The 144,179-nt window shown below is 39.0% G+C and overlaps 1 protein-coding gene and 1 long non-coding RNA gene across 2 annotated transcripts; one reads left to right on the top strand and one right to left on the bottom strand.

Annotated features, from left to right (window-relative positions):
- Positions 1-57,538: 57,538 nt before the first annotated feature.
- Positions 57,539-59,933, bottom strand: LOC307099169. The gene is made up of 3 exons (XR_013813499.1): positions 59,821-59,933; positions 58,440-58,612; positions 57,539-57,704 (listed from the first exon to the last, which is right to left on the bottom strand). It is a non-coding gene; the product is annotated as an uncharacterized lncRNA (long non-coding RNA).
- A 330-nt stretch (positions 59,934-60,263) lies between these two features.
- Positions 60,264-124,045, top strand: IL15 (interleukin 15). The gene is made up of 9 exons (XM_079770367.1): positions 60,264-60,394; positions 62,768-62,873; positions 80,368-80,489; positions 114,510-114,608; positions 115,558-115,655; positions 116,948-117,032; positions 118,296-118,340; positions 120,948-121,085; positions 123,746-124,045. The coding sequence occupies exons 4-9, from the start codon at positions 114,597-114,599 to the stop codon at positions 123,854-123,856; spliced, it is 489 nt and encodes a 162-aa protein (XP_079626493.1). The 5' UTR covers positions 60,264-60,394; positions 62,768-62,873; positions 80,368-80,489; positions 114,510-114,596; the 3' UTR covers positions 123,857-124,045.
- Positions 124,046-144,179: the final 20,134 nt, after the last annotated feature.

Here is a 144,179-nt window from a genome sequence, read left to right as displayed (position 1 = left end):
AACCAACACCACCACCACCACCAACAAAAATCCCAAAGCATATGCTATGTCCTGGGACACTGAGTAATCAAAATGGCTCAGAACCACACTTTGGAAACCAACCATATTATGTTCAACACAGGATGTAATGAATCACTGCTCTCCTCAATCTCCTTTCACTTCTTAGAAAAGAGGATATTACTGATAACAAGAAATAAAATCCATTTCTGTGAACTGGACATCCCCAGAGCATTCCCACAAAGTGTGGATTGAATAACTGAATTAGGGTCAGTCTGTCTACCTCATTAAAATGTCGAGAACTCTTCTTTCAAAAGGATGTCCTTGGAAGAGAGTAGAAATTGAAAGCCAAAAAATGTTTAGGAATGTCTAATTTGCTCCTTAAGATGTTGACAACATACTTATAACTGAATGGAATAGAAATCTAGAGTAGAAATCTGCTATGTAAAGCCAGCAATATCTATAGAGCTCTTCATTAGCCACCATCACTGGGAGATGTAAACCATTTACCTCACTTATAGATATGGAAATTTACCACACAGTTAGACACTTAAATTTTCATGTAAAATTTATTCTAGAGCTAATAGAGTGAAAACATTTGAATTTTCTTCAGAGTTTTACAGTTCCTGGCATACAATACATTCTTAACAGTGTTATTTTCTTCCCCCTCCTTCCCTCCACTGTCTGTACACACACTCTTCTGTGCAATAAAAAATCCCATATTTATGTTCATCAGTTTATAAATAGATCCAGAGACAGAGAAGCATTGAACAGACCGTCAAAGTTCAGAGGGAAGGCAGGGGAGAGTGTGGGGGTAAGAGATCAACCCAAGGACTTGTATGCATGCATAGAAACATAAACAATGGACACAGACACTAGGGTGGGTGATGGCATGTGCAGGGGGTGGGGGTGGCCAGGGAGAGGTCAAAGGGGGGAAAAGGAGACATATGTTACACTTTAAACAATGAATAATTTTTAAAAAAGATCCCAGAAAGAATGAATACTGCACTTAACTTTGAATCAATCTCAAGGGCTCCTGTGTCTACGATGAACAGCAAAAAGGGCCAACAGGTATCGCACCTACTCTTCTGTTTACTTTCCTAAAGGCTTGCTTGTGTACAGTCAACCAAATAGGTCTTAATCTATTTTGGTTGTTAAGGTGTGGAAAGTCTGTGAGTCTGCTTCTGTTTTCTTTGTTCATTTATATAGTTCTTTAGATTCCACATATAAGTGAATTCAAATGGTATTTGTCTTTCTCTGGCTTGTTTTATTTTCTTTGAACTAAACATAAATGAAAACTTTTTGACTCTAAAGGGCTATAAATAAAAATTTGTGCTTCCTCATGGTTTAATGATACTGAAAGTGGAAAAAAAGAAGAAAAAGTGAATTGTTTGGGGCTTGGGCTTTTTTCCTTCATTTCCCATAACAATCACTCATGCCACCAACACCAACCAACCCTCCTTGACAGTAGTGAGAAGGAGTGAGAAAAAGTGAAAATATTGGGAATAGATCCAATGAAAAGCGATAGGAAAAATGTACCACTTCAATTTAAATGACTGTCTTCTTACCTCATTTGACCCCAGATGCAGTTGTAACAGCTGGTGTTTGATACTTGCTCAGTAATTAAGATAGACTTTCAGAGATTCCATTCTGAGAAACTTGACTAGTGTAGCTGATTTAAGGAAGATAGCACTTTGAGGAAAATGATTATCATTTTGGGGAAAAATGTCAAGAGTAGCATAGTCATGATCTAACATCTATTAGGTTACATTGTGCCTGTCATTGCATCAGGTAAAATGTGAACTGAGATGAGTGCTTCTAAATGGCTTTCTAATTCACAGACAAATCTCAGCTGTGGGAAATATAAGTAAATGTTTGTGGAGCAGTATAGCATTTTCTATGAAAATAGTCTAACACGTGTTTTTTTTCTTGAAATAAAGTTACTAAAAATCAAAGCAAAAGAGCAGAAAGCCTTAAAGTAGTAACAGTGGCCTTTCTCTGAAAATAAAATGTACTTACTTGAAATTTACAGTATCTGTAGAATAAAAACAATCCTCAACTCAAAATTGACTTAGTGCTTTCAGAAACACAAGAATAAAATCTATTAACAGATCAACCGAATTTAATTGAATACTGTGAGTAATAGAAGAGAGGTCCGAGGCTGAGAACACCATGATGACTCTGAATTGAAATATTTAACTTTCTGTGAGAGTGAAGAGATGAGTTCCTACATGTTTGTGCTGCGTTGATTAAAGAAGCTGTATTACCATGGACATGGACAGGCAAATATCATACTTCAGAGATATTGTGGGTTTAGTTCCAGACCACCACAATAAAGTAAATACCATAATAAAGCAAGTTACAGGAACCTTATAAAAATTATGTTCACACTATGCTGTAGTCTGTTCAATGTGCAATAGTATTATGTCTAAAAAATGTGCATGCCTTAATTAAAAATATTGTATTGCTAAAAAATGCTAACCAACATTTGAGTCTGTTGGAAAAATGGTGCCAATGGACTTACTCAATTCAGGGTTGCCACAAGCCTTCAATTTATTTATTTTTTAAGCAATATCTGTGAAGCCCCATAAAGCAAAGTGCAATAAAATGAGGTATGCCCATATCGGAAAGAGCCTGTCACTGGATGGAGAAGGACAGAAAAAGCTCCTACCCAGCACTTGGCTCCCAGGGAACCCTCCCTACCCAAAGACTCTGAGCCAGGAGGACTGGTAGGCTGCAGGTGCTCTTCTTGTCCTTATATTTTAAGCTATTGTTAATTATGGCCTTGCTTTATGGTTCTGCCTGTAATTTATGTGCAAGTTGGAAGATGGTCTATCAAGATATTAACTCAGAAGTCAGGGTCTTCATGTGTAATTAACAGTTTAATGAACGTCCTAGTCATTTTACTATGTACATGGAAACAAAGAACAAATGCAAGTTGAGGCGATGTTATTGAGTGTAAAGAATGCCACTGTCAGAAAACTTACAGTCAAGTTTTTACCCCCATTTATTAATTATGTGACCTTCAACAAGTCACTTAACCTCTTGGAATCTGTTTTTTGTTGTTGTGTTTTTTTTTTCATAAAGTGACAATAATCACACTTGTTCTAAGGATCTCACTTGGGTGTCCTGAGGACCAAATGGGCCAATACTTGTCAGACCTCTTTGTAGTCATTAACATTCTAGACCCAATTATGTCCCACGACCTTGGCATCAAGAGTGGCACATTGGAAAAGCTAAGCTAACTGAGCTTCCAGGTCACAGAGTGATTCATTAATATTCACTCTGATTTTTTTAGCCATTACTGAATGTATGTTTTGGACATGAAAAATAAATGGCAATTGTGAGTACTCTAGCCTCTGTCACTTAAAAAAAAGGAAAAATAGACTTTTATTTTTTTTGCCAAGTAGTTAAATTTACATGAATCTTACCTGACACCTCCTGGAGTTTTACAAATAGAAGCTTTCTTTCATATTCTTTTTCTTTTTATCTATAAGAATTTGTGAATTTTCAGACTAACTGTACTGCCTCCTAGCAGCATAAAAGATGGACCGAATGAGACCAAAGAGTCACAGTTAAACTTGCTGCTGTTATTAAAATTGATTAGAGCAAAAGAGTAGGCAGTTAAAATTGGAAAGCATTGTGTAGAAAAGGTAGCAATGACAAATTGGTCTTTAATTGTCTTTAAAGCTAATTGAACACAGGGACTTCTAAATAGAGTTATAATTTACAGGCTAATAAATGCCAGCGACATCTTGTTATTAACATGAAAATCAGCAAACATACAAGGAGAATGGTTTGGAATATGGCAACTCTATGGACAGGGAAATAAAACACACATCAATTATATATTTTATTTTTAATTTGTATATAGTGCTCTTCTCTAAATGGAAAGAATAATAAAAACTTCTAGGGTTTCTACCCTGGCTGCAAATGCCATTGAATAAAATGGCCTGCCTTCATGGCATAGCAAAACACTTATTTTAAGAAGCAAGGTTATTTGTTGGAATATGGAAAAAACCTTCTCTTTTTTTCTTTAGCCTTAAGCTATGAAAAGAAGTCTGTAAAACTATCTTTATTTTCTATGTAATATGACTTTCCCCTTCATTTGCAGGTAGGAAAACTGAGATAATGAGAAATTGAAAAATATCAATGTTTTCTCATTTTCTACTTTGTGTTATTTTTGCATGTCTTTTCTTCCTGATAAACTAATTATGTCTTGAGGAAAGGCCATGTCTTAGCCATCACAGACCACCGCGGCCTTGGTTGGGTTACTGTCGTGTGCAATCACAGAGCGCCAACCCTCTAATGCCTGTTGCTGTTTGTAGAAGGAAACAGTTAACAGTAGGCCTGTAGTTTTTCCTCTAGCCTCTGGGATTCCTTGAAAGTCATCTTAGGAAATTTATAGGCGGATACTGCAAGTTTGGGAGGTTTCCAAGCGCACCTTCACATTCAAGGATTTGCTAAAAAGCCTGATAGAACTAAGAAAGACTGTTCTACTCACAGGTACAGTTTATTACAGCAAAATCGGCATAGGGAATGGACATATAGCGAAGGTTCCAGGAGAGTCCCAGGGGAGTCTTGTTGACAGTGCTCACTTCTACCAGTAATGATGTGTGACTGTACACACGGAGTATTGCCAGGGAAGCCCACTCAAGCCTCAGGGTTCAGATTTGTTTCCAGCTTTATTGAGGAATAATTAACAAATAAAACTGCAAGATATTTAAAGTGTACATCATAATTAATTGATATATGTATACACTGAGAAAGGGTTCTTCCCAGGTAGTTACTAATCAACACATCTATCACTCTATTTATTTATTTATTTATTTATTTATTTATTTATTTATTTAGAACACTTAAATTCTACTTTCTTTGAAATTTTAATTATTCAATTCAGTATTATAGAGAGGTTGGTAAAAGAATACAAACTTTGAGAAATAAGCTGAATAAGCTATGGGGATCTAATGTATAACATGGTGACTATAGTTGATAACATTATATAGTGTAATTGAAATTTTCTAAGGGCTTTAGAAATCTTTCTTGGAGATCAACCATATAGACAGGGCCACTACCCCTGGCTGACCTTAGTCCCAAGTCCCTGCAGAGATCAAGCTGCTACTGCCTAGCCTAAGGCTCCCGCCATAATTCGCATTGTTACTATAGACAACCCACAGTAGCCTCAGACCTCCAATTAAACAAAGATATTTCTATGAGGCATACCATTCCAAGCACTTCAGAGTGTTCATCCCAGGAGCTGAGGACAAAGGGCAGGACTAATCCTTTATTGCATATACACACTGTATCTGCTATTTACATGATCTTTACTATATGAAGACTACTTACTAGTACATTGTATTCAAAATAAATAAGAATTGGTTAAAGTGCTAAGTACCTCATTGTTGAGATTCTGCATGAGGTAATTGTAGCTGCTAATGATGAGATGTAGCTGCACTGGAGCTAGACATAAAAGCTCAAGAGATCCCAGAGTTGATGGCTTCTCCAAGCTGAAGTGGTCCATGTCTGTTTAGTTAGCCTCTTCTCTTGTGACCACAGGGCCCCAAATGAGGGGACTGTTGGAAATGTATCTAGTGGGAGTAACAAGACCTCCCCTTTGCTGTTGCTAGTTAGGTAGGTTTTTTTGTTTTGTTTTGTTTTGATCCCATATCCTTTATTCCACTGAAATAAACGTGGTGCTAGGGAAAGTCTACTGTGTCTCATGGATTTTATTATCAATCCAAACCTAAGATACATGCTGATGGCTGAGCAGAGTGGATATTGGATTATATAACTAATAATTTTAATGCCTAGAATATGATTGACCTCTTTAATTTGTTCAATTAATTGTTTTACTTTCAACCAAACTTTATTAGCAGTAAATTTATTAACTCTCTTTTGAGATCTTCCGCATTACTATTCCCTTCTCTGACCTGGTGAATTGCTCAGGAAATCTAGAGGCAAACTCAATCAGTGCCACTATGTTCATACTAATCCACCATAAATTGGGAGAGATTGCTATGGCATAGATGAGCCTTGAGGACATTTGTGCAAAGTGAAATAAACCAGGAACATGCAAAAAACAAACACACACACACACACACACACACACACACACACACACACACACAAAAAACAACCCACCTGTTTTAATCTACTTACAGAGATACAGTACATGAAGTAGTCAAAATCACAGAGACTGGAAGTAGAATGGTGGTTGCCAGGGGATGGGGAAGTGCAGATGCAGAGTTATTGTTTAATGCACATAATTTGAGTTTTAATACCAATGAACTGAACAATTAAAAATGGTTAAGCCTGGCCAACATGGCTCAGTGGTTGAGCATCAACCTATGAACCAGTCAGGGCACATGCCTCAGTTGTGGGCTCGATCTCCAGTGGGGGGGCATGCAGGAGGCAGCTGATTGATGATTCTCTCTCATCATTGATATTTCTATATCTCTCTCCTCCTTTCTTCTCTGAAATTGATAAAATATATTTTAAAACATGGTTAAAATTGTAAATTTTATTTTGTGTGTATTTTGTCACAATAGAAAAAAGTGGGGGAAAACACTACTGTGATAAGTCAAGAGTGATACCACAAAAGAAAAGAAAAAAATTATATTTGAGTATCTATAACGGCACTTTTTTTTCTGCTTTTTATCAAGTGGCCCTGCATTTTTGTTTTGCAATGGACCTTGCAACTTATGTAGCCCACCCTGCAATAAAAATTTCACTCAAGCATTAAAATATATATATTATCTGACCAGATCAGCTAAGATAGAGTTGAATTAGCAGACAGAATTCTTCAACAAGTGCAGAAAAATAGAAGCAATGTTACAAACATACAATGCAATTGAATTTGCCTGCATCCGATAAGTATGGTGGGACCTGCACAGCCTTTCTAGCTAACAACATACCTTAAACAATACTCATTACTGTCATGTTAAGTTAACTCAATCACATATTTTGGGCTAATTTAAAAACCCTGTGGCACAGATTTTAAAAACAGTATTTTGAAAGCAACAACAGCTGGAGTGTGAATTTCTGATTAGGGCACTTTGAAAGTTAACCAACCAGCCCTAGAGTAGAGATTAACATTCAGTTGCATGTACACATGCATTCAGCCGGTTCAACTAAAGTGTTGCTCTGATGATGTAAAATCCAGCCAGTCTCTTGTGGGAGCTCTAGATTGATTCTCTTCATTCCTTTTTAAAGATGTTTAAGTCCAAAACATCTTTAAAAACAAATATGATCCCCATCCCTATCTGACCTCTCCCCGTGACACACACACACAACACAAACCAGCTGCCTTGACTCCAAGGCCTCACTCCTATTGCCACCAAACCGTTTAACCTCTCCATGCCTTAGTTTCCTTCCCTATAAAATTAGGACACTAATTTTTACCCCTAGAGAATTTTATATTCATCCTCCCCCTTTCAGTTTAAATATTACTTCCCCTGGGAAGCCCTCCCTGGTTTAGTTATTCTTGCTATTTCCCTTATAATACTCTATCTCTTCTTTTATATCATTCATTATGCTCCAATATTCCTGGACTTGTTTATGTACCTAAAATACCATAAGCTTTGAGACCAGAAAATTAACACGTATTACTCGTATCTGTCTTTTTAGTACCTGGTAGAATGCCTGCCTAACATGTATTAATTTAATATATTTTTATTCACTTAGAAATTTCTATATGATTTGCAGTAGAATCTATTGCTATATAAAAGAGAAGTTTCTTATTCAGTCTGCCAGTCATCGTTTTTTAAAGATGCAGAAGTTTCTTGTAGCAATTCTCCTCTCTAAATGTTAAGGGCTTATAAGGTTTAGAGATGCCTTCTGGCTAACTTTGTAAAGGACTTTTGCAATATTATATCTATATATCTTCTTCCCATGCATATTCTACCCTCTACTTCTCCCTCCCAATGATACACACCAGTCTGTTTTCTCTGGATGTCTGTGACTGATAGCTACAGCCAGAGACTCTCCCCAGGCTTGGCCATAGCAGCCAGTGTCATTCAGCCAAGACTGGGGAAAGGCTGAGTATCGCTGTGTATTGAGCTTAATTGTCCCTGTAAAACCTTCCCAGTGTTCCCTATGGAAAGACACAATTGGAAGAGTTTAAAGCTGCTGTATTCTCAGAGTTTGAATTTCTTTCCCTTTGAAAACTGAAATGTAGGTTATAACATACAATTTAAAAATTCTGAACTATTCTATAACATGTTGAGGTGGTCACCATTTCTATCAACACATAAGAGAAAAATCATACAAAAGTAAAACACTACGCCCAGGCCAGGTGGCTCAGTTGGTTGGAGCATTGTCTTGTGCATCGAATAGGTTGCAGGTTCATTCAGGGCACTTGCCTAGGTTGCGGGTTTAATCCCTGGTCGGAGTGCATGTGGGAGGCAGCAGATGAATGATTCTCTCTTGAATTGTTTAGTTCTCTCTCTCATTTCCTCTCTCTCTAAAAATCAATAAATGTATCCTTGGCTGAGGATTAAAAAACAACAACACTATAGAAAATAACACAGCCCAGCCAGCATGGCTCAGTGGTTGAGTGTTGACCTATGAACCAGGAGGTCACAGTTCCATTCCCAGCCAGGGCATATACCTAGGTTGCAGCTCCATCCCCCATGGGGGTTGTGCAGGAGGCAGCTGATCAATGATTCTCATCATTGATGTTTCTATCCCTCTCTCCCTCTCTCTTCCTCTCTGAAGTCAATAAAAATATTTTTTTAAAGAAAAGAACAAAGATGCTTCAAAAATTTTAAAATGAAATCCATATGGTCCAGCAATTCCACTTCTGGGTATTTATCCAAAGAAAATGAAAACACTAACTCAAAAAGATATGCACCCCCATATTCATTGCAGCATTATTTACAATAGCCAAGACATGGGAATAATTTAAGTGTCCGTCCATGAATGAATGGGTGAAAATAGAATATTATTCAGCCAAAATTAAAGAAAATCCTTTCATTTGTGACAACATGGATGGACTTGAGGGTATAACCTAAGTAAACTAAGTCAGACAGAAAGACAAATACCATATGATCTCTGTTATATATGGAATATATATAAAAACCCACAACACACAAAAAAACAAGCTCATGGATACAAAGAACAAATTGCCAGAGGTGGGGGGTGGAGAGTAGGGGGTAGGCAAAATGGCTGAAGGAGGTCAAAAGGTGTAAACGCCTAGTTATAAAATAAATAAGTCATGGGGATGTAATGTATACAGCATGGTGACTATAGATAATAATACTGTATTATATATTTGACAGTTGCTAAGAGAATAGGTCATAAAAGTTCTCATCACAAGAGAAGAATTTTTTATAACTATGTGTAGTGACGGATGTTTGCTAGACTTATTGCAGTCATTTCATAATATATACAAATATCAAGTCATGTTTTATACCTAAAACTAATATAATGTTATATGCCAATTATGCCTCATAAAATATATATGATAAATTATTAAAAATAATGAAATTATGCCCATGGACAAAAATGAAGTCAGACAATGTCATACAAATTCATGTTATTCAGGGAATTGCAAACAAAATCTCAAATAACCCACTAAAACTAGTATTTTTTTCACAGTGAAAAAAATGATGCAATAATGTAACCCTTTGGTATTGAGTTAAATTGAATAGGAAGCATGTTCATAGAGTTAGTTTATCTAGTCACAATTTTTCCATTGTAAGAATTCTTTTACACTTTATTATATGAAAGATGTATTCCTTCAAATCTTTAATCAAGCTCCATAATTCATTTCATCAACATAGTGAAACATATATATTACCAAAACACAATGTGCCATAGATCATTCTACTGACAGAGCTTCATAAACCAAGGAGTCCTGGAAAATAAATCACATTGTCTTCTTTGTTGCCTTGAAAGTAAACATGAATACACATAGAAAGGAAATACAAAAGGAAAACCGCAATCGGAGGATAAAATGTAAAATATAATTACAGACTTTAATTAACATTCATGCACTTGTGTGAAAATAGAATCTATCACATATTTTTATTCCCCTTTAAAGACTTACAGGCCTAATTCATAATTATTACACATTTCAATTTTGCAACAATATTCAACTGCCTTGATTCTAAGGTGAAGATGGAGGATAATGCAGTATTACTGAACCCCAAGTGATCCAGACCTCACCTGCTTCCAGAAGCCAGTTCCATAAAGTCTCAGTGTGGAGTTGTTCTCTTACCCAAACTTCTTTATTCCCTTACCCTCCGCTTCCGTGCCTTTTCCACATGGCTCGCTCTGCCAACAATTTCTTTCCCATCTTTTCAAATGCCAGCTTTGTTATGAATCTTTCTCTCCAGACAAAATTCTTTCAGACCCCGGCCTATAATAAATACTTTCTATCCTCAATTATTATTTTTTTCATACTGGCCTTAACTTCTTTACAAAACCACGAGCGTTGTGAAAGCAGGATCCATAAGAGATTAATTTTAGAATGCCTTAGAATGTATTCAATGGAATATTTGCTAACTGAAATTAAATTTTGTATCTTTCAGATTGAAAGAAGAAATTGATTCTCATTTCAGTATTTATCTCCTTTCATGCATACTTGGACTGGTGCTTTTAAGAGCTGAGAGATGGAGTAAAGAAGGAAATCATCAAAAGCAGTGAGTTCTCTCTGGGTTTTGTTTTTTAAGAAATAGAAAAATGGCCCAGCTTTCTGCCTTTGATCCAACAATTACCTGACTACTTACCCACACATCAGATTTTGAACTGGCACTAAACCTCAGAAATAAGTGAGTTTAAGCAAAGCAAATATCAAACAATTGTGTTAGAAGCAATAAGAAATTATTCCTTTAAGTGCAAGGAAATATAAAATGGAAATGGAGCAGAGTCGAACAAATTCTCACAGTTTCTATGAAAAAGCCCTATGTTCTTCAATGATGAAAAGTTACAAGAACATTTAAAAAGATTAGAAATGTATAAAATTGAATAAGACATGATATTTATTGCTGACAGTAAAATTACTACCAAAATAAAACTGGAAACAGTAATTATATAGCTCCACATTTTGGAGGGCGGTCACATTTTAGAGTCCAGAATAAAGGTAAATCCCACACTCCCTAAGCAGACATATATTTTTTTCTAATTTCCCAAACCATTTGTCAACTTGTTTGAAACCTCAGCTACAATGGATTACAACCCAGAAAAATCACACTCAGATTGGAAGCAAAGTGAGATTAACCTGGTAGGTCATATCTTATTTTCAAGCACTCACCTCCAGCATCAAATTAAAAAATAAGACTTTTATTACCTTGACATTGATGAAAGCAGAATTTTTTCTGGTGAGTTTTCCTTCTTTTTCAATCTTTTGGGAGAAAATTTTCAATTATTTTAAGTCAGCAGAATAACAAAATCCCAAAAATTTACTATGTAACTCTTCCCAAAGCACTGTCAAGTTTATATGTGGAAGCTTAGAAAATGTAAAGGTTCTGTCTTTGAATTGAATGATTATGAAATTTGGGTCTTCTCTGGCACATCAAGGATATCTGTTTGACTCTCATTTTAATAATAACTTTCACATGATCTAAACTCCTAAATTCATGCTCTATGAAATATATATCTTGGGAAGAACTTTTAATAAATTTTACTCATGAAAGTGGTGATAGTATGTCCTAAATTTTCAAAGCTTGGGGATTCAAATTTTACTCTTTTTTTGTACTTGGGACTACATGACATGATTAGTATCAGTCCAACCAAATGTAGCCTTTGACTCTGTTTTGCCATCTTATCACACATTGCTTGTATTCTTCTGTATATAATATTTCCATTAATGTATCTACTCTCTACATTAATCTTCCATAGCCTCTGAACCCATTTTAACTTGGTTCCATTCTGCCATCACTCAAATGAAATTCCTCCTTCAAGTGTTACTGATGATGCCTTCAATCCATTCTCCTGGGCCTCTCCACAATACTTGGAACTTCTAGTCCTTGAAACGTTCTCTTCCTCAATGAATCTGATTACTCCTATGTATCTTCCATGATTCTTCTCCTATGAATCAGATTGCTCTTTCTCATTTCACTTCTGGGTTTAGTCTTGGTACTTTCCCTTTTATACCTTACCTCCTTGAGTGATATTAAAGAAAATTCAGATTGAACAGTAGTAGTTAAAGCGGTAAAAACAAATTTTATTAGGAACTACAGTCATGCACTGAATAATATTGTGGTCAAAGTCAGACTGCATATATGACAGTGGTCCTATAAGATTACTAGTATAATGGAGCTGAAAAATTCCTATCACCTACTGACACCGTAGCCATCATAATGTCATAGCACAATGTATTACTCACGTGTTTGTGGTGATGCTGGTATAAGCAAAGTACTTTTCTCAACCGTATTTGTAGTAATTCTATTTCTACAATATTGCAATGCATGATAGCTGTCCATTTTATAAAAGAGTAATTTAAAATAAGCCTTTCAGTAATGGCAAAATAAAACATACACAAAATTATAGATATTTAATTTATTGTTAAAAATAAATTTTTAAGTGACATTTTGTAATGTACATTTTACTAGAATTTGGCATTCTGCAAGTAAGTTTCAAAGGAGTAAGAACACTTGGGCAGAAATTGACTCATGCAAACACAGTTAACTGTTCTTTGACAAAGAAGCAAAGACAATACAATGAAAAAAAAAAGATAGTCTTTTTAACAAATAATAATGAATGTGAGACTTGACTTGGGGTGAACCCACAATACAATGTATAGATGATGTGTTATAGAATTGTGCACCTGAAACCTGTATAATTTTTTTAACCAGTGTCATAAATTCAATAAAAAGCAAAAAGAAAAATAACAAAAACAAATGGTGCTGAAACATCTAGACATCCACAGGCAAAAAAGAAAAAAAAAAAAGAAAGAAGAAAATATTGACACAGAAATTACATCCTTCACAAAAAGTAACTTAAAATGAATCATAGAGCTAAAGCTAAAATGCAAAATTATAAAACTCCTAGAAGATAAAATAGGAGACAATCTAGATTACTTTGAATTTGGCAGTGTCTATGTAGCTACAACATCAGAGGCAAAATCCATGAAAGAAATAATTGATAAATTGAACTTCATTCAAATTAAAAACTTATGAGAAAGACATTGTAAAGAAAATGAGAGACAAGCCACAGACTGGGAGAAAGTATTTGTCAAAGACATATCTGTAAAGAAATGGTATTCAAAATATACAAAAACTCTTAAAGCTCAATAATAATAAAATAAACAACCCAATTAAGTAATGAGCAAAGACCTTAATAGATACCTCACTGAAAATATACAGATGGCAAATAAGCAAATGAAAAGATGCTACATATTATATGTCATCAGGGAAATGCAAATTAAAACAGCAAAATACCACTACACACCTATTAGAATGGTCAGAATCTGAATGCTGACAAGGATGTGGAGCAGCAGAAGCTCTCATTCATTGTTGTTGGGAATGCAAAATGGCACAGCCAACTTGGAAGACAGATTGTTGGTTTCCTACAAAACTAAACACACTCTTACCATACCATCCATTAACCATGCTCCTTGATATTTACCCAAAGAAGTTGAACACTTAGTATCACACAAAAATCTGCTAACAGATGTTTATAACAGCTTATTTATAATTGATAAGTGCCAAAATTTGGAAGCAATCAAGATGCTCTTCAGTAGGTGTGGCCAAGTAAACTGGGGTACATCCAAATGGAATATTATTGAGCACTAAAGGGAAATGACCCATAAAAAGACATGGGGGGCAGGGGGACGGTACCTTAAATGCCTATTACTAAGTGAAAGAAGCCAACCTGAAAAAGGCTGCATACTGTATGATTCCAAGAATATAACATTTTGGAAAAAGCTAAATTATTGAGATGGTAAAATGATCAGTGGTCACCAGGGATTATCACTATTGTGTTATTAATGTCATCATAATAACATAATTAATGTCCTATTTTTCTATTACCCCTTCACAACCAAACTTTTTGACTTGTTTTTTTAAAACCACCATAAACTCTATTTTGGTCATTCCCTCTGTAAAAGCCTTTTATGACTAACCTTGACACATGTTTATGAACCAGGAAAATGAAATACTTCAAGGACCCCATCATAAATCCCTAGTGTTCTCTTCTAATCCAAGCTCTGGAATTGCATCCTCAACTCGATTCCTCCTTGAGCCTTAGCTGAGCTACAGCTAGACTTGAACTTTTAACAAATCATTCTTAAATAAAATACTCTTTCCGCCTCAGAAATCATAGTTTAGAAATCCTTGAATTTTATTTAATTCTGCAATATTCTTCTTTTTTCTCTAAATGGCATATAGTTTAATCACAATACTAGTTATTTTGGAACTAAAAAAACCCATAATTATCTTGATGCTAGAGAAGCTTTTGGAAAATAAACCTTCTTAGCACAAAATCTAAACCCAAATCCTGCTATTCTACCACATTGAATAAAATCCACTTATAAAGTCATCTTTTAAATGTGCTTGCATGCAGAGAGAAGATGATATCTCAAACTTATAGCTGGATATTTAAATTTTATGGAAAATTTCAAGGAGGCCCCAAGACTCCTGACAAGCATATTAAAATTTCTGAGAATTTTTCAAGAGCTGATTTTTTAAGAAAGTGTGAGATGAATCAGTTGACTTTAAACAGTGACTGTTTTCTTTAACTCCTCTACTCCCTGAAACCAGCACTAATTAGGCAGGTTGTAGCAGCAAGTCTCCTTCACCCTGGCTATAACATACCGGTGACCAAGTGCACCTGAATTTCTGAACTTCATCTAGAGCTTTTTAAAATGACATTTCTAAATATATTGCACCCAAGTTTCATGGAGAAGAGTTCAGGCATCACTCCTTAAAAGTTTTCCTGTGATTCTGATACAATGGAGGCACCAAAGCTGGAGGAGGATAAAGCAACTGATGCAGGTTGTTGAGAATCTATGAGCTGGGTCCTAGAGGTGGCTTGTTCTGTTTCTCAGTTAGGACTTACTAGTAGTTATGATAGAACAGGCATTAAGACCTGTGTTTTTCTTAATTCTTTAAAAAATATATAGAATCCCCTGCATTACAAATTCATGTAGTTTACTTTATCCAGCCTTTTGAAAATTTATTTTAGAAATAACTTTGGGTCTTGGATTGTTTTGAATATATTGTTTTCCTAATGATGTTTCCCAATTTTATTCAGAAATGAGATGTCTGAGTGCATAGAGTTTTATTACTGAATGCTTATGAGTGCATCGTTGAAGGGAAGTTGAGAACTTTTTACCTTATCAAATAGAAGCTGACATCTAATAATCAAGTGTTGGGGTATTAACCTTTTGCACTCGGATGTCGAGATTAAAATTACTCTTTGAATGTATCAATAATTTGAAATATAAAAAAATCCAAATAAATAAGTTTGTATGAAAAGAAACTCCAGTTTTTTATTCTACTGCTGCGCTTTGTAAAATCTGGGGTATTTAAAAAATTAAATCCCGAGTAGAATAAAGGAATCGAGAAAAAAGCAAGCGAGTGCAAAGGGTTAAGACAATATCTTGGGCCTACATTCTGATTTTCTAAGCCTCAGTTTCCCATTCTGTAGAAGGGAGATGTCTTACTTTGACTTTTCATGGAAGCTGACTTTAAAAAAGGGATTTGAGTGCAAGTACCTGATTGGAAAAGTAGAGAGAAAAACAATTGGAATGACTAAAAATTAGGGTAGAGAGGGTAGCCAACAAAATGTGTGCTTTGGGGAAGTTAACATGTGAGCCTCAGAGCTAAGTCCCACTAGGGAAATTTGGGAATCAGTGCAGCTACCCCAAAGGAGTGTTCGGTGCGGGGTGGGGAGGAATAGGATACCAACTCTTGTCAGTCTTAGACGAAGGATGCTCCAAGGAAGATGCTAGCCAATTATCAAACTAGCCAACCACACAAGCTATCACTGTGGGTTTTGACAGCCAGAGAAAGCTCTGGGGTAAAGGATTAGATTGTTGCAGATGGAATGTTGGGCAGTGTGCACAAAACAGTAAGGGGGAAGGAATACGGCCCTTATTTCATAGGGTTTTTGGGAAAATTGAATGAAGCAGCACATATCAAACACCTAAAACATATTGGATACTCAATATTTGTTCCCCAAACTTAGACTGCTTATAAAGCTTCATCTATAAATTTTCTTATGTAGCTATCAGCCACTTTTTAATAATTTAAATATTAACCTCAAGTTAAATATTTTTTGTAATAATGCAACAAATTAATGATTATTTAAAAGACTAGAGGCTTAGTGCACAAAATTTGAGCACAGGTGCTGTTCTTAGGCCTGGCCAGCGATCAAAGAATGAGCATCTGGTGGGGAAGGGCAGGTCCCAGCTGACTTCTGGGCCCTGGGCAGCACCTGGGCCTCTGGGCCCCTGCACACCCCCACCGCCTGAGTCAAGGTGCCCGAGTTCCCACGCGGAGATGCGGTGAGCATGGTCAGACCCCACGGGCTGGGGCGCAGTGTGGGCCTCTGGGCCACCCAGCATCGCTGCACAGAAGCTGGGTCGGCAGCTCACTCTCTCCTGGCCAGCCTTGCAGACCGGCTCCTGTGTGAACCCACAGAGAGCCCGACCAGCCCCTGTGGTCCCGGCAGCTGCAGCCCTGCTCACACTGAAGAGGTTGCATGGGCGAGGGGCGGGCTCCTCGTGGTGTGTGAGCCCTGGCATCCCAGGGGAGGGTAGCAGGGGGAGTGAGAGTGAACTTTGCGGACACCCCGCATTCTCACTGCACCTTTGTCCCTGTCACCCCTGCCCCCAGGTAGCCGGCAAGAGGTCACAGCACACTGCTGATGCCTTCCATGTTCCATGAAATGGTCAGCACACTTCATAGCGAGCGGTCAAACTCCTGGTCTCCTGGTCAAATTCTCAGTCGAACAACCACCTGAGGGGACAATTTGCATATTAGGCGTTTATTATATAGGATAACTTTAAGAATTGAACAATAAAACTATTTCCATAATTATACTCTATTCTTGGTGGTATATTATGGTGTCATTATAGTTAAGAAAATTACTACATTTTCCTTGTTTTGTGTACTTTCCCAGACCTGGCTGTTTAAGAAAATTAAAAAAGTTAAAAAATGTTGTGTTCTTGTGACTGTCATAGAGCAAAGTCAGTATAGCAGCAAAAGAATAAACAGTGTTCCATTGTCACATATATCAACAAAATTACCCCCTGAGTTCAGACCTGCTGTGATTTCAGGTAGTTGATGACATATAGGCCTATAGAATATAACTGGATTCCCAGGTTACAGTTCAATTGATGGCCAAATGTACTTTGATTTGTAAGGAGAAGTATAATGATAGGAAAGGTATTGCCAGGGAATACATAATAGCAAGACAGTATTTTAACTGTTCATCTTAGGCTATCAAGACTTTATCTGATCTGTTATTGTTGGACAAAGCTCTAAAAGTGAAGAATGACATCTTTCTTCCAGTACATTGATAAGGTATCCTATCTAATAAAAGAGTAATATGAAAATTGACCATCACTCCAACACACAAGATGGCCACGCCCATATGGTCAAAGATGGCTGCCCCCATGTGGACACAAGATGGACGCCACAAGATGGCTAGCAGGGGAAGGCAATTAGGGGCAACCAGGCCAGCAGGAGAGGGCAGTTGGGGGGGACCAGGCCTGCAGGGGAAGGCAGTTGGGGGTGACCAGGCCGGCAGGGGAGGGCAGTTGGGGGCGACCAGGCCAGCAAGGGAGGGCAGTTAGGGGTGACCGAACCAGCAGGGGAGGGCAGTTTGGGGGGGACCAGGCCAGCAGGGGAGGGAAGTTAGTGGTGACCAGGCCAGCAGGGGAGGGCAATTGGGGGTGACCAGGCCTGCAGGAAAGGACAGTTAGGGGCAACCAGGCTTGCATTGGAGGGCAATTGGGGGTGACCAGGCCAGCAAGGGAGGGCAGTTAGGGGTGACCGGGCCAGCAGGGGAGGGCAGTTGGGGGCGACCAGGCCTGCAGGGGAGGACAGTTATGGGTGACCAGGCTAGCAGGGGAGAGCAGTTAGGGGCAATCGGGTTGGCGGGGGAGCATATAGGCATCGATCAGGCTGGCAGGCAGAAGCGGTTAGGGGCAATCAGGCAGGCAGGCAGGCAAGCATTTGGGAGCTAGCAGTCTTATATAGTGAGAGGAATGTCCCAGATTGGAGAGAATGCAGGCTGGACTGAGGGACACACCCCCTCAGTGCACGAATTTCGTGCACTGGGCCTCTAGTATATATATAATCACCTGAAGGCCAAACCTTTAGAGAGATAGTGTGAATTTTATAGCATGGGTATCTCCATTATTGGCAGAAGTGTTGCAAGGAGAAGTTCAAAACATAGAAGTTTAGCCCTAGCTAGTTTTGCTCAGTGGCTAGAGTGGAGGTCTATGGATTGAAGGGTCCTAGATTCAATAATGGTCAAGAGCACAGCCTTGGTTTGTAGGCTTGATCCCGGCCCAGAGCCTCGTGAGGGAGGCAACCAATGCACATCAGTGTTTCTCTCTCTCTGTGTCTCTCCCATTCCCTTCTACTCTCTCTAAATCGATGAAAAAATATTCTTGGATAAGGATTAACAAAACAAAACAAGAATATGGTCTGTGTACAAGTTGAGAAATCTTCTATCATCATCTGTTCCCTGGATCTATGTAAACAATGGTAATGACTGAAAGCTTTCAGATCTGTTTCATCTTTCCCTAGGAGCAAAGTTTCCTAATGCTCACTGGTAGAAATGCAACTAATTCCTCTAGTCCTGGTGAGAAGTTCCACTCTTCCTATTGCCACCCTCCTTGCTTCCTCAGTAAGACTTTTCAAAAGAAAATTAGTAACTGTGTTAGAGATCTGTTTGGCATGAGTGGATATCAGTTCACATTTTCAGGAACAAGGAAGAACAGAATATATGGAATTAGCCCCTTTGGGAAGTCAAATAAAGGCACCAAAATGGAAGTAGACTGTCCCAAACCATAGCCAAATCCAAATGATAGTCTGGAAAAAAATTTCATTGTCAAGGCAGGTAGCTGTGCAGGGGTCCTCAAACTTTTTAAACAGGGGGCCAGTTCACTGTCCCTCAGACCGTTGGAGGGCCGGACTATAGTTTTAAAAAAAAACTATGAACAAATTCCTATGCACACTGCACATATCTTATTTTGAAGTAAAAAAACAAAACGGCAAAAATACCCACATGTGGCCCGTGGGCTGTAGTTTGAGGACGCCTGGTTTAAAGTTTGGTTTAAAATGCTTAGAAGCTTTGTAAAGTTGATAGGTGTTACATTTCGTTTCATTAATTCCGAATGGTATTAAGATGTTTAAGGAAGCCAGAAAAGTGTTTAGTGAATTTTCTTCTGTGTTCCTGAGATGATATAGGGCAAAACAAAGGTAACATGTATACATTTGATATAATCTTAGGAAAATACCTCTTGATTATATATCATTAAACAGATATTTTATAGATGTTGTTTTGCCATTTAAAAGAGACATAAAGCCAAAACCGGTTTGGCTCAGTGGGTAGGGCGTCGGCCTGTGGACTGGAGGGTCCCAGGTTCGATTCTGGTCAAGGGCACGTACCTTGGTTGCGGGCACATCCCCAACGGGGGGCGTGCAGGAGACAGCTGATCGGTGTTTCTCTCTCATTGATGTTTCTGGCTATCTCTCTCTCCCTTCCTCTCTGTAAAAAAATCAATAAAATATATTTAAAAATAATAATAATAAAAGAGACATAAATGTAAAAAAATTAAATATACAATTTATTTTTTTATGAAAATACCCACTAAGATCAGATTTGAACATCCAAAGACAAATCTCCTGAATAATTACCTTAGCCTCTGGCTAATGCACCTGTTCACTTGTCCTCATCCATATTAGATGCAGAGCCTCAGCTTCTTTCTCCTCATCTCATTCACTTGTACAAGAAATACCTGAGTGCTTCTCTGATGTATGCTAGGGGTTGTAGATTGCAGAGCATAAACGAACACAGATGTGCTCTTTAATCTGTAGTTCTGGGGAGAAGTTCCACTCTTCCTATTGCAACCCTCCTTGCCTCCTCAGTATGCCTTTTTAAAAGGATACAACAAATGATGAAATTTGTTTCACAGCTGTAACGCTCATGGCCATGTAGGCTGTGGCTTGTGGCTGGGAGTGAATGGGAGTGAGAAAGGGCTCCTGAAGTCCAGGGGTGAGATTATCAGCTCAAATTTGGATAACATAGATGAAAACAGAGAAGCATGGGCAGATTTCAGTATTGCTTTTGTGCTATGTCAATAGATTTTGGTGAGTGGTTTTACATGTACAATGAGAGAGAAAAGTCATTTTTGCTTTCATTTATCTAGCATAACAGGAAATCTACATAACAGAGAGGATTACATTTTCTTTTGTAGAACTCAGAGAAAAAATAATAGAATGCCGTATTTGTATCTTAGTGCTTCTTCTGTCATGCTGGGATTAAGGAACATATCATTAATGAGATCAATATATAACTCATAAAACACATAAACTTATTATCCTTACAAATAAGTTTGCCAATTATTGATATAGCTTAGTGCTTTATGGTTTACAGAATGATAATACATATTATCTCATCTGATATCTCCTTTGCATCCACGTAAATATGCCAACTTCTTTCCCACACAGTGTGTTTGGTCAAGCTGTTTCTTTTACTGGGAAAGGCTCAACTGTACTCTTTATATGGTTACTCTAATTATGCTTAAAGTCTTGGCTTACCTGTTACTGTCTCATGGACACCTTCCGTGTTCCTCCATTCTCAATTATGTCTTTCTCAATATCCTATCATAATATATGAAAAAATACTTTTCCTTCAGAACACTTATCACTCCTTGTAACTGTGTATTTATATGCGTGATTCTATTGTTAATGGCTTTCTTCTCCACTCCATAACATTCATGAGGTGAGTTTTTTGTTCTCTACTGTATCTCTAGGCCTGACCACAATGCCTGACTCAGTAAAAGGTAAATAAATATTATTTTTTTTAAGAATGAAGGAAAATAATTTTTTAAATTTCCATTTATATATAGAAGACAATATGGTACATTTTTCATTGTGTTTGACTTGAGATACTCTTAGGACTGTGTTACCATCATCATTATTAATACCATTCTGTATTGTAATTTTTCTGGGACCATTAGAGCATGAATCCCTGGAGAGAATTTATTTATATTCTATTAACCTTTGCACTTGTTCCTTAATTGAGGGCATAAAATAGAGTAGGTACACAATTTGCTGACTGAATGAGTCATTGAGACCATAAGGATATTTTCTAATAATTCAAGAGGTTATAATGACTTGAACTATGGTTGTAAATTGTATAAATTGAGATAAAATAGAAACAGAGATTCTGTATAAGTAGAAGCAATAGTCTTGGACAACTTATCAATAATTATATATAACGAATGAAAGAATTAAAGAGTGAAATTTCAAATACAAGGACTTAAGTTTGAGCAGGAAGATGTTACATTTTATTAGATTGAACCATGTGAAATTCCTGGTAAAAGCAGTCAACTAGTATTGTCAATTTCACATGGATCAACAGATACATTTGAGTTTTATGATGTTGAGTTTGAGACATGTATAGCATTTTCACATTCATTCCATATTTAAATGGAAAATTCTCCCAGGTTTTGGAAATACTTAGAATTTGGGCTAGATTTATCAGTTTGGTAGTCAATTGAAATGCAGTTATAGGTATGTAGGAAGGAAAAAGAAAATATAGAAAAAAAACTTGAAGAACACATATACTAGTACTGATGGATACTTAAGCCATTTCTACATTTTTCTGATTATGAACAATGTCCTACATTTATATGTATGTTTGAACAAACATTTTAATTTTTTGCATATGTCCTTTTTGTATTTACTAAAATGTCAACAATGTCAATATTTTAAGGTAATTGAAGCTAATTCAATTTTATAAATATGTATTTGCCTAGTACCATGTGCAAGGTCCTGGGAATACAGTAGTAAACAAAAGAAATATGGTGGCTGTCATAAGAAATAATGATATTTGTAATACCTGAATCTTATGTAATGAGTCCTTTATTAATTAGTAAAAATTATAGTTGTAGTAAGTAAAGAGAAGAGAGGGGTAAGCCTTAAAAATACACTCTCTCTTTGGTTTTTAATTCTACTCATTGGAATTCTTTAATGGAATAATAAGAAATTTGTGCAAAGATTTATGTACAATAGTGTTTAATGAGTATTATGTATAATAGTGCAAATTTGGAAAGAAATGTGAAAAAGAAAGTATGAACATTCAGTTGATGGACTACTATGAGGCTTTTAAAATTCGTATTTTTGAAAAATATTGGCATGAGAAATGTTCATTATGTAAAGTTAAATGAAAAAAAAAGCCACAAATCTCTGAGTATTGCATGATCTTAATTTTTAAACACACCTGGGGAAAAAACTTGCAGAAATGGGCCAAAATGAGTTATTAGTGGTTCTTTCAATGGTGTTGTGTTATGAGCAATTTTAATTTTTTTCTTTCCAGTCCAGGTACTTTCTCAATCATGTAAAATGAACATATATAATTTTTGTAATTAGTTAAAAAGATGTACCATATTGATTATTACATGCAATGCCTCCTATACTAATCTCTGTTAGTATAGAACAGCAATGTTCAACCTTTTTTATTTCATTGCACACATAAACTAATTACTACTAAAGTTCTATGAGCACACCAAAATATATCATACATTTTTTGCCGATCTGACAAAAAAAAAAAAAAAAGTATAGTTTGGATTCAGTCACACCAGATGGCTATTGTGTTGGCTGTTGTCATATTTTTATTTGGCAATCTAAGAGAAAAGAGGTCAGTGCTTCTGACTAAATAGGTATTTTGTGTTTTAAAAATTATTGTTGCACACCAGTGTGCCACAGCACACTTGTTGAAAATTGCTGCTACAGAAGAAAAATGAGATATAATCGTTATACCCTTGAGGAGGTTGCACGTAAAGTTAAAGAGATGCGTTATACATACATGGGAAGTATATAATTAATTATCTATCGATCTATCTATCTATATACATATCTATATATCTATATATCTATCTATATACATAGATAGATATATAGATATATAGATATATATAAAATAGAGAAATATGCTAATTAACAGGGACGCTGAAACGGGTGGAACGGAAAGGAGGAGGTTGCGCGCGCAGCCTCAGGGGTGGGGCGGCAGGGTCCTCTGCGCCTGCGCTGTGGGAGGCCTGATCAGCAGCGGCTGCGGCTGCTTCCAGGGCTGGAGAGGGAGGCAGGGCCGGACTGGTGACTCCAGAATGGGTGGCGCCGTGCAATTTTAAATGGTGCACTGGGCTCCTAGTAATAAATACAACAGTAAAAAAAAAGATTAAAAGAAACCTAATTTGAACACCTGCTGGTCCGGTACTGTGCTAGTACATTCACCAACACTTTCACATTTCATTGTATCAACAGTCCTGTGACGATTATCTTAGTGAGGAGGAAATTAAGCTCATTGAAATTAAGTATCTTGTCCCAGGTCACCCAGAGATATAAAGTGGTAATGCGAGGATTCAACCCCAGGACTGAGTCATTTTTGTAAAAACTGATCGTTTCCACCGTGTGTGCTTGTCCAATAGGGGGGCACAAGAAGAGATGAACATAACCATTAACCTAAGCATTTCAGTGGAAGCCATGAAAACTCACTCATTTTTCTCAAGAGATTTAGGGATTGTCACCAACTCTAAAAGCTGAAAAGTATTTTTAATCCCTTCAAGGACTAGTCAAGTGAATGTCTTATATACTCAGTGTGTGATGAGTAGAGAATTTTTATGTTTCTGTTGGTCAATTGCTTTAAAAGATATAACATGAATCTCTGTATAGTCATCAATTGCTTCCACAAAAGGGAAGTTCTTAAACACCACAGATAAAGTAGCGATGTGTGATTAATGGCTGCAAGCTGGATTACTTTTCTGGCCGTTCTCCTTATCTACAAGTGATATAAGTTGGCAGAAAGTCAGAAAATGGAAGTTTCAATCAATCCTGCTTCCGTCTGTGACAGATCTCTGCCTGAAAGGAGTGGGCAGTCCTGTGTCTTTCCTCTCCTTTGTCTCTATTACAGGGTCTTGGATTGCATTTTCTCTGACACCAGAGAAGAATTTATTCAAAATAATGGTTCCCATTTAGATAGGGGAGTTAGCTCTATCACTATGCCCAAACAGCACAACCAGACCTAATTCTCCCTCTCTATTAAACAAATAAAACATCACCCTTGTGTCTGCTACTGAAAAATGTCTTTCACCAGCTCAAGATTTATTAGTTTGCCCAAGCCCCCTTTTTAAGAAATCTAGAATTTCTTCTGTTGTTTGATTCAGAACTTTAACCATGTAAAAGGGTTTGGGAGTAGAGAAAAGGGAGGAATGTGGGATATGTTTACTTAATAAAAAAGACATTAATTTTTTTTTATTTCACCTTAACTATTATACATTAAAATGCAAGTTTACAATAATTAGTTTTATTGTTTTAAGAACTATCTTCTTTTTATTTCTACCTTAATGTGATGTTAAATGATTGATTTGAGGAAATAGTGAGTTTCTTCACCATCAGAAAAACTGGAATCTCATGTGGCATTTTGCCAGTATGTCTAGTGTCTTGAAATGAAACTATTTTCTGTTATAATATTATGAATAATAACCATTATTTGTGCATACTTTAAACTCTGAAAAACAAGTATTTTCCCCATCACTTTCTAAATGAGGACTGAGACTCAAAGAGTTTGAATTTGTTATTCTAGGTGGTAATTATTTGACTTGGAAAACTAACTGAGTCCTCCTGAATATAGATTCCATACTTCTTGCTCTTTTCCATAGGCAATGCTCACTTTTATATAAAATGTAATTGTTGAAACACATGAAAATATGCTCATTTCTAGTCATTATGGAAATGCAAATTAAAACCACAATGGAATACCACTTCGCACCCATGAGGATGGCTATTGTAATAAACAAACAAATAACAAATATTGGGAAAGATATGGAGACATTGGAACTCATATGAATTGCTAGTGGAAAAGTGAAATGGTGCCACCACTGTGGAAAATAGTATAGCAGTTCCTAACAAAGTTAAACACAGAATTACCATGTGATCCAGCAATTCCACTTCTGAGTATATACCCCAAATAATTGAAAGTGGGAGCTCAAAAAGATACTTGTACACCAATGTTCAGAGCAGCATTACTCACAATAGCCAAAAGAAAGAAACAACCCAAATGTCCATCAACTGATACATCCTATCTAATAAAAGAGTAATATGCAAATTAACCATCACTCTGCTACACCCACAAGCCACACCCACCAGCCAATCAGGAGCAAGTATGCAAATTAACCCAACCAAGATGGCTGCGGCTACAGAGCAAACAGGAGGCTTGGGTTTCCCTGGCAATGGAGGAAGCCAAGCTTTCTGCACACCCTGGCCAGCCCAGGCCTCCACTCAAGGCTACAAAGTTTCAATTATAGAAGATAAATAAATCCCAACAAAAATGGTGGCAGCCAAGGAGCTGGAGAGAATGGGAGGCTTGAGTTGCCCCCGGCAATGGAGGAAGCTAAGCTTCCGCAGCCCTGGCCTGCCTTGACCTCTACTCAAGGCTACAAAGTTTCAATTATAGAAGATAAATAAATCCCAGATACCAGGGCCTCCGCTTGGGTCGCCAGGGGGCATGGCTGGCCTGCAAACCACCACAGGCCCCTCGCCCAGGCCGCCCCACACCCCAAGGGAGCCCCCACCCTGATCCGGGACACCCTTCAGGGCAAACCAGCTGGCCCCCACCCATGCACCAGGCCGCTATCCTATCTAATAAAAGAGTAATATGCTAATTGACCATCACTCCAACACACAAGATGGCTGCCCCCATGTGGACACAAGATGGCTGCCACAAGATGGCCAGTAGGGGAGGGCAGTTGGGAGGAACCAGGCCTGCAAGGGAGGGCAGTTGTGGGTGATCAGGCCAGCAGGGAGGGCAATTAGGAGGGACCAGGCCTGCAAGGGAGGGCAGTTGGGGGCAATCAAGCCTGCAGGGGAGGGCAGTTAGGGGTGACCAGGCTGGCAGAGGAGAGAAGTTGGGGGTGACCGGGCCTGCAGGGAAGGGCAGTTGGGGGGGACCCAGGCCTGCAGGGGAGAGCAGTTCTGGGGGACCAGGCCTGCAGAGGAGGGCAGTTAGGGGTGACCAGGCCTGCAGGGGAGGGCAGTTAGGGGCAAACAGGCTGGCAGGGGAGCAGTTAGGCATCAATCAGGATGACAGGCAGGGAGCAGTTGGGAGCCAGCAGTCCTGGATTGTGAGAAGGATCCCAGATTGGAAAGGGTGCATGCTGGGCTGAGGGACACAACGCCCTGTGCACAAATTTCGTGCACCGGGCCTCTAGTGGATAAATAAAATGTGCTATATACATACAATGGAATATTATGTAGCCTTAAAAATTAATGAACTTATGATACATAATACAACATGGGTGAACATTGGAGACCTTATACTAAGTGAAATAATCCATACACAAAATAATAAATATTTTATGATTCCACTTATATGAATACCTAGAATAGATAAATTGATAGAGACAGGAAGTAGAATAGAAGTTACCAGGTGGGAAGGGGAAAATAAGGAATAATTATTTAAGGAGTATAGAGTTTCCCTTTTGCGTAATGAAAAAGTTCTGGAATTGGATAAGGTGATAGTTGCAAAATATTGTTCATGTACTTGCAGCCATTGAATGGTACACTTAAAAATGGTTAAAATGGTAAATTTTATGTTATGTATATTTTACCACAAAACTATAATTGTTGAAAAATGATAAAATTTGAGCTTATAAAGCCATCTCTCTGATATATATTAGAAGTTGAGCTTCTGTATTTGCATGACAGTAAGATTATATCCAAAATATCAGACCAAGTTGTGAGGGATGCTGCTGACTGTATGGAATATGAAGATGTCTGGACAGGGAAAGACAAGTAAACACATCAGTATACCTATACCTCTCTAGTCACATACATTCCCCAAATTTGAAAGATTGGAGAATTCAATACAGCAGTAATAAGATTAGTTGAAGGAAGTTACATAAAGCTTCACTGAGAAAACAGAGTTTATTCTATGCAAATGAGGTAAAAGAATTGGATATGAGTGTGGATTTAAAGGCCCTGATCATGTGGTGACTCTAAGGAAGGACTGATAATGTCAGTTTGAAGTTCAGATGGTCACTCTGTAAATATGTGGTTCTTACGTTTTGTTCCTGGGCTCCCACCCTTAAGTAATCATATTATTATCAGAATTGTCAATCTTACTTCTTTGAAATGCTAAATATGGTTTTCTTGATGATTCTGTAGTTTATCAACCACAGAAAGTTTTACATTAAATACAGATATTATGGAGTGTATTAACCCCAAATCATTTATACTTTGAGTCCAAGGTCTGGATTAAGCTTTTAACTGCTGTGGCAGTTTTATATATTTGGCATCTAAAGAATTTATAACATTTAATAGAATCTGGTAAGTGAAATAATTTAAGTATAAATTGAAATCTGCAATAGATTTTGGAATTGTGCTTTTAAGCTAAAACTATACCCAAGATTTTGACTAAAGTTTGCAAAAACTGGAGATGCATTCTATTATAATCATACTTTATTATATCTACAAGACTTTAAGATGTATATGCAGGTTTTTCTTGTTACAGTTTTGATTGAGCTGTCAGAAAGTTATTAAAATGCTATAAAAATAAAACAAATTTATAAGTATAATCTAAAATATTTTAGAAAATGTAATTTACTAAATTTGTCAAAGGAATTAATTATTTAAAGCAGTTTAGTCTATCCCATTTGAATTAATTGAACAATCATCAAAGAAAATGTGAAAATAATTGCTCTTTGCTTATTAGTTTTATGGAGTAGAACAAGATTTGTTAGTTAAATTAAGAGCTTAAGATACTAGTAAACTAGTTTCCTTTATAATTACAACTTTAATAAAAGTTATAGTAATATAAAAACAAAGTAATCAGGCATAGTTTTTGCCATGCACAAAGACCCTTTAAAGACATTTAAGAACTAACATGAAAACTACACTAAAATTCCCAACTATCTATTCCCCGTTCCCACCTCCACATACATTATCAAGATACAGCCTGTGTTCTTCATAGGAGAGCTCACCATTATACCATTACAGAAGTGAATCAGAAATTTTTGCTGTGGGAGCTCCTTGGGTACAGAATAAGTCAATGTTTCAGACCACAAATATACATCGTCTTCTCCTCTTCATTTTCCTTCTCTTTCTCCTTCCCTCCTTCTCCCCTTCTCTTCCTTCTTCTCCTCCCTCACAAAGATAATTTTCTCAACATGAAAGATTTACACCATTCCCAAACTCTTTGCTCACCCAATTTTCTGTTGGCAATTCCACAAAACAATGCCTGCAGGTTGAATTGATTTAAGTGCAAGGAAGGGCCATTCTGGAAAATATCAATTTTATGATTTTGCTTGTTAGATTGATTATACTTTTAAAAGTCAGAAATAATTTGAGTGGTGGAAAAAATGCCAGGAAGGCTTGGCATATGAAAAAATAGTTTAAAAAATAGTAAATAAAAATTTAAATTTTAGCATACTCTTATAATCCTGTTTTCCTTTCTCATTGACCAGAAGAAAATTATATTTAATAAACAGACCTGATGATCTTGAGTAAAAGCTATAGAATTCATTTTTTCAAATGACTTCATTTCTTTCAGAGGCTGGTTTGAGGTAAAGACTCTGGAAATTCCAAGCTCTTTTGAAAGACTTTTCACTGTTACTGGCCAAGCTCCCTAGACTGTATATTAATGCCATGTGCACCTGGATGGGTCTGGCTTGCTGAAGCACCTGCTGGTTTGCAAATGCCAGACTTAACCCTTTGCACTCGCTTGCTTTTTTCTCAATTCCTTTATTCTACTCGGGATTTAATGCTAACCGTGTCGAGTCACACTCGACATCCGAGTGCAAAAGTTTAAAGGCTCTTCTGCTTCTCCTTGCCATGTCACTTGGGCACATCTTAGTCTTTGCATGTCAGGGAATAAGGAACCTGGAGGACTGAATCAGCTTTGTCTGTATCACTGTGTCCAGCTGCTGCCATTGCCTCAAACCATGTTGGATGAGCTTCTGGCTGACAATCTCTCCCTATTTCTCCTGGGGAAGCATACCACTACTTTTGTCATACCTATTTTAATGTTTTAAAAACACCACACCAGTTCATTTTTGCTAAAATTAAGTTGCATAACAAATAACCAATAAATCTTAGAGGCATACAAAGTTATATGTTTATTGCTCACATGTCTGAAGTTAGTTAGGGATTTGGTACCAAGATGTGGGAAATTGCATTATTTGACTGTATTAGTTCATCTCTCCCCATATCACAATCCTTTTGCCATGTAATTTTGCAGCACCCATCCCTATAGACAGAATGACCTGCCCTGCTAAGATAGCTCGGGATCAGCTAGGCAGCTTGCTGATCTTGGTTGGGCTCACTCACGTGTGGGGGTTAGCTGGGTGTTCATTGCTCTAAGCTGCTTTGACAGGTGCAAGGCAATTCATTGTGCTCCATGCATTGCTCCCCCTCCAGCAGGCTGGCCTGGGCATGTTCTCATGGTAATAGCAGAGGCATAAGATAACAATCAGAGACAGGAAGATTTTTTGAAATTTACGCTTAGAACTGGTTCACTGCCACTTTGGGTTTAATCTGTTGGCCAAAACAAGTCCCAAATCAAGTAGCAGGACAGGACATTTTGTTTGCAAGGCAGATGATTCTGTCTGGAAAGTTACATGGCAAAAGGACTGAGATATGGGGGAGAGATGAAGTAATACAGTCAAATGATGCAATTTCCCACATCTTGGTCCCAGACACATTTGGAGTTCAGTGAGGGCAAACCAGAGCCTTACTGTTGGACTTTCCTAGTCTCCTTCTGCTGCCTCAATTTTGTACATTCACCTGGACCTGAAGGAGCTGGCTCCCTCCTCATCTTCTTATCATCCAGACAGGATCTCCCTTACACATTATTGTATGATCCCTTACACCAAGCAAGCCTCTCCAGTTATGAAAGAGTGAAATAAAATAACTTAGGAAATTCTCCTATGACTAAATTGTTACTAGAGAAACTAAGAAATTTAGGTTTGAATCTCAGAGTTGACTGTTGGCCTCTTTGCTTTAGGCAGTACCCTTGCTCTTCTTCCCTTGAGAAATAAGCCTTAAGATTAGCTTTGAAAATTTAAGGCTGCTAGTAAACACGATTTAATGGAGAAATAAAAATGCATCAGGTTAATATTTACAAAATATACTCCCATTACATTTTATTTCTAGCTTCAGGTACAGATTTTACTTCAGGCAGTGGATTTTATTGCTTGATCTCATAGTTTATTTCAAAGATATTTACATTTTGATACAAGACCTAAGCTATTTCACATCTTTGGGTTTCCATTTCCTTATCTATAAAAGTAAAGGTATTGGGAATGAAATGTTTGAGCTTGATAAAGTTACTTAACTTTTCTAGGTTTTAGTTTTCTCATCTATTAAATACAGGCTACCAGAAATCTCTTGCAAGCCAATACCCTGTTATACTTAAAATTCCAAACACCCTCAAGACCTAAACTCAATACTCAAACAGTAACAGTGGAATAATTTTAAGACTGGTCAAATGGGAAGCTGGCTGTTTGGAGACAAAGGCTTTCTTCAAAACAGTTCAAATCCAGCAAAGGAACCATAATACAAGTTCTAAGGCCAGTTCTGCTGGAGACTGGAACACTGCCTGTACAAAGACATGGAGAATGTTGACTTCCTAAGGAAGTGAGTCAGAGATACCCAACCTACTTGAACTGAAAGCAGCTAAGCGATTAAAAGAAGATTGACAGACCATTTAGGTAGAAGGAAAGTCAACTGAGAGCATATGAGATAGCCATAGAGGCAACAAAAACAAAGTTTATTTATCAATAATACTGTAATTTATTACACTTCAGTATTTCAGGCACTATACCTTCATTTCTCCACTAATATTCACAAATACTCTGCTGTCTGTCACTTGCAGTAGGAGCAATCTATTGACACACTCAGAGAGATATTAAGAGGATTACTAATAATGTGATAAAGATATTTATGATGTAAATAAAATTATTAATATGAGCAATCTGCAGGCATTTTGATGAGAGACATGACTCCTGTAACTATCTACACTAATAAACGAGAAAGATGCAAATTGACTGTGCCTTCGCGACACCCACCAGCCAATCAGGAGTGAGTATGCAAATTAACCCAACAAAGATGGAAGGTTAATTTGCATATGCAGGCACCGAGCAGCTGGGGGCGGGGCGAGTGGGGCGTTCCACACCACCCCAGCTGCTCCAGGCCTCTAGGCAGCATGGTAAGGCGAAAAAACGGCTCCAGGCCAGAGCGAAGGTGGTGCCAGCAGCCAGGGGAAGGAAGGCCCATTTTTGCACGAATCTTCATGCATCAGGCCTCTGGTTAGTAGATATAAATGTAATTTATATTGCTTTCACCTAAGTCAGTTTCTTTAGATGGTTAATACTGAGCACAGTAAAGGAGCTTTATATTTTGACTAGAGGCTCAACGCATGAAATTTGTGCACGGGTATGGTCCCTAGGCCTAGCCTGTGATCAAGGCCATCTTCCCCAGCTGCCTGTAGCTGGCCCTGCCCCCCCACCACCCCCCACCCCCAGTTTCCTGTTCCCCATCGGATGATCGGAGCCTGCTGGCTGGTGGGAAGAACCAAGAGGTTGGCTATTCTACCTGCTCACAGCCCCATCCCTGCCGCAGGTTGCCCTCTGTGTGTGGGGCAACTGGTGGGGCTGAGGCCTTGGCCTGGAGCCACCCGCGTCCCCCACCACCCACCCCTGGTTTCCCATTTACCATTGGGCAATTGGAGCCTGCTGGCTGAGGAAAGGGAGCAAGAGGTGGTCAGTGCGCCTCATAGTGACTGGTCAAGTGGTTGTTCTGGTCATTCTGCCTTTAAGGTCAATTTGCATATTACCTATTTATTATATAGGATAGAGGCCCAGTGCATGGGTGGGGGCCTGCTGGCCTGCCCTGATGGGGACCCTGGATCGTGGTGGGGGTCCCTGCTGGGGGGCGGGGCCAGCTGGAGCGAGGGGCCATGGGCAGTTTGCAGGCCAGCCACAACCTCGATCAGGGTGGGGGTGCCTACTGGGGGACAGGACCAGCCAGGGCAAGGGGTTTTCAAGGAGGCCATGCTCCCGATCAGGGTAGGGGTCCCCACTGGGGCATGGGGCTGTCTAGGGCGAGGTGCCGCATGTAGTTTGCTGGCTGGCCCCACTCCTGATCGGGGTGGGGGTCTTCCTGGGAGGGCAGGCCAGCTGGGGTGAGGGGCTGTGGGCTGTTTGCAGTCTTGCCATGCCCCCAATGGGATGGGGGTCCCCGCTGTGGGGCAGGGCAGGCTGGGGTGAGGGGCCAGGGGTGGTTTGCTGGCTGGCCCCACCCCTGATCAGGGTGGGAGTCCCCCTGAGGGTGGGGCCAGCTTGGGTGAGGGGCTGTGGGCTGTTTGCAGACTGGCCATGCCCCTAATGGGGTCTCTGCTGGGGGGGGGGGCAAGCCGGCTAGGGCAAGGGGTGGCAGTCGTTCTGGTCTCTGGTCATTCTGGTTTTTCCGCTGTTTCGGTCACTGGGCTTTTATCATATAGGATATTACATACTTTTATTTCATTAACAAACACGGTTAAAAATGCCTAAATAAAAAATTAGCTAATTAATTCCAACAATATGTTTTTTTCATCATGATTAAGTACAGTTACTTTTAAGGCATAATAAATTATCCACAAGCATTTTATTTTGCTCTAGACTTTAGGGGTCAGGATGTGGAGAGGACTTACTGCAACAGTTTTCACTCGGAGTCTCTTTCCACTACGGGGAAGATGTTAATCTACTTTGCCTAATAGTAAAAGGCTGTGAACTTCAGCTTGGCCATGTGTTAAGAAGAATTGGGGTAATGTAAAATGGTTTTTTTACAATCTGATAAGAGACTTTAAAGACTATTGTCTTGCATGGGACTCAAAAATCCTACTTACCTATCAAAGCTGAGAAATAACTTTACTGTTCTAGCAGCTAGCTGTCTTTCCACCAGAAAAAAAGTTGGGAACCACAGAGCAACATAGTCTACAATTTAACCTTATATGAAAATGCTAAAATAAAAGCAAATGGAGATCCACTTGGAAAATTCCTTGATTGTTTAGTTGTACAAGCAAAGCTTAATTCAGCTTACTCTGCAATACTAACTTTTAAAAATTTTATTATTGATTTCAGAGAGGAAGGGAGAGGGAGAGATAGGAACATCAATGATGAGAGAGAAACATTGATTGGCTGCCCCCTACTGGGGATCAAGCCTACAACCCAGGCATGTGCCCTAGACAGGACTCAAACCTGGGACCCTTCAGTCTGTAGGCCAATGCTCTGTCCACTGAGCCAAACCAGCTAGGGCTGCAATACTAAACTTAACTTGAGTCATTTCTTGCTATGTCTCTGGAACTAATAAGCAACACAACTTTCTCACTGGTTAAGCTGCTTTGTCCCAATATAACCTTGAGCCTCAGTCCATGTTTTGGTTTGAGTACTCTTGATTTTCAAGCTGTCTTTTTGATGTGCACACAATAAATATTTAGCAATTACCACTTCAGGGATTTATTGATTTACTTTGGCTACTTATGGACTTTTACAGAATTTCACATCTATTTTTTTATTTACTACCAATTGCACCAACTACATTCTAAGTGCTGGGTTACACTCTTAGCTATGGAGATGAATAAGATAATATTTCTGCCCTAGAAGAGTTCCTAGCCTTAGGGCATAGACAGATGTGTAAAGAGCTAATGGCCATTTTACATAAGTAGTCCTATAATGATGGCATGAGGAAAGCATCATGAGAACACAGAGAAAGCTCAGCTAACAGTACTCAGGAAATTGTTGCACTTTAAGCCTCAAGATAATACTCCTGCTAAAATAGGACCATTTCACTGCAAAAGATAATATAATTTAGAAAAAGTAATGTGGTATAGTATAACCACAGGACAGAAACTGTCAATATCCTTTACCTTAAAGGAAAATAATTTCTTGCCAATTCAAGATGTTTGACCTAGTGTCACATACGGAAAACCAAACATCTTTTGGTATTCTTGTTTTTTGTTTGCTTGTTACTTTTTTTTTTTGTTATGGTTTGGTTATATTTATTAAAAGATTACTTTATAAAACTCCATTGTCCTTGCAAATCAAAACCACAATGAAATATCAAAACCACACCTGTTAGAATGGCTGTTATCAACAGATAGGTAAAAACAAGTATTGGAGAGATTCTGGAGAAAAAGGAACCCTCATACAATGCTGGTGGGACTGTAAACTGGCACAGCCAATAGGGAAAACAGCAAAAAATTAAGAAAAGAGTTACCATATGACCCAACAATCCCCCTTTTGGATATCTATCTGAAAAAATTTGAAAACATTTATTTATAAAGATACATGTACCCCTATGTTTATTGCAGCATTATTCACAGTAGCAAAGACATGAAAACAACCCAAGTGTCCTTCATTGGCTATTTGGATAAAGAAGATGTGGTACATATACTAGTATACAATGGAATACCACTCAACCATAAGAAAGGATGTTGTTCCATTTGCAACAACATGGATGGATCTTGAGAGTATCATGCTAAGCAAAATAAGTCAGGCAGAAAAGGGCAAAAACCATATGATTTTACTTATATGTGGGATATAAAACTGAAAACAAAAAATGAACAAACAAACAATTAGATTCATAGACATGGACAATAGAATGAACGGTATCAGAGGGGAAGGGAGGTTGGAGGAAACTGAATGAAAATGGTAAAGGGGGCCAAACATATGGTGACACAGAGAGACTAAACTATGGGTGGTAACACACAATGCAATATACAGATGATGTATTATAGAATTGTGCCCTTGAATTTATGTAATGCTATTAACAAATGTCACCCCAATAAATTTAACTTAAGAAATACATCATTTTTCTAAGATGATTTAGTTAAATATACATATAATTTTGTCTTTAAAAATTAAATGTATCTCTTTTTAAAATTTAAAATCCTCTGATCATTATTTATGATTGCCTATTATTTGTGAGATGTTGATGAAATGCTGTGGAACACATCAAGATAGAAAAATAATCGGTTTCAGGCCTTATGAGGCTTCTATTCTAGTGCAAGAAAAGTGGTGCAAAAATAATATTAGGTAAAAGAAAACAAATTTTATCAAAATGTTATGAAAAATGAGGTGAATGTGCTTTGAGTTTTGATCTTCATGTTTATTGTTTTTTTTGTCACTGCCAGTCATCTCAACAACATAATGTAACTTCCGGTTTAGGTTTTTAGTATTTCTATCACTTCATCCTTAGAGTAGAATTTTATAACTGGAAGAAATTCTAGCTGAGGACACTGAGTGTCAGAGTTCAGTTATGTCTGTGGTCATATGGTTAAGTCACAAGGTTCTGACACAATGTCTTACAGTGCTTTCTCTCTAAAGCAGGGACAGCAAGGTCATTGCTAAATCTGCCCAACTGCTATGTCTTAATGTTATTATTTTTAGGTACTTCAGTATTTCAGAATAACTTATTTGATTTACTCCTGGCAGGACATGCCGTGCATATATGAATGATTTGAGCATTTTACAATGGTGAGCCTCCAAGGGCATCTGAGTCTGAAATTCCTGTGGAATTTAGGCTCTACAGCACAGGCCATATGCCACAGGAAATGTACTACTTGCAGTTCCCAGAGCCTGCTAGGTTCCACTTCGCTGCTGGGTCTTTAAATTTATAGCACCCACTTCTCGGGACAAACATTCCCATCTTATCTTTTCTTCAACCGAGTATTATTTATATCAAGACTCTGCTAAGGAGCCACTTCCCTAGGAAGTTGGATCCGTCAGGCTTTGCCATGTCTTCTACTCATGAGCATTGCATCCTGAAATTATCTCTTACAAAGCATGTCAACTCCACATAATCATCTATTTACTTCCAAACAAATTGAGGACAGGTACTATCTGTTCATCCTGGAATCTCTAGTGCTGTGCAACTTCTCTGGCATATTGAAATATTTCAATAAGTGTTTGCTGACAAATGTTATTTTATCAAATAGTGTAAAGATGGTAAAAATGGCATGAGAGTTCCATATTTATATGTACTCTCTTAGAAAAGGACTCTAGCTTTTAGAAAAATACTCTAGAATAACCACTTTCTTTGGATTTGTGATTTAACATTGTGTGCTTTTTAGTGTTGAATAATATGTTAAAATATCCTAGGGAAAATAATTATAAATATTAAGTTACATAGTCAACATGATATTGAAAAAGGTGGAAGAAGCAAATAAATTTTGCTACCTGAAAAAGAAACATTTTTGAAAGTATCCTATATAATAAAACCCTAATCTGCAAATTGATCAAACGGCAGAACTAGCGGTCTCTATGACATGCACTGACCACCAGGGGGCAGGCGCTCAACGCAGGACCTGCTCCCTGGTGGTCAGTGCGCTCTCACAGGGGGAGCACTCCTCAGCCAGAAGCCGGATTCATGGCTGGTGAGCGCAATGGCAGTGGTGGGAGCCTCTTCCACCTCTGCTGCAGGTGGGTGGTAAGGAGAGAGGGGTCCGGACTATGAGGGCCCCCAACTGTGAGAGGGATGTCTGACTGCTGGCTTAGACCTGATCCCCAGGGGGATCAGGCCTAAGCCGGCAGGCGGACATCCCCTGAGGGGTTGCAGACTGCGAGAGGGCACAGGCCAGGGTGAGGGACCCCCCGACCCTGAGTGCTTGAATTTTGTGCACCGGGCCTTTAGTGGCTTAATAAAGTTGGATCTAGGTCAAAGGGAAAGAAAATATACAAGAGTGTAGAAGAAGAAAATCAATAACATTTAGAGTGAAGGCTCCTGCAGTAAAGGCTCCATTGAGCTGTAAATCTCTCTGGCTGAAGAGTTGCCCAACTGCAGACTCTGCAAAGGGAGGCAGCTTCCACTGGGAGGTACACCTTGGACTTTGGATTCATCATTCCAATCACATCTAGCTTTGAAGGTTCTTCTCAGTAATGAACTCCCAACTCAAGGAGCTCTTGTGTTTCTCTGGCCTATTTCCCTTCAGAGGTGGTTCAACTCAGACTCCATTACTGAAAGGTGGGAAGGGCACTTATCACATGGAAATGGTATATTCAAGAATGCAACTGGCTTGGCTCCAGTGGCTTTTTGACATTACAAAAAAAAAAAAAAAAAAAAAGGAAAAAAAAAGAAAAGAAAAAGGCAGCTATTTTATTGGGAAAAACATTATCCCCAACTTCACTGCTTAAAGAAAAGTTACTAGATTTTCTCGATTCAATGAGATTCCCTTAAATGCCTAGGACTTATAACTTGACCAAACTGAAACTTGATTGTTTCTACAGGATTGCAGCCACATTTCAGCCATAGTCCCAGCTATACAGAATAAAAAATGGACATGGTTACTTTGCTCTGTTGCAGGACTCAAGACATTTTTTATAGCTCTCCAATACTTCCCTCAGTGAACCTTGTTATACTTTTATTCTCTCTTGACTTTTGTCAGTGGCCTGGCTGTATGTATATATATGTATGTATATATCCAAAAGTATACAATGGCAGATTAAAGATAGTTCTCTTTGGGGTTCATGAGCTTTAGAAATAAAGTGATGATTAATGATGATACTTGTCTGAGTCACACATGGAGGCTTCTCCACTCAGATGCCACTATTGCTCTCTGATTCACATATATATCAGACAAGGCAATACATTCACCCTCAGAGACTTGACTGAATTTAAAGGATTCTCGCTTTTTTATTCAGAGGGTACCACTATCAGACTTGTGACTCTTACCAAAGTTGACCCATTTGTCTTGCAGTAAGGGAGATTATCACATAGGACATTGTACCTGCTGTTCTTAGAAGACTGACTATGTTAGACCTTTGAATGTTTCAAGGCTATCAGTAATATCTCACTGCTGTTGACATGTTTTTTAGTAACAATGTTATTTTTCCAATCCAATCACCCAACTCTAGTCACTTTATTGTATCCCTTGAAACGAATCTATATCACACTTCTAGCTTTCTGGACCATTTTCTTTTGAGAAATCATGTACCTTTTATTATAGAGGCCACTCAACAATGAGGAATGATCACAGCATTCAGAGGACTTTCCACACTTTCCACCATCCACAGATACCTGGCGTTTATGAGTGTTGGAATAGTTCCTCAAAATAATTTTAGATTCTCTCATATCTCCTCCTTGTCCACAAATCTTAGTAGATGGTTTGGTCACCAGATGTAACTCTCCCCTCTCAGCCACTTCCTGAGTAACAATGATCAGGACAAAAGGGAAGTGAGAGTATATAGACTTATTATTTATTTATTTATTTTTAAAATTTTCTTTATTGTTTGAAAGTATTACAGATGTTCCCTTTTTTGGTCCATTGATCCCCCCTCCACCCTGCACCATTGTGTGTGTCCATGGGTTATGCATATATGCATATAAATTCCCTGGTTAATCTATCTCCACCTACCCCTACCCCCATTCCTGCTTTCCCTCTGAGATTCATTGGTCTGTTTCATGCTTCTATGTCTCTGGATCTATTTTGTTCATTCATTTATTTTGTTCATTAAATTTGAACAAATGAGTGAGATTGTGTGACTTATCTTTTCCTGACTGGCTTATTTTGCTTTCTTATTTTTAATATGGAAAATGTTGGTGAAAGTAGGGCATCCCTAGACCACAAGAAGTACCTTTTGTAAGTCGTTAGGTCTAAAAACAAACACCCTCAAACTTGGGGTCCATTGCAAAAAAAATAATACAAATCACTTGAAACCATTTTTAAAATTTTAATTCTTAAATAAGCACAATTAATCTTTAATGGGATGTGTGCACTCATTAAACACTGAAATCTTGAAACCAGACTGGATATCACCACCCTCATCTTCTGTTTCACATTATTGCACTGCAGTACTTTGTTCTTATCATTTCAATCTATGAAACTCAGCAGTTTCGGAAGCTATGTGTCACTCAAAGGAATTTAACGATCTAAAGCTAAAACTGAAATTCCTTGAGCTAGTAGTTCAAACAGTATCTGACAGATCTCAGAAATTAGCGTGTTTCCACTGAAAAATCTAAACATCCTCCCCACCACCCTTGTGAGTTTGCCTTAGTGGACCAGGGCATAATGACCCACAGCATCTCATGGTTTGCAGGGCTCCTTCAATTCTAAGATGGTAGAATTCTGTGTTAAGAGAAGATTCTTGCACAGGAAGACATTCTGTGTTTACAGCAAGTAGATTTGAGGACAGCATTACATAGAGGAGTCAATAGTTTGAAGCCAGGCACCTATGCATTTGTATCCTGCATCTACTACTACTCTCTGGGGGCCAGCGAGTCGATTCAATTCTCTCAGCTTCTTCAAGTGAAAATTAAGATAATGTTACACACACCTCACTGCAGCACTGTGATGATTAAATAATGTAAAGTTCTCAACCAAATGCCTAGTACATTATATAAGTGCTCAATACATGTTAACTTTTAAAATGAAAATTTTAGCCATTGGTTGAGAAATGTTTTTAATATGTCGAGTTTTTCATAAGTAAATAAAGTATATCACTAAATTAAATTAGAGAATTGAGACTGAAAAATAAAGATTTATGAACTTATTTAAGTAAATATTAATCATTTTCTGAGTACATTCTATCTTGTTTAAGAGCATACCAACTTTTAAAAATATAAGTCTGCATAATTTCTACTTATTTCATGAACATATAACCCTCCAAAAAAATTCTGTTTTCCAGATTGTCCAGAGAATTACAAGATGGCACAATCCTAGGAAATTATTAACAGCATTGATCACTTGTCTTTTTTAAATACTTAAAAAACCCTATATTAATTAATTATGTGATTTACATAAAAGTTTTGTTTAGTAAAATTTATATTAATATAGCATTCCATTCATCAACATAAAGAGTAAAAGATTGAATCTTTCATTTTCCCCATTTAGGCTTATTGCCAGTTTCTGAAACTTTCCACTCTGCGCCTGTCAAACATTGTTTCTCAATATGAGCAAAATAGATCTTGAAAACTATGGCATGTCTCATTTTCCTTCTGAAAGGAAAGTAGAACTTGGAGAGAAAAAGGGAGAGAGGAAGGAAGGAGTGAGGAATGGGGAAAATCAACCTATACCTATATTATAGATACATACTCAGGGGTAAAAGAGAAAACTTGTTATACTGGCTTTTCACATTCTTATCAGTTTGCATATCATTTGTGATAGTTGTGCTTGGTTGAAGAGTTACTTAAATATCCTTGAGTCATATCCTAATTTCTAGATAAGCTTCAGATCTGACGGGAGTACAGTTAATATCACGTTTGACAGTCTTGCAGCTGTGAGACATGATGAGTTTACTGTAGGACCCAAGCTTGTGATTCTTATTGAGCAGCATTGTCCCTGTAAACTCTGACTTCATGGAATAATAAAGGGTAACAATCAAGGGCTGGAACAGAGCCAGTCAGCAGTGCAATAACATTATTGGGGAGTAGCACCCCGGTTGATTTGGTGGGGTAGGGATTGCCCAGCTCTAGTTAAGCAATCACCTCTGATACAGTAGGCAGACGATGATCTATAGGACTGAATCTGCACGCCAAAGCACACGAAACTGGAGAACAATAGCAATGGACCAGAATCAACTAATATTCTTGGCACAAAAACATGTATGAGATCCAAGAAAAAACAAAACAAAACAAAACAAAAAAACTACTTACCCACCCGCAGGGAAAGCAACAGTATCTCAAGGGGAATAGAAAAACCTTTCTCTAAAATCTTGAAAAATTTATATACATATTTTCTGTGCATTTTCCTCTACCTCTGCTCTCTCAATGTTACTCTAAAGAAAGATTTTCTTCCTCTGGCTCTACAATGGGAGAACATGGAAGCAAAATAATGACCCATAGGAGCCACAGGCACAGAAAGATGACCGTGTACCTTTGCAGATTTTTGTGTGTGTAGAAACTAAAGTTGATTGGGAATGGGGGTGGAGAAGACAGATAGAACTGAAAGGAAGGGCCTGGCTAAGAGGTAAGAGATAAGCAGTATCATGAGATAGAGACTCAACATTGAGCAGCCTAACTATGTACTGGTAGACCCTCTCTGGAATCCAATGTCTGTGTCCAGTTCCCTTTGCAAAATCCTAGACTTTTGTATGCCCATCTGTGAGTGGAAGTATCTTCGGTGGAGATGAAGGCATGAAAGGAAAATTCTACTCCTGACCAAAGTGAAAATAAACAAAACCATTTGGGCATCTCTCTTTGAACCTGAGCAATAGTTAATACACTGCCAAAGTTAAAATCTTCATATGAGGCCATTAATTTCAAATAACATTATGAGTTCTAGGAAATTCTGAAAAATTCTGCAACAAATGTCAAAATATATTTCAAATATTGAATAAAATTTTTGACAATAGGAATTACATAAATAAATGGGTTCTAATGAAATTGATGGGAATTCTCTGGAGCCAGGAATGAAGCAAGAACACAAGTCCAGGAGGTAACTGAATCCTGAAGCGGCCCAATAATCCAGGGAAATAAACCCCTGTTAGCTTAGAACTTTGGTTTTTAATGATTGAAGACAGGCAAGACAAAGATTAGAGCCATTATATAGTGAGGAATTAGACTGAAGACCCTTGTGTAAAGCCCAGAGTTGTAAATACCTAAATCATGGAACGGATGAAATAGGAAACATCTCTGACTAGAACTGACTTTGGCTAAAGGGAGAAGCAATAGTTTTTCTAAAATATTTTTGTCCATAGACCCGCTCTTTAGTGGGCTTGTAGCTTTCTGGGACATAGAGGAAGTAGGCACATTCTTTCTTAGTGAAACATTCTCATATTAAACCTCAACAAACTTCTACAGAATTTTACCAAACGTATGCTCAGAATCAAAGATCATGAAACATAGAAGTAAAACAAGGACTTGTAAGAGACGCAGTACTAACAGATACCAGAAAGAGACAAATATTGGAGTTATCAGAAATATAAAATGAGTATGACTAATACATTTATATAAATAAAAGATGGAATAAAAACCATGAGTAAGGATCAAGCACCTATCAAAGATGAGCAGATGTAGTTAAAGAAAAGCAAAATTGAACTTTCAGAAATGAAAAATGTAGTCAGTGAAATTAAAGCTCAGTTAACAAAATAACAGTTTAAGAGATAATTACAAGCCAGAAGATATGAGAAGTCATGCAATTGTTACAGAGACAAAGTGATGGAAAGGTATAAAAGAGAGGTTGAGAAACATGGAAGACAGAAGGAGCTAGTCCAACACATAGGTAATCAAAGTTCTGGAAAAAATAATACACTGAAGAAGCAATATCTTAATGGACAATGGATGAGAATTTCATGAGAACTAATGAACTAATTCTGATAAGCAACAACAAATACAAAATAAGATAAGTTATCATATGTAGGTACAAAAATATTCTTCAATGCGCATATGTAATTTTCTGCATCAGATTTTCAGCTGGGCCATTCTGTTATTGCCATTGTGTTGACCAGTAGTCCTTCCACCTGCCTCCCTTTTATTCCTAGCTTATTATTTTTACATAACATCCAAATGTCTCCTCATCCTATTCTATACATATGAAAAGAAAAACTGCAGAGCACCAAATAAAACAACAGGTATTTATAAAATAGCTGAGAGAAAGATAGATTATAGACAAAGGAATGGAAACTACACTAACATGTGACTTCTCAACAGAAACTGGAAGGCATTAGAATCTTCAACATGCTGAATGTTTCTTTCAACCTAGAAATTTATTCAGCAAAGGCATCTGTCAAATAAAGCCAAATTAAATACATTTTTGGGTAATAAGTGGTCCACCTCACAGATTGTCCCTTAAAGAACATATAAAATATATACTTTAAGAAGGAGGAAAAGATGTTAGAAAGAAGGTCTGAGCTCTATAGAAACATGGGACACAAAGAGAGATAGCTGGAGAGGGCTTACAGGAGACTTAAATAGCCTAGGTAATGTTCTATTTCATTCTACTTATTATATATACACTAGAGGCCCAGTGCATGAAATTCATGCACGGGGGGGGGGGGGGGGACATCTCTCAGCCCGACCTGTACCCTCTCCAATCCGAGAGCCCTCAGGGCATGTCCTGCTGACCTTAGGCCCGCTCCCTGTGGTTCTCTGCTCTCTGCGGGGCTTGCCTGCTCCACACTATAGCGATGGGCAAGCAAGCCCTGCTGGGTGCTGCCTGCAGCTGCGCTTGTCTGCTCCTGGGTCGCCGCGGCAACAGCCAAGCAGGCCCTGCTGGGTGCCGCCTGCAGGCCCACTTGCCTGTTGTGGGTCCCTGGCAGCTACGGCCAAGCAGGCCCTGCTGTCTGCTGTCAAGCTGCGCCGCTGCACCCACCCCCAGGCCCACCCTGAGGTTGCCTGTCCAGCCCTGCCTGGCTCCCTGGGCCCCACAGCAGCTGCGGCCGCTGGGTTCTGGCCCTGCCTCCCTCTTTGGCCCTTGAAGCAGCCTAGGCGGCTGCTGACCAGGCCCTCCCCCAGTGCAGGAGCATGTAGGCAGGTCCGGGCGCGGGCGTCGCCCCAACCCTCGAAAGCTGATGGGGGCAGGTCTGGGCGCCACCGCTGCCGCCCCTTGAACGCTGATGGGGGCGGGTCTGGGCGCCATTGCCGCTGCCCTGCAAACGCTGATAGGGGCGGGTCTGATGGGGGCGGGTCTGATGGGGGCGGGTCTGGGAGCCATCGCTGCCGCCCCACGATCGCTGATGGGGGCGGGTCTGGGCTCCGACACCACCTCCGCCCCGCGATCGCTGATGGGGCGGGTCAGGGCGACACCACTGCTGCCCCGCGATCGCTGATGGGGGCGGGTCAGGGCGACACCACCGCCGCTCTGAGATCGCTGATGGGGGTGGGTCTGGGCCAATCCGGCCGTTGAGAGGCCACCCCGAGTCCCACCCCCCAGCCTCCCACTGGCCCAATCGTGGGCGTAGCGGAGTGATGCTTATTTGCATATTACTCTATTATTAGATATGATACTAGAGGCCTGTTGCACGAAGAGATTCATGCAATAGGCCTTCCTTCCCTTGGCTTCCAGCACCGGTTTTCCTCTGGCACCCGGGACCCAGGCCTTCGCTACGGCCAGAGTCTGTCTTCTTTGTCTTTGCTGCAGACTTCGGCCAGAGTCTGCCATCTTGTCTTCGCTGCGGCACTCCGCTCCTGTAGATCCCTTCGCCCCCCACCCTCCCTCTCATAGCAGGCATCCTGCCCTGCCTGGCCACTCCGTGCCTGGAGCAGCTGGGTGGCCACCATCTTTGGCCTTCTAATTTGCATGCTCACTCTGATTGGCTGTGGGCATAGCAGAGGTATGGTCAATTTACATGTTTGTCTATTATTAGGTAAGATGTTCTTTTTATGTACCAAGTGCATTACAATTTTATTTTATTTTTTATACAGAAGAGGACACTTTTATATACAATACTTTTTTAAAATGGCAATGTATTTTGTAAAACATTAATGGGAAAAGCTAATGCAATAAATAGTGTTGGCAAAACTATACACCCATTTGGAAAAACAACATGAAATATCAATATGACATGATACAACCATACATGAAATTCCAAATAGATTTAAAGTACAAAGTTTTTAAAGAAGATAAGGAGAGTGTTTGTGTAATTTTGATGTGAAACAGATAGACTTGACTATGTACTACAGCTTTATGACAAGAGACACCATGAGCAAAATTAAAAGATACATAACAAAAAAGACAAATATTGCATATAAAATTATTTGTTGCTATATAAAGAGCTTTTATAGCTTATTAGGGAAAAGGGGCAAAATAAGCAAGTAAGCAATTCACAAGTAAAATAAATATATTAGTCAACCATGTTAGTAATTAAGAAATACAAAGTAAAAATTGTTTAATCAGCTGTCAGATTAGCAAAAATTAAAAATTACCTTTAGTGCCCAATGCTGTTATGAGAAAATAGGTAGCTCTTAAAATATTATGTAGATCACAAATTTAAAAATACTTTTGGAAGTTAATTTGTCAATATGTATCAAAATTTTAAATGTATATATATCTTGTTACAGCAACTCGACATCATTCAATTTATTATAAGGAAGTAGTGATTTGATATATATACAAAGATGTGTTTTCATTGTAATATTTATAATGACAAAGAAATTATTACCAGCCTAGAATTCCATCAACAGGGGACACTTTATATTTTAATTTAATTTAATTTAATTTAATTTTTATTGAGTTTATTGGGGTCACATTGGTTAATAAAATTATATAGGTTTCAGTTGTAAATTCTATAATAGAACATCTATAAATTGTATTATGTGCTCACCACCCAAAGTCAAGTCTCCTTCCATCATACTTATCCCCTCTTTGCCCTTTTTAACCTCCCACCTCCCCACTTTCCCTCTGGTAATTACTATACTGTTGTCTGAGTCTATGAGTTTTTTGTTTTGTTTTGTTATGCTTAATCCCTTCATCTTTTTTACCAAGTCCTCCACTCCTTTCCCTCTAAGTACATTATAATTTTAAAAATAGATGAAACTTACTATATGGTTCCTCTAGAAACAAAATACTATAGTATAAGAAAAAGAGCAGCATGCTATTGTGACAATGCAATGAAAATGAAATCTTTGGAAAAATCTATATATATAAAAAGCCAGTGACCAGAATGTCATAACAGAACTACCGGTCGCTATGATGCCCACTGCAGCCAGGGAACTGGCCTGATCTGGGGGTAGGGCCAGTTGGCCAACATCCTGTGGCCCCACGCCCCAGTTGGCCCCACTCCTTATCCCCTCTTCCACCCTAATAGGGGGCAGGGCCAGCCAGCCAACCTCCTGTAGCCCCTTACCTCAGCAGGCCCCACCCCCAATAGGCCCCCAACATCCCGATCAGCCTGTGACCCCTCCTGCCAGCAAGCTCTGCCCCCGATAAGCAACCCCCACACCAATTGAGGATGGGGCTGGCTGGCCAACCTCCCACAACCCCTCCCCTGGCCGCTGACTCCTGATCTACCCCACCCACCCCATTCGGGGGCAGGACCTGCTGACCAATCGCCTGTGGCCCCTCCCTCTAGCCAGCCTGGCCCTGATTGGGCCCCAATCAGGGCGGGCCAACCAGCCAACCCCCCGCCATCTCCTCCTCCTGACAGGCCCAGCCTGATCTGCCGAATGGGGCCAGGCCGGTCGGACCCCACCTGTGCACGAATTCATACACTGGGCCTCTAGTAATCTATAAGAGGATGGAAAAAACTTTTAGACAACTGTCTGGATTGTGAGAATGGATTCATGCAGTTGTTGTTCCTGAGAAATATGAGCATCAGTCAAATCTATAGAACAGGCTAAGAAGGAGATAATTTCATGTTATCCTATATAATAAAGAGGTAATATGCAAATTGACATTCACTCCAACACACAAGATGGCTGCCCCCATATGGTCAATGATGGTCACCCCCATGTGTACACAAGATGGCTGCCACAAGATGGCCATTAGGGGAGGACAGTTGGGGGCAACCAGGCCTGCAGGGGAAGCCAGTTGGGGGGAACCCAGGCCTGCAGGGGAGGGCAGTTGGGGGGGACCAGGCCTTCAGGGGAGGGCAGTTGTGGGTGACCAGGCCAGCAGGGAAGAGCAGTTAGGGGTGACCAAGCTAGCAGGGGAGGGCAGTTAGGGGTGACCAGGCAGGCAGGCAGGCAGGCAGGCAGGTGAGTGGTTGAGAGCCAGCAGTCCTGGATTGTGAGAGGGATGTCTGACTGCCTACCGGGATCGGGCCTAAATGGGCAGTCAGACATCCCTCGAGGGGTCCCAGATTGGAGAGGGTGTAGGCTGGGCTAAGGGACAACCCCCCCCCTGTGCACGAATTTTGTGCACTGAGCCTCTAGAGTAAAAATAAGAAGCTAGGCATTAAAGGACTATTGGTCAACACAATGGCAGTAACATGATGAGCCCTGCTGAAAATCTGATGCAGAAAATCCGTGCACTGAAGAAAAATTTCAGAGTTCTCTTAAAATAAGGAACAAAATAACAAGGTGAAGGAGATGATAAAAGGACGGTAAACATGAAAAACAGAGAAGAGAGATACAATTTTAAAAGTATAGATAGTGCTGAGGAAGGACAAAAACAGTAGGAATATCCACAACATACTTATTGAGAGCCTCCTGTTTGTAGGGCCTGAGCTGATATACACATGTCACGTCACTTACTAACAGGTGAGGTCAGCATTAGTTCCCCAGTTACATAAGAGGAGATTAAGCCTCAGAGAAAGGTTTACTAAAGATCAATTAGTTGGAATTTGAACCCAGGATTTTCTGATTCAAGTGTTTGAACTGTTTATCTTTCCCAATAACATCAGTAAAATTAAAATTCAAGTTACTTTAGATAAGGGAAGAGTCACTTTGTATGCATAACAGACAAAATCAATGAAAAAAATATTAAAATTTCATATTCCAAGTAATATAGCATGGAAATATTATATATGTGTGCGTATATCATATAGATCAAAGGAGAAAATAAAGACACCAATATAATTTATGAGTGTGCATGCAGAACTCTAAAATAAAATCAACAACTACTGAATTCAGTAGTTGAGTTGCAAAAGAATAAAAACCACATGCATTGTTTAATCTAAAATTTATATAATATTTGATTTAGATATGTCATGGGAGAAAATGTATTATAACATATCATTTATATAAACGAAAGAAGTTCAATTACAAGGTAATCTCAGTTGTACCCTAAAGGCATTTAATAACTTAAAACTCCTCTATAATAAAATGACTTAATAAATGAGAATATACTTACGTGTTTCATATGATGAAGAATATTGGGTGTCCTAAAAATGTGTACATACTTTTTGAATAATTATAAAGGCAGTGTTTATTAAAATACATTTTGTTTTCAAAATTGAGCTAACAAAAAAATACATTTTGTTTTCAAAATTGAGCTATGTTAAAGTGTGTATACATTTTTGGGGACACCCTTTATTTTTCTAACCAACAGCCAAAATTACATTTAAAGCTTAAAATATCAGAACAATTTCCAATCAAATCAAGAAACAAGGGGGTGCTGCTCCTTCATGCACTCTCCAGGGAAGAGTGTCTTGATGAAATAACAGTTATTTGATTGTATTTGATAGGACAAGGGTCTCAAGGTCAGGGCACTTCTTACTAAATGCTATTTTTGCCAAATGTTAAAATGTATCACAGTATTTTGCAGATGCAGCTATAAACAAGATGAGCTTGAGAGGAGCCCAACAAGATAAGTGTAGCCAACTGCAAAGAAGAAATTAACATGTAATTAACCAACTAGTGTGTATAAGCAATGACTAAGCCTCCCTTTCCCGAGACAGAACTTTGGATATGAATCCCCTTTCCTTTACTTGTTGCAAGTAAGTGAAGCTACTTAAGGGCAACCATGTCTCTTTCTTGAGTAGAGCACCCCAAGTGGTGAACCCCATTGAGTTTGGTAACAGTTGGGCTACTGAGAAGCAGGACAAGTGATATTATACTATTAACCCTTTGCACTCGCTTGCTTTTTTCTCGATTCCTTTATTCTACTCGGGATTTAATTTTTTAAATACCCCAGATTTTACAAAGCTCGGCAGTAGAATAAAAAACTGGAGTTTCTTTTCATACAAACTTATTTATTTGGATTTTTTTATATTTCAAATTATTGATACATTCAAAGAGTATAAAAAGAGCTGCTACCGATGCTAACCGTGTCGAATCACACTCGACATTCGAGTGCAAAAGGTTAAGCACTCAAATATACAGCAGAGCCTGAACCATATTAAAATTGCTGAATTTAATATGGTGAGGCCTCCCGACAACCAAACAGCTGACCTTTGCTGGTAACAGCCTAGCCTCAACCTGTTCACCCTGATGAAAACTTGATCATGTAAATTATCGCTTTCTTACTGATTGATTTGAGAGAGAGAGAGAGAGAAACATCGATGTGTTGTTCCACTTATTTATGCTTTCATTGGTTGCTTTGTGTATGTGCTCTGACATGGGATTGAACCCACAACCTTAACGTATTGGGACAATGCTCTAGCCAACTGAGCTATCTGGCCAGGGCCTCATGAAAATTATCTTAAATTAATTCTCACATTACTTTGAAAGTATGTTATGCTTGCCAACACTTTACATGTGGAAACTGCAGGATCACACAGAAATTAAATGGTGAATCAATATTTGCGTCTAGATCTCCCTCTTATTCTCCAAAGCCCCATGTTCCTAGTATGTACTTACTGCCAACCATGTGCCAGGAACTCAGCTCTAATCCCAAAAGTGACATCGCAAACAAGGGATTATTAAACAAACAAACAAGCACCCTGTTTTCTCTTCAATCTGTGGCAGCTCAAATACATTTATTTATCGGGTTTCTGAGAGGCTAATCATTGCCAAGCTTGTACCACATCTCAGTGAGGAAACAGATACACATCCAAAACAGCTTGAGAACAAATACATGCCAGTACGAACAAGAACAAAGGAATTATTCTAAAGGAAGAAGAACATGAAGTTAACATGGAAAGTCTCCTTGAAAGGGAAATCTCTTGAGATGGCCTTTGAAAGAGGATTTGGCTTAATGTGTCAAATAAATATTAACCAGAAAAAAAAAAAAGAGCCAGAGAGGCACATTTAAAGAGACAGAAAAGTAGGAGGTAGCCAAATGATGTGTTCTTCAGGGTAAATATAATTATACACATTTATAAAGAGAGATGAAACTCTGGTTCAGCTAATGAAAAGCTAACCCTAAGGAGCTAGTGTCTGATTTTGTAGGCAGTTACCCTAAGGTTCATCTGTGAACCAGTATGTAAAGTTGGTGTTTGATCTTTTCCTATGTGAGTCAAAATAGTGTTATCTTCTGTTTCTCTAATTAAAAAAGCTGTTTTACTGCTTATTCTTTTTTTTTTTAATATATTGTATTGATTTTTTACAGAGAGGAAGGGAGAGAGATAGAGAGTTAGAAACATCGATGAGAGAGAAACATTGATCAGCTGCCTTCTGTACACCCCCTACTGGGGATGTGCCCACAACCAAGGTACATGCCCTTAACCGGAATCGAACCTGGGACCCTTCAGTCCAAAGGCCGACGCTCTATCCACTGAGCTAAACCGGTTTCGCTTACTGCTTATTCTGAGACCTTTTTTTTTTTTTGAGACTTATTTTGTTAAGATTTTAGGCGCAGACATGTTTTTTTTCCTACTTATGAAAAAATTATTTAGTACACAAAAAATCTGATGACTCAGTTATAAAGCTGAATGATATAGGTTCCCAGAAAAATGTTCATTTCACCATTACATTGAAGTACTATCACAAGATCATTTTAATTGGCTGTGTTTTTTTCCCTATTGTTGTTTATTGATTTAGTCTCCAAAGAAGTATATGTAAATTTGTGTGTATTTTATTGAAACACAGGTGGAAGTATGAAAATGTTACTTTATGTTATTTATTTAGCTAAATGTCCTTTGGCACATTATTTATTGAACCCTACTTCTGCCGTATGTAAATTGAAAATAACAACTCTGACCTTGTTGAGTTTAGTTTTGGGATTAACGATGATGCATATTAAGCCACAAGGGTATATACAACTGCCTTATTTAGGCAGTGAGTAATATAACCATTCTTAATCATATAAGGGCTGATGTTCAGTGAGCTTGCAAAATATTAGGGAATATGTGGCTTTGCTAATCGAGATGGGTTCAAATATTGGATTCAACACTTAATTTCTGCATGATCCTGGACAAGTTTATCTTAGGTCAGGGGTCCTCAAACTTTTTAAACAGGGGGCCAGTTCACTGTCCCTCAGACCGTTGGAGGGCCGGACTATAGTTTAAAAAAAATTATGAACAAATTCCTATGCACACTGCACATATCTTATTTTGAAGTAAAAAAACGAAACGGCAAAAACACCCGCATGTGGCCCGTGGGCCGTAGTTTGAGGACGCCTGTCTTAGATCTCTAGTTTCCAAAAGAAGCCAAATGGATTTAAAACTAGACACATCTTAGAGTATTTCTCAATTGTGCCATGCTGATACCACACAAAAATCTTTTCTCAGTGGATCCTCATCTGTGAGTTAAATTTGTATGGTTAATGGTACTTGCTTAAGTAGGTCAGAGTCTTTGAGCCTTCAATTCCAGGACTCCTTACTCTCAATTTTTGAGTACACAAGAATAAGTATATACCTGGCATGAAAATTCCCTTTAAACCATCCTAGCAGAAAAAGTAGCTAATTCAGCTCTGGCTGGTTTGGCGCAGTGGATAGAGCTTCTGTCGGCCTACAGACTGAAGGGTCCAGGGTTAGATTCCAGTCAAGGGCACATGCCCGGCTTGAGGATCAATCAATGATGTTTCTACCTCTCTCTTCCTCTTTAAACTCAACAAAAATATATAAAATAAAGCTAGCTAATTCAGATGATATTGTGATATTACCTCAAAATAATTGTGATAGAAAATACTAGCAAAGATTTTTTGTATAGGGTTAGCTGCAAATCACTATTTGTAGTCATATTAACCTACAAAAATCAACCAAACACATTGTAAACTTAATATGGCAATTATGTCACATATTTTCCCTTTGGACAGGAGGGATTATACCTTATACTGTACTACTTCATAAAATCTGTGGCATGTAGTAAATTCTGAATGCAGGGTTAGCAATCAGTAAATGCTAGGGAAAGGATGATTTGATAGCATCCTTTAGGCCTGTCGAAGCCTATTTTGAATCCACAAATCTTAGATTTCCCAAACTACACATTTTGTAAATGCAAGCAAATGTAGGTTTTAAATGGAAGATCTGTGTTTTTAGGGGCTAGACAAGCAAAAGAAGGAGCAAGGCTTCCAACACAATTCACATATCAGTAACTAGCTCTTCATGTGTGGATGGAAGTACCTTCAAATACTATGCATAACGATTTCCAACACTTCTTCTATTTTCACTATGTGTGAACATAAAAGTAAGCTTTGCAAAAGTAAGATTTTCCTTTGCTCGCACTATAAATTCATGTCTTACTTATGTTTCAAATAGAACAATATTGCCAACCCTCCCGTTTGAAAGTCATTTTTTTTTTTTCAGGGAAATGGCCATTCAATGTTTTTGTGAATTTCTGACTTTATGCAATCAATAGTAAATTTTGAAATGCTTTCTTGGAACATAGCACCATTTTCTATGTGCAGTATTGGGCAAGAATCCAAATAGGCAAAATATTACATCTACCTAAAATTTGCTTTGCAGTTTCAACTGCATGGGGGTGGTTATTTCTGTGGTTTGTTTAATTAACACAGTGTTTATTGACAACTCTTTCTTGTCTGGGATCAATGCTGGTTTTGGCTGAGTCCTTAAAGGGAATATTTTGAAGTATAATCATTATTGTCCCTTTTAATTTAAGATCTACAGCTGAGTAATTTTAGTGAGATCCTTGTCACTTCTTAAGACATCAGTCCTGATGTCTGCTATTGGTTAAATATTTCATTAGATAAAAAGTACATAGTTTCTCTATGCCCCAGTTTCTTTCAAAATAAAGTAGAAATATAGGCTGAGTTTCTTTGTAAGACTAATGCCTCTTCCTGGCAATGTCTTCCAGATTCCTTTAACTAGAGTTTAAATTTGAGATTCTCCAGAGAATGTTTACATGACTTTGTCTTCATTTTAATAAATCAAGCTGTAAATGACTATTACTGGGTGAATAGTAAAGTTGTACAGCTATTATAAAATACTAGCGGCCCGGTGCACAAATTTGTGCACCGGTGGGGTCCCTCGGCCTGGCCTGCAGGATTGGGCTGAAACCAGCTCTCTGACATCCTCTGAGGGGTCCCAGATTACTAGAGGGTGCAGGCCAGACAGAGGGACCCCATCGGTGCATGATCAGGGCTGGGGAGAGACGTGGGAGGTTGGCCAGCTGGGGAGGGACCGCAGGAGGGCTCTAGGGTGTGTCCAGCCCGTCTTCCTCAATTCCCATCAGCTGGACCTCAGCAGCAAGCTAACCTACCAGTTGGAGTGTCTGCCTCCCGGTGGTCAGTGCACATCATAGCAAATGGTTGAGCAGCCTTAGCATATCATTAGCATATTACTCTTTGAATGGTTGAACAGACCACTGGACACTTAGCATATTAGGCTTTTATTATATAGGACTAGAGGCCTGGTGCACAGTTTTGTGCACTGGTGGGGTCCCTTGGCCTGGCTTTCAGGGATTGGGCTGAAACCAGCTCTCCAACATCCCCCAAGGGGTCCTGGATTACGAGAGGGCACAGGCCACGCAGAGGGACCCCACCAGTGTATGGTCAGGGCCTGGGAGGAATTGCAGCAGGGCTCCAGGATGTGTCCGGCCCATCTTGCCCCGTCCCAATGGGCAGGACCCCAGCAGCAAGCTAACCTAGGGGTCGGAGTGTCTGCCCCTGGTGGTCAGTGCGTATCACAGCGACTGGTCAAACTGTTGGACTCTTAGCATATTAGGCTTGTAGGTGAACCAAACACAGAGCATATACCATGACAAAAATAATTATTTGATGATTGTGGCTCTTCTTCCTCAATTAGCATTGATAATTTATTGATAATTTATTCCAGAAGCAAGTAATGTGTCTTTAATAATACTTTGCAAATGTGTTTTCTGGAATACAAGTTCTATATAAAATTAATTGGTTCTTAGACCAATATATTTGAGAAATAAGTCAAACAATATCAAACAGGATTTTTAATTGCAGGGTTCTCTGGAATTTTTAGTATGCTGGTAGTCATTTTGGACTTTCTAAAAAGAGTTTATATTTTTATGAAATCCAAATATATTTTTTTCCTTTCATAGTAATTTTTTTTGTGTTCTGTCCAAGATATTTTCATTTACCTAAAGATTGTAAAGTTTTTATTCTATGCTTTCTTCTAAAAGGTTTATATTTTAGTTTTTACATTTAGGTCTCTGAACTATTTTTGTGTTCATTTTTATGAGTGATATGAGTTTAGGAATTGAAAATAATTTTTTCAACTAAAAATCTAGTTATTCCTATATTGTTTGTTGAAAGATTATTATTTCACACATATCCTACCACAATTGCCAAAACCAAATGACCATGTGTCTGTGGATTTTTTTTTTTCTGAACTCTTTATTCTGTTCCGTTGATTTTTGTGTGTATTTTTATGCCAGTATTACACTGCTCAGGTCTTTTGTAGCTTTATATTGTCTCGATATCTGGTAGTATAAATCCTCCCATTTTTTACAAAATGTTTTGCCTCTTCTAGGTTCTCTGTATTTGCATATCAGTTTCAGAAGCACCTAATCAAGTTGTACAGGAAAGCCTGCTGGATTACATTGAATCTATGGATAGGTTGGGGGGAAAGTGGCATCTTAACCTTGAATCCTCTAATTCATGAATATGGTATTTCTTCAAACATTTAGATAAAGGACTGGGAAATGTCTTCTGTAAAGTGTAATGTAGTAAATATTGTTTATGCTTTGCTAAATTATACGGTCTCTGTTGAAATTTCTCAACTGCCAAAGCTGCCATGCCCAAATGATACAAATGGGTGTGGCTGAATTCTAAATACAAAATAGGCTAAAAGCTGTAGGCCATAGTTTATCAACCTTTGATTTAGGTCACCTTCAGTTTCTCCCAGCAGTATTTTATAGTTTTCAGCATACATGTTGTTAAATTAATGCTTAAGTATTTTATGTTGGATACTTTTGTAAATTAATTTCTTAAAACTTTTAATTTCTAATTATTGATTGATGTATAAAACATATAATTTATGTTTATAAACTTATATCCTGCTAAATTCACTTACAGCACTAGGAATTTTACTGGTAGGTTCCTCAGGAACCTATTCTTTGGAAATAAAGACACTTTACCTATTTCTTTCCATACTTTATGACTTTTTCTATCTTTTATTGCACTGTCCGGGTTCTCCAGTACCAGTTGAATAGGAGTGATGAAAGCAGAGATCTTTGGTCATAGTTGACTTTAGGGGTAAAGCATTCCTCTTTCACTATCAAGTAAAATGTTAGCTACAGACTTTTTTGTAGTTACCCTTTATTAGATAGAGAGTTTTCCTCCATTTCTAGTTTGCTGAGAGGTTTCATCATGGCTGAATGTTGAATTTTGTCAAATGCTTTTTTTTTCTTTGTTCAATTACTACTGAGCTCCTACATTGATTGGCTTTTACTGGTAAATGTTATCATTTTTATACATTAGGTTAGAGTTTTAATATTTTGTTAAGAAATTTTGTGCCATGTTAAAAAATATTCTGCTGTAGATTTCTTTTCATATAATATTTTTGCTGGTTTTGACAGAGTAATTAATGGCTTCATAAAATAAGTTCCTCCTATATTTTCTTAAAGAGTCTGTATAAGATTGGCATTATTTTTCCTTAATTCTTTAATAGAATTTGTCAATGAATCCATTCAAGTCTATAGTTCTATTTGTGGGAAGGATTTTAATTATGAATTAAATTGCTATAATGGATATAGATTAATTTAAATATTGTGTGTGTGTGCGTGTGTGTGTGTGTGTGTTATCAGCTTGCGGCTTTTAAGGAACTTGTCTCTTTAAGGTGTCAAATTTATTGCAACAAAGTTGTTTTTTATATTCTTTTTTTTTTTTGTCTATAGTGTATGTATTGATGTCTCCTTTTTCAATGTTGATATTGATAATTCTGCATTTTACCTCTATTTCCTGATCAATTTAGCTAGAGATTTGTTAATTTTATTGATTTTTTCAAATGAATAAAATTTTTAATTTATTTTCTGTTCCATTTTAGCTTTTATCTATTGTTTCCTTCTTTATCTTTGTTCATATTGTCTTCTTTTTTTCCTGGTTTCTAAAGAATGGAAGCTTATTCTATTAATTTTAACCTTTTTATTTGTAATATAAGTATTGACAATTATACATTCTTCTCTAAGACCTATGTTAGTTTCATCCCTTAAATTTTGATATATCTTGTTTTCATTATCACTCAGTTCAAAGTATTTCATAAGGTTAAAAGGTGTTTTTTTAACCTCTGTGATTTCTTCTTTGATACATGGTTAATTTGAAAGCTTTTTGTTTAATTTGGAAAATTGTCAGAATACACTTTTGGAAAACTATTAAACACAATTCTTGTTTAAATCTAGGACATAAGGTATAGATAGAAGGCCTCAGGACTAGCTTAATAATTCACTCTCATATAATCTTTTTTTATGTAGATTAGATAGATATTGATATAAATATATACATTCTCATGTTACATATCTAAGTAAGGGAATTTGAACTATATTTTGATTGATAAGGTCAGCCTTAAAAGACAGTTCAGAATAGTATTAGAACATCATTTCTTAATTTTATTTAAACCCCTTCTCCCTATTACAAAATACCAAAACATTAAAGATTCCATTTACTTTTAAATATATTAAAAATTAAGTATGTTATTACATAACTATTTTTAATTGCTCTCGATCTTGAAACTAGTTGTCCTTTCCCCATGGAAGGGACTTTGACACTTCATTTCAAACAAAATCAACCATCTCTAGTAGGACCCAGACAGAGTCTGAAGGCTGCTAGTTGTGCTGTTTCTAACTCTGCTAGCCTTTTGTTAGTCATTTTATCAAAATACCCTATTTGTAGTGGCACTGTAACTCCCAGACCAGCTTCATTACAGAAACACAATGAGATCAGGAAGCATAAATTCAAGGGAACTGATGAGTTTCCTCCCTGGTGGTGGCTAAAACTACTCTCAGGAACTTTTTGTGTTGGAAGCCATGGTGAGTAGGTGTCAATTTAGAGGCTGCAGAGGGTAGAAGATGCATACTCAAGCCAGACCTGAGTTCAAATTTTTGCTGGGCCACTCAATTGCATGTGACCTTAGGCAAGTCATGTAATTTCTCTGGGTCTTGGTTTATCCATCTGTAAGATGGACATAATAATAGCTCATATCTCACAGCATTGCCATGAGGGTTTAATGAATTAGTATTTGTGCTTAGCAAGTACCTGGGGACACACCATAGAGACTACAGATGTATTAAATGGTACTGCTACAGCTCGTAAAAAGCGGTAGCTTAAGAAGCTCTTGAAAAGTTATCTTTAAGAGGAGGAGTATTACTCTATTGTCAGGACCACCACAAAATCAGAGGTGGGAGCAACCTTGAGGTAAGGCTGCATTTCAGGTATGCTTTAACCAAAATGAAACTGGGGGTATTGTGGGTCATGTTTTTCAAAGACCAGAAGACCAACTAGTTCCTGGCCTGTGATTTATTCTTAGAAGAATCATAAATAAGGTCATAGTTATGGACTTTGAACACCAAACCAGATGAGCTGACTTTCAACTACTTCCACATAGTCTCAGAATCTATAGAAAATATTTACTAGTAATTTATTTAAAGACAACTGCCAAATTGTCAAACATTGTCTTTGGAATGAAAAAACAGACACTAAAATTTATTAAACTATAATTTTATTTTTAATTCTTTAAATTCAAAAAAATATTATGGTCAATTCTGTGAGTTTAGTTAATTTTTGCTGTTTTCCACATTATAATTTTATCAGTTATCTTCGGGCAGTTTCAAATTATTTCATCAATTTTGGTCTTTGCTTTTAACTTATATAGTGGAACATACTTGTTCATTGGTGTGAGTAATTTTCAACATCTTGCCAACAGCCTGTGGCAACTGAAAAGCAAGATGCATATATTAGACTTTTCTGTTTGTGCTCAATGCAGCAAAAACAATTTATGCTGAAAACCCAACTTTATTGAATTGCAGGCACTTACTAGTATATAACTAATTCTAAAAATACTTCTCTTTCTGTAATTAAGAAAGCAATATTGACCCATATAGTTGGCAGGCAAGTGTTAGAGCAAAGCATTTTTTATGGCTATAATCATTTTCCATTTCACTTTATTGTTACTTATGCTATTTTATCTCCCCAATCTGACTAAATCTATTCTATATCATCCCGCCCATCTTGGAAGCCCGATCAATATTTGAGACCAATTTTATTAATCTATGTACTCAGATGGTGCTTTAAAGCTCAGCTCTAGGAAGAAAATTCCCATCAGTTTCAGTGTTGTGCAAACTTTTCAGTAGCTTAGAACATTCAAGATGGCCCTATACTCCAAGTGCCCCGTCAGCCACTGATCCCCTCAGCCCTGGGGACCACTGACAAGGTTCTGGAGCCCACCGGCCAGTGAGCCCAGCTAAGAGCAGAGTCTAGTTCTCCCAGGCAGCCCACACGCAGCAGGATTTGGGATGTGAAAAAACTTCCTCCGGCAGCAGCCCTCTCTGGCTCTGCTACTTGGTACTGAGGGTAGCCAGTGAGGGGCCTGACTGTCTGGACATCTACTTCTGCCACCCGCCGCAGAGCACACAACAGCATGGATCACAAGGGGTACAGCGGGAGCTCACCCTGCAGGAGCTCATGGAGCTCTGCTGTCCTCCACGTTGAGGCTGGGGACAGATCCATTTCTCCATCCCTAATCTCTACATTCACACGGGCACACACTTAGCCCTTTGGTGGCGGCCATGTCTTTTGCAACGGACTCCAATCCAGATGCAGGCTTTCACAGAGAGTGCTCATGCTGCAAATCCAAATCAGAACTTCAGCATATTGCTATGAAAAAATCTGATCATAATTGAAATCATTAGCATCATCACGAGAAAACTGAACATTACATTGTCTTGGACAGAAAAGAACGATTGTTTCATTTCCAACTATGGTGGAATTTTGAATGATTGTAAAAAAAAAACTTTTTACATTTTGATATTTCACTTATTTTGTTGATAGTGGTTATCTAGAGATCAACTCTTTCATAAAGATATGATTTTATGTACAACTTTGTGCAATCTAATATTGAAATCAATTCTAATATTTTTCTATTTTATTTTTAACCGTCAGGATGACATAGAATACATCGAGTCAGATAAATATTTTACTAAGCTCCTGGGAGCCTTATCATTTTTCCTATGACATAACCCTGAAAACTTTGGTGGATTTTCGGTGGCTCACAAGTGCGCAAGGTTCTCCAAGTGCTTCCAAAACTGGGCGCGAGGCCTTTTCTCCTGACCCCGGCACGCAGATCACTTAGCCTAGGCAATAAAATACTACAATAATAAAATTTCACAGGATCCTATGAAATGGGACCAAGTGTAATGTTTATACTCGACCACGCACTTGATCAGCGGACAAACTCATTCCCTTCACGTTCAGCCTCCGTGCCAATTGCCTTGGACAAAGTAGTCACCCAACATTTTCTCTTTAAGACTTCAGAGCCTTCCTTCCTTCTACCTCGCGCAGCGAGCCAAGGGGCTGGTCTGGAGAAGCCGCCCATTGCGATCCACACATTTCCCCTTTCCTCTGGGCAGCTTGGACGCGCACCACGCCCCGGCCTCCCGGCTCCTTTGGGACAGTCTCCTGCGCCATGCCTGGCTCCGCTGACTCGGCAGGTGGGCTCCGGGCCATCGCCTCGAGCTATATCGGCAGATGCCCAAGGAGATACCAGCAGATGCCCAAGGAGATACCGGCCAAAGCCGGAGACCAGCGCTCTCCGACCACCTCCCAAGACCCCTCCAGGTTGTGCGCCCCTGCGCGTGGTGGTGCCAGAAACCTGACCGGCGTACCAAACCCAGGGGAAGGGCAGCGCGACACTTTGGGTAGTTATCCAGAAACTGCCATCCCACCCTTCCCCCATCGCCTTGGGTGTTTATCTTCGCTTCAGCTCCTCATCCGTTTCTCTTTCACTTTTCTTTTCGCTGGGGGGTTGGGGCTCCTAGAGTTCAGAGCGCTCACCCAGTTCACTCGCTCTCTGTCGCAGAGGCTCAAAAGGAAAGGCAGTCGGGTGGCCGCGCCCTCCGGCTGGGCCACCTGCCGCCCCTCACCCTGCAGCCCGGACTCGATGGAGGTACAGAGCTCAGCCTCTCCGCTTTGGGAAGGGAGGTGTTGATGGTTGAAAGGGCGATAGAATTCCCCCAACAGTCTCCGCCTTGGACCCCTCCCACCTCCAGCTGGACCCACCCGTCTCCGCCGGCCGGCTGCCCCGCCCTCATACAGGGAGTACTTGACTGTGACTTCAGTTTTCATTTGCACTTCGTGCAGAGGTTTTTCACCTTCTGGCCCTTTATTTCTCTGGTGGCCTCTTCTCGCCATCCCCCGCTTCCAGAGGAGCGCAGATTGCTGGGCGTTCCCCAGTGCGCTCCTCTCTTTGCGTGTTGCCAGCTGCAGGTGAGACTCCAGGTGGGTTAGCGGAGAGCAGTGACGCGCGCCTGACCACCCTCGCCAAGGCCCCGGTTCCGAGAGAAGACTGCATCTGGCTGCACAAAGCGCTGAGTTTCTCACCTCATTGAGCTCAGAAAGTTCAAGAAAGGTACTGCATCTTCCCGCTTCTTCCCTGTTTCTTCCCAAACCCCCTGCAGGCCTGTGTGAGCCTGCGCGCGCAGGAACACACAGGACTGTCTCTACCTTTGCTGGCAAAATCAAATTACCCTCCTTTTCTTTGATCAGGAACCTTGCCTTCCAGGGAGAGGAATTTGTAGGAATGGTCACTTTTGGCAGTCAGACCTGGGTCTGTATTTTTAGTTCCAACCCTGGACAAGACATCTGTCTCTTAGAAAAGCAGTATCAGAAACTTGGAAGAAATGCAGGAGATTTGCATTGCATTCGAATCCTTGTTCAAGGTGGTTTTAAATTAAATTCCAGTTAATTTTTTCAAGTGTTATTGAGACTGCATTTGCAAGTGTGTACAACTTATTTTAATTTAACTACATAATTCCGTGCACGTAAGGGTTTCTTAACTTCTGTGTATGTATAAAGTACCGTAAGGTTACTCTTCAGTGATGCTTATAACAGATTCTTAAATAGTCAGACGTTTTGAAACTAGTAGTGAAGTGGTTGTCACTAGCTATTATTTTCTACTGTGTTTTTTTAAAGCTACTTTCTTTTTTATTGAATGTATTGGGGGTGACATTGGTTAATAAAATTATATAGGCTTTAGGGGTACAATTCTATAATACAGCTTCTTCCTCATGTTATGACACTGGTGATGGCGTCAACTTGTAGCTGATAGGCATCTTCATCTTGCCCATGTGCCCACAGAGGCTTTACTCAGTCTGGATGTTACAGCGCCCCGCTGGGTGAACTGGGCAATATAGATGAAATTTCAAACTCTTGCCTTTTCATGAAAAAGCCGGGTCAGTGGGTGTGGTTGACAGAAGGAGGAGGTACTAAAGAAAGAATGTAAAAAAAATATATGAAAGAAAGGACTGAAGACAAAGCAATAGCCACTTTAGACTTTAAAAGTGATGAAAACTTTCCTTCCTATAGTTAAGAAGTGTCAGAAAGTTCTGAAGTTTTTATGGTAGTGTTTTAATGTCATATTCTTGTACTTCTCCCTCTGTTTTATGTTCTCAAAGTTTTAGTCGTACTCAGAATGGCCTTCCCTGCAGCCCTCTGCTCTGGGACAAAGTGACAGAAAGGGGTTGGGTTGGCCACTGGTCCAGAAGCTTGTAATAGCCAGAGTGTTCGCAGGATTCTACTCAGCTTTTTAAATGGGTCTCAGACCCAAAACAGTTTTTAAAACATTTGAATTCACTGCTCTGCTGATTAGGAGTGGAGACTCCAGAACTTGATTTGAAGTTATAGTTCTGGAATTTGGAATTTTCCTGCGGATTACTGGTGGGCTTAAGAAAAGCAATGGGATGCTTTTTGTTTTAATCCATGAGATTCAGATATAAATATGAACAGCTGTATCACAAAACATGTTTGTCAATGAATGGCATGTTTATAAACGTCTTTGGAAGGTGGGGGAAATAGCAGTTTAAAGTTGATTGGAATAGTTTGATAACTGGGGGATTTTAAACCCTAGGAGGTCCTCAGGTTTGCCTGCTCTGAGTAAACCTCAGGAAGACTGTGAAGGAAGTCCTGCAATTTCTGTATAAGTGTACTTTTCCAAGGAAAAGACCCATAATTCTAATCAGCTTTTTAAATGGGTCTTGGACCCAAAACACTTTTTAATACATTTTAAAATTTAGAAGACTGTCCTTTTTTCCTATCCTTACTGTTAAGTTTTGCTCATTCTGTATCTATTCTTTTGAAGGTTAGGTAATGATAATACAGAATACTGTCTTTGGGTCCATAACTTGAATTATGGGTAATAATACTAATCCTAGCTAATTTTTTGAGATCTTATTATGTATCAGATGTTGTTCCAAGAATGGATGTATTTTTTAAATTGTCATAATAAACTTATGTGGTGATAAGGAATTGTATTTTATAGCTCAGGAAATGGAAGCATAGCGTAATTTAGTAACTTCCCCAAAGTTACAGCTAAATGGTGGTAGAGCTGGGATTTGAATCCAGACAGATTTGGTCACTGATATTTATGAAGGATGATATTATTTCCATAGAAATACTTCCCACAATTTAACAGTGACAGTCAACCCCTATTTCATTTTGATGCAGTGTTATAATGATAGAATGTTGAGTTTAAAGCAATGCTTACATGGTTCTTACATGATTGACATCATTAATTACATATTGCCTTTATGACCAAATAATATTCACAGGAGTGTTTATATGTGTTTGGTTATTTGGAGACATTTCATTTATGGCTCCTGAATGAAAACATTGGTCTAATTTGTACCAGTTTTTGCTGACAGAGCTTGACAAGTAGTGGGCAAATGTGGATTGATCTATATGTTTCTATCTGTTGATCTACCTATCTATTCATCCATCCAAACAGAAACCTGGAATTCATGGGGAGATCAGGACAGAAGACTTGCCCATTCTATCACAACTGAGGCGATAGAGTCAGCTGTTTGAGAAGTCTGCTTTCAGAAGGATTTAAGGTATGACGGTTGGCAAAAAGCCAGCTTTTTTTCTTCAGCTCAGTACTAGCTCTTGGATTAATTTACCTAGTAATTGCAAATTACTGCATGAGACTATTGAGACTGAACATTGCCTAAGTGCTTGCTGCTACCCTATTTGATGGATTGGATGGGAAAATCCCATAGGAGAGTTGAGAGAACATCTGGGATTGTAGCTAGTACTGGAATGTGTTATAACTATTGTATTTATTACTTGGCTCTATGTCGAGGAATGGTTTCCCTTAAAAAAAAAAAGTTGCTTAGTGCTGGAATCAGAAGTAGAAAATAAGAGGCTCTTTGATCTCACTTGTACATATTTTATATCAGGAGGCAGGTATTTGTATGCATATATTTTCCAGTGTTTTTATCCCACTTTGAGTCTATTGGTGTCTTGCCAGTCATTTTCAGAAGAGCAGAGGACTGTATATAGACCACATAAAAATGGACCAAGAACTTTGAGTCCCTATTAGCTGATCATGTTTAAATAATACACAATTGTTTCTTCCACCAATGCTGACAGGATGCAGGAAGATCAGGAGAATGACAGAAAGTGTTGACTCAGATAAAGGAATTGAAACTGAAAATGATCCTAGAAGAAGAATATATGATGCTTGCAAGGTGGGGGGAGGGAGGGAAGCTCTACTTATCACAGGGACATGGAGAGAGACCAGTGACACATTCAAGGATCTCTTGTGTCATTTCTCCCCTTGCACACTGTTAGCACAGACTTCTGAAAATTTCAAATAATTATTCTTTAACTGAACATGTTACAGTTAGAAATCTTACAATATAGCTTTCCAATTTCTTTGACTTCCTTCGTCCTCTGCAGCAACAAAAATAAGTATTGAAATGTAATCATTTAAGACATAATTTGTTGATAACTATTGTTTATGTTACTTTAAATATTATTAGTATGCAATTAACCAATATTACTCATCAACTTTTGATAAGAAATTATTAGGCATAAAACTAAACTGTATTGGAAGTGGATATGTGTACAGATGTAGATGTGGGTGGTGTTGCGATCAAGGCTTTCATTGGAGAGAGTTTCCCTAACATCCCTTTTTCAGATTGCCCCTTCCTTTGGCAAGAGGCAGGGTGAGATTCTGGATGGGGAGAGAGATGCCTTTCTTTCATAAAATGGGAGGAGGCTGATTATGAAAGGGGAAGAGGGAAAGGAGAACTTGCTAGAAATCTGCTTGCCTCAGGCACATTTCCGGCATATCACTCATAAAAATAGTGAGTCTGGAAATAGGTTTCTTTAGAACTCTCTATGCCCATACAGACCTTGAAAAGCTGTCAGCTTCCCAGGAATGCCTGCCCTTCACTTTGAAGGTCTCTAATCTAGTTTATACTTATTGCCCACCCCCCACCTGCTTAGAGGGGCGGAGGTTGGACTAGGTTCCAGCGGGGCTTGCTTGGGGGCTTGGGAGCTTGGATGGCTTTTGCAATCTAATCTCTTCCATCCTCAGCTCTGGTCACACTTTCTCTGGGCTCTATACACATCTGCTATGTGTCAGCTTTCCTGTGTTCCATTCAAAATGCCCATCCTCTGTAGCTTTGCCGCCCCTTCTACTGCCCAGGCTGAATGATTTTCTCCCTTATATGAATGTATTTGGTGCTGTCTGCATTCCCCTATAATAGCTTTTGTCTCTGTAAATTCATCTTATTATGTGTTTGTCTCTGCAGTTGTGTTTTAAATAAAGATAGGACAATGTGGCCTGTATGCCCAGCCAAGGGCAGGTCACATAGTTGACTTTTATTGACTTCAGAGAGAGTAAGTCAGGTCACCCAACAGCTTGCCAGCTAAGCAGAGGAATAGAAAACATATAGAAAACATAAAGTAATATAGCAATGTTACAATATTATAATAAAAGCAGTATTTTAGGGAATTTGGTCTGGGGTAGGATTTATTGAGGAAAAAACACATTAGAGGTAAGGGAACGAGCCATAAATTCATGGCAGTCTTTCAGGTGTGTAATCTCCTTCCTATCACCTGCTCAAGGTCATAGCTCTAATAATTCACCCTTTCTCTCCACCATCACTACTTTTCACTCTCTGATGGGTCTTTCCCATCACTATATAGCCATGCTATATATTTTTTCCCATTAAAAAACACACACACAAAACGCTCATGCTTCTCTTCCTAGTTTTTCTGTCCCCATTTTATGGAAAATTTTCAAAGTCAATTCAGTTCTCTGTCGCCAATTTCTCTCTTCTTAGTCTCTCTTGAACCAGCCAGGTTGGGGTCCCCACGGCTCCACTAAAAATGTACTTGTCAGAGGTTCTAAGAACCCCCGTGCTAAATGCAGTGGTCAGTGCTTGTCCATGAGAGATGGCTCTTGTTAGCGGTTGAGAAGGCTGCTTCGTGTTCAGAGAGAGTTAGGAATCTAGAGACCTTTTGTGTTCCCCCTTTTGTTTTGCTGGTGGTCCTTTTTTTTTTTTAGTAGAATTTCTTATAAATCTTGGGGGCTTCCTGTAAATTTTTTCATTCCTTGAGAAAAGGACATAGCCACACAACTCTTAAGACAGGCTCCCCTTGACTTTGACTGCAAGTCAGGATGCTGAAGGAGGAGCCCTGGGGGTTTCAGAGGCGCTTCTGTCTCCCTGACAGAGCCGACGAGGCACTACATTTTAAATCTCTCTGAGGTCTTAATGAGAGATTTGTTTTCAGCCACACACTTGATTTGATCTTTAACCTGAGAGCACATGGTGCTCATAGACCCCCGGATGTGATTTTTGCCCTAAAACTACTTCTTTCTTTAATAGTCTTTTGATGCCTAGACAAGCAAGCATGACAATAGATTTTCTTTTCCAACCTAGCGAGTCCTGATTTCCTCTAAATTCTGCTGAACATTTCAGTTCATCTTTCTCTTCCTGTAATTAATCCTAGGCAGCTAAATTGAAGTCAGTTATCACGTTTAGAAATCTTAAGCATGTCCACAGTTCATGAGTTACATTTCCTTAATTCTGTATTATTGTTGGTGACAGTATTACCAAACATCTTCCTATTATATAACACTAGGGCCCACCTACGCCTGGCTGGCAATCAGGGCCGATGGGCGCCTTCTGGCTGCTGGCTGGGGCCTTCCTTCATTCCGCGCCACACCCTGGTGGTCTGCACATGTCTTAGCGAGTGATCAAACTCCAGCCTCCTGGTCGAACTCCCGAGGGGACAATTTGCATATAAGGCTTTTATATATATAGATGAGTAGCCCTCTCTCTGATAATAATTTCATCAGTGCCCTTCTAGCTGACAGTGTCCTTGTTTCCCTTCAGGTGTTTCTCCACCACCTGGTCTCTTATTAATTTTCGTGCCAGTTCTTAATTGCTATGTAATAAACTACCCCCAAATTTGTTCAAGGTTTCCAACTTAGAAATTTGGACAGGAAAAAAAAAAAGGCAATGACTTGTCTTCACAATGTCTATGGTCTCAGCTGGTATGTCTCCAAGGCTCAAGGACTGTCTGAGATGGCTTAAGACATTGGGTAATATATATGGGGTCTCAGCTATGGCTGTTGTCTGATTCCTTCTTCTCCACTTGGCTTTTCCACCAGGCTAAATTAGGCTTTCTCACAGCATGATGTTCTCACGGTTGTCAGACTCCTTACATAATATCCAGCTTCTATAAAATAGAAAGTGGTATGGAATTCCCAGGCTGTCACATTTGTCTCATTCTATTGGAAAAGCAAGTCAGAAGGTCCTCCCAGATTCAAGGGGTGAGGACATTAACTCTCTCTCTCTCTCTCTCTCTCTCTCTCTCTCTCTCTCTCTTTAACTTCATCTCTTGATGGGTAATGTTGCCATGCTTGTTCATGGAAGGAAGGCATTGATTGATGGCAGCTATCTTCTGGAAATCTGCCACACATTGTGATCCTGTTTAAACAGTAATTCAGTCATGCCATTCCTCTATTCAAAACTCTCTACTGCTTTCTCACTTCACTTCATTAAAAACCAAATTGCATTGCAATGGTCAGTGAAGCGATAACTGATTTCTATCTCCATGATCTCATCCACTACTTCTCCCTTAGCTCATCAATTCAGTCACATTGGCAAGCTTTCTATTCCTCAGCCACACTGCTCTATCCTTATCTAAGGGTCTTTGAACTTGGTGTCCCCCTGCCTGGAATGCTGTTCTCGAAGATTTGACCCACTCCCTTAATCCTTCAGAGCTTGGCTCAAATATCCCTTTTGAGTGAGGGTTTCCCTGACAGGTGTACTTCAAACTGTACTGCCGCCAGCACTCTGGGCTTAAACTCTGCTCCATACACCTATTACTATTTGACATACTACCAGGTTTTTACAGTATCACAGCCAAAACTCTAAGAGTCAGAAATGTTTAGAATTCAGAGTCTTTTCCAGATTTTGGAAAGGTAATTGTTATAGACTGAATTGTGTCATGCCCTTCCCTCCTCCCTCCAATTCATATCTTGAAGCCCTAACCCCAATGGGACTGTATTTGAATAAAGGGCTTTCAGGAGATAATTAAGGGTAAATTAGGTTATTATAAGGGTAGGCTCTTAATCTGATAATGATGGTGTCTTTATAAGATTCAGAAGAGATACCAAGAGTGGACATGCAGTGAAAGACCATGTATAGACATACTGAGAAAGTGGCTCTCTGAAAGGCAAGAAGAAAGAACTCACCAGAAACCAGCCCTTCCAGCACTTTGATCTTGGAGTTCCAGCCTCCAGAATTGTGAAAAAAAATTATTTTCTATAGTGTAAACCATCCAGTCTGTGGTATTCTGTGACGGAAGCCCTAGCAGAGCAGCCTGAGAGTGATACAGATGCCTTTAATATATACCATGCAGCAATCAAGCTGATTCAGGTACCTCCCCAAAAGTGAAGTAAGTTGCAGATTATAGTCTTATGTCAGTTCAGTTTATGTTTGGTTAACCTATGAGTTAAGTAAAAACTCAGTTTTTAGAGCCTTTTTGATTTAAGTTTTCAGATAAGGGATTTAAATACGTTGTATTTGATTCTTTAATACATGCCTTTCTCTATTTGAATGTGAGCTACAGGAAAGCATGTACTTTTGTTATTTTGTTCATTGCAATAACTATCGTTTGTCATAGCACATGGTAGGCACTAATAAATATTTACGGAATGGGTGTTAAAGAGGGGGGTATGTTAAAAGTAAAGGGGAATAGAAAGAAGAGTTCTTTCAAAGAAGATCAAATTTATTTCTGCATTGAGTCGATCTGTTTCCTTTCACAACTGGCTCTTCTAATTACTTGACAGGCCTTGATTCAGTGGGAGAAGCAAAGTGCCAAGAGAGTCCGGTGACCTCATCAAGATTTTAATCTTGGGAGACAGGAAAAATAAACATTGGAGAAACAGATATTGTTTATAGCTGGGAAAGGGATGAACTTGATTTTGCAAATATTAAGACTGAGATAAAAGTGGAATATGCAGTTGCATACATCCTGTAATTTATTAGAGATACTGGACTGAAGATTGGGTGAGTTATTTGTACAGATATTTTGTTTTTTGACTTAATAGTAAAGAATGATCGACTGAAGCAACTGTCAGAGTATTTCCTCAGGAGGCCAATGCATGTATAAAAGGTTGTGGGAAGAAGACCAGAGGGACCTTTACATCACTGTGCTGGGCTCTGACAGAAAAAATGTTCAGAAAATGTCTTCAAGGAGGTGTTGGCCAGTTGTTAGGTCTTCAGAGAGAATGTCAGACTTCACACCTTCCCGCCTTTGCTTCCCTGTCATACTTACTCTGTCTGATGCTCTCACAATGGATTTCATATCCTCATATAGCTAGTTTTATGTACTCATCTTTTCTCTTTTAATTACAATATAATTGACATAAAACATTATATTAGTTTCAGGTGTATAACCTACTGATTCAATATTTGTATAAATGGCAAAATGATCATCACAATAAGTTTAATTAACATTGATCACCACACATAGCTACTACATTTTTTTTCCTTGTAATGAGAACTTTTAGAGACTTACTCTCTTAGCAACTTTCCAATATACAGCACAGTATTGTTAACTATAGTCACTATATTGTACATTACACCCCCATGCCTTCTTTATTTATCTGGAAGTTTTGTACCTTTTAACAACCTTCAATCATTTTACCCACTCCCAACCCTGCCTCCAGCAACCACCAATATCTTCTCTATATCTATTAGCTCATTATTTTAAAAACATATCCACTTTAAAGAATCACTTCCTTATGAAGTTCTCCTGGCAAACCCCCAACTTTGCCACCTCTCTGGCCCCCTGAAAAATATTGACCACATCTCTCCTTTATGTTCTCTCCACTGATACTTTTCTAATACTATGTGCAGTATTTTACAATATTGACTTGTGTTCACATTGCCTCTCTGTGGTAATTGGTAAAGATGGTCCTAAGGATGGCCAGAATGTGATGGTGGAGTTGGATGGTGGAGTTAATTATGTTCTCTTTGTTGTCAGTAATTATCACATATTGCTGAGGGGTCAAGTAATATAAGGTTCTGAGAAAAGGAGCTTGACTAGATTTAATTGGAAATAAACCATCAGTGATCCCATAACTTTTGGGAAACCATTCCCAGCATATTCAAAAAAAGGCAAATACAATTTATTGAGGGTTGAGGGCCTAATTGGGGCCAAGCTACAGATAGAATCCTTATATTCATTATTTGGATGATGCTTATGAGCTCTTTAGATTAGTATGACCTTCATAGAACTAAAAAAAATAAAAAAGGACTGTTTAACATTTTATGCCAGTTTGTTCACTGAAGGGATACTTTTACAAATTGCAAAATAAGTTCTTTAATAAATGCAAGGGAAAAAAAACAAGGCACACCCTATTGTCTAACTTGCTTCAAATTAAAAACTTTTCATTTTCCTAATTCCAGTTACCAAATGTTTTGAAAAAAAAAATTTCAATAGACAAAAACAATGAGAGAATTTTATAAAAATAGTAGTAGCCTATATAATAAAAGCCTAATATGCTAAGTGTCTGGTCATCTGGTCATCCATTCAACCAATCAAAGCACAATATGCTAATGATATGCTAAGGCCACTCAACCGCTCGCTGTGACATGCACTGACCACCAGGGGGCAGACAGTCGACCAGTCACTATGATGTGCACTGACCACTAGGGGACAGATGCTCTGATCGGTAGTTTAGCTTGTTGATCAGAACTGAGTGAGATGGGCCAGACATGCCCCAGAGCCCTCCAGCAGTCTCTCCCTGGCTGGCCAACCTCCTGCGTCCCTCCCCAGCCCAGATCGTGCACTGGTGGGGTCCCTTGGCCTGGCCTGCACCCTCTCTCAATCCAGAACCCCTTGGGGGATGTTGGAGAACAGGTTTTGACCTGATCCCACAGGCCAGGCCAAGGGACCCCACTGGTGCATGAATCCATGCAGCAGGCCCTTAGTAGTTGATAATTATTTAGGGCTTCTTCTCTTGAGAATGCAAGAGAACAAATACACAGTCATAACAACATTACTCTGTCACTTTAAAATTTGTAATCAGCCCAGCCTGGACTCTCTCCAATCTGGGACCCCTCAGGGGGTGTCCGACTGCCGGTTTAGGCTCAATCCCAGGGAACAGGTCGAAACTGGCAGTTGGGCATCCCTCTCACAATCTGGGACCACTGGCTCCTAACTGCTCACCTGCCTGCCTGCCTGATCATTCCTAACTGCCCCCTGCTAGCCTGATCACCCCAAACCGCCTCTGCCTGTCAGCCTGATTGCCCCTAACTGCCCACTCTGCTAGCCTGGTCACTCCCAACTTGCCCCCCTCTGCCAGCCTTATCTCCCCTAACTTCCCCCCTGCCAGCCTGGCTGCCCCTTAGTGCCCCCCTTGACCTCTCTTAATTCAAGGCACATTCAAAGTTTATAAAACATTTGCTTTCAGGCGAAAGGTTTGAATCCAGATAGGCTGGCAACAGACCAGATTGAAGAGCCTACACTATTGTATTCTGGATTTAACAACCCCATGACTCTCTACTCCTCCAATACCTCATTCCCCAAGGTTCCTTCCCAGACTTTTGCTCTGGGTACCCTTCTGTCTGGTGGTAGTGATGGGATGAGCAATTGCTTAGATCTAAGGTATAGACATATGCAGATGTGTTGCCAACTGCATAAGTTCTGTGTGCCCCACAGTCCAGGCCCAGACTGCAAGTACCAGTCAAGGTTAAGACATGCAGTGAAACAGGCTTCTCCCAGGTCCTACCTTTCGCGGAAAGTGAGGGTGAGAACAAGATACTGTCATTTAGAACCCTCCTCTCCATCTCCCTCTCCACTTCTGGGTTATGACCAGCTCTGAGCTGCCAAACAATTCCCTTCTCCTCCCATGGGATTTTCACAGATGTGGCATCAGTTCCTGAGCATTCCACAAATGACCTTATTTCTCTGGAACCTACAGGGCAGATTTCCAAAGAAGGAGCCAGTTGCCCTTGCTGGTTTTTCAGCTATATAAATATATGATGCTATATATCAACCCACACTGGGCAAAGATCCCAAAAATCTGAGTGTGAAAGCAAGAGTGCAGTAGCTTAGCCACAGTGAGGAGATTTCCATCTTCTCATTCATCCAAGGTGGAAAGGTGGTAATTGCGCTGTGATGAGTTATGAGGAAGCAGAACTATCTCAGAGCAGTTGTGGATGGCATGTTTACTTTAGTTGTTCTGACCCAGAAAGTAACAGTATGCAAATAAGTGGGATGAAGTAGATTGCATCATAGAAGTATTTTGCCGGTGGTACTAGTGTTGTTGCAGGATAGTTACATCTAAGATAGAAAATTAAAACAAGCCAAAATCTACAGCCCTTCAGTTATTGTCAATACATATGGGGTTATGAAACCTCTTCCTGGCCTATTGTAACCCTAGATTTTGGGGATAAGTTGAACTCTTTTGAAATTGAAGCTAACATGGAGAGGCAGCACAATGGATCACGCAAGCCTTGTGCTCTCTGTTCACTGAATGAGCTACTAGTGAAGAATTGAACTGGGAACCCAAGACACATGGTCAACCCCAATATTACCTCTTTGTGTAAAACTGCAACAATACATTTAGTTTCTCTGCACTTTGGTTCTCTTCTGGAAAATTAGGATGATTAGACTGGATGCATTAACTCAGGTGTCAAATCTGAGGGTTTTGAGGCTTAATACAAGGTAGATGAATTTGATCATATGCTGCTAACCACTCTGTGACTGTCACAGATGAACCTAGGCACTGGAAGGGACTTCAGACATAGAACAATCTGGCCTCCTTATCTATACTAATAAAAGTGTAATATGCAAATTGGTCATGACGCCCTCACAGTAACAACCGAACAGCAGGCTGCATGGGGTGACAAAGCCAGCAGGGGTGTTAGCGAGGGATGACCAAACGACTGACCAGCAGGCTGTGTGGGGCGATCAGGCCAGAAGGGGGGTTAGCGAGGGATGACCAAACAACTAACCAGCAGGCTGCATGGGGCAACCAGGCTAGCAGGGGGGAAGTTAGGGGAGACAAGGCTGGCAGAGGGGGGCAAGTTGGGGGTGACCAGGCTAGCAGAGTGGGCAGTTAGGGGCAATCAGGCTGACAGGCAGAGGCGGTTTGGGGTGATCAGGCTAGCAGGGGGCAGTTAGGAATGATCAGGCAGGCAGGCAGGTGAGCAGTTAGGAGCCAGTGGTCCCAGATTGTGAGAGGGATGCCCAACTGCCAGTTTCGACCTGTTCCCTGGGATTGAGCCTAAACCGGCAGTCGGACACCCCCTGAGGGGTCCCAGATTGGAGAGAGTCCAGGCTGGGCTGAGGGGACCCCCCCACCCCATGCACAAATTTCATGCACTGGGCCTATAGTTTTAAAGATAAAGAAACTGAGGCTAAGAGACATGAAGATACCCTGCTAAGGCCACTTAGCTATCTAAAGACAAAACCAGGAGCAGGCAAGTTTCTGGCTTCCAGTCCATCCCATGGTTTTGTAAATTTGGAAGGTTCCCATTGTCATCAAAGAGCCTTTAGTCTCAATATTGCATGAACTATGGTTTTGGAAATTATAACATGCTAATGATGCATAGACTAGAAAGATGGTAGTCTGCATGGAGTCTAGTAAATGACAGGATGGTGAACACCTCTGTCATGTTTACACAAGTCCAAAGCAGTGATTCTAATAAAAGAGAAAGATGCAAATTGACCGTACCTTTGTGACGCCCACCAGCCAATCAGGAGTGAGTATGCAAACTAACCCAACAAAGATGGTGGGTTAATTTGCATACACAGGCGTCCCACATTGCCCTAGCTGCTCAGGCCTCTGGGAAGCATGGGAAGGCGGAAAGGTGGCTCGGGGACAGAGCAAGGTGGTGATGGCAGCCAGGGGAAGGAAGGCCCATTCTTACATGAATCTTCATGCATCAGGCCTCTAGTGTTCTATAACTGAGTGGAGATAATTTTCTATTTTGTATTCTAACCTAGATGATATATTCTACAAGACTTTCCAGTTTCCTTTGTTCTCACTCCACTGTTTGTCAAGAAATCTTCTTATTAGCAATTTGATAATTTATGTTAATAGTGCACCCTCAGTTATTTTAAGGATGGCCCTGGTTCAAGAAGTGGCCACCCACTTTTAGCCATTATACCACTCCACACCTCCTTCTAAAAAATAATAAAAACCCAAAGAACACCCAGTAGAAAGGGTCAAAATCTTAAAGACTGTAACAAATGTGAAATCTTATAGAATGAATGAGGCACATTGGGTGTTTGAAAATGTCTGTCAGCTCATTTTCTTTGCATAAAAGCCGAGGATCATGAAAAGCAAAGAATAGAAAGAAGAAAAACATGGTAATCTATTTATAGTAGTAGTTTTAAGAACTACTATTTAAATAAGAACATTTAACGAGACCCATGAAAGAGGAGGTAAAGAACTCAAACTGTCTGTCTCCTAATGTAGGGGCAGGCATTCTGATAGCAGTGTCCCAGGTAATTAGACACAGCGCTGGGGGGTGAAGAAAGAACCTGCAATGCCATGAAAGGCAGACAAGTCCTGCTGTCCAGTCCAAGGAAAAGAAGGCTAGCAACCATACAAACCACACTGCAACTTAAGGGTCCAAGCATTCGACCAGTTGCCAAATAAACTACACTAATAGAAAGAGTCTGCCCCTTAGCAGTTGTATAAGCACTGTTGCTTTGCTATATAGACTGGGGAAGTTTAGTTTACTTGTCACAAGCAGCCTGTCAAGCAATGCTTTAGAAACAAGACCTATGGGACTTCTACTGCAAATTTGTGGGCACTGTGTTGATTCAGAGATCCAAAGTTCAAGGTACATTTTATAAAAAAGCCAAGTATTTGGAGTGGGAGACACTAGAGGCCTCGTCGGTAGGAATAATTAAACCCTGGCAGAGTGACAACCAGCTCTAGTGAAACTGTCTGGAGACAGGGGACTGAGGGATTATGTGGTCTAAAGTGCATCTACGTTTAATAAAGGATCAGCTTTGCCTTAGACTTTTTAACTTAATTGCAAGTGTTATTTCTGAGGATTGGGCAATGGTACCTCTTTGCTTCTATAAGGGATGGGTGAGAAGCAATAGAAATGTTAGAATCCAGCGGGAGATGTATGGTGTAATTAAGCTGTTGCTTTCACTGATAGGTTATTATCAGCAGGTAATAAGAAATGTGCATCATTCCAAGTTGTCATATGGCATCGAGTGCTGCAACAGATGAGGTATGTCTTCCGTGGCAGCAGCAAGCAATCATATAGAGATGGGTGCCATTATGGCTGTTATAAATCATAACATACACTTTAATAGTTAAACAATTATCTATAGTGGCATACTGGGAAATTGTTTGGTAATGATTGGCTGATTTTTATGTTGAAGAATAATTTTTATATGAATCTTTTTATATAAATACCCGAACAATTCAAAAGAAGAAAATTCTTTTTAAACATATACTTGGGAGCTTTTTATTGGTTGGCTCATTTATCTTTAACTAGAAATATTTGAAGGACCAGAAAGGTATCAAAATAGCTTTATAAATATAGGGTGTCCAAAAAAAGTATACACATGCTTTGAATAATGATAAAGGCAGTGTTTATTAAAATACATTTCATTTTTAAAAATGAGCTATCAGCTGTTAAGGTGTGTATACATTTTTGGGAGAAACCCTGTATATATAATATTTTATACATATATATATGTAGCATTCCTATTATATGAAGATGTTGCATAGTAGGACCAAAGAGGTAAAAACTGGCCACTAGATTTAGACCTCTAGTTTTCTGTTGTTGGAAGCCACAAGTTAACAAGGGATAAAAGGAAAATCTTTCTTTCTGAAGGGCTAAAACGACAAGGCTTCTCTCCTTTCTTTCTCTTTCCTTTCTCTTGGTATTGTTTCTTTGTCCACTTATCTCTCTTTCCTCACCATGATTTTCATGTTCTTCGAATCTTAGCTCCACATTACCAGCAGTAAAAACCTGACCTTGACCTACCTGGCTGTCTTCTTCCACTTCAATTCTGCTGTACTAGCTGTGCCTTTCCATGACCGTTTGACAGCCTTTTTCTCTGTGAGAATTTTAAAATGACATCAAGGGGTATGTCTTGCCAAATGTTCATTTCAAGAAAAAGCTGGCACCGGGGCGTAAGTCAATCACATCACTAACGCACGTTTAATTTGCCAACATTTTGTCATAGCAAGGCTTCCCTGAAGAAGAAATTAGTGCAAGTTTTATTCACTGTAAAGTGGCACTTTAATAACACTGAACTAGGTGGTAAGGGTGTTAATGGCCATTTTCTTCTTGCCAGTCCTATGGGAGGGTGGAACAGCCTGATGTGAGGGATCCGATGACTGGCTCATGGGGAGGTGTTATCTTCACAGAGTGATAATCACTAATAGGAGGTGAGACTTTTGAGTGTTCACTCTATGTCAAGGCCTGTTCTATGTAGTTTGCATGAATGAGCTCACTTTAACCTTACAATGACCAGTGAGGTGGGTACTCATATTGTCCCCATTCTGCAGAGGGAGAAACTGAGGCTCTAAGAGATTCATTAACTTTCCCTAAACCTTAAAGTTAGTAAGTGGCTATGTCAGAATTCAAATCCAAGTCTGTTTGAAACCAAAGTCGTGCTATAGCTAGATCACAGTTGTACAACAGAAACTTCTGCAGTGATGAAAATATTCTGTGTCTGGCAGGTGTGGCTCAGGGGTTGAGCATCAATGCACACACCAGCAGGTCACCAGTTCGATTCCTGGTCATGGCACATGTGAGGATTGTGGGCTTGATCCTCAGCAGGGGGCGTGCAGGAGCAACCAATCGATGTTATTGTTTCTCATTGACGTTTCTATCTCTCCTACTCCCTTCCTCTCTCTCTAAAAATCAATAAAAACATTTTAAAAAAATGTTTTGAATCTGCTGTGTGCAGCATGGTAGCCAATAACCACACGAGTACTTGAAATGTGGCTAGCTCAACTGAGGAAGTGAATTTCCAGTTTCATTTTATTTTAATTAACTTATGATTATATTTAAGTAGCCATATGTGGCTAGTGGCTACTAAATTGGACAGCACAACTCTGGATACTTTTTGTATGTTGCAGACTACAAGCTAATGGGAAAACCAAGCCAGGAAAATACATTAATAGAATATGCTATTCTTTCTCCATTTCTAGAGTTACCCAAGAAAAGACTGTCAAATCTGTTGCCATATGGAAGATTTAATTTAAAAATTAATTAGTGACTGCCTCCTCTGGTTCAGGCACTGTACTAGGTTTTGAGCATTCTAAATTACTAAGCTATGGTTCCTGTCTTCAAGGAGCTCATTATCTCAGTAACTCTGAAGAATATGTTACACATTTTTTCCCCAGAATTTCTTCATAGGTAATAGCACAAAAAATTATAGCTCTCCTTTCTAATTCTTTGCAGTTTTGCCTTTATTTTTAACTAGAGGCCCAGTGCACGAATTCATGTACCAGTGGGGTCCCTTGGCCTGGCCTGTGGGATCAGGCTGAAACCGGCTCTCTGACATCTCCTGAGGGGTCCCGGATTGGGAGAGGGCACAGGCCAGGCCGAGGGATCCCACTGGTGCACGACTGGGGCAGGGGAGGGATGCGGGAGGTTGGCCATCTGGGGAGGGACTGTGGAAGGGCTCCAGGGCGTGTTTGGCCCATCTCACTTAGTCCTGATCGGCTGGACCCCAGAAGCAAGCTAACCTACCAGTTGGAGCGTCTGCCCGGCTGTGGTCAGTGCACATCATAGCAACTGGTCAACCGGTCGACTGTCTGCCCCCTGGTGGTCAGTGCACGTCATAGTGAGCAGTTGAGTGACTTCGCATATCATTAGCATATTACACTTTGATTGGTTGAATGGCTGACCAGTTGACTGGACACTTAGCATATTAGTCTTTTATTAAATAGGGTATTTTCTTAACAAACATAGACTATTCTTTTTTTTACTGCAAAATAGACTTATTGATGCCAACTCTGAAATGTTGCTGGAACTACTCTCCTCATAATCCATTTACATTATTCATTTGAGAAGTGTCAGTCCTGTAGTGTTCTGGTCACTTCCAATTATTTGCCTAGTCTATTTAAAATCCCAACCTCATCTCCATATGTATCTCCAGTTCTAGTTATAACTGTGGGACTAGTAGGGGAGGGGGATTTGCCTAGTCTATTTAAAATCCCAACCTCATCTCCATATGTACCTCCAGTTCAAGTTATAACTGTGGGACTAGTAGGGAGGGGGAGGGGTGCCTTCTAGCTTTCTCTTTCTAGTTCTAATTGTTGGAAGTTAGAGACTGAGAGGTTGGCATAGGACCAAAGGTCCAGATGTCTCCTTCTTAACTAGGCCACCCTCTGTTGGTTGTTGCTTCTTTCCTGGCTAATAGTAACTAATCTTTGGTACTTTCTGTATGAGAAGGTTCTAAAGTTGGGCTCTCTTATAGGATATGTGTGTGAGTTCTTCCACACTACATATAGTGGCCTCCCCACTGGCCTTCTGTGGGTGATCAGGCTTAACTTCCCCTGGTGGTACAGCTCAATAGTTCTGATTATCTGATTATTGGAGGCCAGGCTTGATCACAGCTTTGCTGGATCAAACACTGGAAATAAAATCTGATACTTTTCTCCATTATTTTTTTCTTTTGCCAGGTAAGTTTAAGAGCAAATCAATAATACCATTAGCTGATATGATATCCAGCCAAGGGATAAAATGCCAGTCTGTATTAATCATCTCTGGCTGCCATAAAAATACCATACCTGGACTTCTGGAGGCTGGGAAATCCAAGATCAAGATGCTGGCTGATTCAGTTCTCTGATGAGGACTCTTTTCCTGGATTGCAGACGGCTGCCTTCTCACTATGTCCTCACGTGTTGGGGAGGAGAGAGGAAGCAAGCTCTCTAGTGTCTCTTTTTATAAAGGCACTAATTTTATTATGAGGGCCCAACCTTTATGCATTCACTTAACCTGATTTCCTCCCAAAAGCCCCACCTCCGAATACCGTAACATTGGAGGGTAGGGTTTCAATGTGAGAATTTGGGGGAGACATAAATTCAGCCCAAAACATAATCTATCTGTGTATATCCACATAGCAATTTTCATCCTGCCCTCGGCTTGTGATTTCAATCTTTGTCTTTTCCTGACTGGTATTTTAGTCTCCTGTATATGGACAGGGGTTGGGGTCTTGAAGTGGAGTTAGTGATTTGTAAGTCATAGACATATTAAGGGTTTGCCTACCTCTGAGTTAGTCCTGGAGCAGGTATCTGACCTAGCTATGAAACTCCTTTAGACTGTGGGTCATCCTAATGCTTCTTTATTCCCAACATTGGGTTTTAGTTATCAGTTCCAGGGAAAATGTAAAGCTACATTTAAAATTCTATTAAAATATCATTCCTCACCCACCCTCTTGAATTCTGAGCCTCCACAAGAAACACTACTTAAAGGCTACATACTCACTGAATTCTTTCCAAGTTCCTTATCTTCCTCATCTCTATAGAATTAATTGCCTCACTCTATTTTTACATGGGGCTTTCTTCACTCTTCTATTGGAACACTAACAGCTTTATTTAGTTGTTTGAAGTTTTCCTCCCCACACAGGTTGGTGAGTTCCTTAAGTATTAAAACCAGTTATTAGAGCATCTAGTATAGGTCCTTATATACAGTTTTGAGTAAATATTTTTCAATAAATAACGCAGGAAAGTACCAGTATGCAAACATATATATTGAAAGTCTAAACTTTTGGACTTAAAATTATATAAACCTTTATATCAGTAACAGTCCAAAATAAGATCATACATAAAATTTTATTATTAATATAGATATTCTTTATATCATGAACCATTCTGAACTTTGGTTAAAGTGTTTCTTGATTTATTTTATAAAATAGAATTTATAATGCTTAACTCTTTTAAATGCTGTAATTAAGTTACACTACCTTTTAAGTAGGAAATATACTATTTTATGGTTTCCTAATGGTATAATCTGTTGGCATATTTAAACTCCTTCAAAATGACATATTCCTTGAAAACATGATGTATTTTACTAGTGAGTGTCTGCAGGGAGACTTTGTCACTTCACTCTTAGAATAAATGTTGACAACTTATTTTCAGCATCTTCCTTAGAGATGGTCAGTAACGACATCGAGTCCACAAACACATTTGACATCACATTTGTTTTGTGGGATTTTTGTTTTTTTTGTGTGTGAGAAAATAAAAAGCATTTTACTAGAGAACTATATGAAGTATAGTTAAAAAACTTAATATAGTTTCTTTTAAATAATGTATGATTATTTGTCTTCCAAATGAAATAGTCAACATGGATTTGAGTTAAGTTATAGGAAAAATTAACCCCCCAAAATTCCCATTGACTTCTGAAGCTTTCTCCATATGAGTCTTCCTGTTTTTTCTAGCCTGATCTGTGTGGAGGTAACTAAATGTGAGGATGGGAGAATCATCCTATATAATAAAAGCCCAGTGACCATAACGGCAGAACGACCGCTTGACCAGTCACTACGAGGTGCACTGACCACCTCTCGGTCCCTTTCCCCGGCCAGCAGGCTCTGATCGCTGATGGCAAATGAGGACCTGGGGTGGGTGGCGGTGGGGGGCAGGACTGGCGAGCAGGCAGAATGGGCCAACCTCTTGGTCCCTCCCCCCAGCCCGCAGGCTCCGATCACCACCAGTGGCGAACAGGGAACCGGGGTGGGTTGTGAGGGATGCAGGCAGTGCCAGGCCAAGGCCCCTGCCCCGCCGGTCACCACACACACACAGGACGGCAGGGGTGGGGCCGGCGAGCGGGTGGAGCCAATGAGCGGGTGGGAACAGCCAACCTCTCAGTCCTTCCCTGGCTGTCAGGCTCCTATTGCTGGATGGCGAACGGGGAACCAGGGTGGGTGATGGCAGGGGGTGGTTGGCTGCCAGCAGCCAGGGAAGACGGCCCTGATTGCAGACTAGGCCTAAGGACTGTACCTGCGCACGATTTCGTGCGCCGGGCCTCTAGTTCAATATATAATTTTAAATCATTTTACCTCTCTCCTTGACTTCTACAGAATTCATTTCCACATATGGCCATCTGGTTCTTTGAAGCAGTGTCCTATCATGTGCCATGCTGGTAATATCACAGGACGCAGAGAAGTCAATGTTAGCATATAGCCAGCCAACAGGAAGTCATGTAAGTAAGGTTTTAAGAATTATATCAGGCAGTATAGATTTTTTTAATGTAAGTATTTAATGAATAATAATGAAGATGTGGCAAACCAGGTGAAGTTATATATAGGGTGTCCCAAACAATGCATATATACACTTTTAATATTTATAAAGGTAGTGTTTATTTAAATATATTTCACTTTCAAAATTGAGCTATCAGCTGTTGAAGTGTGCATACATTTTTTGGGCCCCTGTACATACTCAGAAATTTTTAAATGAGTTTCTTGGCTAAAAAGGAAAGTGCCATTTGTCATAGAATATTTAAGGCATTTTCTGAGGACAGAGAACATTGCATATATCAGAGGTAGGCAATATATATTTTTTTCTGAAAAGAGCCAGGTGCTAAATATGATAGGCTTTGTAAGCCAAATGATCTTAGTCATAACTGCTCAATTCGGCCTTATTGTTGTTTGGCAGTCATAGACAGGATGGGCGTGGCTTTCTTCCAACAAAATCTTATTTACAAAACGTGACAGGTTTGGCCTGTGGGTCATAGTTTGTCCACCCTTGGCATGTTAGATGAAGACATTCTACATCTCATTTTCTGTTATTATTTAGGTTAATTTGAAAGGAACTGGAGAGCTTAAAATTAAGTAATGAATACAATTCAACTACTCAATTTCTGAGTGTCTTTACCACTGTCAAGAAAGTAGAGAATAATGTAGATTAGGTTTTTTGAATGGCATATTGAAACTTTTAAAAAATATTTTGGAATAATGTAAATTGAAGTTCAGCCTCAAGAACTAAACAAAATAAAGTTACAGACATGGAAACCAAAGAAACTGACTCTTTCTTGATAAAGTGAACACACATGTTTATTTTATTTTTACTTTCAGTAATTTTAGCTCCTTCAGAAAAAATCCTGGAGCATGTGTATACATCAGGAAAAAATATGAAATAAAGGGTTTATGAAAACTGAAACTCTTTACAAGAATCTTAGGAGGAAAAGATAAATTCCTGTCTTGGGCAATCATTTCTGGCATCAGAAAATAATAAGTAAATTGAAAGGAAAAGTATGAAGAACATGCTTTTTTCCTATAATTACCTACAAAGTAAAAACTTATCCTCTAACTTCATATTCTTCCTTGAAATTGCTCTATTTCCTAGAATTTTAATTAAGAATTCCCCAAACTCAGGAAATGTACTGACAGTCTTAGGGATTAACACATACTAGGTATTGCTACCATTGAGGAACCCAGCAATCATTAAAGAAGTAAAATGTCAGGATAAAGTAGGGTTCATTCTAGGAATGAAATACTATGATTTCTATTGGAGTAATTCATCATATTCATTGATCTAAGGGATAAAAAGCATATGTTAATCTCTATAGATGCTGAATAGTCATTGCCAAAATTCAAGTCATTCTGGATGTTAAAAAAAAGGATGACTCAATAAAGTAAGAGTTAAACATAGCATGACCATGACAATCAGCAGACTATTTATGCAATAACTTACACATACACAAACATCTGAGCCCGGACACAGCCTTATAAATAATGTCAAAATGCTATAGGCTTTCTGCTGTGTCTGCTATAAGTACACAAATGAAATAAGGGTGCATAGTCCTCACCATTAGTGACGTTCTGCCTGAGTTATTAGTCAGCAAAGCTAGACACGAGAAAGGAACGTGAGGATAACACTTAGAAAGGTGAAAGTAAAACTATTATTTGATGACTTAATACTTAGAAAACCCAAAAGAAGCTAAAATGTTTCAATTTCAACATCTAAAAGAGAAAAAAGATAAATCTGACACATAAAAAAAAATCTTTGGTTGGCATAAACAACATATAAGCATAACCAATGGACACAGACACCAGGGGGTGAGGGCATGAGCGGGGGGAGGGGGGGGCACTGTGTCCATTGGTTACGCTTATATGCATGCATATAAGTCCTTTGGTTGATCTCTCCCCCTTGCTGGAGGGTCCTTGACCAGGAATCGAAACTGGTCAAGACTGAGGGCTGATGCTCTAACCACTGAGCAATCTGGCAGGGCTAGAATGCCTTTTTTTTTTTTTAAGCTGGAATTTGTCATATGATGTGAGATGAGAATATTCTTCTTCGCCTAAATAGCTAACCAATGGCTTCTCAGAATCTTTGTTAAATAATGTTCCCTTACCTGCTATGTCATGATTCAGTGTTTCATTAAGTCATCTATTCATACTTCAGTGAAAAATTTATTTTTATTTGTGGTAAATTTTAACATCTACTAGGTCTAGTTCCTATTTATTACTTCTCTATCTCAAAATTATTTTCGCCAGTGGATTTTCCCCCATCAACTTTAAGATCATAGTGTCAATTTATCTTTCTATATCCACTTTTATGTCAAGTTCACTTATTTCTTCTGAGATAATCTTACCTAATAATAGACAAATATGTAAATTGACCCTACCTTCGCTATGCTCACAGCCAATCAGAGTGAGTGAGTATGCAAATTAACCCACCAAAGGTGGCGGTTAATTTGCATACGAAGGCAGGGCGGGCAGCACCATGGCCTGCTTCTGGGGGTACAGGTCCATCAGGAGTGGAGGAGGCCCTGCAGGCAGCACCAGAAACCTCCCACAAGGTACCAGTCCATGGCCAGGGAGGCGGTGGGGTGGGCAGCGCCAGACGGCACAGGGGGGTCTGGGTTCATCGCCGCCCCAGGGATGCGAGGCCGGACCCGCCTAGCCACTCCCATGGGGCTTTGGGAGCATCGCCGCCCCAGGGAGGCGAGGCCCGACTGCCTAGCCGCTCCCGGGGGTCCCTGGGAACATTGCAGGCATGGGGTTGCTGAGACCCAGACCTGGCCTCTGGCCACAGATTCATAGCTTCACGAGACCAAGGGGATCTGCCTCATCTGCAGAGAGACAGAGGTTCTGCAGTGGCCCCAAGACGTGGGTGGGCCCAGCCAGGGATCAAGGGGCATGGAAGGACTACCGGGCAGAGGGACAAGGACCCTCACTCCTGAGGCCGGGGTTGAGGGGTGGTGCCACCTCAGTGGAGGGCTGCACTGCAGGGTACTGGACTGACTGATGTGATTCAGAGAAGCTCCCAGTGCTAATGGGCCTCGCTCAGGCAGCCTTCACACTTCAGAGGCAGTGACTCCTGCTCCTGCCTTGACCCAAAAGCAAGACCACGACGCCCTGCCCCATGGCAGAGCATGCCTAGGCAGTGAATGGGAAGCCTTCCACCTGCTCCGGAGAATCAGGGGCAGTAAAGAATGGGGGGCAGGGGACGGGGAGAGGAAAGAATGTGGAGCATCCACAATGAAGAGGTGCTCGAGAAAGAGGCTCGGAAGCCTGACTGGAAGGTTTGTTCTGTTTGCTGGGAGGCTGCCCCTTAGGAAGCACAAAGAGCATGGCTCTGAGGGCTTCCTGTGTGCTGAGTCAAGTTCCACAGCCAACTGGAATTGGCCTCAGTTTCCTGGTTTGTAAAATGGATGAAGCATGTCCCAGTGCCTTCACTGAGCTTTGATGGCCAATTGAGATACTATATAAAGAAAATGAGGGAAGAATTGAGAAAGAAAAGGATGAGCAACACAAAAGAAAGACTGAAAGGAACCTGTAAACCCATTGTCACTTAAATAGGGAATATAGTCAATAGTGTTGTAATGATGGTATGATGCCAGGTGGGTACTAGAAATATCAGGGAACACTTTGTAAAGTATATGATTGTCTAACCACTATTCTGTAACTAATATAAAACCTGAAACAAATACAAAATAATATTGAATGTAAAGAAATGAAAATTGGAGTGAAATTTTTATAAATTTCAAAGTTTAAATAAAAGCTGTAAAGGAAGGAAGGGGAGAATAAAAATAGTGTTTTTCATTTTAAAGAGTTGTCTTTATATGGTGCTTTTATACTTTTATACTTTTCTAAGTCATTATCTCATTTTAATTTCCGGGCAACTTAAAGAGAAGATAATTGTTCCCTCCACTATTCAAAGAAAGGAAATCTTGGTGTCTGGTCCTAATGATTCAATTGTCAAGCCCTTATTGTAAAGCAGGGTTAGTAAAATTTTCTGTGCAGGGTCATATCTATACTAATAAAAGCCTTGGAGATGATCAGGCCAGCAGGGGAGGGTATTTGTGGGCAATTAGGCCCGCAGAGGAGCAGTTAAGTGTCAATCAGGCCAGCAAGGGAGCAGTTAGGGGGCAATAAGGCAGGCAGGTGAGCGGTTAGGAGCCAGCGGTCCCGGATTGTGAGAGGGATGTCCAACTGCAGGTTTAGGCCCGATTCCACAGGGATCGGGCCTAAACCTGCAGTTGGACATCCCCTGAGGGGTCCCATATTGGAGAGGGTGCATGCTGGGCTGAGGGACACCCTCCCCAGTGCATGAATTTCGTGCACCGGGCCTCTAGTTTGGAAAAAGAATAGCTCTGTAGTATATAGTATTCCCATCCAGGAATAAAGTATACTTCTCAAATTATTTAATTGTCTGATTTCATTGACTTTTATGTAAATTCAGTACATTCCTTATCATATTCATTCCTAAGAATGATATAATTTTGTCATTAATATGGGCTAAATAATTTTTCTACATATTGCTAAGATATAGAATGATGAATATGAAAATTTTTGGTTATTTAATCTTTATTTATAATTTATTGTTCTAAACCTCCCATAGAACTTGCTATTTTAGTTCTTATGATGCCTCATGTAATTTGCTTAGTTTTGTTAATTAAATAATTATAGAAGAATATACTAGTAGTGGTTTTATTATTTTGAATAATTATAAGTATAGTTTCTATTTTTCTGCCATTATTTGTGTTAATCAGAAATTCCAGAAAAATGCCAAATAATATCACCAGGGTATCTTATTCTGATTCCTGAATACAATGGGAATACCTATTGTGATTTGCTAGTAAGCTTGAAGTTGGTATTAGATTAAAAGAGATTTTTATTATCTTAAGAAATTATTATTCTATTCCTTTGATTAAGAATTTATTATTATTTTTTTTAAAAGAACAGGTGCTGACTTTTGTCAAATGCATTTTTAGGGCACAGTTGGTACAGTGTTTGGAGATCGGCTCACTAGAATTTGAAGTCCTATCTGCCACTTAGTAACATTGCTCTCAGTTTTATCATTTGTCAGATATGAGGTTCTATAAACAGCACATGAGCTAAGCCTTTAACCTGTTATACATGGCCTTTGGATTGTAGTAGGCACTTAATAAGCAATAACTATTATTATCATCTATTCAGATGATGGCACATTTTTTCTATGGAACAATTTAAAATGAAAGAATGTGAACACAGCAAGTCTGACATGAATCAGAAAACTGACTTACCTTATTAAAGCATATATCTCTCTACCCTGTGTTGGAGCACCTATGGTTCAATTCACACCCTATTTTCTTCCTTCTCAGTATGTCACTTACCTTTAAAAAATGGGTTTGCTTTGTCCAGTCAGCAAGATTAAGAAACAAGTTTGTTTTTTTGCTTTTTAGAACTCTATTTATTCACTTATAGGGAGGAAGGGTGGAGTTAAATCAAATACTAATTTTTGAAAATCTTCGGATTTTTTAGTTATAATGTGAGATAATGTGAGATGTGTTTATTTTTTGTCATGTAGCAGTGTATATTTTATCACATATTTTTGTTTGTTTTGTTTATTTTTTATTTTGAAAGGTCAGGGAAGAGAGAAAGGCGGAGGAGTTTAATGAGTTTGGAGAAGTAGACAGGAACTAGAACATGTATTGCTTTAAAGGTTATTCCAGGTATTATTTTGGACTGAATCCTAAGGTCAACAAGAAACTTCTAGAGGATTTTAAGCAGTGGAGAGACATGATACAATCTATGTTTTACCAGGATCTCTAGTCCAAGAAGAACAAACTTGGGAAGGGGGTTCTTGGAAAGTGAAGAGGGCATTAGGAAGTAGTCCAAGTGAAATTATATGGTGGTTTGGACTCAGATTCAAGAAAGAATGTGACAGGTTGAGAATAATCAGCAGGAGACAGAATAAAATGCTTGAAGTGACATATCATTGAAGTTAATAGGCCCAAAAACTACTGTGAAGAAATTTGAGACATCCAACAGCTATTGGATAACTAATGGGACTCCCAGAAAACGGAGGCAGAACATATATTTTTAATAGCACTATCGAATTTATCAGATCTAAAAGACATGAGTCTCAGGATTGAAAGGTTCACCAGGTATTCAAGCATAATCAATAGGGGGAAAAAAAAGAACAATCAATACAGTTCATTGGGAAATCTCAAAATGTGAACGATAAGAAGAATGCCTTTTGACCTTCTAAAGTGGAATTCAGAAAACTAGAGCTCATGTACCAAATCTGGCGTACCATTTGTTTTTTATAAATAAAGTTTTATTGGAACATATTAAAAAAACTACTGTGCGTCATTGACGTGGCTCAAGACAGATCAATAGCCTTTGCTTTAGATAATACTTGCTGTCCCGAAAGGCTGGCTTAAAGTTTCTTTTCTATGGAGTGCTCCTAATTAACCAATGACCTCATGTACAAAGTTTGAAATGCGATGCCACTGTGATTGAGGACGGATGAAAATTGTGATATGGGAGAATCACACTTAGTTAACTGCTTTGGGCCCTGGTGGGTACATATTGCCAGGCCCTAGCATGCTGTAGGGCCAGCCGTCATTTTAGCTAGTAACTTATGATGGGTTAAGAAACCAGCTAACTAAACTTGTTAGAAAGGTATGTAATATAAAAATTAAGGACTTTTTGTGCATGAGTTTTGTGATATCTTTTTTTATTTTTATTTGTTTTTAATTTATTTATTTTATTTTTACCTTTTGACCCCCTCACCCACCTCTTTGCCCTACCCCCTGCCTCTGGCAATCACCAGTCTGCTCTCTGCAGCCACAAGCACCTGTCCCACTCTGCCCAACTCACCCACTCAACACAATGCCCCCGAGTGAGGTGTGCATATTTTGTCTCTACATAATATTTAGAAAATTGTGAATAGAGTATAAGGATTAGTCACTTACACATAAAAGCATGAACCCCACTATCACCATCTACCATTAGTAAGGTTATTTACTTAATCCTCAATTTTAAGATGCAATAGGTTATCTAAATACTAGAAGCCCGGTGCACGAAATTCGTGCACGGCGGGGGGTTGTCCCTCAGCCCAGCCTGTACCCTCTCCAATCTGGGACTCCTGGAGGGATGTCCAACTGCCCTGGTGGGATCGGGCCTAAACGGGCAGTCGGACATCCCTCTCACAATCCAGGACTGCTGGCTCCCAACTGCTTGCCTGCCTGCCTTCCTGATTGCCCCTAACCACTTCTGCCTGCCAGCCTGATCACCCCCTAACCACTCCGCTGCCAGCCTGGTTGATGCTTAACTGCTCCCCTGCCAGCCTGTTTGCCCCCAACTTCCCTCCTCTGCCAGCCTGATCACCCCTAACTGCCCTCTCCTGCAGGGTTGATCACCTCCAACTGCCCTCCCTTGCAAGCCTGGTCCCTCTCAACTGCCCTCCCTTGCAAGCCTGGTGCCTCACAACTGCCCTCCCTTGCAGGCCAGGTGCCTCCCAACTGCCCTCTCCTGCTGGCCATCTTGTGGTGGCCATCTTGTGACCACATGGGGGCAGGATCTTTGACCACATGGGGGCAGCTATATTGTGTGTTGCAGTGATGATCAATCTGCATAGTACTCTTTTATTAGATAGGATAGAGGCCTGGTGCACGGGTGGGGGCCAGCTGGTTTGCCCTGAAAGGTGTCCCTGATCAGGGTGGGGTTCCCTTGGGGCGTGGGGCGGCCTGAGCGAGGGGCCTGTGGTGGTTTGCAGGCCGGCCACACCCCCTGGCAACTCAAGGGGAGACCCTGGTATCTGGAATTTATTTTCCTTCTACAATTGAAACTTTGTAGCCTGGAGCGGAGCCAAGCCTGGGGCTCTGGCAGCCATTTCTGTGGCAGTTAATTCACCTTCTACAATTGAAACTTGGTAGCCTTAAGTGGGTGAGCCCGGCCAAGGTGTGCGGAAAGCTTTGCTTCCCCTGTTGCCGCCGGCAACCCTGGCCTGCTCTCTCAAGCTCCATTCTGCCGCCATTTGTTTACCTTCTATAATTGAAACTTTGTAGCTTGAGTGGAGGCTTAGGCCTGCAACGGCTATGGAAAGCTTGGCTTCCTCTGTTACCTGGGAAACCTTGCTCTCTGTGGCTGTAGCCATCTTGGATTGGGGTTAATTTGCATACTCGCCCTGATTGGCTGGTGGGTGTGGCTTATGTAGCGGAGTGATGGTTAATTTGCATATTACCATTTTATTAGAGAGGATTTTGTGGAACCCTAACCTGATATTGTTAACATTTTTTAATGGGACATTAAGCTCTGTCTAGTGCTACTGTTAGTATAGTTCACTTTATAGAAATGTAATTTGTGGACTAAAAAAGTATTCAGGATGTGTGACTACTTTTTATTAATGCACATTTTATAATTGTGGTTACATTGTTTTATAATTTTATTAAAAATTGTTAATTTTATTGTAAATTCATTTTGTGATAGAGGTAACATTTAGTGCCACATATGCTGGAACATCCTTGTTAAGTGATATTTTCTTTAGAATGGAGGGTCTTTTGAAAGATAGATGCTGTAGATCCTCCATCTACCTTACCAGGTCATGCTGTTAAGGTATCTGTATTGGGTTCAGCTTTCTTTCCATCACCTCACCCATGCAAGCCTCTGGCTCTCTCTTCAGCCATCTTCTATACTCCATATGGACTTTGACAGAAACTTCTGGATTCCTTCCAAAGAGGAAGCTTGGGTGTGTTAACGCAATCCTCTCCACTTAACTAATTCTCAGCTTTGTTTTTCAGTCACATTTGGCTGCCTCTTGATTGTGGCTTCCCGTCCTGTTGGTATTTATCCATGATCCCAAGGTGGGTGGGGATATAGGGGGCAACACTAAGCCTGCCACCAAATACGCTCTCAACCTGCTCCCGAGGAGAGTATCAACCCCTGCTTGGAGGATTCATCACACTCCTGTCTTCTTCTACCTCTGTTTCTCTTAGCCTTCCCACTCTCCTGGCTGAAACATCTGCTTATGACATCTTTTTTCTCCTCAGGGCAACGTGTCTTCTCACCTCTGCAAGAAACCCTATAGACCAAGTTTCATTTTCAAGGGAGGGGCCTCTGGAAAGCTGGGCGGTAGGGATTTTCCAAGCAGAAGGTGACTTTGCTTTAATTTCTGAGGAGCGCAGTCGAGTGGTAGAAACATAGGTGCAAGCTGGGCTCTCTGGTTCCTGCTCTGAGGCTGCCACTTACTCGCTGTGTAAGTTTGGGCAAGTCACGTAATTTCTCTGTTTCTCAGATTTCTCATCTTTAAAATGATGATACTGGCAGAACCTTTGTTATACAGTGGTTGTAAGGGGGAAAAAATGTGTAAGTAGCTCAGAACAGTGACTGATAAGTAGTATTTGATAATTGTTAGCAATTATTCTTTTATTATTATTATTAATAGTAAAAATTATCTTTCTTCTATATTTTTGAAGTCATAATATCAATAGAATATGGTAAAGTGATAAATTTTTTTCTATATAGAATGGCTGTTGTATTTTTTGTATTTTAATAATCATTACTAGCAACTAATGATATGAAATAAGGTATAGTTGAAGGCCTTCTATCTGGTTCAGAGTCATTTTAAATCTGTAGTTGTTTATAATTAAAGAAAGATGGCAACAACTTCTAACCCCTGTGTTGCATCAAGGGTCTGTCTGTATATATGAGAAAATCTACTAGTTTGAGAGCGTTAAAATCTCATTATTGATCATTACACTGTTTCCAGTGGTTTAGCAATAAGAAGTAAGTGGTTTCTTAATACCTGTCACTTTTATTCCTTCATGACATGAAGATAAGTATATTTTAATCTTGTTTTCTTTTCATCTCAGTGCTTAACGGAGGCTCAGAGAGCATAATGTTGTGATGGGGAGTGACTTTGTTTTCTTTTTTGTTTCAATCTAGTAGTTTCAATGCCATTTTTTACTAATTAGTCTCCTTTCTTTTCACATGACTTCACAACAAAATATTATTTTGTGTCATTAATCCGTCTTTGATTTATAATCTCAGTGACTTTATCATTTATATACTGTACCACAAAATCTTAAGAGTGTGTATGACAAAACAGAAACACAAACTTTTCCATGTTGCTCAAAATAAGGGATTTCAAACATTTGTGAGTAGCAAGAATTTTCCATTGACAAATATTCACAGGATGGAGATTGAACAGGAGACTTAATACATTATAACAGGGAACACTGCTAATCACTTATGGTTTGGTGTTGCCTGGTTTAAAAAAAAATACATAGAGCAGTGACATCAAAGTAAAAATAATTCCGTTTGTAGACAATTATATATGTTGATTGTAGTCTCTAGCAATAGGGAATGGCTTTGATTTTCTTAAAAATACAATGCAGTTCCTAATCTTCTAGCCTTTAGCTACATAGCCTCTCAACTTAGAACATATCCACCCCTCTCCCTTCAGGAATATCTGCTTGTCCTGTAGGTCCCAGCTTCCTTGTTATTTCCTCCTGAAAGTGTCATCTCTATGCATGTTTTTATAGCATCCCCCTCAAATATGTCCACTATTATATAACTAGAGGCCTGGTGCATGAAATTCGTGTGGGGGGGTGGGGTCCCTTAGCCCGGCCTGCACCCTCTCCAATCCGGGACCCCTCAGGGGATGTCCGATTGCTGTTTTAGACCTGATCCTGCAGTCAGACATCCCTCTCACAATCTGGGACTGCTAGCTCCTATCTGCTTGCCTACCTGCCTGCCTGATAACCCCTAACCACTCTGCCTGCCTGCCTAATGCCCCTAACTGCTCCCCTGCCTACATGGTTGCCCTTAACTGCCCTCCCTGCCAGCCTGATCACCCCTAACTGCCCTCCCCTGCTGGTCTGGTCACCCCTAACTGCCCTCCCCTGCTGGCCTAGTCACCCCTAACTGCCCTCCCCTGCTGGCCTAGTCACCCCTAACTGCCCTCCCCTGCTGGCCTAGTCACTCTTAACTGCCCTCCCCTGCTGGCCTAGTCACCCCTAACTGCCCTCCCCTGCTGGCCTAGTCACTCTTAACTGCCCTCCCCTGCTGGCCTAGTCACCCCTAACGGCCCCTGCCACATCTGGATGGATGTCTGGTCTAATTAGCATAATACCCTTTTGTTAGTATAGATTACTATGAGTGTATCTGTCTTCATCATTGGACTGTGAGCTCAGTGAGGACAGGCATGACATTGGCCTTGATCACATGATAGCTTCACTTCAGAGCACAGCACTTAGAGCATTTCAGGGGGCAATTGATATTTGTTGAACAAGTTAATTTGGAGTAGACTGGAATAAGATTTTGTTTTTACCTTTGTGTATTCTTTATCTAATTACTAATACAATAGAAGCCCCCTTTTCTGGATCAGGACCCATAGCTGTTTGGCACTGAGTAAAAGAAAACACACAATGATCTGTGTTTTCACTGTGTACAACAGATCAGACATTCAGATCAAGTATTCAAATGGTCTCTCATTAAAGTGGTTGCTGAATAAGATCAAGGAGGTAATGTGATTTGATTGACTTTGTATTTTGGCAGTTCCCTTAGCACATTCCTATGGGGATTATGGTCACCCAGATCAGATACCTCAATTTTGCCTTACCTCATCACCATACTTCCTGCTTTGATTATATCTTTCTGCTTCCTATAGCTTTTCTACAGCTTCCTTGGGCCCTCTGGAATGGTACTAACCTCAGGGTCCCACTGTCCTTAGAGCTCTACATTGTTATATGGAAGCTTTTCGATCACATCTGCCTCCTGTGACATACATAAGAGATAGCATGTTTATTATCATCTCACAATATATTTCAATTCACATTCTGCAGTTTACCACCTTTCCCTAACTTTGGTCTATTTATCTCATGTATATAAAAATTCCTGCTGTCCTCCTAATAATGGTCTCCGAGATTCACTCTTTTTAATTGTATTATATAGTTAATCTTCTCTCAAGACAAATGCTCTAGTTCTTTATACTCTTTCTAATATTCCAACATAATGAATAATCTGCCCTTTTCTCTCAACCTACATTTGCACTTTCACACCAATGCATTATTTGGACAGTCGAACAATGTAAGCAAATTGAACATTCATAAGGAACTGGATCTTTCCTCTTTGGGGCTAAATTTAGAGAGTTTTGCTAAAGTTGATATTAAATATGTGCAGTTTTCAAGTAATTTTTCAGCTATTCTTCATCGTAATAAAGACCCACAACCAAGAGCTTTTAGGATCTTTGTTTACTTATTAGGATCCTAACACTTTTTAAGGATATTTAGTTTTTGTTATTGTTGTGTTGTTTTATGCTCAACTGGTGTAGCATGTTTAGGATAGAAATACAAATTAACCAGACTTATTTTCACATGTGTTTTGTGGAGTCATCTGGTTAATTTATTGTGATATCTTATATGAAAGCTTATTTTAATTTCACAAACCTATAAGTCTCTTCAAGGTATAGGTGAACCAAGGCAGTGGTAATATCCAGCAGTTTTGCAGGGTATTCCCAGAAAGGTTGACTTATCAAATGTGTCAGAAATCTCTGAAGTTTCATAAAATAAAGTATTTATTTAATCCTCAATTTTAATTTTCTGATACAACTTAAAGGTACAGTAATTGCCTCTTAAATTACTACTGCATGCTAAATACTGTGCTGGGCACATTGCATACATGATCTCATTTTTCTCCTTACAACAATTTATGATTCGTATCATCTCTGTTTTTCAGAAGCTCTAGAAGTTAAATAAATGTATTTGTTTTCTATCCACTGTAAAAAATCATCACAAACTTAGTGACTTCAAATCACACCCATTAATTATATCACAGTTCTTCAGAAACAAAGTTCAGACATGCTTGACTGGGTATTCTTCCCAGGGTCTGACAAAGTGATAAGGTGTCTGCCAATCTGGGCTCTTAGCTGGAGGCTCTGGACGGAACTCACCGCCATGCTTACTCAGGTTATTGGCAGAATTCAGTTCCTTTGGTTGCAGGAGTGAGGTCCCTGTTTCCTTGTAGCCTGTCAGCAGGGGCCACTCACCACTCCTAGAAGCCACCAGTGTTCCCTCTTACATGGCTCCCCGACTCTTCAGACCAGCCAAGGCATGTGTAGTCTTTCTCATGATTTCAGTCTCTTTAGGTTCCCTTTCTGCCACCACCCAGAAAAAATGTTCTCATGAGCTTTTAAGGGCTCATGTGATTAAATTAACCACTCCTTCCTCCCTCCAGACCCCGATAATCTCCCCACTCTGCCATATAACATAACACAACCAGGGATGACATCATGTGCACAGTTAGGGTGGGATTTGGGGGTGGGGTGGGGTATATAATTTTGCATGCCACACCCTATTACTCAAAACAGTAATTGACAGGTTGGAGGTCAAGCCTAGGTTGGTTGAACTACAGAGCTTGTCTCTGTACCATATTCATCAGGGAGCCTGATTTTATCCACGGGCATTAGTTATGGAAACCAGCCTTTCTGCTATGGAGCCAGACTGTGTTGGTACCACAGAGTGCTATTAAAAACATTGCCTTAAAGAGTTCCAATGCAAGCTTTACATGCACACTGGTCCTGTAAAATATGAGATCCACACCCTATTACTCAAAATAGTAATTGACAAGAATCACATAAATTAGATTTTATTGTGCACTACACATTTCTATGAATTGTACTTATGTCAGTTCAGTTTGCCCTCTTTCATTTCAGACTTTGATTTGTACTTTGCACCCTGTCTCTCCCCCCTCTGCTTATTTTATGAATACACTTTTAATACTTGGTCAACTAAGAGTCATGTTCATATCAATATCTTTTGAAAATTTGAGGTCAATCATAGTTTTTCTCCTTATTTAAATACTTTTCAGATAATTGACTTTAATTCCTATAGCAATGTGTGAAGGGACTTGCTAAAGCTATAAAGTCAATCAAGAGAAATCCTATTCTTGATGATATAAAGCTGTCATTAACTAGAGACCACAATGACTTGTATGAAGCATAATATTTGATCTAGTGCACACAGTGACTAAAAAACAGCTAAATGTCATTTTGTTGATTTTAAATAACTCAAGCACATATATGGCATATATTTCTTCAGCTACCAAGTGTATACTTTTGTTTTTGAAAGAACCATTGATTTTTTTGTTGGCAGCTTTTGAATCTTCTTTTTTTTTCTTCCTTAAGATAAGGATAGGAATCTTCTTTTCTCCATGATTCACCAGGTTAGGCAGGACATCACAGACCCTAACCAGCTCAGTAGTATTAGGAACAGTGTAGATTGTGTGTGAAACAAAAGCCAGTCCTGGGTTACTCAATCACTAAGTCATTTGGGACAAGTCACTACATATCTCTGAAGCTCATTGTCTCCAATTATAAAATGAGCAATTCTAAAATTCTATTCTTTTCAACACATGTTTGACATACTTTGGTCAGTGTCCAGATCTTTGGAAGTTAATTAATTTATTGCAGCTCCACTGCTTTGAAATTTGTTTGTTGGGTCTCAGAAAGACACATGAAAAACATTTACATTGTGTGTGAATATTATAGTAAAATTGATTGGAATGTGCTGGGGCTTATCATACTTAATCAACTATGGGATTGTTTTTCTATTTTTACAAAGTAAAATTCCTTCTTGGGTTCCAATATTTTATACACTCTGCTTTTCTCAAATAAATAAGTTTTCCTTTTTTTTCTCCTTTTTTCTCTTAGTTCACCAGAAATACCTTTCACAGTATTTGAATATTCTTTGGTCACAATTTATGCATGATTGTTCTTACTTTAATGAGGCATTACTATTTCTGCTGTCTAGGGTAAATTACCAAAACACTTAAACACAGACATCATGAGGATTGACTGTGGCCAGGGTGTTTAGCAAAGTTGTATTTTTTTTTTCTTTCTTTCTTTGTGAAATAGGTTGTATGAGACATTGGTGTTGTCATTCTGATGGGTTCTCTTTGAAATTGATGGCCCAGTTGTGACAAGCCAAAGCATCCATATGATGTTATAAAGTGCTAAAGAAAATTAAATGAACGGTTAATTTAGAAATGGGGTCTGAGCTATATATAACTCCTCTCCCTGGAAGGGAGGATATTATGGGCAGCATGCACATGGGGAATGATTTTTCTGGTAATAAAGTTGGGAAAATAGCAACCAGAACAGAACAAAACTATTCATGATGCCGTTCAGTATGTAAAGAACAAAAAGAATTTTCACTATGCAAGAACCTCTACTACTATATGTTTGCAATGATGCCTTCATGCAAGGGGAAACAGATGTTTATCTGTTTTTCTTTTGGTTTTATTTTCTCTTAACACTGCCATTCTGTCAGTACGTGGTTTCATAAAGCTGTAGGATTCTCATAGGAAAACTACCAAGGCCGTGTGCTTTGGAAGCCGATGTGTTGATTTCCTGGCTGGATAGCAATATTTTATTGTATCTGGGGCGCAGGGGGGGCGGGTGGGGGGGGTGGAGAGTGTGTGACTAGGAGTGTTAGAGGCAGGAAGCCTAATGCCACCAATACCATGTCTAGAACTGAGCTATTGCCTGTGTTTTATGTGCTTCGTTCCATTGAATGAATATTGTAATACTGTGGATTGTTTTTATCATTTTGTTGTTTGAATATCAGAGGTTTATCAGATGGCTCTGTTTCTTTGGAACACTTGATGGAAAGTTTTGTTGCAAAGCTTCTTTCATGGCGATAACTTCATGTCTTGGCGATAAAGTCCCATAAAACTTGATCGGAAATCGTCTTTATGAGTTGCCGCCCTGTGTGCTATTAAAAGATTGGAAGTGGAGCATTAGTTTTAACTCAGAGCTGTTTGCCCAGTGTGTCTTTTGGCCACATTCTTCATCTTACCACTTTCTGCCGACAGGACATCGCTCCCACCAGCCTTTCTTCGGGGACTCAATAGCCTTGTACAGCCCATCCCTGCTGTACGTTACAACCAAGCTTTGTGGGCATCTTCCTTGGCTATTTGCATTGCCAATACTATATATCATTTATGCTCAGTCATTCACCTCTCCTGTCATGGAGTCCTCAATGAGTATTAATTGAACATTTAAGACAGATACACACACACACACACACACACACACACACATTATATATATATATATATATATATATATATATATATATATATATATATATATATATATATATTTACTGAAATGAGTATACTTTAATGCCAATTCTTCCTTATTAAAACTTCTTTGTTTTCACTTGCATTTTGCACTTACATTTTGTAGCCATGTCACCCTGGTTTTATGTCTTTACTGGTTGGCATCTTAAGATATTCAGTTCAGCTGGTACACACCTATATGCTCCCTGTAATTTTGTGCCTGATTAATGTTCTATTGTATGTAGTTAAGCAGAGCCTGAGAGAATGCCTGTCTTCCAGTATTGTACACCATTTATCTTCTTTCCCAAAAACACTTTTTTTTTTTTAATCTTCACCCAAGGATATGTTTCTATTGATTTTTTTTTTTTTTTGAGAGAGAGATATTGATTGGCTGCCTTGTTGGGGAGCACAAGAGACTTGGTTGGAAAGTTGTAAGGAGGACATTCTGAGAAAAGGCAAGTGTGTGGAAGGCCGCCTGCCCTGTTTATCGAAACTTCAATGTAGGGGAGATTTAGGGAGTGTTGAAAGTGGCTCCCCTAATTATTCCTTGACTTTTCCAAACAAGTCTGTGCACATGTAGACCCCCGGGTGTTTACTGGAATCCTTATGCTTAATCCCTGGATGCCCTTGCCTAGAGGACAATGTAAATACACGGGTCCTCCCAAGATTACTCAACCTACTGATTGTATCTAAAGATAAAAATTCCAATAAAAGGCAGGCAATTAAGGCTGCCTGGCTTCTTCAGCTGGGCAGTGCCTTAGCCCTCTCCCCCACAGTGTAACTGTGTTTGAGTAATCTGTTAATCCGTCATTCAGAGGCTGCTGTTCAGCCCCGGCACTGTCTCCCATATGCACCCTGACTGGGGATGAAACTGTAACCTAGGAATGTATCCTGACTGGGAATTGAACCCGCCACCTTTGGTGCAAGGGACAATGGCTCAGGCCAACTGAGCCACTTGGCCAGGCCTCCCTGGAACACCTTTTGATTGTTACATCGAACTCTTTTATGAGATGCACTGTGTGAAACATGACTTCTTTCCTTCCTTGCCTCCCTTTTTTAACCTGAGTGAAAAGAAGGGGGAGAAGACATTTTTTTTAAGGGGAATAGAAGTCAGAGTAATCTTTTGCTTTCCCTGGAAACAGGTTGCTCAGCATCCAGGGTGGACACTGACAAGGTGGTGTGTGCACCAGTGTGAACAGGCTGTTTCTTTGTGCCTTAATGGCCACAGTAGCCCAGATGTTGAAATGCTCTAAGTGGGAAAATAATTTTCTTTTTTAGCATGTTAGGCTTTTATTATATAGGATTGTTTAAAAAATAATGTATTTTAGGTGGAAAAATGAAATATTTCTCTTTTTTTTTCCTGTCATCCAGTTCTTGTTTTTATTTTTATTTTTTAAATTTCTTTATTGATTAAGGTATTACATATGTGTCCTTATCCCTCCAATACCCCCCCACCCCCGCACTCATGCCCTCACCCCCCTGTTGTCTGTGTTCATTCGTTAGGCTTATATGCATGCACACAAGTCTTTGGTTAATCTCTCCCCCTTACCCCCACCCTCCCCTACTTTCCCTCTGAGGTTTGACGGTCTGATTGATGCTTCTCTGTCTCTGGATCTGTTTTTGTTCATCAGTTTATGTTGTTCATTATATTCCATAAATGAGTGAGATCATGTGATATTTATCTTTCTCTGACTGGCTTATTTCACTTAGCATAATGCTCTCCAGTTCCATCAATGCTGTTTCAAATGATAAGAATTCCTTCTTTTTTATAGTAGCATAGTATTCCATTATGTAGATGTACCATAGTTTTTTAATTCACTCATTTGTTGATGGGCACTTAGGTTGTTTCCAAATCTTAGCTATGGTGAATTGTGCTGCTATGAACATAGGGGTGCATATATCCTTTCTGATTGGTGTTTCTAGTTTCTTGGGATATATTCCTAGAAGTGGGATTACTGGGTCAAATGGGAGTTCCATTTTTAGTTTTTTGAGGAAAATCCATACTGTTCTCCACAGTGGCTGCACCAGTCTACATTCCCACCAGCAGTGCACAAGGTTCTTTATTCTCCGCATCCTTGCCAGCACTTGTCATTTGTTGATGATAGTCATTCTGACAGGTGTAAGATGGTACAGCATTGTCGTTTTGATTTGCATCTCTCTGATGGTTAGTGACTTTGAGCATGTTTTCATATGTCTTTTGGCCTTCCTTCTGTCTTCTTTTGAAAAGTATCTATTTAGGTCCGTTGCCCATTTTTTTTATTGGGTTGTTTATCTTCCTTTTGTTAAGTTGTATGAGCTCCCTGTAAATGTTGGAGATTAAACCCATATCGGTGATAACATTGACAAATATGTTCTCCCATGCAGTGGGCTTTCTTGTTGTTTTGTTTATGGTTTCTTTTGTTGTGCAAAAGCTTTTTTTTTTTTTATGTAGTCCCATTTGTTTATTTTCTCTTTAGTTTCCATTGCCCTAGGAGCAGTATCAGTAAAGAAACTGCTTTGGCATATGTCTGAGATTTTGCTGCCTGTGGATTCCTCTAGTATTTTTATGGTCTCCCATCTTATGTTTAAGTCCTTTATCCATTTTGAGTTTATTTTTGTGTATGGTGTAAGTTGGTGGTCTAGTTTCATTTTTTTGCATGTATCTGTCCAATTTTCCCAACATCTTTTATTGAAGAGACTGTCTTGACTCCATTGTATGTTCATGCCTCCTTTGTCGAATATTAATTGGGCATAGTGGTTTGGGTAGATTTCTGGGTTCTCTATTCAATTCCATTGATCTATATGACTGTTCTCGTGCCAGTACCAGGCTGTTTTGAGGACAGAGGCTTTGAATACAGCTTTATATTGAGATCCCTCCTACTTTGTTCTTCTTTCTCATTATTGCTGCAGCTATTCGGGGTCTATTTTTATTCCAGATAAATTTTTGGAAAGTTCTTTCTAGGTCTGTGAAATATGCCATTGGTATTTTAATGGGGAGTGCATTGAATCTATAGATTGCTTTGGGTAGAATGGACATTTTGATGTTGTTGATTCTACCAATCCATGAACATGGTATGTTCTTCCATCAGGTTATGTCTTCTTCTATCTCTTTTTTCAGTGTCCTGTAGTTTTCCGCGTATAGGTTTTTTACCTCTTTAGTTAAATTTATTCCTAGGTATCTTATTTGTTTATTTATTTATTTTTGTGGTGCAATGGTAAATGGGATTGCTTTTTTAGTCTCTCTTTCTGTAAATTCATTACTGGTGTATAGAAATGCCATAGATTTCTGGGGCTTAATTTTGTATCCTGCTACATTGCTGAATTCATTTATTGTCTAATAATTTTTTGATGGAATCCTTAGGGTTTTCTATGTACAGTATCATGTCATCTGTGAATAAGGAGAGTTTTACTTCTTTTTTTAAAAAAATATATTTTATTGATTTTTTACAGGGAGGAAGAGAGAGGGATAGAGAGTTAGAAACATCGATGAGAGAGAAACATCGATCAGCTGCCTCTTGCACACCCCCTACTGGGGATGTGCCCGCAACCAAGGTACATGCCCTTGACCGGAATCGAACCTGGGACCCTTGAGTCCGCAGGCCGACGCTCTATCCACTGAGCCAAACCGGTTTCGGCAGTTTTACTTCTTCTTTTCCAATTTGGATGCCTTTTATTTCTTCTTCTTGTCTAACCACAATGGCTAGTATTTCCAGTACTGTGTTGAACAGGAGTGGTAAGAGTGGGCATCCCTGTCTTGTTCCTCTTCTAGGGGAAATGGTTTTAGTTTTTGCCCATTGAGTATGATGTTGTCTGTGGGTTTGTCATATATGGATTTTATTATGTTGAGGTATGATCCTTCTATTCCCACCTTGCTGAGAGTTTTTATCAAGAAAGGATGTTGGATTTTGTCAAATGCTTTTTCTGTGTCAATTGATATGACTATGTGATTTTTATCTCTCAATTTGTTTATGTGATGTATCACGTTTATTGATTTGAGGATATTGTACCATCCTCACATCCCTGGGATAAATCCTACTTGGTCATGGTGTATGATCTTTCTGATGTACTGCTGTATCCGATTTGCTAGAATTTTGTAGAGGATTTTGGCATCTATGTTCATGAGGGATATTGGCCTGTAATTCTCTTTCATTATGTTGTCTTTATCTGGTTTTGGTATTAGGGTGATGCTGGCTTCATAAAATGAGCTTGGAAGTGTTCCTTCCTCTTGAATTTTTTGGAATAGTCTGAGGAGGATAGGTTTTAGTTCTTCCTTGAATGTTTGGTAAAACTCCCCTGTGAAGCCATCTGGCCTCAGGCAAGAATTTTCTTTCATCTTCTTTCCTGCTAATGGTGTTTATTTGATGTAAATGTTCAGTTCTTAGCTTAATAATGGGTGTCCCAGAGAATCAAAGAGATATAAGAGGATTCTTAACATATGTTTATTCCTATTTAATTTATGTTTTATATCTTTCTACCGGAAACTGAACAAAAAAGTGTTTCCCCCCCCACAAAGCCAAATACTCTGCATGACCTTGTTACCCCAAGGTTGGGCTTTCTTTCTTTTCAGGTGATAACCCACAGAATTGGCTTTATATAAAGGGTTAGTGCAGAAAGCTCATTCTCTCCTTTGGTTATACATAACTCCCAGGCATTAAGCAACTCATTTCGTTGTTTCTGAGGCCAATAATCATTCTTTTCTTTCTGCATCTGGCAGGCTGTGGATTTCAATTTAATTCACAAACTTATAGCTCGTGTTGAAGTAATTTCTGCTGAGAAGTGATTTTTCTAGCCCGTTGTTCAAATTTTTCAGTTAACAGTCAACATTTGAATGGGTGTACTGGGCTATAGATTGTCAGTATAAGACTTTGTTCTTTTAATCTACCTTTCCTCCTTCAGAACTGTAGGATTTTCTGAATATTTGTTCAGAGTTAACCAAGGCAAGTTTAACTATTATCTTCCCATGTAAATGATTAATGCATTAACACCCAGCTTTGTTCTCCTCATTTATACCTCCGTCTACTTAAACCTAGATCCAATCTGTTAAAAAAAATGCGAACACTAGGAAGACTTTACTCAGCAATGACTAACTGAATTTTCTTTGCTGAGTCTAACCTTGAAAAACATTGATAATTAAATTCCACAAACAAAATTAATCGTATCTACTAGTAGTTACAGATTTTTCCTTATCAAACTTTTGAACAAAACTACTTAAAGTATAAGGTACTAGCTAGAAATTCAATCAAAGTTAGTGCTAGTTTACCTCTGCATGTTCATACCTCATACACGTAATCTATAGTCACATTTAAAAATATATAAGCTCTATAAGGGCAGAGATGTTTTTCTCTCATTCTCTGCAGCAGCGAACATGCATGTGTGTGTGTTCAGATACACATGCACACACACACGCACACACAGGCACACATACATATACTGGAAAGTCAACATTGGAAAGTTCCCTGAACAGTTAGGGAAAGGAGAGAGACATTGTGGTGTCATAGAAACAATCTTGACTTGGTATCTGCTCTGAGTTGTTCTACTAACTGTGGGAATCTGGAACAAGTTATTAATAGCTTCTGGCTCACTTTTATCTTGTCTTTATATTAAGACAACATTCGAAAGTTTACTTTTACATCAGTTGTTAGTATAATATTTGTTAGAAGGTGGAGAAGGTGATGCTGAAGGGGAAGAATAAAACTTTAGGCTGGAGAGAGGGTGGTCCAGATTTTCGGGGGTGGGGGCATTTCTCACTTTTCACTCTTACCTATAGTTAGAGTTCTTTAGAGGGCTATAACTCAAATGCACTGTGAATGGATTTGTACAGAAATTGAATAATATCCAGCTTTAATAGGCAGGTCAAAATGCAGAAATAATATGGATACTTGAAATAGCAATTTTTTTAAAAATACAGCAAAGGAAGCAACAGTAACAAAGTGTCACAATACAGATGGAAGTTCCTATCGGGCATATGTGCTGGGGAGGCTGGGAAATTTCATGTAGGATCTCAACCAATTGTGACCCAATCCTGAACCTATCCAGCTAATAATTAACGCATGGGCTCATCATGCAATCAACTGTAAATTCTCACTCTTGAAGAATTGGCAGTCTTTCCTTTCCCATAAAAGGATGAGTGTTGATGACTAGGAATCATAAATTAAGTTATGAAAGTAGGCTTATTTAATGGGTTAGGGTCATAGTTTTTTTTAATAAGTAAATAGCTGGTCTGAGTGTTTATACTAGCTGAAGTTAAAAAATGATTTGTGATTTTTTTCTCTTTGGCTACACATTTAATTACTAACTGTTGTCAAGTACATTTGTTAGGTGACATCACTAAGAATCTAAAATTGTATTCCATTGCCCAGAAAATTAAATCAGATTCCTTAGCTTAACTGGATGTCACATGCAATCCAAATGCCTATTCAAGTGCATTTTCTTTCAATACTTTCAGTCAGTGGTGCCTCAAGTTTTCTCACTCTCAGATGGTATTATTTATGCTGGATCTGTATTAGCTGGAATATGCTCCTACTTTGGATTCAAATTTTATTCAGTCTTTAGTATTAACCTCAATTGCCACCCCATCCAAAGCCTTCTGTTTGCAACAGCATTTATTCATTCTTATTTGTTATTCATTTATTCATGTATTCACAACCACTCCACAAATATTTATTGAGTACCTTCTTTGGTACAGGTAGTCCTTTCCTAAACATGAGTTTTATTGCAGGTAAAGTCATATCCAAGTAATTATACTGAGATTGTATTTTAATGTTTATTTTCCCGCCTCTGTAAAAGTGATCTCATTATGGCAATGATTATGGGTTGTTTGTTTGTTTTTTTAAGGAGAGATTATGATAGTGTAAAACATGACTAGGCAGGGAGTTAGGAAGCTGGTTCTCTGTCTCTTATTGGCTGCAACTTAATTTGGGGCTAATTCAAACAAGACATTTATTAAGCTTCTCTCAAGTTTATTGCAGTGTTAGGCACTATAGTTGATACACAAATAAATGTATTTTATGTATGTTTGTTACTGACATGCATTAAAAATTTATTTTATGGAGCCAACAATCTAGAAGAAAGACCCTTAACCTGAGACCTCTAGAGGAATGAATGTTTTAGCTCCAGATGATTTTAATGTAAATTTTTGGATATGCACTTATATGCATTTTTATGAGGAGATGGTGAATAGCTTTTAGATGTTAAAAGTGTCACTGAGCCTTAGCTGGGTGGCTCAGTTGGTTGGAGCATCATCCAGTGCGCCAAAAAGTTTCTGGTTTGATTCCCCATCAGGAAGGGTACAGAAGCAATTAACCGATGCTCTCTCTCTCTCTCTCTCTCTCTCTCTCTCTCAATCAATCAATCAATAGAAACATACCCTTGGGTGAGGATTTAAAAAAAAAGAAAGAAAGGTGCCATTGATCATTAAAAAAAAAAAAGGTTAAAAAGCTCATGATCTCAGTGTCCCAGCTAAAGAACAAGAGCCACAGAAGAACAACAATATACTAAGCTGGGTTTGGAAAAAGGTAAAATGGTACCTAACTGTGGTCATTTAAGCAATGGCTTTCTGAAAAAATAACTCTTGGATATATGCCATGTATCGTTTGGCTTCAGCTTCCTTGTGGAAAAAGAAGATAAACTATAGAATCTCCGTTATTCTTCCCAGTTGTAAAATTTGTTTTTTCCTTGATTAGATTATGAAATGCCTATCAAAATGCTGGCCACGTCATGGGGATTCAGAAAACATCTGTTCATTATTCCTGAAATGAAACTTTTAAAATGTGTTGTCCCAAACATATCCACTATCTTGAGTTAAAATTGCAGATTATTATAGCATTAGCTCCCCAATGTTCCATGAATGAAAGGAAACTTAACAGATGTTTATGTCATTGCTCACACTCTTTCACTTGGCAGATCAGAAAGTTTAATTCATTAGTCTCCTTTATTGATTCACTAGAGGCCCGGTGCACGAAATTCGTGCACGGAGGGAGGTTGTCCCTCAGCCCAGCCTGTTACCCTCTCCAATATGGGACCCCTTGAGGGATGTCCGACTGCCCGTTTAGGCCCGATCTATGATCGGGCCTAAACGGGCAGTCGGACATCCCTCTCACAATCCAGGAATGCTGGCTCCCAACTGCTTGCCTGCCTGCCTTCCTGATTGCCCCTAACCGCTTCTGCCTGCCAGCCTGATCACCCCCTAACCACTCTGCTGCCAGCCTGTTTGCCCCCAACTTCCCTCCTCTGCTGGCCTGGTCACCCCTAACTGCCCTCTCCTGCAGGGTTGATCACCTCCAACTGCCCTCCCTTGCAGGCTTAATCCCTCTCAACTGCCCTCCCTTGCAGGCAGGGTGCCTCCCAACTGCCCTCTCCTGCTGGCCATCTTGTGGTGGCCATCTTGTGTCCACATGGGGGCAGGATCTTTGACCACATGGGGGCAGCTATATTGTGTGTTGCAGTGATGATCAATCTGCATATTACTCTTTTATTAGATAGGTTAGCATTTTTAATACCTTTATATTTTTATTATGCTTTCCATTACAACATTTTGGGTCTCTTCATTATCTTTATGCTTTGTGGGGGTAGGAATTATCTCAAATCCATCCAATATTATCCAGCACCTAACACATTTAACCAAAAGGGAGCTTAATAAATAGTGGATGACAAATGAAATACAATGGGACCTTGTTTCTCGACCTTAATTAGTTCTAGAAGGCTGTTCCAAAACTGACTCATTTATTCCCATTAGAAATAATGTAAATTGAATTAATCTGTTACAGACCCCCCAAATGATTCCGTTTTAACCTTTCTCATATACAGTGCATGTCTATTGTACTGTTTAATCTATAAACACTTTAAAAACAAAAAGTACACGAAATGTAAATGAAAATGTAACAAAAAGGAAAGGAAATGTACAGTAAAAAATGAAAATTTAAAAATAATTATAAGCAGCAATAAAAGCAAAAAACAAAAATAAACCAAAAATATTCACAGCACAACATCCTGAGATTATAACAGTGGTAAACTGACTCATATTCATGCATTCTCTCCTTTGTCACCTGAGCAGTGTGTGACTGATCATACAGATATCAGCATGAAAGGGTTGTCAGGTTGAGAAGCAAGTTGTTCAAGATGGGAGATGTTTGAGAAACGAAGTTACACTGTAATCTGTAAATTGCCTACTTCAGTATAGCAGAGATGGCAGCTTCAAGTCCCCACACTGCCTTGTTCTCTGTGAGTTATTATGGGCCAGTTTCTTAAACTCCCTGCCCTCAACTTCTTCATCTGTAAAGTAGAATAATTTTTTCTGATTAAAATTAATTAGGTGATTGGGAGAATGTCATAAGTGAGGAGAATCCAGGTTTGTGGGGACCTCAAGCTTGTATAGTGCCTCATCCTTTTTAAGAAAGAGTATTAATGGTGAATACAAAATTTGCCAACTAGAACATTTTTAAGGCTTTATTTAGATTGGGAGAAGAAATCATAAATTACAGAAACAAAAACATTGAAAAATGCCAATACATTCCAAAATATTACCATCATGATTAGTAAACATCCGGATTCATCTTTATATACTTTATTTCTTACAAATTTTTGTCTGCATGCACCCATACTTCCTCTTTTATATGATAATGATTTTTAATATTTTCTATAGAGAGAACGGAAAGAAATGTTATTCTTTTCTCTACCAAAGTAAATTGAAAGGTTTTTTTATTATTATTATTGATGGTTTAGGAAGTATTTTTATTTATCTTTATAATGCATTATCAGAATTAACACATTCTAACTTCCTCCAGGACTTCACCCTCAGGCAGTTCTTGTTTGGAGGGAAGTCTGGGAGAAGTCACCTTTGGGCTTTCACTTGGCATGATCTAGAGAGGCATGTGCCTCTGCAGTGGCTCCAGCTTGGCTAGGTTTTCACTGCTCCCTCTTGACTCCCCATCCCCACCCTTGTGAGAATGTCTTGTTGTGAGAGTTGAGGGAAAAGTGGCCGAGAGCCTAGGTCACAGTGACCCTGACGTATCGTATTCACATCCTGAGAGTCACGGATAAGGTCCAGACACTCCTTGAGGTCTCTTGGGGATAGATGGTCTTTGAAGTCCAAGTGGACTGAAGAAGTGCTGGCAGCCTGCCGGCTGATTATACTTGCTGGTAGTACCTGCTGCAAACCATGGATGATTTCTAGGAGGTGTAAGGTGACCACCCTCTGGGGCCACCTTCCAAAGCCTCCCAGCCCCCTGAGCTAGGGCAGTTGCTTCCTCACTACAGGCAATGCAAAATGCAGGCGTTGGGGCCCCTCTGATGTTGTGTTAAATCTGCCTCTCATTCCAAGTACTCCATAAGTTAGAACTTACCATTGTTATTTTGCACTTTCATTGCCAAATGATTTTTTTTGGTAAATGCCTAGGACTTGTGCAGTGAATATCATTTGTGATCTGATATACTTTAAAAAAATTTTTTTAGGAATAATTATTTTTCTCCACTTTACCCCAAACAGGGTAGAATTTCAGATGACCTGAACTTCTAACGTAATGGATTTTTAAATGGGTTGCACCAGACAAAATTTGTGTTTAATACTTCATGAGTATATTAATATAAATCTTGTTGAAATAAAAATGCTTTATTTCATGTATTCTCTTTTTTAAATATCTTGTTTATTGATTTCAGAGAGGAAGGGAGAGATAGAAAGATCAATGATGAGAATCATTGTTCGGCTGCCTCCTCCACGCCCCACACTAGGGATTGAGCCCACAACTCAGGCAGAATTCAACTGTGACCTCCTGGTTCAAAGGTCAACACACTCAACCACTGAGCCATGCCAGCCAGGCTATTTCCTTCATTCTTAAATATCATTTGTAGTGGATGTCATTCTGTGGCCATATTCTCTTTCAGGAATGAAGAACTTGTTATCTCACCTAGTGGGAGTGCTACTTGCTAGAGTTTTCAGCTGACAGTCTTCTCTGGGAGAAACTTTCAAAGAGCACACACAATCCCCAGGGCAACCAGTGTTCTTTGAGGGGAGGGGAGGGTCATAAAGGCCATTGTTTCCCAATTTGTACAACTGCAGCGGGCCAACAGGCTCCCCAGCTCCACAAAACCCAGTCACTGAGTGCAGAGTGGCCTCCCTCCTTCCTCTGCCCATTTCTGCTTTCTTGCCTTCCCCCACAGGTAGTGATTCTGCAAACCTTCCCCAATCTACCTCCTGCACGTGAATCAGTCAGAATCTCCTTCCCAGAGAACCTGCTGTGAAACACCATCAATTTTTTAAGCACAATCTTTTTAATAACAGCTTTTCTGGGGATGAGGATAGAGATCATTTATACGATGTGACCCAATTTCAGAAACATTCAAATTGAAAAAAAAAAAGCTTCTTACCGTCAAGGAAGGGCGCTCCCCACACGTGCTGTAATTGCTTGCTGCGTGAACACGCTGGCTGCCACCAATAACCTGAAGCACTTAGAAGCCTTTCATGGAAGCCATTATCTGAAGAAAGGTTAAAGATTGTTGTTCTTTTCTTTTCTCACTGCAGTTTTCTCTCTACATGCTCTCCCAGCTTGATCTCCTCTGAACTCGAGGTTTTAAGTCAATGCATTATTTCTCTAGTACTGCTACCTCTTGAGCTTGTAATTTGCATATTTGTCTGTCTGCCAGAGCATTTCTTTGATAGGCCACCAACCTCCCAAAATTAACACGTCCCTCACACCAGACCTATCTCTGTCCAATCTCAATCATCACTGCCCTGACCTTCCAAACCATAAAATCTGTTAGTCATCTTAGACTCTTCCTCCTCCCTCATTCGACATAGTACTTGCCAATTTTGCTGGGACATAGTACTCCAATAAGCAATACTTTTCAGTTCCTATTGCTACTTCCTCAGTTTAGCTCCTTAGCTGGATTGCTACAATAATAATTGATTCATTTTCCTACCTTCAGTCTTGATTCCTTTAAATACAGCTTTTGCACAATGGTCAAGATGAATTACATCTCACACTCTGTATTTATTGCTCTCCACACCATCAGCCATACTTCCTAATGACTCGTTTATTTGTTTTCTGACTTTCTGGTCTGTGTCCTTAGAAGAAGAGTGACTGGAGCATAGCAGGGGCTCAATAAATATTTGATGAATGTGTAAGTGAATGAAGGAACCAGGACTAAATTTCAGTTGTCTTCCTTCTTGTGTAATGGGCAAATTACTTACTTTCTCTGAGTTTTACTTTATTTGTAAAATGAGGCTGATATTAATGATGCCTCCCATATTTTTCTCAAAGGTTCTTTATGAGATAGCAATGCAATATTAATAGATGGTGTTATAAGTTCTTATGCCTCTTGCACAATCTCAAGTGCTATACATGTAAAATTTAACCTTCACAATAATCATAGGAGGTATGTTCATGAGCATCTCCACTTTGCTGATTTTGGGTGGAGGAAATGAATCAAGGTATATACATGTCTTGAAGTCACCTAGAGAGTAAAGAAGAGCCAGGACTTACAGGCACATAGCTGGGACCACGGCAGCCTTGACTGTGTGCTTCCTCATTCTGAGCCTATACTAGTGAAAATGACCCTAGATAGGAATCCTATGGCTTTAGGATATTGAATTGAACAATATTGAATTACAATAGTATCAATTACACTGAAAAAGTTTTCATATAAGTCAATATATTTTTAAAACTTTTTCTAGACTTTTATTATTGATTTTTTAAAATCCTTACCTGAGGATATGTTTATTGATTTTAGAGAATGAGGAAGGAAGAGAAGAAAGATAGAGTAAGGCATAGATCTGAGAGAGAAACATCGACTAGTTGCCTCCCTTACATGCCCCGACCAGGATTGAACCTGAAATTTAGGTATGTGCCCTTACCTAGAATCAAACCCACAACCTTTTGTTGTACGGAATGAGGCTCCAACCAACTGAGCCACCTGCCAGGGCTTATTATTGATTTTTTTCAGTATGCTTTCTAAGAAAATATATATTATCAATAATATCAGTACTATTGATATTATTGTAATTCAATATTATTCAATTCAATAGTCCAATATACCAATACTGGTTTGTGATCACAAAATGTGTCAGGAATAATTTCAGATTTTTGTAATTTTTTGAAACTTTATTTTAAGTCTAGTACATAGACTTTTTTGTCTAGCTCATGGATGACATGTTATGAATATTTGATGTGTTCATTTTTTTTATGTGCTATTTCTGTAAGGTAGAATGTTTTCCTCTATTCCTATATATTTATCCTAATATACATATATACTACATACAACATTGTTTATTCTTCTAAAATTTGCCATAGGCAGTGGTTAATTGGAACCAGCTCTAATTGGCTTGTGAGAGCAATGGTTCAGTATTCAGGCATTTTGTGAACCAGTTGTTAAACCACTGGCTGGAAATCAGTGTAGTAAGATATTTACATAATATAAATTAGCAAATGTTACAAATCAGTGTGGTTTTCATTTTTATTTCTGAGAGCCAGCTTACTTGCATACCATAGACCATAGCCCTTTCATTTTTTGTTTAGTATAAATTTCTAAAAAGTGTTTAAGATCTTTAATAACTTCTTATTTTTCCTCTGTATAATTTTAAACTATATTGTTAGGTGCATGAAGGTTCATGATTAATATATCTTATTATAGGTTGTAAATTTTATACATGTGCTTATCCTTTGTATTGCTTAGTACTTATCATTTGAATTCTATTATTCTAGTATTAGTATTACTATACTTCTTAATTATTTGCATTTTCAAGTTTTTTGTACCATTTAAAAAATGTTTTTATTAAATTATTGGGGTAACATTGGTTAATAAAATTATATAGATTTTAAATGTACAATTCTATGATACATCATTTGTATATTTCATTGTGTGTCTACCACCTAAAGTCAGATCTTCCATCACCATATATTTGACCCCCTTTATTCTTTACTACCTCCCTCCCCTCCCTTTCCCTTTGGTAACCACCATATCGTTGTCTGTACCATTTTATTTTTGTTCCATTTCTTATAAATGACATATTTTAAACTTTATCTCTCTCTTTATTTTTAAAACACAATCTAAGTATCTGTCATTTAGTAATCAGATAAAGATTTTATCCCATTTTTGCATATGTGGGTGGGTATACTTGTATGTTTAGACTAACTACTGCCACATTATGTTTTATGTATATTTTTTACTGTGCTTCCTTTGTTTAAATTTTCTTTTTTGCCTCCCGTGGCCTTCCATTAGATAGGTTAAGTGTCATTTCCTTTTGGTTTGGAAATTATAATGATATATCTAGGGTTTTCTTTTCCTCCAGTAAACTTTTCTTTTGATTTTTGCAATTAATCATCATGAATGTATTTCACCTTCTTCAAATAATCTTAACATGAGTTTACTTCTCCCACATTATTTTCCATATGGAGATTACTTAAAATTTTTCTTCCATTTTGCTGGTTGGAAAGGTGTATGTTAGGTCAGTGGTTGCCCCTGGTGGTGGGAATTGGGAATGCAGTGACTGCAAGTTGGCATGAGAGAAATTTGATTATAGATGTTTTATAATCATGTTGGTGATGGTGCTTTCACAGATGTATACACTTGTCAAAATTCTGCATATTGTATACCTAAAATGGGTGTATTTTATTATCTTGAAATTATACCTCAATAAAGTTGATATTAAACGTGTGGTGGAGAATGTCAGCAAGAGCAAAGCTATAGGATATAGAAAAGGCCCATTACCAGTTGCATCTCAGGGAATTATAATGGCACATATGTTCCAGCAATACTTTGTAGCTTAGAATTTGAAATCGGCAAAATAGATGTAGCAGAAAGATAAAATGTGGGGGAAATTCAGGGTGCTTCTTAGGATATGACAGTGACTAACTGAGCCATCTGCTGGATAGGGAGGCAAGTGCAGCTAAGAGGCTAATAGTTGTGACAATGGGGACAATGTAGTTATAAATAAATTAAAAATAAAATCCAACAAACATGTGATATGCACTTATCATGTATCATGAATACTTTTCTGTGTTGGAGGTACAGGACTAAATGAACTAAACAAGGTTTCTGACCACAAGAATGTCACATTTTTGCAAAATAAATAAATGAATGAGGTTTTAAAAAAGTACTTAGACCCAAATATACTAAATGTTAACTTGTTTAATGCCCCAAACTTCCTCAAATATCACATTATACCTGCCTTAGAGAAGCGTACTAACTAGCGTTTTTCAAAAACCCACAAACCCTTTTCAAGAATGTTTGCACCTAATGATAAAAAAAAAAAAAAAAAAAAAAGCACATGGCCCTGGTCAGTCTGGCTAAGTTGGTTGAGTGTCATCCTGTGCACCAAAAGGTTGCTTGTTCAATTCTTGAACAGGGCATGTACCAGGTTGTGGGTTTGAATCCCCAGTCCAGGTGCATGTCGGAGGCAACCAATTAATGTTTCTCTCTCACATTGATGTGTTTTTTCCCTCTCCCTTCCTCTCTATAAAATCAATAAAAAATGTAAAAAAATTTTTTTTAAAGCACATGAACATATTGCTACATAGAACTATACTAAGAGATATGCCCTCTAAATACATATATGCATCATCATTGTTTATCTTATATGATAAACTTCCTGAGGTTTTTTTTATTCACCTTTTATGATACCATCTATTTAACGAATGTTTTTTCAATAGTCATGATAACCTAGCTATCCAAATTTTATCACTGCCTTTGTCCTTGGCATTATAGATATTTAAATGTGTACAATTTGCTTTGGAGACTTTCCAGTATAATTTAGCAATTTGTATTGTTTTAAGTATTCCCAAGAAAAACATTTTATTTAAAAGTTTATATTTAAAATACATATATTTTATAAACCATGTATGAAATTGTATTTTTAAAAGAAGAAACATCCTACATAATCATTTACTTTTGTTGTTTTGATAAGCTGAGATTTATGGGCCCTATTATCATGTGTGTGGCTTTACAAGAGCATTAAATACCAACTTCAGATCTTATCTTTGTATGGATTACTTTTTCAAAATCACAGTAGTAACCATGGTAACATAGTTCATATATTTTTTAACTTACTAGTGAACACAGATTATTTCACAAAATTTTATGCTTGACATTTTCATAATATGGGTGTCAATTAAAAGTAGTATGAACGCAATTACTGAAAAATGCTAGTACCATTAATGACAGCCAGGGAAATCTGAGACATCTGAAGATATCAGTTTCTCAGCTGTACTCAAATGGGACTGATTAAGAGATCCACAGGAGTCATAGGTCTGCAAACTATAAACTGTGGGTCAAATTCACCAATTGTTTTGATAAATGAAGTTGTATTGGAACACAGCCATACCCATTCATTCATGCATGGTCTATGGCTGTTTTCACAATGGAATAGCAGAGTAACATCCTCAAGACAGACCCTACAACGACCTATTATTACAAAGCCTGATGTACTGTCTGGCCCTTTAGAGAAAATGTTTACCAATTCCTGCTTTATACAGGGGCAACAGATTTGTCCACTCTTACCTACCACTACTTTCAGACTGTTATCAAATGACTGCCTTTTCTCTGAATACACACTGCACTGGTTTGTGTATGTTCTTGCTCAGCTCTTTCTTCCACCTAGAATGTTGTTTCCTTTTAAAAACTCATGTGTAAAATCTGCCTATCTTTACGGTGTGATTCCAATAACACTTCCTCCATGAAGTTTTATAATAAAAAGAAAATAAAATTCCAGGGACGTAGCTCCCTTCCATCCCTTAACATATTTGCTACAGCCCCTGCCTCTCTCTTTCTTGCGCTTGCCTGGCATACACAGCTATGATTCAGGCCAGTTTTCTACCTATTCTAGGCCTACCTGTTCCTTGCAGCTTAATGTGGCTGGAGAAAACACACACTAATCTTACCTCCTGGCCATTCATGACCACGAACTTCCAATAGGCATGGCTCTCATCCCATACCTATTTTAGTTTATTCTCTTTCTTACCTTGATGGTGATTTCTTTCATTCTCCTCTGTCCTCAACCCCTAGCACCTCTTCCCCATCGTCACTCTCTGCTAATGACTGTTAGTCCTAATTAACTGGGAAAATCAAAGCCGTAGTTGAGAACTTACACCTCCACATCGACCTACCTTCCAATAAAGGACAGCTACACTCCCTTACATTCTTTATATTATACATTCAATCTTGGTTTGCCCTCATTTTTAGTGTGTTTGAGTGAATCGATAAATGTCTTTACCGTATAAACTTATATTTAGAACTCTTGTTGTTAAGTCTATGAGAATTTATTTTACATGTGCAACTAGGCAAGTAAACAAAGAGAATAAAACAAAGCAAAACAGTCATGTGTTAGATTATATTTTCTCAGTGGGATATTCGACAATAGTGGTACAGAATGTAACATATTTACAGCTCTTTTCACAAGTCACTCCAGAATTAAAGCTCTTAGAACTGGCCTGATGTGTTGATGTGCCTGTCCACTCTTCTTGTGTTTACCCCTGGGCAGTGACATCCTGCGAGGCTAGCAGTGCCGGTCATCAGGTCAACAAGCACTGTGCAGTGAGACCCAGTCACAGGACTGCCAAAACTTACGGTTTAAACACACACACACACACACACACACACACACACACACACACACACACACACTCATTTTTTTTTTTTCCAAGAGAGAGAGATGTGAGAGAAAACCATGTATTGGTTGGTCTCTAATCTTGGCTATCTTAGACTTACTGTGGGGCCCAGACAGTTTACCAAATGTTGCTAACCCTACCCCATAGGATTGTTGTGAGGATTAAATGTGATGTATATATTCAGTGACTAATAGAGTGCCCATGGGAAAAAAAATAGGTGCTCAATAAATATTAATTCTTTATTTCTTTCCCCCCACCCCCTGTAGTTTATTTGTGTTTTTAATGGATCATTATTTCCCCTGGATTCTATTATAGGAAGTATTCTGGATGGATGGCTGCTGGAAACCCATTGCCATAACCAGCTCTTCTTCAATATTTAAGGCTTTATCTGGGCATTGAGTAATGAGAATTTCGGTAAGAATAATTAGATGAAGATAGTACTGTATATAGACTTTTCTAAAAGGTCACTTAAATCTCAGATATTTCATAATGTGACTCTTCTTTAGAGATCTTGGGATGTAACAGATGTCTATTCTCACATGGATTTTTCTTATTTTGAAAGTAAATATAATGGGTTTTTTAACTCTGTTAACAACCTTGATATACTCTTTGTGTCTTGCTTGTAAATGTATTATTTCACTTACCTCACTATATTGTTCTTTAAATATATATCTCCTCAGTGAATTGTGCAGTATGGGTGTTTGTTACTCATCCCTTCAGCATAGACTAAATTAATCACGGAGTCTTAGTGGTTAAAGTGACAGTCAACACTGCCATCTGAAATTCTAAAGCTTTGACAACATGAAAGAGGCCGACAAAAGTATCTAAATTCTGGGAGGTCCTAAGAGAGGTGATATTTCTAAATCACCAAGAAAGGTTATTACACAGTGGCTCTCATGATGGCATGAGTGTCTTCAGTTACTTCCATTTCTATCCAATTTGTTCTCCAAATGATGTTATTAATTTATAATTAATTTTCATACAGTTGCATGAAGTTAATCTAGAACTATAAACCTAGGTTAGTATTTTGTGTTATTAATCTATACTGCATAAAATATGTTGAACTATTTAAAAATGAAAGAAGGATGAGAAGGAGATTAAGGATAATAAAAAAAATAGTGGTGATATTATTAGATTTGTACATTTTCTTAAAATGATATATATTTAAAACATACTAAAGAATTTTGTCCACAAGAAACAAAGCTGGAGGGCAGGCAACACAGCAGATAAATTCTAGTTTTATTAATTCTGAAAAGGAACATTAATTCTTAAATTTTGATTTAAAGATATGATAAACTACTAATTTTAATATCACCTTTTAACTAAAATATTTAATCATTTTCTCTATGATTTTATTTTCCAGAAACCATATTGGAGGAGTACGTCCATCCAGTGCTATTTGTGTTTACTTCTGAATAGTCATTTCTTAACTGAGGCTGGCATTCCTGTCTTCATTTGGGGGTAATTTTATCTTTAGGCATAAACATCATCATGCTAATTGCCACTCTTCCTCAATATCTTCCCTATGAAATGGTGTATGTTCAGTCGGCTTACACCTTAGGTAGTCAGTATTTGGGGTATGAGAGAGGGCTGATTATGGAGACTCAGGAGGTTTGATAAACACTGACCATTTCTATATTCTAATAGGATCGCAAAGGGTATTAACATCCTGCAGATAAAATGGACCTTTTGATATATAACTACACTTGAAAGTACCTTCCTTATTAATATCCTGCATGATTTTCATGGCAGTAACAAAATAGATATTTAGGATTCAATCATGTTACTTTTTTTTAATCTAATTCCTGACACTGGCTTCTCCTATCCTTTGAGCCCTATCCTAGTTCATTTGGAAGCATTTCTTTCTTTCTTTAGACCTTTTGTCTTTCCTACTAATAAACATTCATATTTTCCATGCCGATTAACTTTTTTCTTCTTTCTTAGATGCAACTAGTAAACCGCGCCACTTGACCTAAGCACCCAACCTGTAGCTCTGTAATCTGACTCAGGTCAGCCTTTATCTCACAGTGTGGGGAACCGATAGATTTGCACAGGTAAACCTTCCTCACAGAAGGATTAGTGTTGGTTCAGTGCTTCTATGAAAATCCATGAGGGCACAGCTATTTTTAGTGAAGCTTTCAGAATCATCCCATAATCATTTGGTCAGTGTACGTGTCTTTTGTCCAGATTCAAAATTTCTGTTTTACCAAAATGAGTAAGTATATGATCACTCAGCCTAGATTGGGCTTAAAGTATGTCATGTTTATGGAGAAGGCAGCTGCAAGCATAGCAATGATGTGCACAGCATACAAGGGGCATGTTTAATGTACTGTAAAGAACATTTCAGTTCAAAATCATTATATGAAAGTGATTATTGCTCACTTTAAACATTTTACCTATTTATTAGACTTAAAAAGTCCGATGGGACCTCTACTTAAAGAAAAATAGTCATTCATTCAAAAACACTTACTGAGCCATACCACACATTAGGTACTGTTTTTATTCATTATAATCAATTGCACCCGGTTTTTATATGTTAGGTCTTCATAACTTAACTTCAAATTAACATGAGGTTGTCTTACGTGTTCAGTGTTTCTGTTCCTCTACAGGGATGTTGATGCATGAAGGCAAGACTAGCACTCATCTTTTCACTCATCAGGACAAAACATTCTCGCTTGCTCTGTTGCCATTAGTATTTATCATGACAATATTATGTTCATTCAAAATGCTTTACTTTTTGATTTTGCTTTCAGCTGTATCAGTGAAAGTCTTCCAAAAACAGAGGCAAACTGGCAGGATGTAATAAGTGATTTGGAAAAATTTGAAAATCTTATTCAAGTAAGTCCTGATTTTTCCGTAAACTATCTGATGTAATTGTTGTGGAGTAGCCCTGTCCCTGTGTTTTGCTATCAGTCTTAATACAATCGCACTTGAAACAATACTATTTTTGTAGAAATTAGTGGGCCTTGTAGAACCTCAATTGAAATCTTTTACTTACAATTTTTGGATCCTAATTATCTTTAAACTCAATTTATAAAAGGCCCAGCGTGAAGAGCTCTTTGTCACAACAGCCCAGAGATTCCCTTCTTCTACTAGAGAAACCAGACATCTTTGGGGCAATTGCAAGGGGAATAGCCTGACCCTGGGAAAAGCTGTCTGTCTGTGGGCTAGAGAACCCCTTTCCAACCTAATGTCACCCACTGGCCTGATAGCCCTACAGGGTGTAGGGGCAGAGAAGAGGAGCCCACTGACAACTGTGTTTAACAGGAGTGTCTTCTGCCCCGCTGGGTGACACAGCAGGGACTGAGGGAGTCCCAGGGGCAGGAAGTGAGCCACCCTTCCCAATTAGCACAACAAAAATTCTGAAAATGGAACTTCTTTGGAATTTAAGCACACAAACATAGGTCAGACCCCACAGGCTGAAACTAATCAAGGTGACTGCAGGCTAAATTAGCACATTTAAATAGGACCAAGGTCTCCTAATGTAATGGCCAAAGTGCCTGAATACAATTGAAACTCACTCAACATTTTGAGAAGCAGGAAAAATTACAACTTGAGTGAAAAAAGATAATCAACACATTCTGAAACTGACATGGATTAGATGTCAGAATTATTACACAAGGATTTTCAAGCAACATCATAAAATTGCACCCACAAGCAATTACAGATATTCTTGAAACAACTGAAAAAAATCAGAGTTTTGGCAGAGTAATACGTTATATAAAAGGAACCAAATAGAAATTACAGAAATGAAAATATAATAACTGAAATACAAACCACTGATACAATTGCATAGAACAATACACACACGCACACACACACTTTATTGCACATAAATATGGTGAGATCTGAACAAGGTGGGTGGATTGTATCAATGTAATTTTCTGGTTGTAATCTTGTACTGTGGTTATGCAGGATATTACCATTGGGGGGAAATGGTGAAGGATATACAGGGTCTCACTGTAATTTCTCTTATAATTATATACAAGTCTAAAATTATCTCAAAGAATTTAATTTAAAAAGCTTAATTTAATGTCAGTAGGTTGTTCTCATATCTAAAGCAGATAATTTTTTATATTATCTAATTTTCTTCCCTTTTAGTCTATACATATTGATGCCACTTTATATACTGAAAGTGATGTTCAGGTGAGTATAGTTTTTGTTTCAAAATTGCTGTATTTTCCAGTTTTCAAAGTCTAAGAAGTATATTTTTTATAAATTTACTACAATATGTAGTTTTAAAATCTAAAATTTGGTGTTTTCTTATACAATCAATGAATTTTTATAAGTAATTGTTGAGATTGTGGGGCTTTGGAACAAAGAGCTACATAGATGCCTTTTTGGTACAATATATAAAAGCCTTTTCCATCAATGTCAAACAAAATATATCATATAATTTTGTGATGCAATTAAATGCAAGAATCGGGTTAACTGATTTAATTTAAAAGTATCCAACATATCAGTTGTTTCCAGTGCTGGAGTATATTACCATCTTTAATCATATTTTCTACAAATTGCTTAAATGCATTTATGTCCCACATTTTGCATGAATCTCTACAATAGTCAGAAAAGGATTCTGGCTGGTTTCTCTCTGAGAAAAGAAACAAACACAACACAGAAAACCTATCAGAATTAAAAAATAATATTGAACTTGTTACATAAATACTCTGGCATTGCCCAAGGCATGTATGACTTCAAGCATGTTGCTGGTCCTTTTCTTGATTGGTTACTAAAAATCAAGAAACAATTCCTTGACTTCTTCACCTCTTGGAAAACAAACTATGTCATGTATTGCTCAGAATAGTGAGTCCTTTTTGTTATTTCTCAATTAGAACTTCCCTGAAATAGAAGGGTTTGCCCCCACCAGGACTTTCTAAGTACTATTGGAAAGAAGCCATAGCCAGAAACTAGGAAAAATAGATATTCATCGACCATTTAGATAGTGCAGAGCACACAAAAATTGTCTCCCTCCTTAGGCTTCAGCATGCTTTCCATTTTTCTTTGCATTTATTCAAAATAGACAGTAGTCAATTAACCACCAACTCTCAGCATCCTGAAGTTGCTTTTTTTAACCTTGCAACTCTTGGGTTGTAGAAAGAAGCTGAGACTGACATTGAGATTTAAATCCTGACTCAGCCACTTCCTAGCTGTGTTACCTGGGTCTGAACCATGGTTTTATTTTTTATTATTCTACTAGAGGCCCGAACTTGTGCATGGGTAGGGTCCCTAGCGGCTGCTGGTGCTGGCTGGGCCTTCCTTCCTTCCGCGCTGCTCCCTGGTCAGTGCACGTCATAGCAAGCAATTGAACTCCTGAGGGGACACTTTGCATATTAGGATTTTATATATATAGATTTTATTTATTATTTATTTTATTACCAGCTTGGTGATAGTATTTGCCCTTTTGATCCCGCGCAACTGCTTTGGGGGAAAAGGAATGCATTAGTCTCCTTTTATCCATGGGGGATACAATACATTCCACGAACCCCAGTGGATGCTGAAACCATGGATAGTACTGAACTCTATATATACAATGTTTGAGAGAAAGAGAGAAAGACCATATTTGTATAATTTTTTTACAGTACATTATTGTAATTGTTCTAGTTTGTTGTTATTTCCTGTACATACCTAAATATATATGCTAAAGTTATTTTATAAATTAGGCACAGTAAGAGATTAGCAACAATAAATAACAACAAACTACAACAATTACAATAATATACTGTAAAAAAGTTGTATAAAGTGGTCTCTCTCTCAACATATCTTAATGTACTGTATTCACCCTTCTTATGATGATGTGAGATATACAATGCCTCTGTGATCAGATGAAGTGAAGAAATGGAGTGTTATTAAGCTATTGTTTACCTTCTGATGACATGTCAGGAGGGTCATAGAGCCATGCCCTATGAATTGTTTTTTTCCTGGAATTTTCCATTTAATATTTTCGGACTGTGATTGGCCACGGGTAGCTGAAACTATGGAAAACAAAACCACCAATAAAGGGATGGCTACTGTGTTGCCAGTGCCAGGCACATGAGTATGTTTTTCTTCCATTCACCTGTGCAGTAAGCATTGTTCAGGGCCTGCAGGGTCCCAGCACTGTGCAACTCATGGAGTCAAGCATCACATAGGCAAATCCCCAGGTGTTCATTAAATGCCTCTTTTCTTTTCAGTTTAGGTTTTGGTTAAGGTAACCCTTGTGGAAAACATATTTTTGTGGTACCTATAAGTACCTTTCTGATTTGGCTAACCAGGTACTACCCCTGCTTTCATTTTTTGAATAAATTTCCTGGAATCCCATCTGCCTCTGAAACGTGGGAACTTGCAGGAATAGCATGATTGACAGCTACTACTATTTCAAATGTTAACAGTACCACCTGATCCTAAAAGTTCTTTCACTATAGATATCAGTGCTTTCAGAGTCTCAGACAGTATCCTCACCCTTCTACACAGAGGAACCGTGCTCAGTGAGTAAAGGTGGCCTAGGATTTCCACGTTTTCCAGTTTCATTCTTTCTTCTGCACAGTATCACCATCCTCCTTGATTGCTTTGTTAGCAGTTTGCTTTGGTTTCAATTTCAACGCTAAAAAAAAAATCAAGCTGCTTCCTATGTAAAAAAAATTTAGGGGTATTGTGTTTCTTTATAAAATATTTGGATTGACTTTTTTTAAAAAAATCAAAGTGGCATCTATGTGAAAATGAAAAATGGGAAAATAATCTGTTTCTCAAAGTGGTTCTTTGTAACTCTATTTTCAGCCCAATTGCAAAGTCACAGCGATGAAGTGCTTTCTTCTGGAGTTATGTGTTATTTGGCAGGAGTCGAATAATATGGACATTAGAGAGGTGATAGAAAACCTTATCATCCTAGCCAACTCCAGTTTATCATCGAATGGGGTGAGTTACCAATAGTCGTACAGTTACAGCAGATGTTTCTGGCTTGACTGAGGGAAGTCATGAGCTGGATAGAATGGACAGGCAGACCCTCCGAAGGAAGGGGGAGTTAATTCCTGTGGAGTGGCATCCAGAATGGCAGCATCACTAGTGTGTACACGATCCTAAACTGCTCATTGACTTATTCATTCAACACATGTGTACTGCATGGTGCCAAGCAGTGTGCTTCGTTGCTAGAGTGTCAGTGGTGAACCAGTCAGGTCACTGGTTTTTATCAGCAGGTGCAGTGGTTAGACATTACTCCACATAATTAAGGGTTTGGCATAAATACTAGTAATCCATGTTTATTGGATTATTACTCCGCCAGACACGATCTTCAGGGGTTAATTGGTAATTCACCGAGTCCTTCCAATAAATCTGTGAGATAGTTATCCTTGTTTGTTTCAATGTTGAAGAAATTGGAGCACTGAGAGCTTGAATTACTTCCTCTAATTCATGCAGCTAAGAAAATGGGGAGCCAGGATTCAGACCCGAGCAGTTTCATGTCAGAGAGTCTGTCTTCTTATAAATGCTGTAAAAGGATAATAATAAAAATATGAATAATTTGAGTATTAAATATTAATAATTTAGACTATCTCAGGCAACATAAGCAATATAGGGTTCCAGGAAGGCAAAAACTGGGGGCTCCTCCTGTAGGCTGGGAGATCAGAAGGTACAACAGATTATGGCTCTCATGGCAAAACGCTAGTGGCCAAAGCAAAGTGGATAGAAAGAAGTTTTATGAATGAAGAAGATGTAATAATTAATTAATTAAACAAATACTTTTTCAGCCCCATTGCAGGCCCTCAGGAAAATAGAAGTGAAAAACACATATGGGTCCTGCTCTTAAGGAGGGGGGAAGCATAAGTAAACTGATCAATAAGCAAATGAATACAACAGTTACTCACTAAATCCAATGGCCACAAAGAAGGCAGCTAAAGGCACTTTAGAGAAGGCTTACCTACCAAGCTGACATTTGGCAAAGACGTGAGGGAATGAGCATTAAGGATACTTGGGGGCATATGTTCAGGCGGAGGGAACTCTAAGTGCAAAGAGCCTAAGCTTGTGTGGCTGGACACCTTGGATTTTTCCCCAAGAATTCCAGGCTGCTTTACGTCTTTACTTAAATGTCATCTTCTCAGTGATGTCACCACTTTACAGTTTGCAGTCCATGTCCATGTCAGCATGCTATGTCCCCTTCTCTGCATGTCCTACTCTCTGACATACTATGCATTTTACTTAATGAATATTGTCTGCTTTTCCCCACTTGAATGTCAGTTTCAAAGGGGCAGGTTTTGTTTGGTTTTGTTTTGTTTTCAGTGCTGGATCCCAACTCCCAGAACAATGCCTGGCATATACTTCCTACTCAATATATTTATGAAAAGAATATGTTAATGTTTAAAATACTCTTGTGATGTGTCGTTTCTATCTTATTGATAGACTGAGTCATGCAACAGATAATTCATAACAGTATCAATGGTCAGCTCTTTTATGCAATGCTCATAGTCACCCTCATCATGGCATAGTGTGGCACATGTAGTGGAAGGAGTGGGCGGGACTGCACAGTCAAAAGACCTGGACGTGGAGAATTTCATTGATTATGTCAACTGAGCTGTGTCATTTAATGCCTCTGCCTTCCTATCTGACATGATTATTTTCGGGATTAAATCAGACAGCGTTATATGGAATATGACAGTGCCTGGCATAGAATCTGTGCTTGATGAATACTGGTGAATCTGAATTTCAAGTGCTTAATGGATACCGAATCTAATTTTGTTTTTTTGCTGGTAGAGCTTTCATGGTTCAGCTGATCTCAAAAAGTGTATTTATGACTGCTACATTTGAAATATTCTAGTTATCCGTGAAACTATGTTTGAATTACAAGGATTTGTGGTATTCACCTAAATAGTTCAATTCAACCAGCAATGATTGCATGAATACTATGTGTACAGCCCTATGCTAAATACTAGGGAAACAAAATTTCATTGCCGTGCTCTCCTGGAAGCATTTAAGAATAGTGGTATAAAAAGCATAAAACTCCATAACGTCAGTGTCATATGCGATGCACTGTAAGGGAGAATCCACACCAGGGATCCTGATGGGACATTTAGGCTAATCACGGGAGCTCACAGGTTCAGGAAAAACTTCCTAGTCCAGACAGCAGCTGAGTAATCTTAGCTGAAATAGGAAGTGTTGAACAGACAGAGAGAGAAGCAAAGGCAGTGAGGCATCTAAAAGCATGGCCTGCATGGGGATAAAGGTGTGAGCTCAGTGTTCCTAGGGCAGAACGTTTGGGACAGTGGGGAAATGTGCGAGAAATAGGTAAGGCGGGCCTGTGTGCCATGCTGGGAGGCATGGACTTCATTCGAGGGTGGATGAGCAGAAACCATTGAAGGCTGTAAGTAGGAAGTCCATAGTCTGATAGACATGGCTTACTTTTGTCAATGTCCTTAATCCATTATCAAATTAAGCCCACATCAGATGTCTCAGTTCTTTCTAATATGATATTAACTTGCCCAAGTTTTCATGTCTCAAGACCTCACTGTATGATTTGAATGATTTGATATTCCCAGGAAAGAAAAATACCAGACTTTCCATTCTAATCCTTTCTTTTTATTTTGCAGAATATAACTGAATCTGGATGCAAAGAATGTGAGGAACTGGAGGAAAAAAATGTTAAAGAATTTTTGCGAAGTTTTGTAAATATTGTGCAAATGTTCATCAACACTTCCTGATTGCAGTGATCCTCTTCAGCATTTCTGTTATTTACAAACACTTTCCCATTGCTCAGAGGCACTGAAACACTTTGCATTTCCAGTGTGCTGCCAAAGCAAGTTTTTCTAGCAAGAAGATGATCAGGATCTTACGTCCGGTGAATTCTTAGAAATGAAGGCAGAAAAATGGCATTGAGTAACATGATGTAAATGAACATTTATTTTTAATTTATTATTGAAATTGTACATATTTGTAACATAATATAAATTGTTGAATAAAATTATGTACATATTTTATCCTTTGAAATTGCACTGATGTTTTACTTCTTATAAGAAAATAAGTGACATTTGTTAAGGGTGATAGTCAAATTATTTAACAACTGCTGGGTCTGGGACCACTGACTACCAGCCTTCATTTACTTCTCAGCTAGGTGTGGCACCCAGAGGGAGAATTGACTGACTGTCAACAAGATAGGAGGAACTAGGTGCTAAATCAGGGATTTCCTCTGTAATTTGGTTATTGACATATGAAGAATTGTTATAAAAGAAAGAAATTGCAACTTCCTGGCATGTACCAGTAATGTGGCAATAAAACCTTCACTGATAAGTAGAATTGTATGTAGAAAGGTTGCAATGATACTTTATTTCATGCTTTCCCAAGTACAGGTACTTTATTTTTAGTTTTTTTTTGTGTGTGTGCTATATTTGTATAATTAACTGACTTGCTAGAGCCAACACTTTCTGTCATAAAATAATTATTTATATAGCTTTACAATATACTAAGATTTTTAAGCTCTCTTTTAGTGAACTATGACTTAAATGAAATGTCCTTGTCTCATCACAAATTTCTTTCACTCAATTTACTTCTGACCCTTCACTGAGAGACCATAGGGTAGGAATTGATCTTCTATAGAGTTGTTTTCTCTCCATTGCACAGTACAAACTGGTTCTCTGTTGCAACATTCTTTTGTCACCCAGTGCACCATCCATGCTCATGTAGCTCATCAATATACACTTCACATTTTCTTTCAAGATAGTTTTGGAGAAATCTGTATCCTATTTGACCTTCAGAGTCATGTGTTTGCTCTCAGTTGCTCCTTGATCTCAGTCCAGACAAATAGTACTTGGAAGCCACACTTCAAAGTTTAGGGATTGGGATGGTGGCAGTTGTTTGTTGCTTGTTTTTGTTTGTTTGTTTGTTTGTTTGTTTTAATTCATCGGAAATGAAATTTTTAAAATTTATCTTTTGTTTGCCCCCCCTAGATTTCTATTGATAAAAGGTAGGGAAAATGCACCATTTAAACTGTAAGTTTCCAATTCAATCCTTAAAGTTAGCCTCCCTTCAGTGTTTGCTGAGATGGGGGAAGGAAAATCATAGCAGCAGTCACATCACCAATAATAGCAATAGATATTATAGTGACCAAATATCTATTCTGGTGTATAAACAGGCAAGTGGGTTTAAAATTTGGCACTTTTTAGTCCTCAAAAGAAGGATTCCTCCCCATTAGTAACTTAACATGGATCTTAAGAAACCCAAAGCAGCCCAGGCCCTGGCCAGAGCTCAGGCAGGAGGCAACCAATCAATATGTTTCTCTCACATCAATGTTTCTCTCTGTTTTTCCCTCTCTCTTCACTCTTCCTAAAAATCAATGGAAAAATATTCTCAGGTGACGATTAACAAAAAAATAAAATGGAGAGAGAGAGAGAGAAGCCCAAAGCATAGATATGCAACTTCTTAAAACATGCTTAGCTAACTTAAGAACAAAATAACAATGTAAAACATTACCTTTTATTTTTCATTTCTATATTCTTAACAAAATCAGTCTTTCATTTTTATTTCAAAGTTTTTCCTTCTTGAGTTGTCCTCCGCAATTAACCAGCCCAATGTCATTTGCCTCGACAAAGACACTTCGTTCCTGTCTCACCTACTGCCCTAATTGCTGAAAGTGTTTGCTGAATATCATATAATAAAGCACACATCTGTAGGCTTAGAACCTCACATAGTAAAGGTAAAGCTAATAAAAGTCAGGTTTACAGTCCAAAGTCCTATTGATGACTTATAATCTCATCTTTTCTTCATTGCAAAGATAGAAAAAGATGTATGAGAAAATATTATTTCTAACCTCTCCCAGAATAAGCAAAAAGGACTAGAAGGCAGAGGACATGGAAGTGCAAACAGGAACAAGACAGAATTGGTGAGCACAGGGATTTTTAAAACCCAGTCACAGGTCTAGTTTTATATACTCTCATTCTTTATCCTAGAACAGAGAGTCAATGGAATTACTTTATTTTGCTGCTTTTGTGCGAGGAGCTTATATTTTGATGTGTTACTGTTTATGGCAATCAAATTTAATGGCTCATAGGTGAAACTGACGTACACAATAATAAAAACAAGCAATAATTTTAAAATCAAGTAATATTCTCCTCCCCAAAACAGAAATACTAGCAAATGCATTTTTGTTCCTTCGTCTGTGTTATCAGGCTTTGTGTAAGCTTTCTGCATTCATGTGTGAGTCACAGTTAGCAGATGCATACCATGTATAAACATTTTGCCCAGGGGAAATCCCATTTCCATAGAGATTTGGTTCCAAGCTTCTGAGTGTGTCTTATGGCTGAATTTTTGTTTTGACTAAGGAATTATTATGCAAGGTAAATTTTAGCTTCATTGAAAAGTCCCCAATTGTATAATCTATCTGATGCAACACAGAAGAAAAATTAATGAATCATTAATGAAGAGTCATGATATTTTACTTCTTCAATCTGAGACTTCAAAATAAGCTTGAGAGGAATTGCAGAGGAACTCATTACACAGAAGCAGAATTGAGAATTGCTCATTCAGTTTTTAGAACCTTGTCAACACTTCCTGAATGTTATCAGTACCTGAATGTTATCAAAAATCACCTGCAGGTGGTTCATCATCATCATTGTCACTGTTTTCTTTCAGTAAGGAATTCACTCCTTCATGTATATTGTAATCCAATTTGTTGAAAACCTACTCTGTGAACATAATGCTGGGTGCTGCAGTTACAGCCAAGAATAAGGCAGTGGTAGTCTCAGACTTCATGGAGTTTATGTTCTAGCAAGAAAGGCATTTGACCCACTTAATCACTTGAGTGCTCGTTCAGTTATACCAATTCTATGAAGGACTCCAGCAGAGCATATACAGGGATTGATTCAAGATGTCAGAGAGAGCTTCTTTGAGACAGTGGGACCTGAGTTCAACTATAAATTATAATTAGGAGTTATTTGGAGCAGGGGAGGAGTGGGAAGAAGCAATTGGAGAAACAGCCTGCCAAAACCTGGGTCAGGAAGGGTTATGGCATGTTTAAAGAGTGGCAGGAAGGCCAGAGTGGCCAGGCTTAGAGAAAGCACTGAAATAAACTGGGAAACGAAGTATCATCTGATGGGATGGGCTCTGGTAAGGATTTTGCTTTACACTCCAAAAGGAAGGGCCTTTTATTCTGACATGTATAAAAAAAAAATACATGTTTCTAGTATCCAGAGAAGAGTAGAAGTAAAAACCTCCCAACCACTGAATCCCAGGGTAAAAACATATTTCTGATAACATCATTTTACACGGGCCTCATTATTGCAGTCATTTAATGAATTCCTTGCAACACTTAACTGAAGATCAACTTGTGCAAGAAATGATTCATTCACTGTCAACTACAACAAACCTGTTTACTGTTCATAGGACATGAGAGACAAAAGGTCAAGAGGATCAACATGTAAGCTCAGTGTTGGGTTCTGCAATAGTCAGAATTAAGCTGTGGTCTACATCTTAACACAGGGAAGGCCTCTTGCAAGAAGGACTTTCTAAATCACATTTTAATGAGAACCATGTGATGTGATGGAGGCAGGTCCTTCTCATCCAGAAAAATGGGGTAGAGGAAGGCTCCAGGATGTGTGTGATGATACACTCTGCTGACTGGTGATGGGCACGTTTAAAACCAGACACGGAAAGAGGCAAGACAGATGTGGTGGGGTGGAGAGAAAGTGCAGTTATACTCCATGAAGTCGGGGACTCTGTGGGGTCAGGGTGTGGAGTGGCTTAGAAGAAACAAAGGCTGGTGTGTTTAAGGAGAGGATGAGAAAGGAGCAATATTTCTGAATAAGTGACAGTGAGGAGCTTAAAGGTGAGGCTAGAAAGTTGGTGCAGTGATGGTCCCACTTGACAGGTACTCTCTTTTCAAGGGTATTAAAGATCATGATCACCAGCCACGTTTGGCTTCCTGAGTTGATTTAATAACATCAGAGCTCTCAGGGTGGCTCTCTGAGGACACACCAGGCTGATGGAAATAATAACCCTCTTGCACTTTTATGGTTCTTTAATGTTCACAAAGCGCTTTCACCTGTATTATTATTTTATCTTATAAGAGGTTCTGTCCCTCATGGGTATTGATGAGAAGAGATGCAGAGCCTGTGAGACACGTTGCTTAAGTTACTGATGTGTAAAAAAGAAAAAGGAGAGAAATCACCTGAAACTTTTGTCCATGTTCAGCTGGGTATTTATTCTATGCCCTATTGCCTTTTATATTTTCTGTCAAATAAAGCATGGACATAATACTTGGGGTGGAAAATTGTTTGTAGTTAAAGAAATCAAAATACAGTTTAAGCACATATTTTTATCCCATATTTTGATTATTTTACTTCACACAATTCTATTCTGGTGTTTTGTTTGTTTTGCCCAGATGGCAAACGCACCATTAAGTTTATCCAGCCTGAATTAATTATCTTTTTATAGGAAAAGAAAATCCTTTCCTTTTGACAAGTAAGATGTTTGTGCTGTATTTATGAATAAATATAAGCCATTGTTATACACAGCATTATTAATAGCATTGCTTTAAAGACCGCTGCAAACAGAAAGATAACATGCAGCCACAGGCAGACTTTATCTCCAAGGCCACCATGATGCTATTACCTGCTTTTCAGTTGGGTGGCTTTTTGATAGGTGACATGGGCATTGGAAAGGGGATTTTTCTTTGGTAAAGGAAAGTAGGTTTACAAAACAGAGAAACTCTTTACCGCCCCCCCCTCACCCCCCGAAAATCTTTTGAACTCTGAACCAGAAAAGGGAAGACAAAGTATAACTAACCCTTGTCACCACCATGAGATCTTTTCTCTTAGAGACACTTGTTTGGGCTTCAGACTCTCCCTGGTTGAAGGAACCTGGTTTCCCATGAAGTCACATGGTTTTTTTCAGCAGAGCTGACTTGTCCCTAAGGATTCATTTCATTCCTCAGTCATCTTTATTTTATTTCCAAAATCAAACATAAAATGTGCCCAAAGGAATGAGTATTTGCAAATAGAGTTGTTCTGAAGGCTGGCTGTGGGAGCCCCGAGTGCAGGCTTTAAGGGGGTGCGTTGTCTATAGAGAACTGAAAAACAATAGTAGAATTGTACACTTGAAACCTATATAATTTTATTAATCAATGTCACTCCATTAAATTTTAAAATTTAATAAAAATTTTAAAAACCTGACTGAAAGTCTGTCTGCCTTTATGGATTTTAAATGATGCTAGTGGTAAAATACTGACAGCCTCGATTTCCTGATTTACAATGGTTCAACTTAATGATTTTTTTTTTTTTGTCTTTATGATGGCGTGAAAGTGATAAGCATTCAAGTAGAAGCCACACTTCAAATTCTGAATTCTGTTCCTTTTCCAGGTTAGCGATACACACCACAATATTTTCATGATGTTGGACAGGGGCGTATTTTTTGCCTTTGAAACTCTTTATACTGCTTTGATTTCTCTATCACCTTAACACCTCTCAACATTTAAAAAAAAATATATATATATATATATTGATTTCAGAGAGGAAGGGAGAGGGAGAGAGAGAGATAGAAACATCAATGATGAGAGTGAATCATTGATTGGCTGCCTCCTGCATGCCCCCTACTGGGGATGGAATCCACAATCCTGGGCATGTGCCCTTGACTGGAATCGAACCTGGGACCCTTTGGTCCGCAGGCCGACACACTGAGCCTAACCAGCAAGGGCTCAACAACATTTTTAACCTGGGGTCTACAGATAGCTAGGTTGTCCATGCATAGGTTTCAGGAAATCCCTACCCCTTGGAAGAAAATGTAAGCATTATGACAGTGTATATATTGTTTTTCAGGAGAGAGCCCATAGTTTCCATCAGATTCTTAGGTTGTTCCATGAATCAAAATGATTTAAAAATGCCACTCCAAGAATCCCCTTTAAGTTGAAGGGTCAGTCAGTATTATATCTTGTGAAACTTGCATCATGTTTTACTGCGCAGCTCAGGATCTTATTAAAATGCAGCTTCTGACTGATTAGCTCCCAGAAAATCTGTTGCTATTGGTCCATGGGTCACACGTTGAGCCACAAGGATATAGAACTCATAATGTTTGACATCAGATAGCTCTTGCCTCTGAGCTACTCCCGGAAGCCATAACCATGACTGAATAGACACCACAGAGATGTGAAACCAGATGTGGTCTCAGCCATCTGATCTTGGGCAACGTGCCTAACCACTCAGAGCCTGTTCTCTTGTCTCTAAAAAGGAAATTACCATATTATCTGCCTGCCGGAATCCCTGTGAGTTACATTAGATGCTGACTACAGTTCTTGGTACAGAAAAGTACTACATAGCTTTCTTCCCTCCCCCATCCCCTGAGCACGTTTTTGGCTCCCTTTTACTCTGGTGATTGTTTCGGAGTTATAATCAGCAAAACTGAGTGCCGTATTTTATATGCCCCAATTTTTCTTGAAAAAGTTCTTTCTATTTTAATGCCTCAAGAGAAATAGCATTCCAGCCTTTTCTGCCCATCACATTTCACCAGTCAACTGCCTATTGGTCTATTTGCTGTGCTTTTTGGCTTAGCAGCTGGTTGCCCTTGGAAATGCTGCCTTTAAGCCAATTTGACCAGTGCCTTCTCTTACCCTTATTCCAACTTCAGCACTTAGTTGCACCAGTTATATTGGCTAACTCTCACCTACTGCAGCGAATCCTACAATATTACCACATTCTTATCCTCTCTCCCAATTCATTTTCAAGCTATCCCACCTGCTAGATTTCACCTATCTCCCTATAGCAACAACTGCAATTTTACCTTATTACTGCCCTGAATGTAATAGCTTGCTTACATTATTGACATTAATTATTGACTTGATGTTTGGCCTTGGTTGTCAGATTGTCAAGAATCAAATATGTCTAGGTTGCATTGCATCCCAGCTCCCACGTTAGCTGACGCTGGGGGCTTACATGCTTTGGAATAGGTCATGGTTATTCTTTCTTGTACTTTAGATCATTGCCCTTGCTAATGAAGGATTTCATGCTTCCATCATTAAGCCACAAAGGCAGGATGATTTGGTCACTATTCTTTTCTTCGCAAAACATCAAGGTCGTGATTAACATGGAACTTAATCTGACCTACTACAAATTCTCATCATTGAAAAAGTATCTCAGCAGATAGTAGTGAACAATAGTGGTAGAAAACAGAGGTCCTAATCTATAATTTTTCAGTTGTTGAACTTGCCACTTGTAAAAAGAAACTATAGTGTGAAAAAAATGGAGGGAAAGGAAGATGTTTGTGTTTTTCTTGAAGACTATTAGGCTCAAGGTTAGCAGCCAAGTATAATTGTCCTGTTACCACCTAGTCCTGTTTGTGTCAGCAACACCTTTAATAGAATGTCACTTCAAATCACTGCAATACAAAGACAGGCACTTTAATTTACATTGCTACAAAATGAGTACCCTTTCCAAAGGAACCCCTGAGCTATCAAGTATATCAGTGACGATGCATGTTGCCTCTGAGATCTCTCTAGAAGCCACAGCCACTAATGTAATGGATACCACCCACCTGGGACATGGGTCAAAGTGCTTTCCTCCCCCTTTCTGAAAGAGATTGTGGGTGCCAATCCAAGATTTGTGGTTTCTAACACCGTTCTTTTGATTTAGAGTCTCTGTCTAAAAAAGGGAGGGTTTTATTTCCTGGTGTTAGTTCTGCAGTCCTGAGTGTTTTGATGTTGCCAAGGGCCTATGACTATCTTCATTGAGTAGTGTGACCTCATGAGAAGAATTCCCTAATCCTTGACTATTCAGATGTAATTGAAATCTGTGTTAATATCATTAACATTGCACTGGTCCCAATATATATATTGAGGCCATGTATATAGTTGTCCATTGACAGCTAGAGACAAGAAAATACAATAGTAAAATTCATTCAGAGAACATCCAAGAGACCATTTGAATAACAAATCTCTAAGAATAAAACCACTTGTAGAAATATCATATGATATCATCAATAAAGCAAGGATATAAATTGATGACTATGCCATTTGGTGCCAAAAACAAACCTAATGATTGTTGTCAGCCATAAATTATGGCAGTAGAATATTCTTTAATTCTAGAAGTAATTGAAATGTATGGAAATCATTGTTAGGATGGCTAACAGAATTTGTTGCATGACCAACAAATTCCCATAACAAATTTACCATCTTATAGGTAACTTACCATTGGACATACTTTGTAAATGCAAAGCCACAGCATTTCCCCCTTGTCTCTATAATGTGTATTGCAGAACTTTGGGAACCATAACTCTGAGTTTTCTATATTTCTGAGCTAAATTGCTCAGAGCTCAAGGAAGATGAGGTGGGGCAAAAGGAGCCAGAGTCACACTTCTGTCTATCTCTAACTCAATAGAGACCTCATGGAAGCCTAGTATCCTAGCTAATAAAGAGGGAATATGCTAATTGACCCTCACACTGTCACAAAGATGGCGGTGCCCACAGCCAATAAGGAGGGAATATGCTAATTGACTGTCCCGCCCTCAAAGATGGCAGTGCCCACAACCAATAAGGAGGGAATATGCTAATTGACTGTCCCACCCTCAAAGATGGTGACGCCCACATCCACAAGATGTCTGCGCCCAGTCCCCTCTGCCCCACTGGGGTAGCAAGTGTGCAGCAAGGCCAGGCCTGCCTCAGAGTCCCCCAGCCTCCTCCGTCCCCCAGCCACCCAGGGCTGGCCTGAGGCGCAGGCAAGCCTCAGATGGCAGCTACCCAGCCGCCCAGGGCCGCTTGAGGCTCAGGTAACGAGGGCTAGCCGAGGCTTGTGCTGCCAGCAGTGGCAGCAGCAGAGGTGTGATGGGGCTTTGCCTTCCCCTGATCGCTGGGTCGCCTCCACCCCTGAGGGCTCCCGGACTGTGAGAGGGGGCAGGCTGGGCTGAGGGACCCTCCCCCCAGTACATGAATTTTCATGCACCGGGCCTCTAGTTAGATATATTCTTGGGAGTGTTATGGGAACTCAGGAGTCTGGAAAGGAGCATGGTGGAGGTTAAACCATGTCTCTCTCGAAGCAGCTAACATCAAACATTTCATGGATAAGTAGAAAGTTTACAAAAAAGGTGGTTAGAGAAGTCCATTCCAATATCTTTGCCCTGACCTCAGGATTTTTGCTGTTGCCACTTTACCCTCATCACTTTCACCTGTTTTGAACTCTCTCTCTGTCTCTGCTACTGTTTAAATCTTCCTCATTCTTACAGCAATGCATATATCTCTCATTCCAGGTTCATTTTGGAGTAAAGTTTTTACAATATTTTGACCCTAAGTGCTTCACAGATTGTTCTGTCTGAACAAGGACAATATTATGTTTTATTTTCAAACCACCACACTTTCCCCAAGGACTTAATACAGCTGTTTCCTCACATAACTTAACAAAATTGTTACTCTGGAGTGGCGATTTTTAACCTTTTTTATCTCATGGCACACATAAATTAATTGCTAAAATTCTGTGGCACACCAAAAAATACATTGTATATTTTCTGCCAATCTGACCAAAAAAAAGGTGTAATTTTGATTTATTCACACCAAATGGCTATTGTTGTGTTGATTGTTCTAATTTTTTTAATTGACAATTGAGGGAAAAGAGATTAATGCCCCTGACTAAATAGTCACTTATTGCATGTGTTAAAAATTCTTATGGAACCCCGATTGAAAATTGCTGCTCTGGAGAATCCTGCTTGGATGCTCTAGCCATCACACACAGAAAAATTAATCAATCCAAAATGCTGATTGGTGTTTGAAAAGAAGGCAGGGTCTACAGAGGCACTGGGCCTAAACAATCCGCCAGGGAATTCTGGTGGCTTATTCCACATGGAGGCTGTTATATTCAGGAAGAATTATTGAGTACACAACCCTTGGCTTTTCTAATAATCTTAGATTTTTTGTGTTGTTGACATTTCAGACTTTTCTGAGCAATTCTGGTGACTTTTCTAAGTGATATCGATGACTTTTCTGAGTTCACTTTGTGGATTTCTGTACTACTCAGCTTAGTCCTATGTCTCTTCCATCAATGGCATAGACACTCCATAGTCTCGGGTCCCACCACACCTGCCAGGTTTTGACATCTATACAACTTTATGGTCTCTGCTGCCATTTGATTATACAACTACTGAAAGACCTTCACACTTAGGTTTTACATTAAGGTGTTATCTTAGAAACCCTGAACTTGGAGCACAAATTCAGGCTGCCAGCCACCTTTTCCACAGAGGTTTCTGGGGAAGATATACATCCAAAAAAAGGAGGCAGACAGCAACTTGTAGCAGCAGCTATCACTACCTTGTCTTTTGGTACCTCCCAGTCACAGTGTGGAATTTTTTTTTTCATTTTTTTTATTAAGGTATTACATGTGTACATATCTTCTCATTGCCCCCCCACTTCCATACATGCCCTCACCCCCCAGTGTCTTGCGTCCATTGGTTATGCTGATATGCATGCATCCAAGTCCTTCGGTTGATCTCTTATCTCCCCCACCTCTCCCTAACCTTCCCGCTGTAATTTGACAGTCTGTTTGATGCTTTACTGCCTCTGAATCTATCTTTTTGTTCATCAGTTTGTAATGTTCTTTATTATCCACAAATGAGTGAGATCATGTGGTATTTTTCTTTCATTGACTGGCTTATTTCACTTAGCATAATGCTCTCCAGTTCCATCCAGGTTGCGGCAAATGGTAAGAATTCCTTCTTTTTTATGGCAGCATAGTATTCCATTGTGTAGATGTACCACAGTTTTCTGATCCAGTCATCTGCTGACGGGCACCTAGGCTGTTTCCAAATCTTAGCTATTGTAAATTGTGCTGCTGTGAACATAGGGGTGCATATATCCTTTCTGATTGGTGTTTCTAGTTTCTTAGGACATATTCCTAGGAGTGGGATTACTGGGTCAAATGGGAGTTCCATTTTTAGTTTTTTGAGGAAACTTCATACTGTTCTCCACAGTGGCTGCACCAGTCTGCATTTCCACCAGCAGTGCACAAAGGTTCCTTTTTCTCCACATCCTCGCCAGCACTTGTCATTTGTTGATTTGTTGATGATAGCCATTCTGACAGGTGTGAGATGATACCGAATTGTTGTTTTGATTTGCATCTCTCAGATAATTAGTGACTTTGAGTATGTTTTCATGTGTCTCTTGGCCTTCCTTCTGTCTTCTTTCAAAAAGATTCTATTTAGGTCCGTTGCCCATTTTTTTATTGGATCATTTATCTTCCTTTTATTAAGTTGTATAAGTTGCCTGTAGATGTTGGAGATTAAGCCTTTATCAGTGATAACATTTGCAAATATGTTCTCCCATACAGTGGACTTCCTTGTTGTTTTGTTGATGGTTTCTTTTGCTGTGAAAAAGCTTTTTATTTTGATGTAGTCTCATTTGTTTATTTTCTCTTTAGCTTCCATTGCCCTAGGAGCAGTATCAGTGAAGAATTTCTTTTGGCATATGTCTGAGATTTTGCTGCCTGTGGATTGCTCTAGTATTTTTATGGTTTCCCGTCTTATGTTTAAGTCCTGTATCCATTTTGAGTTTATTTTTGTGTATGGTGTAAGTTGGTGGTCTAGTTTCATTTTTTTGCATGTATCTGTCCAATTTTCCCAACACCATTTATTGAAGGGACTGTCTTGACTCCATTGTATGTTCATGCCTACTTTGTCAAATATTAATTGAGCATAGTGGTTTGGGGCAGTGTGGAATCTTTGCCAGCTATGCTGCATGATGGCACTAAAGTCTCTCTTGACTTTGAAACTACAAGCCCCTCCCCTGAATCTCAATGCTCAGCACCAAAGTCAAGAAGGTTTAAAAAAATCAGTGAGGAAAAACAAAGAATGGAAAATTTCCTTAATCCTTAGATGGAAGAAAGTTCGCCTATATAGCCCCAGAATTCTTAGGGTTGCTTACATTGCCAGCGCCAAGAGAAGAGAGTCCCTTGAGTAGAGTAAAAAAGACCCCTCCCCCCCCCCCACACACACACTGACTCAGACCATTAATCCTTTCCTATCACATAAGACATGAGCTTTGCAGCATTTTTTAGCACGAAGGTCCAATAGAACATCTTTGAGGCTAACTATACCATGTCTTCCAGTTATGAGGATGTTTCTGTGTGCCTGAAGAGAGGTGTTGAGAGTTCACCTTGCACAGAGGTCTTAGAGAGAATCTTGTTGGTCGGGGGTGATATTGCCTGAAAATGGTAAAATGGAAAAGAAGCAGCCTTGAACCCCCTTAAAGCACCCAACAATGGGCTTTATAGGAAAGTTGCAGGGGGATTATGGAGAATTGAATTATTGAGACCAGTTCAAAAATTTCTCTTAATTTTTTAAATTCAATAGAAATTCTTCAATCTGGATTCGGAAGTTTTCTGTCAAATGAGCCCCCTTTACTTTTCCAACGTCATCTCTCTATTTCCCTAAAAATGTCCCCTCCCCTAACCTCATCAGTTGTGCCATCCTGAAATAATTAAATTCTTCCTTTCTTTGGGTCTAAATCCCATGTACTCCGAGGTTCAAGGTAAGCAGCACCTTCTCCAATTCTTTTACCACAACACCCTGGGACATTCCGATCTGTCCCAGTCTTCATAATCCTTGGTAAAAACCTATGCATCATGCCACATTATCATATTATCTTGTGAGTGCAATCAAGTTCTTTTCAAGCAGGTATAATTTGTTTCTCAAAATAGGCATCAAGTTGGCAGCAAGTTTCTCTCAGGAGAAATCTTTTTCTTTTTTGCATTCCCAGGGCAATAGTAGATCATGCATTTATTCTGCTTGCAAATGTCTGTGACCAGATGGATAGATGAGCAAATCTACATATCTCCAAAATTAGTTCACCTGCCAGTGATAGTGAATAATCTAGGGTCATAAAAAGGAAAAGATAACGCCAGATGACATTCAGTACTTTAGCAGAAACCCATTTGAGAGAGTCGGATAACCATTTTTAAAAAATATATTTTATTGATTTTTTACAGAGAGGAAGGGAGCGGGATAGAGAGTTAGAAACATCGATGAGAGAGAAACATCGATCAGCTGCCTCCTGCACACTCCCTACTGGGGATGTGCCCGCAACCAAGGTACATGCCCTTGGCCAGAACCAAACCTGGGACCCTTCAGTCCGCAGGCCGACGCCCTAACCACTGAGCCAAACTGGTTAGGGTTCGGATAACAATTTTTAATAGGAGGCCCAAATTAAGATTTTTGAGTCAATTACTGAGTAGTTGAGAAGTGGTTCCTGCACAAACTATATACTTACATTGTTCCTTAATTCCTGACACAGCTATGCCTTTCATTATGATTGATCTAATCAACTGTTTTTTAATTAATTTTTAAAAAAATATGTTTTTATTGATTTCAGAGCGAGGAACAGAGAGAAAGGAGAAACAGAAATATCAATGAGAGAGAAACATCAATTGGCTGCCTCCTGTACAACCTCTACTGGGGATCAAGCCTGAAACCCAGGCATGTGCCCTGAATAGAAATTGAACCTGTGACCTCCTGGTACATAGGATGATGCTCAACCAACTGAGCCACAGTGGCTGGGCTTCTTTCATTAATTTTTTTAAAAAATTATATAAGTTACACATGTTTTTATGGGAAGATTGGATAATTCAGATTCCAGTAGAGAAAAAAATAAAATTGAAATCCTGCATAGTACTACCGTTTAGAAATCATCACTGTGAACAATGCTTTTTTAAATAATTTGACCTTCTACTTTCAGTTAATTATTTCCTCCCAAAGTTACCAATTTCATTTTATTAAATGATTATTCTTCCACATATATACTTAAATCCTTTTCTAGATGCTAATGTTTTTCTTCATCTGCCTGTTAATCTTAATATTTGAGCAGACCAAGACATTCTGAGGGTACTGGCAATATTAATAAGTAAAAATGTGGACAATAACACAAAAGGTTAGATTTGGAAGAAAATGTAAAGGAAAAGTTTTACCTTGCACAGAATGAATGTAAAGTTTTGCTAAGTCTTTTAAAAGAGGCACAGAGTGGACTATAACTGTAGGGATAGAGTTAATATAACTAAAAAAGGAGTGAGTCTGTGATAAGAAGTTTTGGTCATAAAAGGAACAAAGATAAAGGAGTGTCACAGAGGCAAACAAATGCAGGGTAAGCTCTACGTTTTCTCCCTGGAAAACGGGTTCTTTGGTTCAAGATTTGAATTATTCATTGCCAGAGATAGCTGTAGTATTCCTCCCACAGTGACATGTATACCAACCTCTCAGAGCCTGACCTTCACTAAATGTTTGAATTTTACTTGTTCCCTTTTCTCTGACTTGCTGCTTAATGAGCTAATCTCTGAGTAAAAGCTGGCTTCCTATTGGCTTGTTACAGGGAGAGAAGGTGCTGGCCTGAGGGTGCACGTGTCTGGTCCCTTGGCATTTACTTATCCTACCTAATAATAGACAAATATGCAAATTGACCGCACCTTCGCTATGTCCAAGCCACGCCCACCAGCCAAGCCACGCCCACCAAACAATCAGGATGAGTGTGCAAATTACCCCAACAAAGATGGCGGCTAATTTGCATATCAAGACAGCCTAGAAAGAAGCCAAGAGCTGCAGAAGGGAGCAAAGCTTCGGAGAAGCAAGCAAGCCAGTGGGGGGGGTGGGGGCGGGGAGGAGAAGGGAGGAGCGGAGGCGGGGCCGGGGGAGAAGGGAAAAGCAGGCAGCCTGGCGGAGAAGGCGGGGCGAGGGAGAAGGGAGGAGCGGAGGCAGGGCGGGGTAGAGTGCAGCAGGAAACCCTATTGCAGGATTTTTCCTGCAACGGGAACGCTAGTCTCATTATAAATGCTTAAGTTACCATCCTCTTCTGAGTTAGTTTATGTTGGTGTCACTGAGATTTGAGTCTGCACATATAGAAGCAGCACGATGACTTTAAAATAGCTTTTCTCTGAGCAGAGCTAACAAGGCATGTGATAAATAGATATCCAACCTAGGTTTCAACTGAACCAAACCATTTAGATACCTAAAAGGACACTTTCTGTATTTCCATAAATTAATGTTCACCCCCACCATTTTTCTATTTTAAATAGGAAGAAAAGAGGGTCTCTAGGACCCTCACTTTAATGCCAAACGACTTTAAGGAAGATTTAAGGACTTACAGATATTAATTATTTACTGCAAAAAGAAAGCATACTCATGTGAACTCCTCTTAGAAAGAGGATAGGCTGGCTTAAGAGTTTGGAAACCCTGAGTGTCCTGTACACAGGGCAATCTACACCCCCTGCCAACTTCTCAGCACAGGACTTCCCTGAGTGCTCACCAGGGAGACTGGCGGCAAGGCAGAACTGAGACCCCTCCCACACTCCAGGCTTTCTACTGAGTAAGAGATAGCAGCAGTCTGTGACGGGGTGGGGCAGGACAGCTGAGAAACACCCTTCCGAGGCACACACATATGGCTCCGGTCTAATTATGACCTGAGATAAACTTCACAAGGACTCCTAACCTCCTACCTAGTGCTATGTAATGGCGGTCAATCATTGGAGAACGACTAAAAGCTGAAAGACGCCCCCCCCCCCACCATTCCCCCCCCACACACACACACAGGTGCAAAGGCACCATGGTTGAGGAGCAGAACCGAGGGGATCCCCTAGCACTCTAGGCCTTATTTGCAAACAGACCTGTATGTCGTAAGTTCACATGTTTTCAAACAAGGATACCAAAGCAATTCCATGGAGAAACCAAAATCTTTCAACGAACAGTGCTTGAGGAAGTGGATCTCCATATAGAAAAAAAAAAAAAAAAAGAACCTCTGACACCATGCATGAAAAATAATTTGAAATGAATTGTAGTCTTAGACCTAAAGCTAAACGTTTAAAGCTCCTGTAAGATCACATAGGAAAATTTTCACTACTTCGATTTAGGCAAATGTTTCGTAGAGCACACTCAGCATTAATCATAAAGAAAAATATTGATAAACTGCACGTCATGAAAATTAAAACTTGTGTTCATGAAAATGCACCACCAAGAAAACAAGTAAGCCGGCCTCAGCCTGGAGAAAATACTCTTTCAAACTGGTCTCTTTCCTGGCTCTCCCCAGGCTAGGCCGGTGCCTCCCCCTACCCAATCCCTTTCCTGGATCTTGAAGGGAGGGACTTCCTGCCCTTATTCTATTGGCCCTTTTCCCCGTTTTTCTCAGGCCAGACTCCTCCCCTTGATGGTCGCCATTTTGGTTCCCACTGCTAGGGGGTGTGTGTGGGGGGGGGAACAGCCGGTTGTTTCCCAGGGAGACTGGAAAGCTGGTCTTTCCTGCCTGCTCGGTTAATGTCCCTTTGGTGAAGGATGCGGCTGTAACCTCGGGTGTCCGTGAAGCCGTAGCTTCCAGACTTAATCAGGCTTAGCCAGTTTAGCTCCCTTCGCTTTTGTTAATACCTACCTAGCTACCTAGCTAATGCTAACACCTTGATGGAGGTGTGGATTATACAAATGTATGAATTTGTCTAAACCCTGGACATGTACACTGAAGATTTCATATATATATATTTTATTGATTTTAGAGAGAAAGTAAGTGAGAAGGAGAGAAACATCAGTTGGATCTCTCCCGCACGCCCCCTACTGGGTACCGGGCTCATAACCCAGGGCACGTGCCCTGACTGGAAATCTAACCTGCGACCTTTTGGTGCATGGGAGGATGCTCAACCAACAGAGCCACACCGGCCAGGGCAACACTGAAGATTTCTGTATTTCACTGTATGTAAATTATATTCAACAAAAAATATTTTAAAAGTTTTTTCCAATCTTACTTTATATCAAATACACATGACTTGAGACACTTCCCCCTCTGTGGAGCTAACTTAATATAGTCAGATTTTATCAATCCTTAGAGGAACATTTAAAGAATGTCTTTTTCCTCCTAAGACTTTGGGAATATAAATAATTCATGTTCATAGGTAAGAACCCAACCTTAAATTGAACTAAGCACGCTTAGTGAGTGAAGTTCATTCACTAGCAGGTGTAAGGCAGCTGCTCTGCGGGGAACTGTCTGAGGATTACAAGCAGCCTGACTAATGGATTCATTATCACCTGGAGCATGACTTTACAGTGTGGCAATTGTGTTAAAATTTTTAAGCCAGAGGAGTACTCCTTATTTTGGTGTGATGTCTTAAACAATGGAATATTTCAAAATATTTAGTCAACGTATATTTACTAAGAACTCTCAGAAGACACAGTCCTACTCAGAGCTGCCAGTGAAGCACCAAAACTAATTTGTGAACAAGCATATCAATCTCATTTATCGAAGTCAGTGTTGTCCTTGAAAGTCTTTGGATCTAGGTCCTCATTTAAAAGATAATCTTTTTGCTTAAAATCTTAAGAGCTAATTTTTTAAATTACAGGAAAAAATGTTTATTGCAGATTTCTTAAAATTGGCTTAATCATATTCTTTATTCAAATATAGTTCCAAATTACACTTGATTATTATTTTTTAAAATTCTACCCTGAAAAGACGGTGATTTGCTACCATTAAGAACATTTAAGAGCCCCGTTTGTAGATCCTGGTATTATTTCTAAAATTTGTCTCTATAATTTAGTTGAAAAATATTAAAGGAGTACTTTCAAGGTAATTGGCATGATGATGGGTAGTAGGAAGATAATATGAAAAATATACAACTTCTACCTACTCTTGCTGCAACCCTCAAAAAACTCAGAAATACCTTGAAGGGACCAAATTCTGCCACCCTCAAAAAAACCCTTGGATCCTCCTCCCATTCCTGCCCAAGAAATTCAAACAGAGAAATCTACTTCAGGAGGGAAGTCTTAGGATGCTGCTTTACCCTATTTTAAATTAAGTATGGTAAACAAGAGAGCTTCGTGCAGGTGCCTCTTAGCTAGGTACCCTATGTCCCATGTTTCTGAGTCACCTAGCAAGGATTTTTCTGCCATGTATATTCCACTGTTCCTCAACTACCTGTAAACCGCCCACTCTCACTTTTGAAACTAATACCCCATTGCCTAGTTTTATCCTTTGTCCAAAATGTCTTATATATCCAATGTTGCCTCACAGTCTTTGGAATTTTCATGGATATATCATGTCTATGTGAATTCCCCATGCACATGTATTGCATTTTGGTTTTCTTCTGTTAATCTATCTCTATTAATTTGGTTATTAGCCCTGCCAGAAGAACTTAGAAGGTGGGAGGAAAGCCCCCACCACCTCATGATAGTACAATTTTTGTAAGTCCATACTAGACTCATGTAAAAATTGCTATGTGATCAGTGAAGCAGTAAATAACTTCATCTGAGATAGGCTCCACAGAGGCAATAACAAAGAAGAAATATGAGTTTAGTAGGCAAACAAGGCAGGAAAACATATCCCCAATAGAAAGGTCAGCTTGTATGATGGCGTGAAGGCATAGAGCCAAGGAAGATATGCTATGTTTAGAGATTTTCAAAAAATCCAAAAGCACAGAGTACAGAGAAGTCATTAGAGCTGCATGATGAGGAAGGTCTTGGAGGACAATGTTAGAAATTTTGGTTTTATCCTACATAAATGCAAAAACCAAAGATTCTTAAGCAGGGAACTAATATATTCATATTCGTATTTCAGAAAGATTCCTTTCCTGCTGGTGACCAAGAAGGCCTTATAGTTTCCTTCAGCTTGACTTAAATATTAGATTTCTTGAAATATGTTGTTGGAGGAGAGCTCTACGGATTCCCTGGATCACCAGAAAGATGAGCAAGCGGGTCCTCAAGCAAACTAAGCCTTCAACATTGCTAGAGGGGAAAATTGGCAAAATGGAGGGTGTCCTACTTTGGGCACATCATGAGAAGGCAGCATTCTTTTGAAAAGACAATGATGTCAGGAAAAATAGAAGGCGACAAGCAAAGAAGACCAAATATGAAATGGACTGACTTCATCCATAAAAGAAGCCTAGGCATGAGTCTACAGGAGTTGAGCAGGCTGTTGAGGACAAGACATTGTGGACATCACTTATTCATAGGGTCACCAGGAGTTAGAGACAACTCAGTAGCTTAGAATGTAGCACATGTAGGTTTTTGACCTTCCTTTTCTTAGAGCATTTACTTTAGAAAGCTTATAATTACAAATTATTTTTCTGTCCCTATGAAATGTATGTAAATCCCATTAAGAACCTCTTGCCAATTTTACAACACAGGGAATATCTTTCTCAAAAACCTAGGAACCATCCCTTTGAAATATAAGCATCAAGAAAGATAGCTCCCATATCTCTGTCTATGTGGTAGGTAAGAACCTAGCTACCTTGGGCTACTTGTTCCAAATTATAAAACTACGTCCTGTCATGTAAATAAGAGAGAGTTTGCTTTTCAATTGGCAAACATAGGTGGCATACAATTACTCCAGTGCAAGCTCTTAAAAAATGTCCAGCCTTTTGTGTTAGCAGAGTTCAGTCTCTCTTCCCTATTGCAATGGTCTGGAATAAAGTCTTCCTTGTCTGTTTAACTGTGTCCAGTGCAATTTTTTACTTTGACAACCGTGTGGATAAATATTTTACAGATAAGAGGGAGGGAGCACTGAGTGCAGGTGATTAATTATGAATATTTACCATATGTAGGCAGAACTATTGGGATTCCACAAAGAAATTAGCAGAGGAAAAGACAAATAAAAAATAATTAGAGCCCTAGCTGGTTTGGCTTGGTGTATAGAGTGTCAGCCTTCGGACTGAAGGGTCCTGGGTTCGATTCCAGTCAAGGGCACATGCCCCGGTTGTGGGTCTGATCCCTAATGAGGGAGGTTGTGCAGGAGGCAGCCAATCAATGATTCTCTCTCATCATTGATGTTTCTATCTCTCTCTCTCTCCCTCTCATACCTATCTGAAATCAATAAAAAATATATTTAAAAAAAAGAAATATTTAGAGAATAGAATCTATAGGATTTGGTGACTATAGATTTTTAGATATGAATGGAGAATGATTCTCAAGGTTGTTTTTGTTATTATTTTTACAAGAATCAAACCTTTAAGATTCATTGATGAAGAGTATTAAAATGTATGAAAATGTAGATGGGTAAGTACATTTTCCTCAACCCAACTTTCTGAGTTGATATTTGGAGGTATGCACAAATTATAT

This window comes from Cnephaeus nilssonii, assembly GCF_951640355.1.
Source record: "Cnephaeus nilssonii genome assembly, chromosome: 5".
Classification (NCBI taxonomy): domain Eukaryota; kingdom Metazoa; phylum Chordata; class Mammalia; order Chiroptera; family Vespertilionidae; genus Cnephaeus; species Cnephaeus nilssonii.
This window is presented reverse-complemented; position numbering and strand designations above follow the sequence as displayed.

What these genes read in the sequence shown, in the direction of transcription:
- IL15 (XM_079770367.1), top strand. An exon ending in AATTTGAAAATCTTATTCAA is followed by an intron (nt 117,033 to 118,295) that starts GTAAGTCCTGAT and finishes CTTCCCTTTTAG; the next exon opens with TCTATACATATTGATGCCAC. An exon ending in CCAGTTTATCATCGAATGGG is followed by an intron (nt 121,086 to 123,745) that starts GTGAGTTACCAA and finishes TTTATTTTGCAG; the next exon opens with AATATAACTGAATCTGGATG.